This window comes from Oncorhynchus tshawytscha, linkage group LG05, assembly GCF_018296145.1.
Source record: "Oncorhynchus tshawytscha isolate Ot180627B linkage group LG05, Otsh_v2.0, whole genome shotgun sequence".
NCBI lineage: Eukaryota > Metazoa > Chordata > Actinopteri > Salmoniformes > Salmonidae > Oncorhynchus > Oncorhynchus tshawytscha.
The window spans coordinates 52,517,648-52,642,955 of record NC_056433.1 but is presented as its reverse complement, the minus strand read 5'-3'; the positions used below and the strand labels follow the sequence as shown (position 1 = coordinate 52,642,955).

At 42.1% G+C, this 125,308-nt stretch overlaps 4 protein-coding genes across 6 annotated transcripts; 2 read left to right on the top strand and 2 right to left on the bottom strand.

The window, feature by feature from the left end:
* The first annotated feature begins 11,970 nt into the window (after nt 1–11,970).
* Nucleotides 11,971–30,927, top strand: LOC112250833 (transmembrane protein 161A). Its single transcript, XM_024421309.2, has 12 exons — nt 11,971–12,194; nt 12,820–12,923; nt 13,169–13,255; nt 13,386–13,477; nt 26,496–26,652; nt 26,991–27,142; nt 27,257–27,320; nt 27,503–27,646; nt 27,756–27,869; nt 27,992–28,166; nt 28,283–28,379; nt 29,000–30,927. The coding sequence occupies exons 1-12, from the start codon at nt 12,192–12,194 to the stop codon at nt 29,296–29,298; spliced, it is 1,488 nt and encodes a 495-aa protein (XP_024277077.1). The 5' UTR covers nt 11,971–12,191; the 3' UTR covers nt 29,299–30,927.
* Nucleotides 30,928–37,634: 6,707 nt separating this feature from the next.
* LOC112250832 (myocyte-specific enhancer factor 2B) lies at nt 37,635–56,071 on the bottom strand. Of its 2 annotated transcripts, none has more exons than XM_042322068.1 (9): nt 55,811–56,071; nt 43,217–43,308; nt 42,902–43,105; nt 42,425–42,589; nt 42,023–42,212; nt 41,195–41,340; nt 39,728–39,842; nt 39,537–39,645; nt 37,635–39,169 (listed from the first exon to the last, which is right to left on the bottom strand). In XM_042322068.1, exons 2-9 carry the CDS (start codon nt 43,268–43,270, stop codon nt 38,842–38,844), a joined length of 1,311 nt encoding a protein of 436 aa, XP_042178002.1. In that variant the 5' UTR covers nt 43,271–43,308; nt 55,811–56,071; the 3' UTR covers nt 37,635–38,841. The 2 variants fall into 2 exon arrangements, with proteins under 2 accessions (XP_042178002.1, XP_024277076.1); XM_024421308.2 differs by having other exon boundaries at nt 42,455–42,589.
* Nucleotides 56,072–69,064: 12,993 nt separating this feature from the next.
* Nucleotides 69,065–73,604, top strand: LOC112251795 (transmembrane protein 221-like). Of its 2 annotated transcripts, none has more exons than XM_024422733.2 (3): nt 69,065–69,720; nt 70,320–70,405; nt 72,493–73,604. In XM_024422733.2, the coding sequence occupies exons 1-3, from the start codon at nt 69,425–69,427 to the stop codon at nt 73,023–73,025; spliced, it is 915 nt and encodes a 304-aa protein (XP_024278501.1). In that variant the 5' UTR covers nt 69,065–69,424; the 3' UTR covers nt 73,026–73,604. The 2 variants fall into 2 exon arrangements, with proteins under 2 accessions (XP_024278501.1, XP_024278502.1); XM_024422734.2 differs by having other exon boundaries at nt 69,068–69,429; nt 72,493–73,602.
* Nucleotides 73,605–92,798: 19,194 nt separating this feature from the next.
* On the bottom strand, nt 92,799–99,895 carry LOC112250831 (nuclear receptor 2C2-associated protein). The gene is made up of 5 exons (XM_024421307.2): nt 99,609–99,895; nt 98,126–98,216; nt 96,823–96,928; nt 96,582–96,649; nt 92,799–93,471 (listed from the first exon to the last, which is right to left on the bottom strand). Exons 1-5 carry the CDS (start codon nt 99,644–99,646, stop codon nt 93,349–93,351), a joined length of 426 nt encoding a protein of 141 aa, XP_024277075.1. The 5' UTR covers nt 99,647–99,895; the 3' UTR covers nt 92,799–93,348.
* Between the last annotated feature and the right edge of the window lie 25,413 nt (nt 99,896–125,308).

Here is a 125,308-nt window from a genome sequence, read left to right as displayed (position 1 = left end):
ATTTGGCTCAATTTCTTTTTCTAATGATCAGTGAACATTTGAATTCAGAGGGAGGCCTACATTCTGGTAACATGTCGCAAACATATAGAGTAGGTAAGTGTTAGGAATTGCAATTAAATTGAACTGCTTCACTTTCTCAATGTATTATTTATTCTCATCACATTCCCTCCTGAAAAGAATAAGTGCACATCATTTAAAGTTCATACATCTGGTCAATCCAGCTCCATTTCATGTTTTGTCGAGGTACAGTAACACAACCACCATATGATACCTCTAAAATTCCCATTTAGTTTCCCTGTCTCAACATACAGTAGGCCTATAATATGGTCAGTAAAGGGAACGGTAGGGTAACAGTAGAGAAGAGTATCAGAGAAGTATGAAGCACAAGAAGATTTAGGATATATACCCGGACAGAAAATGGCTTGGAAATAACATTTAAAAAAAATATTTTTAATAAACGAATAATGTCTAAATGGTCATTTAGATAAAAACAATTTAAACAAAATATGTATATAAATGTAGCTCCTGATAAAATATCATAGTCCTATGTACAGTAGTTCCAATTACTCAGAACACAGCCGTTCATGTTGAGACACACACAAACACAAACACGCGTGCGCTACAAAAGATTACCTGCCAGATGCGATGAACACCGAGAAGCACTCAGCACAACATAATTACCGCTGTACATTTAAGTAATTATGCGTGTACATGTGCACTCATTCATGTAGTCAAAATCCTGAATCAGTATGAGGACAAGCTATAGCAAACGTGCCTCAGAGTCATGCCAATCCAATTTGGCTTGGTTCAGCCGAATTAGCTGCATTTATGTAGCCTAAATCCCTAATCAGGAACACTATGGGAATATGTGAATGTGAATATACGTGGTCATTTGATGGTTTAATTTAATTTCTCACTGTTCAGGATTATGAAATACTTGCATCCTATTGCAGATGTGGCCCTTTGGACCTCTTTGTTGTGTAATAAAGAAGGGAGAAAGAGCAGGATAACACTCACATGTACACAAAGCTGATGCTATCCCTTTCTTCCAACCAGTCTGAATCAAACGAAGTGGATGGATGGCCATCCAGGATGACCAAAGCTATGTACCTCCATTTGAATATGAATAATTGCCTGAACATGCAGAAATGTCAATACATTCCAATGTTATTAGGCCTAGTTAGACTGAGGGTGGCCCACATCAGTTAGTCACAAAATGCTATCATAACTGAGACTGTAGCTTGACTTCCTCTCTTCAATTGCATGTTAAGCAGAATTATACATTTGTATTTTGCTATTGACTAAATGACTGAAGACACCAGTCTGCCAATGAGTGAAGAAGGCACCACCAGGAAAGAGAGAATCTATGATCTGTTAAAGTGTGATATGATAGGACAGGCTTGATTTGGAGGCAAACACTTTCATGTGCTGCTTGCCACATGTCACCCTCACTGTGCTAGTCAGATGCCAACTGGTTAATCAATCCTCTTTGAAAAGCCATGTATTGTGGCACCACCATATCTGGCACGTCAGAGCATTTAGATTCTGTTCAATTCGGTACAGTATAGATGATGAATGTTATAGGGATGGGCTGTGCACTGTGCGCAGTGTCTCTACTTTTTCTGCATTGTAGCCCAGTCCCTGTCCCTCCCTCCCTCCCTCCCTCCCTGCCCAAGACTCCCCCCTGAGATATGGCAGTGTCTGAAATGTCATAGTCATGAATCTCACACCTCTTTTAAATCCCTCTGACAAATCAGTCCCAGTCTCCTCAGTTTCCATAGCTATCCCTGCGCCATGCACATGCAGAGTGGATGAGGCAGCCTGTGAGTGGAGAGAAAGGTGCAGGAGGTGGGAGGGTCCACTGACAGGGCCACTGCTGCCACATTTGCATGTATTCAAATAAAGCATGAATAACATGCATGCAGCAAACAAAGACGGGCCAATGAGAAGGCCTCTTTCCCGCCAGCCCACAAGCCCACTGTATTCACAGCCGTACCCTGGGACAGAGACAGGGAAGTGGTGTGAGAGCAGAGCGGCCCCTGAGTGATGCAGGAGGGAGACACTTGTGGCCCCCAGAATATTAGCATTCAATTTGTGCCCATTTCCCAGTAATGTCTGGACAGAGATGGTTAATATGTCTGAGGAGTTACAATTTGTATCAAAGATGATAGTGAAGGTGTTTTTCAAGGTGCCATTTTTTCTTGCATACTGAAATGTGTCTATTATAAAGATGTTCAACATCCAACCATAGAAGACATTGGGACACAATTCAAAGACACATCAACCTCCTTCTCAAATCTTTGAAACACATAGGCCTACATTGCAGATTAAGATTTTACTTACACAGTATGGACAATGCAGTTCTTTATACAGCAGCACACATGTACAGGTCTGTAGACCAGATACCCACTTTCTCCACTGATTGTACAACACTACAGTCAACTGTCACATGCAATTTTGCACCACATTTTCAAGAGGAAATTGTTTGCATTTTCACTGGGTAGCCCTTTCGTCTTGATTTACAGGCAAAGACGTAGGCCCGTTGGTGCATACTTGCTTAAGCGAGATGTTACCATCTTCCACAATGCTTCTTTTGTTGTCGTTCACCATTCTGATAGAAATCACATGCTCTTGTGCACAAGCTCTGTGGGCAAAACATCCAACACAAATTCAGCAAGACGGGTGCTGCCAATTAGCAAAAAGTGGAAATTGTATCAGCTTTTTAAAAGATCCTCACAAACAAGTGGACACACATGCTAAACTCAGATTTGAATGCAATGAATGGCTCTTTAGCAAAAGATCTGAGAGGTTCTGCTCTGTATGCTCCAGTGGAGGAATACAGGAGACTGCTTTATAGAGGATGATCTGTCATTTCTATGCATGGCCTGGACCTGTATGTGTGTGTGTGTGTGTGTGTGTGTGTGTGTGGTGGGCCATGCTTTATCAGCCGATCAAGCAAACCACACTGCGGAAGGTTAGAGGCACGTACAAACGTCCTTGTTGCCAAACTATTCCCCCAGCAGTGGCTTAGCTAGACAAGCTCAGGCTCAGACATTATCTTTAAAATCTGTAACATCTGATCAAATCACGCATTCTATACCACTATATTTCTATATAAAATAAAATAAAAACATAAATGAAATGAATTAAGGTTTGTCTGAAACAGGCTACAGTAAAACACATTCAGCCTTTTTACACTGCATTGTTCTTAGCTCCAGACTGGCCCTGGGCTAGCTTAGCTTGTGTTCACACAAGCATTTGTTAACCCAGGGCTAATGGACAAGCCCAATACGTAGAGTCCTGCATGGGCATTGGATTTAAGCCCTACCCATACAAATGACGTTCAGGCCCTGCTCGAACTGAAATCCGTTAGTTAGAAAATGGGTTTGTGCAATCCCCAGATACTTGGGATGTCCCTACCCTAAATCCTAACCGGTAACCTTACCCTAACCTGTTTAGAGCGTTGGGCTAGTAACCGAAAGGTTGCTGGTTCGAATAACCTAGCCGACAAGGTATAAAAACTGTTCACGTGCTGTTGAGCAAGTCACTTAACCCTAATTTGTGCAAGGGGCGTATGTGGTGTATGTGACAAATATAAATAAACATATTCTACCCTAACTGTAACCCTAACCTTAACCCTTACCTTAACCATTTTACGTTTCATCTTCAATGTGGTGACGTCAAAGTTGGACATCCCAAGGATCCCGAATCTCTGTCTGCCCCCCACTCCGGAGCAGGGCCAGCTAGCCCTGGACTAACATAGGTGTTTGCCCACTTTAGAATGTGCAAGTGTGAACACTTGCTTTTCCCAGGGCTAAAATCTCCCTTAGCCCAGGGCTTAGAAGGCTCTTCGCCCTGGGATAAGGTGTGAATGCAAATGCTGGGATGACACATTATTTGTCACAAGATGACTCCAGGGCTACAGTGCTTTCACAGAGACCTAACTTTATTGACTGAGTCCACAAGAACGACCAAAACCAGTGACAAACAAAAAATTCTGATTGAAAGAAAGAACAGTTAGCAACTGCAATCAAACATGAATTGCAATACAAAAAATAGCTGCAAGACAATCGCCTTAAAGAGCGACTACATGTGTTTTTCTGAGGGGGCGGGGGGGGGAGTGTGGCAGTTACTGATGTTTATCCCCCATGAGACACATTTGGAACAAAGTTAGTATAACTTCCTCAAAATAGTCAGAATTAATCTAAGATAACTCAAGAAATCTGTAATTTAGAGGAGATTTTAGTCGCGCAATTCTAGCTAAGGTGCATTATTTCGCATGTAAAATAATGTATGATGTGTTGTCGTATGTAAACAATCCCATGGTCAGATAACATGAAAATAGAGCTCTTTCGTCACATACCAGTGGTGAGTTTGGCATCGAAAAACAGAAGTATATGCAGAAAAATACCTCATACCTACGCTAAAATATGGCAGTGCATCTTTGATGTTATGGGGCCATTTTGCTTTCACTGGTCTTGTAAACCTTGTTAAGGTCAATGGCATCATGAACTTTACCAAGTACTATGACATTTTAGCCAAAAACCTGCTTGCCTCTGCCAGGAGGCTGACACTTGGCCACAAGTGGATCTTCCAGCAAGACGATAACCCAAAGACGATAACCCATTGACCACAAAAATCTATATTTTGCAACGGCCATCTCAGTCACCAGACTTGAACCTGATTGAAAACCTGTGGTTTGAATTGAAGAGGTCTGTCCATAAGAGCAGACAAAGGATATCAAGGATCTGGACGGATTCTGTATGGAGGAATGATCTAAGATCTCTCCCAATGTGTTCTCCAATCTCATAAAACCTTTTAGAAAAGGCTCAGTGTCGTTATGAAAGGTAGGGTGCTGTGGTACTGGAGTACTAAAAATTTGCCTGATGACTCTAACTGAATTATTCCGCTGCTCTAATTCGCTACAAACTTCAGTCTAAGACTGCCATTGTTGAAGTTGTTTGTGGTGACTTCAAAATGAGGGGTGTTGCACAAAACAAAGTCATCAGTAATTGGCTCATCTCTAACCAATCAGAGTATCAAAGCCAATGCTCAAAATGCCACTTTACCCACGTGTGTTCTGGCTCTGGCCCAACCCATCGGATTCTGGGACCAATCAGAACGGTTAGAATGTGTTTGCGTTTAAAAACTCTTTGGGTAGGGTACTCAGATCCAGACTCATTGTGCAGAAGAAACTAACGTCCGTTGGCGTGGTGTAGCGTTTGGTCGAAGCAAAGAGTTCGGGTAGCCAGGCACACTGAAAACATGGGTGCTAATCATTTTAATTACTTGTTGAACAAAATCTATTTCTCTGAGCAATTGTATTATTATACATTTTTTAGCATGGAATCCAGCTCAGTATTTGTATGATTTATTTTATAAAGTATTTTTTGTTCGTCTTTATCAAGGGTTCCAATCATTGCGGACCTGACTGTATCATTTCTCTCCCTCATGAGGAGGGAGGATAATGTTCACAGAAGTAACAAGTAACTGTAGACCAGCCAATTAGTGAGTGTGTCTTCAATGATAACAATTTGGTTTATGATTTATTAAGTGATTAAAACATGTCATTCTGTTACCAAATCGGTAACAGAACGAACCAAAAATCTAAAACCAAAAACAGAATGACTGCAACTGAACGGGCTACAATGGGAATTCATTCTAATCACAAACCAGAGTTGGGTCACCTGCTACTGTCCTTCCTTCCACTGGGATACTGGTACTGTATGTTCAGCTCATAACTGTTTTCTTTCACTTTCTGTAGTGTGGTGGTCAAAACAAAAGGTATGAAAACATTCTTTCTCTCTCCCCGTCTCTCTTCTCTCTCTCTCCTTTTAATGTCACCGCTCCTGGCTCTTACTTACACCTACCCATGAGCCCCCTCTCTTTCTATTTACTGTAATCAGCCCTCTCACCCACTGAACACCGACCGACACCGGACGTCCATGGATGTTAAAAGTAGTTTAAATTTGGTCAGTCCAAATCTGAACCAATCATAGATGTCTGTTTCAAAAGCTTGGACAGCGCAGTGCAGTATAGTATAGGAGTATAGGTCAATACAATACAGTACAGAACTGCACAGTAGAGTTGAAATAAGATAAAATAAATTCAAATTTGATTTGTCACATGCGCCGAATACAACAGTGAAATGCTTACTTTACAAGCCCTTAAAAATGCTTTAAGAAGTTAAGAAAAAAATAAAATTCAGTGTTAAGTAAAAAAAAATTGAAAAGTAAAAAATAGAAAATAACAAGGGGTACAGAGGCTATGTGCGGGGCCAGGTAATTGAGGTAATATGTACATGTAGGTAGAGTTAAGGTGACTATGCATAGATTATAAACAGAGAGCAGCAGCAGCGTAAAAGAGGGGTCTGGGTAATCCTTTGATTAGCTATTCAGGAGTCGTATGGCTTGGAGGTAGAAGCTGTTAAGAAGTCTTTTGGACCTCGACTTGGTGCTCCGGGTACAGTTGCCGTGTGGTAGCAGAGAGAACAGTGTATGGTTCCTCTGAAACCGCCTGGTAAAGAGGTCCTGGATGGCAGGAAGCTTGGCCCCAGTGATGGACTGGGCCGTACACACTACCCTCTGTAGTGCCTTGTGTTCGGAGCAGTTGCCATACCATGCAGTGATGCAACCAGGATGGCATTTAACATGCTGATGGAAATGAGGTAAAACTGATTTGAGTTTCCCTGCATTAAAGTCCCCAGCCACTAGGAGCGCCGCCTCTGGATGAGCGTTTTCCTGTTTGCTTATGGCTGTATACTGCTCATCGAGTGTGGTCTTAGTGCCAGCGTTGGTCTGCGGTGGTATATAGACAGCTACAAAAAATATAGATGTAAACTCTCTTGGTAAATAGTGTGGTCTACAGCTTATCATGAGATACTCTACCTCAGGCGAGCAAAACCTCCAGACTTCCTTAGATTTCATGCACCAGCTGTTGCATAGGCCGCCGCTCCTTGTCTTACCAGAGGCCACTGTTCTATCATGCCGTTAAAGCTTAATATCCACCAGCTGTATGTTAATCATGATGTCCAAACTGCGCAGTTCAACCACGACTCGGTGAAACACAAGATATTACAGTTTTTAATGTCCCGTTGGTAGGACATACGTGCTTGTAGTTCGTCTATTTTTGTTATCGATTGATTGTATGTTTGCTAACAGGACCGATGGTAAAGGTAGATTACCCTCTCGGCGATGGATCCTTACAAGGCACCCGGACCGTCGTCCACAATACCTCTGTCTTTTCCTCCTGCGAATGATGGGGATGAGGGCCTTGTGTCTGGAGTAAATCCTTCCCATCCAACTCGTTGAAGAAGAAGAATTCCTCCAGTATGGGGTGAGTAATCGCTGCTCTGATATCAAGAAGCTCTTTTCGGTAATAAGACATGGTGACAGAAACAATAAGTTACAAACAATGCAAAAAAAACTACACAATAGCACAATTGGTCATCTCCTTCGGCGCCATTATCATCTGATTAGTTTAGTACAGTAAAGTACAATAGAGCACACTAGAGTATATTATAATTTACTGTACTCTACTGAACTATACTCTACTGAACTAAACTCTACTCAACTGAACTATACTCTACTTTATTGAACTGAACTATACTCGATTGAACTGTTCTCTATTCGACTGAACTATACTGAATTGAACTATACTCTACTCTACTGAACTCTACTCTACTGAACTCTGCTCTACTCTACGGTGATGTACTGTGATGTCCAAACTTATGAAACATAGACATCTATGATTGGTACAGACATGATGCGGTCCGGACCAACCAAATGTGGTCTTGTTTGTACAGATCAGGGATCCATGATCATGTTACCATCATTTTGTTTCCGAGTGTTAATCCACTTTACTTACTTTAGTTCAATAACAGAAATAGAAGAAAAAAATCATATTGTATCATAGTTGACAGTCCATTCTTTCTGCAGACATCTTTGAATCTTAATTCGGAGTGTATATTTAAGAAATATTTAAGATATTGGAAAACGTGGTCACATAAAAGACTGAGGGCGATTTTTACCTCATTCTGTTATTACATCTGCATTGTTCTTCAAGTAAATGTGTTTTTGTAAAATTTTCTGTGGAAATTGTTAGTAGTTCATGTGCATAGAGGTTCATGGTTTGTTTAACTTTGCAATGAACAGTCTTTATTTGGCATACTTGTGAAAATAAAATCAGAGTCTCAGCATCTTCATGTTACCATGGAATTGCCCATAATATTTATCTCCAGACGTAGGACCCACCGTGTTCAAAGCATGCAACAGGGAGATTATCATTAGGGAGATCCTATAAGCGAGGCATTCAGGGTTTTAAGGAGACATGGGGTGGAACTAAGTCAGGGATAAAACTGCACAGACAAAGAACGTGATAATTAGCCATGAACAGAGAGATAGAAAGACACATAGGCAGAAAGACAGACAGACCGACAGAACTTAAGAATCAGACAGTTATTATTCAACATGATTTACCACCCATCATCCAAATGTAACATCTAATAAAACTACAGGTTCTAGGCCCATTGATAGGCAAACAGTCGGGAGGCAGATATAAAAATAACTATTAAAATGTATTAAAATATATAATAGTTTTGGTTTCCTTGTAAATCTGTAAACTGTACAAAACATGGGCAAGCTGCAGTATACAGGGTGTTCTCTAGCTACACTTTGTAATGGTAATATGTGAATGCTTCCAATCAGCCGTTACACCTTACTATAAAGTGTAGCAAGGAATTGTTCAACAAACCTGCAACTGGACACGGACATTTTTCAAATACACATTTTTCCTGAATCAAGAATGAGGAAAATATCGGCAAGAACAGGTTAGTTGAAAATGTCCTTGAAACACTTTCAGTAGCTAAGGAACAGATGGAACAATGAGACAGATATTTCATCAGAAGTATAAATGTGAAGCATAGGGTTGGCGTTTCCACTCACTACCAAATATGGTAATGAGAGAAAGCCCAGTGGCCGGCAGTGGGAGAAGATAGAAGGAGATGGATTTTGGCTGACATTCTGCACATTTACTCATCAATTAAACATTTGATCTCAATACAGTTTTCTGCTCCCAAAACTATAATCTGTTACAAACAGAGTGGACTAAGTTTTGTGGACTTTTCCCCTTGCTAAAGTGTCTTAATATTGCCTTGTTTAGCAGGACTGAAAATGCGAATTTAGTTATTGCATACGCGCACTTCACAGAGTAGGCGTTCCCCAATGGAAATATGCACCGTACATGATTCAGACAACATCTTGGTGTCATTATACTCCTTATACTGTGCTCTAACTTCTTTGACCAAGAAGGAGAGTGATGGAGTGCTGCTTCAGATGACCTGGCCTCCACAATCCCCCATCCTCAACCAAATTGAGATGGTTTGGGATGAGTCGGACTGCAGAGTGAAGGAAAAGCAGCCAACAAGTGCTCAACATATGTGGGAACTCCTTCAAGATGATTGAAAAGCATTCCAGGTGAAGCTGGTTGAGAGAATGCCAAGAGTGTGCAAAGTTGTCATCAAGGCAAAGGTTGGCTACTTTGAAGAATCTCAAATCTCAAATATATTTAGATATATTTAACACTTTTTTGGTTACTACATGATTCCATATGTGTTATTTCATAGTTTTGACTTCTTCACTATTATTCTACAATGTAGAAAATAGTAAAAAATAAAGAAAAACCCTTGAATGAGTAGGTGTTCTAAAACTTTTGACTGGTAATGTATGGAGTATGTCTAGATTCTAAAATACCACATTTTCCATTATTTTATTCAACATTAAAACATGTGTATATGTATATATCAAAACTACCCTTTCTGATTTAGCTTATTTTTAGACAAATTGTTTGTAACAATATAGTCTTCAAACAAATCACATTTCCAGAGTGGGCTCTCTGGTACTTTTAATGATATGACACATTTTATACATAGAAATGGACATTATAGACAATGAATCACAGTCCTCCTTTAGGATTGCGCATCCAGCAAATCACGAGCAGAGGGAGTTCCCTTGGAATCCATGTACCAGTCACTGTTGGCGGTGCTCTTAAAATGTATCATAACCTTAGAATTAGCATAAAGCCAACTCTGGAAATGTAATGTACTTGTAGAGTATATTGTTCCAAACAATATGTCTTAAAATAAACAAACTCAAAAAGGGTATTTCTGAGATATTAATATAAATTTTTATTTTTAATAAATTAATTTGAAAATGTGTATTTCAGAATATAGACAAACTCCATATGTTGGAGCACACTATGACACCAAGATTTTTAGATTCTCCCACAATAATAAGCCCAGTGTGATTGGCTTGAACAGCTGTTCATGTATGCTACATGTACTTAGCTTTATGATACAGTATCTCTAAAAAAATATTTTTATCAGTGGTGTAAATTATTTAAGTAAAAATACTTTAAAGTACTACTTATGTAGTCTTTTAGGGTATCTGTACTTTACTATTTATATTTTTTGACAACTTTTAGTTTTACTCCACTACATTCCCAAAGAAAATTATGTACTTTTTACTCAAAACATTTTCCCTGACACCCAAAAGTGCACATTACATTTTGACTGCTTAGCAGGACAGGAAAATGGTCCAATTCAAGCACTTATCAAGAGAACATCCCTGGTCACCCGTACTGCCTCTGATCTGACGGACTCACTAAACAGAGAACATCCCTGGTCACCCGTACTGCCTCTGATCTGACGGACTCACTAAACAGAGAACATCCCTGGTCACCCGTACTGCCTCTGATCTGACGGACTCACTAAACAGAGAACATCCCTGGTCACCCGTACTGCCTCTGATCTGACGGAGTCACTAAACAGAGAACATCCCTGGTCACCCGTACTGCCTCTGATCTGACGGACTCACTAAACAGAGAACATCCCTGGTCAACTGTACTGCCTCTGATCTGACGGACTCACTAAACAGAGAACATCCCTGGTCAACTGTACTGCCTCTGATCTGACGGACTCACTAAACAGAGAACATCCCTGGTCAACTGTACTGCCTCTGATCTGACGGACTCACTAAACAGAGAACACCCCTGGTCACCCGTACTGCCTCTGATCTGACGGACTCACTAAACAGAGAACATCCCTGGTCAACTGTACTGCCTCTGATCTGACGGACTCACTAAACAGAGAACATCCCTGGTCACCCGTACTGCCTCTGATCTGACGGACTCACTAAACAGAGAACATCCCTGGTCACCCGTACTGCCTCTGATCTGACGGAGTCACTAAACACACATGCTCCGTTTGTAAATGATGTCTGAGAGTTAGTGTCCCCCTGGCTATATGTAAATAAAAATAAGAAAAAGGTGCCATCTGGTTTCCTTAGTATAACACATTTGAAATAATTTATACTTTGATACTTAAGTATATTTTAGAAACTTTTGATATTGAAGTATATCTGAAACCAAACACTTTGGACTTTTACTCAAGTAGTAATTTACTGGGTGACTTTCACTTTTACTTGAGTCATTTTCAATTAAGGTATCTTTACTTTTACTCAAGTATGACTATTGGGTACTTTTCCCACCACTGCTTTTTATTGCTAAGGTGGTGAAACAATTGATTTTCTCCATGAGAAAATACATGATTATTGTTATTGGGTGCGTTCGACCTTGTAGCCGACTTGAAATGAGAGTCGAGACTGACTGATCTACAAATCACCTTGCAGTCTAAATAACTACTCAATATTATTTGAAGATCAGTCAGTCACAATTTACCTAAGATACATCACGGTTTTGATGCTCTCGAACACAGCCATTGTGACCGAGGAATATTTTTACTGGAAATCTTCCAATTTTTTTTGAATATTTTATAAGGGTATCCAATTAAATCGTCAACAGGCTTCTCGATCCAGTGAAAACGCTTGTCTTTCTGAGGATCGTGGAACCCAAATCCGGGGGTGCGTTCAATTAGCATGACCGCTTGCTACGTTGCGGAACAGTTTGTATTGAACACACGTTTTCCCAAAACGTTCTTTTACGTTCCTGAACAGACTTTGAGATACGTACGCGCTCCTAGTGTACAGACCCGTTTTGGTTCAAATGAAACGTTCTATTACGTTTTTATGTACTGAATGCAGCCCGAGTTTCACATGTCATCAGCTGTCAAGACACTGAAAGCTACCTACACGCGTGTGTAGCTAACACTACGAAAAAAACTTCGGATAATTGAAGAGATGGTGAGTAGCTAAATCTTTTGCTGTAGCCACTTGCACCCAGCATGTAAAGCTTCGCTAGCTAATGCTAGTAGCTAGCTTTTAGCCACTGTTACACGTATTTGACTACAAAATAGTTAGCCTAGCTAGCTAGCTTAGCATGATCAAATACCTGTAAGGTAACGAAGTTAGCTAGCTATAGGTTCCCTGCAAGTTGATAGCTGGCTGGGTATCAGTTTGAAGTTAGCTAGCAGCATAAATGACTCTTTCCATTCATTTTACTAGTTATGTACACGTTGCACAATAAGTTAGCTATCTTGCTTGGGCTGCTATCATGGATGGTTAACTTAAACCTTCACAGCCACTATACCTCCTGTCGTGGCTATCTTGGGCAATTTATTTCATTGGCTGTAGAGGATTTGGTTTCTTCGTTGAAAAGTTGAATGACTGACACGGTAGGGAGTGCGCCCCCCACCCTTTGGCAGATGTAACGTTAGTAGCGACTCCTTTGAAATGCATAGCAGCTGATGTGTCAGATGAAAAATGTATCTGGAAATTCCATGTTGGCTGTCTATAAAAGTTGGGTTAACACATTTTTGTACTTTAGTTTGATTAACCAAGTGTGTGTAATTTCTCTCTCACTGACCAGGCGCTGATTGGAGTGCAGCTGGTGGTCAGCTTGCTGGCTGCTAGCATCATGCAGAGAATGGCTCCACACTGTTCATTTGCCCGCTGGCTCCTGTGCAATGGCAGGTAAAGTCATGTACACAAATGTCATATACAGAAGTGGCTTTGGAGATGGGGTGTAGCTATGTCTTGGTAATGTTGACTTCATGGTAAGGGTCTGACATTCCTGGTATGATCATAAGGCCATGATAAACTCTTAGACCTTATCAGGGGCCATTTATTTGAAAGAACAACTGTGACCCTACTACTAGCTAATAACTTACTTGGGGTGTGTATATATTTTTTAAACAAATCTAACTTTATCCTTTCAGTCTTTTCCGGTTCAAACACCCCTCTGAGGGAGAGCTGTGTGCCCTAGCTGGAAAACAGATGCCCAGCAAGCCCAGCAAGAGAGACAGGTGTGAGCTGGGGACAGGTGGGAGGGGGCATGATGATACAGTACAACTGGTGTCTGCTGCCTTTGTATCACTCTTATGGTGGTAGACTGGCTGTTAAAGGAAATGTTTGCTGACTACTTCTGTTTTGTAGGAGACAGAATGGGGACAGCAAGCCTCTCACAGTTCCCAAGGACATTGACCTTCACTTAGAAAAAGCTCCAGTCGGCGTCCTTGATGCCCTTGGTAAATAAACAAAAGCACCACTTGTAAAAAAGGCCATGCCTGTGCACGGGACTTTCCCCAAAATCCTTTTAGGGTGGCTATCTCTCCATCTTAGCTGTCAATCATAGCCCATCATTTTCGGACAATCAAAGATCAAATCAAATTGTATTTGTAACTTGCACCGAATATATATTGTGTAGACCTTACTGTGAAATGCTTACTTTACAAGCCCTTAACCAACAATTCAAGAAATAGAGTTAAGAAAATATTTACTAAATACACTTGCGTAATAAAATAAAAAGTAACACAATAAAATAACAATAAGGCTATATACAGAGGGTACCGGTACTGAGACAGTGTGCGGGGGTACAGGTTAGTCGAGGTAGGTTGGGGTAAAGTGTCTATGCATAGATAATAAACAGCGAGTAGCAGCAGTGTAAAAAGAAAGGGGGGGGTGTCAATATAAATTGTCAGGGTGGCCAATTTATTAATTGTTCAGCAGTCTTAGGGGGTAGAAGCTGTTAAGGAGTCTTTTGGACCTAGACTTGCTGCTCTGGTACCCCTTGCCATGCCGAGAGAACAGTCTATGACTTGGTGACTGGAGTCTTTGACAATTTTTTGGGCCTTCCTCTGACACTGCTTAGTATATAGGTCCAGGATGACAGGAAGCCTGGCCCCAGTGATGTACTGGGCCTTACGCACTATCGTCTGTAGTGCCTTACGGTCGGATGCCAAGCAGTTGCCATACCAGGCGGTGATGCAACTGGTCTTCTTCACGACTGTCATGGTGTGTTTGGACCATTATAGTTTGTTGGTGATGTGGACACCAAGTTATCTGAAACTCTCCACTACAGCCCCGTCGATGTGAATGGGGGTGTGGTAGACCCTCCCTTTCCTGTAGTCTACGATAAGCTCCTTTTGTCACGTTGAGGGAGAGGTTGTTGTCCTGGCACCACACTGCCAGGTCTCTGACCTCCTTCCGATAGGCTGTCTCAATGTTGTCTGTGATCAGACCTTCCAGTCGTGGGTGAACAGGGAGTACAGGAGGGAACTAAGCACGCACACCTGATGGGCCCCCGTGTTGACGATCAGCGTTTCAGATGTGTTGTTGCCTACCCTTACCACCAGTGGAGGCTGTCAAAGTCCAGGATCCAGTTGTGACCAAGCTTTAACTTTCTGACTGATGTCTTGAGATGTTGCTTCAATATATCCACATCATTTTCTTTCCTCATGATGCCAACTATTTTGTGAAGTGCACCAGTCCCTCCTGCAGCAAAGCTTTTCTTTTCTTATGGCGGTTTTGGAGAAGTGGCTTCTTCCTTGCTGAGTGGCCTTCAGGTTATGCCGATATAGGATTTGTTTTACTGTGGATATAGATACTTTTGTACCAGTTTCCTCCAGCATCTTCACAAGGTCCTTTGCTGTTGTTCTGGGATTGATTTGCATTTTTCACACTTCGCACTAAAGTACTTTCATCTCTAGGAGATAGAACGCTTCTCCTTCCTGAGCAGTATGGTGGCTGCGTGGTTCCATGGTGTTTATACTTGCGTACTATTGTTTGTACAGATGGACGTGGTACCTTCAGGCGTTAGGAAATTGCTCCGAAGGATGAACCAGACTTGTGGAGGTCTACAATTTTTTTCTGAGGTCTTGGCTGATTTCTTTTGATTTTCCTCTGTCAAGGAAAGAGGCACTGAGTTTCAAGGTAGGCCTTGAAATACATCCACAGGTACACCTCCAATTGACTTAAATGATGTCAATTAGCCTATCAGAAGCTTCTAAAGCCATGACATTCTTTTCTGGAATTTTCCAAGCTGTTTAAAGGCACAATCAACTTAGTGTTGATTAACTTCTGACCCACTGTAATTGTGATATATTATTTCACTGTGTCTGTCAACAATTGTTGGAACAATTACTTGTGTCATGCACAAAGTAGTTGTCCAAACTGACTTGCCAAGACTATAGTTTGTTAATAAGACATTTGTGGAGTGGTTGAAAAACAAGTTTTAATGACTCCAACTTAAGTGTATGTAAACTTCCGACTTCAACTGTATATATGAGATGAGTAATGTAGGATATATAAACATTATATAAAGTAGCATTGTTTAAAGTGACTAGTGATACATTTATTACATCCAATTTTTTATTATTAAAGTGGCTGGAGTTGAGTCAGTATGTTGGCAGCAGCCACTCAATGTTAGTGGTGGCTGTTTAACAGTCTGATGGCCTTGAGATAGAAGCTGTTTTTCAGTCTCTCGGTCCCTGCCTTGATGCACCTGTACTGACATTGCCTTCTGGATGATAGCGGGGTGAACAGGCAGTGGCTCGTGTGGTTGTTGTCCTTGATGATCTTTATGGCCTTCCTGTGACATCGGGTGGTGTAGGTGTCCTGGAGGGCAGGTAGTTTCCCCCCGCTGATGCGTTGTGCAGACCTCACTACCCTCTGGAGAGCCTTACGGTTGTGGGCGATGCAGTTGCCGTACCAGCCGGTGATACAGCCCGACAGGATGCTCTCGATTGTGCATCTGTAAAAGTTTGTTTTTTGGTGACAAGCCACATTTCTTCAGCCTCCTGAGGTTGAAGAGGTGCTGTTGCGCCTTCTTCACTACGCTGTCTGTGTGGGTGGACCATTTCAGTTTGTCCATGATGTGTACGCTGAGGAACTTAACTTTTTCCACCTTCTCCACTACTGTCCCGTCGACGTGGATAGGGGGGTGCGCCCTCTGCTGTTTCCTGAAGTCCACAATCATCTCTTTAGTTTTGTTGATGTTGAGTGTGAGGTTATTTTCCTGACACTACACTCAGCGGGCCCTCACCTCCTCCCTGTGGGCCGTCTCGTCGTTGTTGTTAATCAAGCCTACCACTAGTGTCTTCTGCAAACTTGATGATTGAGTTGGAGGCGTGCATGGCCACGCAGTCATGGGTGAACAGGGAGTATAGGAGAGGGTTGAGAACGCACCCTTGTGGGGCAACAGTGTTGAGGATCAGTTGGATGGAGATGTTTTTTCCTACCTTCACCACCCGGAGACTGCCCGTCGAAGCTCAGGACCCTGTTGCACAGGGCGGGGTTGAGACCTAGGGTCTCGAGCTTAATGACGAGTTTGGAGGGTACTATGGTGTTAAATGCTGAGCTGTAATCGATGAACAGCATCCTTACATAGTTATTCCTCTTGTCCAGATGGGTTAGGGCAGTGTGATTGCGACTGTGTCGTCTGTGGACCTATTGGGGTGGTAAGCACATTGGCGTGGGTCTAGGGTGTCAGGTAGGGTGGAGGTGATATGATCCTTGACTGGTCTCTCAAAGCACTTCATGATGACGCAAGTGAGTGCTACGGGGCATAGTCGTTTAGCTCAGTTACCTTAGCTTTCTTGGGAACAGGAACAATGGTGGCCCTCTTGAAACATGTGGGAACAGCAGACTGGGATATGGATTGATTGAATATGTCTGTAAACACACCAGCCAGCTGGTCTGCGCATGCTTTGAGGACGTGGCTAGGGAGGCCGTCTGGGTCGGCAGCCTTGCGAGGGTTAACACTTTTAAATGTTTTACTCACGTTGGCTGCGGTGAAGGAGGGCCCGCAGATTTTGGTAGCGGGCGGTGTCCGTGGCACTGTATTGTCCTCAAAGTGAGCAAAGAACTTGTTTAGTTTGTCTGGGAGCAAGACATCGGTGTCTGCGACGGGGCTGGTTTTCTTTTTGTAATTCGTGATTGACTGTAGACCCTGCCACATACATCTCATGTCTGAGCCGTTGAATTGCGACTCTACTTTGTCTCTATATGGACGCTTAGCTTGTTGGATTGCCTTGCGGATTGAATAGCTACACTGTTTGTCTTCGGTCATGTTTCTGGTCGCCTTGCCATGATTAAAAGCAGTGGTTCACGCTGTCAGTTTTGCGCGAATGCTGCTATCAATCCACGGTTTCTGGTTGGGGAATGTTTTAATTGTCACCGTGGGTACAACATCACTGGTGCACTTGCTAATAAACTCGCTCACCGAATCAGCGTGTACTGTGCTAGCAAAACAGTCCTGTAGCCTAGCTTCCGCCTGATCTGACCACCTCTGTATTGAGCAAGTTACTGGTACTTCTTGCTTTAGTTTTTGCTTGTGACCAGGAATCGGGAGTGTTATGGTCAGATTTGCCAAATGGAGGGTGAGGGAGAGAGCTTTGTATGCATCTCTGTGTGGAGCAAAGGTGAACAATAGTTTTTTTCCCTCTCTGGTTGCCCATGTGACATGTAGGTAGAAATGAAGTAAAACGGACACAAGTTTGCCGGCATTAAAGTCCCCGGCCACTAGGTGCGTCGCTTCTGAATAGCATTTTCCTGTTTGCTTATAGCCTTTGCACTCAACAAGCTGTACGTCTTAGTGCCAGCACCAGCATTGTGGTGGTAAATAGACAGCTACGAAATATATAGATGTAAACTCTTGGTAGATAGTGTGGTCTACAGCTTATCATGAGGTACACTACCTCAGGTGAGCAATACCTCTAGACTACCTTAGTATTAGATATTGCGCACTAGCTGTTATTGACAAATAGACACTCCCCCATCGCTCGTCTTACCAGACGTAGCTGTTCTGTCCTGCCGATGCACGGATAACCCAGCCAGCGGTATATTTTGCGTGTCGTCATTCAGCCACGACTCGTTGAAACGGAAGATATTACAATTTTTTATGTCCTGTTGGTAAGATGGTCTCGAACAAAGATCATTCAGTTTATTTTCCAGTGATTGCACGTTGGCTAATTGAACTCATGGTAGAGGTGGGTTACCCACTCAACAACAAATTCTCACAAGGCTCCCTAATCTCCGCCCCCTGTATTTCCATCTGTTCTTCATGCGAATGACAGAGATTTGGGCCTGGTCTCAGAGAAGCAGTATATCCTTCGCGTCGGACTGATTAAAGAAAAAAAATCTTTGTCCAGTTCGAGGTGAGTGATCGCTGTTCTGATATCCAGAAGCTCTTTTTGGTTATAAGAGAAGGTAGCAGCAACATTATGTACAAAATACGTTACAAACAATGCGAAAAAAACACAAATAGCACAGTTGGTTAGGAGCCCATAAAACGGCAGCCATCCCCTACGGCGCCATTACATTATTTTAAATCAGTGGGCTTGGACACGCATGTGGACCCCACACCTGCCCGTTGTAGCTCAGAGTTTTATCGATGTCACAAGAAGAGTACACAAGTTTTGGCTGGTGACCTAGTTTACTGTTTATTCAAGGAACATTGCGTGTGCATCCAGGAAAGTAAGTTGTGGGGTCTACGACTGGGGATTTTATGCTGTTTAGTAATGCTTAGCTGTTTAGTTTATAGGTCTGTATTGTAGCTCTACTGTTATCCTGCACCTAATTCCCTTGAATATTTCAGATGGCCTACTGCTGGTGCATATTGTGTACAGTGGCAAGAAAAAGTATGAACCCTTTGGAATTACCTGGAGTTTTGCATAAATTTGTCATAAAATTTGATCTGATCTTCATCTTAGTCACAACAATAGACAAACACAGTGTGCATAAACTAATAACAAAGAAATGATTGTGTTTTTCTTGTCTATATTGAATACATTTAAATATTCACAGTGTAGGTTGGAAAATGTATGTGAACCCCTAGGCTAATGACTTATCCAAAAGCTAATTGGAGTCAGGAGTCAGCTAACCTGGAGTCCAATCAATGAGACGAGATTGGAGATGTTGGTTAGAGCTGCCCTGCCCTATAAAAAACACACACAAAATTTGAGTTTGCTATTCACAAGAAGCCTTGCCTGATGTGAACCATGCCTCACACAAAAGACATCTCAGAAGACCTAAGATTAAGAATTGTTGACTTGCATGAAGTTGGAAAGGGTTACAAAAGTATCTCTAAAAGCCTTGATTTTCATCAGTCCACGGTAAGACAAATTGTCTATAAATGGAGAAAGTTCAGCACTGTCGCTACTCTCCTGGCTGTTCTGCAAAGATGACTGCAAGAATGCACAGTGCAGAATGCTCAATGAGTTTAAGAATCCTAGAGTGTCAGCTAAAGACTTACAGAAATCTCTGGAACATGATAACATCTCTGTTGATGAGTCTACGATACGTGAAACACTAAACAAGAATGGTGTTCATTGGAGGACACCACGGATGAAGCCACTGCTGTCCAAAAGAAATATTGCTGCACGTCTGAAGTTCGCAAAAGAGCACCTGGAAGTTCCACAGCCCTTCTGGAAAATATTCTGTGGACAGATTAAACTGAAGTTGAGTTTGGAAGGAACACACAACACTGTGTGTGGAGAAAAAAAGACACAGCACACCAACATCAAAACCTCATTCCAATTGTAAAGTATGGTGGAGTGAGCATCATGGTTTGGGGCTGCTTTGCTGCCTCAGGGCCTGGACAGTTTGCTATCATCGGCGGAAAAATGAATTCCCAAGTTTATTAAGACATTTTGCAGGAGAATGTAAGGCTATCTGTCCGCCAATTGAAGCTCAACAGAAGTTGGGTGACGCAACAAGACAACGACCCAAAACACAGAAGTAAATCAAACAACAGAATGGCTTCAACAGAAGAAAATACGCCTTCTGGAGTGGCCCATTCGGAGTCCTGACCTCAACCCGATTTAAAATGCTGTGGCATTACCTCGAGCGGTTCATACCAGACATCCTAAGAATATTGCTGAACTGAAACAGTTTGGTAAAGATGACTGGTCCAAAATTCCTCCTGACTGTTGTGCAGGTCTGGTCCGCAACTACAGAAAACGTTTGGTTGAGTTTATTGCTGCCAATTGAGGGTCAACCAGTTATTAAATTCAAGGGTTCACATACTTTCCCCACCCTACACTGTGAATGTTTACACGGTGTGTTCAATCAAGACATGAAAACATATTGTTTGTGTGATATTAGTATAAGCAGACTGTTTGTCTATTGTTGTGAGTTAGATGAAGATCAGATCAAGTTTTATGACCAATTTATGCAGAAATTCCAAATGGTTCACATACTTTTTCTTGCCACTGTATATCATTATTACATCACTTGCATAAGTATTTATGCACAATATGTTTGTTTAGAAATTATTATAGTATAGCTTGTAGTGTATGCACATTCTACCACTGCACATTCATAGTTTCTTATGCCATGGCAGGTTTCTAGAACCTGATAGAAGTTTCAGAGACGGTGCTCGAAGCTCGCACTTGTACAGTCTGATGTACGACTCTGTGGGACCAGAGACAGACCAGATAAGATCTACTATAATAATGTAGCAATACAACAGGATCTTTACATAATGGCATTACATACACACATAGCAGAGAGAGAACTAGTAACTCGGACAGGCACGATTTATAGCCCTCTCTCTCTGGCCTGATGTAGATCTTATCTGGTCTGTCTCTGGTCCTACAGAGTCGTACATCAGACTCTGCGCGCGCAAGCTTCGAGGACCGCCTGAAACTTCTAGAAACTCGCCATGGCATAGCACTAGTGAGAACTATGAATGCGCAGTGGTAGAATGTGCAAACATTACAAGCTATAAAATAACAATTTCTAAACTAACATATTGTGCATAAATACTCATGCAAGCAATGCAATAATGATATACACAATTTCCACCAGCTGTAGGCCATCTTAAATATACAAGGGAATTAGGTGCATAATTACAGCAGTACTACAAATGTAGTAAAGTAACTTGGTCACACAAACCTGTGTCCTCTTCTTGTGTAAGCTAGAATGGGCAGGTGCAGTGTCCACATGCGTGTCCAAGCCCACTGATTGGCTGAAAACGAAGGGCTGTGATGGACAGCTGTGATGGAGAGTGATCCACCCTTAAGGGACTGTGGGGAAAGTCCCGTGCACAGGCATGGCCTTTTTTACAGCTGCCCTTGGATTTCTTATATAAATCCAAGCAACTTGAAAAAGGTTGCACCGGGGGACTTAGTCGCTAACCTGTCAGAGTCTAAGCCCTGTCTAATCCATGGGAGGGGGGGTTCTACTAAGCTGTATGGAATTGTTTTAAGAAGGTCATATCAAGGATCATTTAGCTTTTTGATTTTGAGTTTAAAACCCCTTGAACTAAAAAAATAAATAAATAAACAATTTGAAATTATTTAGGGTCTTACTGCTATTAGCACATAGAAGCACATTGAATAAGAGTCCCCAAAATATATAAAAAAGAAGTTTGTTCTGAAGTGTCTCTCTTATATCTGAGAGAGATAAGAAAGATCAGGAGACATTATTATTTTTTTTTACATGTATTTAACCCCATATTTTTGGCATTAAACAGTCTCCATATATAGTACCAGTCAAAAGTTTGGACACACCTACTCATTCAAGGATTTTTCCTTTGACTATTTTCTACGTTGTATAATAATGGTGAAGACCTCAAAACTATGAAATAACACATGGAATCATGTAGCAACCAAAAAAGTGTTAAACAAATCAAAATATGTTTTAGATTCTTCAAAGAACCCACCCTTTGCCTTGTTGACAGCTTTGCACACTCTTGGTATTCTCTCAATCAGCTTCATGAGGAATGATTTTCCAGCGGTCTTGGTGAGCACTTGTTGGCTGCTTTTCCTTCACTCTTTTGTCCAACTCATCCCAAACTATCTCAATTAGGTTGAGGTCAGGTGATTGTGTAGGCCAGGTCATCTGATGCAGCACTCCATCGCTCTCCTTGGTCAAATAGCCCTTACACAGCCTGGAGGTGTGTTGGGTCATTGTCCTGTTGAAAAACAAATTATAGTCCCACTAAGCGCAAACCAGATGGGATGGCGTATCGCTGCAGAATGCTGTGGTAGCCATGCTGATTGTGTGCCTTGAATTCTAAATAAATCACAGACTGTGTCACCAGCAAAGCACACCACCTCCTCCATGCTTCACGGTGGGAACTGCACATGCGGAGATCATCTGTTTACCTACTCTGCGTCTCACAAAGACACGGCGGTTGGATCCAAAAATCTCAATTTTGGACTCATCAAACCAAAGGACAGATTTCCACTGGTCTAATGTCCATTTCTCGTGCTTCTTGGCCCAAGCAAGTCTCTTTTTCTTATTGGTGTCCTTTAGTAGTGGTTTCTTTGCAGCAATTCGACCATGTAGGCCTGATTCACCCAGTCTGCTTTGAACAGTTGATGTTGATGTGTCTGTTACTTGAACTCTAAAGCATTTATTTGGGCTGCAATTTCTGAGGCTGGTAACTCTAATGAACTTACCCTCTGCTGCAGAGGTTACTCTGGGTCTTCCTTTCCTGTGGCGGTCCTCATGAGAGCCAGTTTCATCATAGCGCTTGATGGTTTTTGCGACTGCACTTGAAGAAACGTTCAAAGTTCTTGAAATTTTACGGATTAAGTAACCTTTATGTCCTAAAGTAATGATGGACTGTATATGACGTTTGTGTACGTTTCTCTTTGCTTGTTTGAACTGATTTTGCCATAATATGGACTTAGCCCACTTTAGCCCCTTGTCACAAAACAACTGATTGGCTCAAGCACATTAAGAAGGAAAGAGGTTCCACAAATTAACTTTTAACAAGGCACACCTGTTAATTGAAATGCATTCCAGGTGACTACCTCATGAAACTGGTTGAGAGAATGCCAAGAGTGTGAAAAGCTGTCATCAAGGTAAAGGGTGGCAACTTGGAAGAATCTCACCTCAAATGTATTTAGATTTAACACTTTTTTTGGTTACTACATGATTCCATATGTCTTCACTATTATTCTAAAATGTAGAAAATAGTAAAAAATTAGAAAAACCCTTGAATGAGTGTGTCCAAACTTTTGACTAGTACTGTATATTAGTGTGTAGCCCAAACGGTTCAGACGTTACAGACCGAAGTTAGACGATCCGGAGGCAGGTGCAGGCTAGGCCTCGGAGACTGTCAGGTGGTCTCCGAGTTGCGACTGAACGGAGGGTCAACCAGTGCAGAGGAGGCCGGCGGCCCTCCAGAACTGGAGACAGCAGCCACCCTGGGTCAGGGGGCTGAGGGCCTAGCAGTGCAGGGGACTTGAAAGCAATACTAAGACTGAGGACTGCAAGCCAGATATAGCGGGAGGCTACAAAACTAGCTGAGCAGGGAACTTGTAGCCTCGCGCTAGGACAGGCTGCGAACTGGCTAGAGGCAGGGACTACACACCTAGAGGAGCAGATAACCCGGATCCTAAGGGGACAGGAGACCAAGGGCCTAGAACTAGGACAAGTGGTTTGGCATGTAGCACTGAGCTGTCTCCTTGCTGACTAAGGCTGGGGGTTGTGGACCAACTGAGGGCAGAGGCTGCAGACCTAGTGGGGCAGAGAACTTATAGCTTGGCGGAGCAGTGGACTGAGGTCTAACTAAAGCTGGAGACAGCGAAACTAGAACGGCAGATGGCTGGGAGCCTAGTACTGATAACGTTGGGCCTGCCGGGGAGAACTGACCCTGGGTCTGCCGGGGAGAACAACTGAGAGCTGGGAGAGTGGTAGATCTTTGGGCCTACTGGTAGATTAGGTAACTGAGCCTAGCGGCGTAGGAACCTGATGGCTCACATGGGCTAGGGACTGAGGGCTGACTAGGGCAGGAGAAAGCGGACCTAGTACAACTGAGGACCTGGTGGTAAAGACTGAGAGCCTAGCACAGGAAACTTGTGACCTAGCAGGTCAGGAGGCTGAAAGCCTGGCAAGCTAGGGATCTGCCGTCCAACTAAGGCAGGAGACTGCAAACGGGGCAGCTAACTTAGGGCTTAGCTCTTACGCGTCTCTAAACCTGGTGGGCTAGGGAGCTGCAGGGGCCCCCGGCCTGACGGTGGAGCAAACATGGGACATATCTGGGTAAGTTGCTTAGGACTTGGCAGAGCAGCAAACTTAGGGGCTATTAGTGCAGGGATCATAGTGCTAGGCCCCCAGTCATATTCCATTCTAAGGCAGAAGTCCCGGAACCTAAGTCAGAACAGTGTGAACCTGCAACTAAGTTCAGAGACTGAAGGCCGGGTAGGGCTGGAACATTCGAACATTGGACACCCAAGAATCCACCTTGACCACCAGGGAGTCCCCACTGCGAGTAGAGGACTACCCTGAAGGCCTCCTTGCTCGCACACGCTTTTTCAGTTCTGCCCACAAATGTTCTATAGGATTGAGGTCAGGGCTTTGTGATGGCCACTCCAATACCTTCACTTTCTTGTCCTTAAGCCATTTTGAAACAACTTTGTAAGTATGCTTGTGGTCATTGTCCATTTGGAAGACCCATTTGCGACCAAGCTTTAACTTCCTGACTGATGTCTTGAGATGTTGCTTCAATATATCCACGTAATTTTCCTTCTTCATGATGCCATCTATTTTGTGAAGTGCACCAGTCCCTCCTGCAGCAATGTACCCCCACAACATGATGCTGCCACCCCCGTGCTTCGCAGTTGGGATGGTGTTCTTCGGCTTGCCAGCCTCCCCCTTTTTCCTCCTAGCATAACCATGGTCATTATGGCCAAACAGTTCTATTTTTGTTTCATCAGACCAAAGGACATTTCTCTGGGATTGATTTGCGCTTTTCACACCAAAGTACGTTCATCTCTAGGAGACAGAACGCTTCTCCTTCCTGCGTTGTATGACTGCTGCGTGGTCCCATGGTTTTTATACTTGCTTACTATTGTTTGTACAGATGAACGTGGTACCTTCAGGCGTTTGGAAATTGCTCCGAAGGATGTGGAGGTCTACATTTTTTTTCCTGAGGTCTTTGCTGATTCCTTTAGATTTTCCCATCATGTGAAGTGAAGAGGCACTGAGTTTGAAGGTAGGCCTTGAAATACATCCACAGGTACACCTCCAATTGACTCAAATTATGCCAATTCGCCTAATCACGAGCCATGGAATGGAATTTTCCAAGCTGTTTAAAGGCACAGTCTACTTAGTGCATGTAAACTTTTGACCCACTGGAATTGTGATACAGTAAATTATAAGTGAAATAATCTGTAAACAATTGTTGCAAAAATGACTTGTGTGATGCACAAAGAAACCGACTTGCCAAAATTATAGTTTGTTAACAAGAAATTTGAGGAGTGGTTGAAAAATGAGTTATAATGACTCCAACCTAAGTGTATGTAAACTTCCGACTTCAACTGTATATACGCCTCCAGCCAGGGGGGCCTGAGTGACGACGATCTGGTAAATAACTGGGTCACCTCTGGCCATAGTGGAATTCCCAATGGTCCCATGGAGGTGGCAAGTGCTCTGCCTGGAGAGGCCTGGAGTAGTGTCTCTCGTGGAGTAGTGTCTCTCGTGGAGTAGTGTCTCTCGTGGAGTAGTGTCTCTCGTGGAGTAGTGTCTCTCGTGGAGTAGTGTCTCTCGTGGAGTAGTGTCTCTCGTGGAGTAGGGAGCCTGGCTGACTCGGGGAGTATAGGCTGTGTTGGCACTCCCAAGGTGGGGACGATGGCTCTAACCGGGGGGCCTAGAGTGGTGACGGTCAGGAGAGTAGCGGCAGAAATGGTGCTCCAGCGGTGGTGAGTACGCCCTCCTGATCTCTTCCTGCACATGACGCAGGTCCTCGTAAAAATCTGGTTATCACCCAACCCTAGTGTGGTCACTCCCTGACCGCTGAGGAGGCCTGGAGCTGGGTTGGACGACTGTAGGATGTGAGAGGTGCGTAAGGCCTCGCAGCTCACTGGTACGCATGCCATCACTGTAGCCAGATCAGAATCCCAACGATTCGAAGAACCTTGAAAAAACAGCTAGCTGGAGCTCGTCTGAGCAGTCGGCTGGGAATTCCCTCACCGCTAGTACGAAATGCTGATTGTTAAGGTTCTGACTTCCTACAGGCTGTCAGGCTAGAACAAGGCAGATGTGTCCATATCCAGAGTTGTTGTCTCTTGATCCCCACCACACAGTTGTGCGCGCACACACACACATCGTAGGGGTAATCTTTGTGTTACAATTAGGAATGGACTTGTATAGGGGAAAGGATGTGGCTGACCGCTCAGACGAGCTCCAGCTAGCTGTTTTTTCACCACTACTACAAACTGAAATGCCCTTCAAGCCTTAGCTGGCTTTGTATTTTAGGCCTGATCTTTTCCTTACAATGTTTCTGCTTTGCCTCTCCTTTCCCCTTCTCAGTACTGCGATTCTTCCTGGAGTACCAGTGGTTGATTGACTTTGCAGTGTATGCCATGGGCATCTACCTTTTCACTGAGGGCTACTTTTGTGTAGTGGACCCTGCCAAGGAGGTCCACATTGGGGCCATCTGGTGTGTGCTGACCGTTCTCTGCTGCCTGTATCCTTCAGTTCACCCTCGCTCTGGAAGCCCACAATTGTATTACAATTTTTAAAAAGTATTATTATGAACTATTCGTAAGAAAACAGCTGTAAGTACTATGTTACAATGTAAACTTAGACTAACTGAAGTTGTACTCACTGTACTTGCCAATGTTATTATGTAAGAACTGTGTTCGTCAATTTCTACAAAGTGGGACCCTGGTAAATGAATAACCCAAACATGTACTGTGCCAGAAAAATATTTGGATGCATCAATATTGTGCTGCTCCTTGATTGGAGCTGTTTTGTTTCCAAAGGACTGTCCGGTTGTCCCTGTGTTTCCCTTAACTCTCACAGGAAAACCCTCCACTCCCTGATGGGCCACTACTTCAGGTCTGACGAGGGAGGCGAGCGCTCGGTGTGCCTGGCCTTTGGCTTCCTGTCTCTGCTGGTGGCCATGCTGGTGCTGGTGGTCAGAGAGGACTACCTGGAGTTTGGCCTGGAGCCTGGTATGTGCACTACATTAACCCCTACTATGGCATGCCCCATTAGGCTATGTATAACACATTTATTTAGTTAATTTTATCATTTCAGTTTGGGCTTTTTCATCATTTGTATTGCAGGTTTTAACAGTCTTTTTGACAACCTTGAGGTTTTCGCAAAACATCAAGGCTTTGCAGAGTGGTCGTAAGTATCTTTTAGTTGGACAGTTGAATTTTTTCTTTTCTTTTTTTTTTCAAAAATTAAAATCACAACTTGGGTCCATAGAATAGTTGCCAGTCATTCATTGACCGACAATATGCTTTTAGTGATCTGTGTTGGCAAATGTGCCCCTTTTATGTTTGCTATTATATTTGGACTCCCATCAGAGTCCCTGTGACCAAGCTGACTGTGAAGTTGGGTCTGGCTGCCATCTGTGCTTTTATTGGTGCTTTGCTGGCCTTCCCTGGCCTCCGCCTAGCCCAGACGCACCTGGACGCAGTTCAGATGAACTCAGACCGCCCATTCATCCAGTAAGAACACATAAACACTTATTTAACTGTGAAACCAAATAACCAACTGGTTCCACTGACTAGTAATGTCTTACTGTTTGGGTGTTGTGCTGTTTTCTGCTTCCCATAGAATGTTGTTGCACATGAGCTTCCTGGCCCCAGTGGTGGTGATCGTGTTGTGGATCAAACCCATTGCTAGGGATTTCCTGGGGAACGCTCCAATGGGGAAGACCTCAGTCACCCTGTAAGTGTGTGTTTGTTTCCTGGACTCCAATATTACAAATGTGACCATTTGGCACCCTTGTGCTGATTCCTTCTCAAGGTGTTAACAGATCTCGTATGTGTGTGTGTGTGATATATTCCCAGTATGTCAAGTGCGGTGTTTGACAGTGTTCGTCTGTGGACAGTGGTGGTTCTGTGCTGCCTGAGGCTGGCCCTCACCCGCTACCACATGCAAGCCTACCTCAACCTTTCCCAGAAGTGGGTGGACCAGATGAAGAAGGAGGCGGGCCGCATTGCCGCCATCGACATCCAGAGGAAGGTCCGACAACACATCTAAATGGCAACGTTTTCATGTGAAAGCAATTCTTTTGAGTTGTTTGGAGAACCAGATGAGACCTTAAACCCATGAGTCTTTTGACGTTGTTGTCCTTCCAGGTGACCCGTGTGTTCTGCTACCTGACCATAGTCACCCTGCAGTACATGGTCCCTGTTCTACTCATCCTCTTCTCTACTCTGGCTCTGAAGGCCCTTGGTAAGACATGTACAGTACCTAACATGGCAACAACTAGCTTTGAGGGGGGAAAAAAATGATTCCTTGCTTTTTCTTATATTCTAATAATACTTTATTTATACACACTGCGTATTTATTGATACACTGGATTCTTCACATATCTCACTAATATATCTACTGCTGTGCATGTCATTCTTAGCTGTTGTGTAAATTCCGCTGATGTACATTTGCATAGATTGCATTTTGATACTGCTTCAGTGCTATTTGGGTTGTTAATTGGATTCATCCTGTCGTTCTTGATTCCTTGCCTTTTTTTGTTGTATTTTTCTTTACATGTTAGCTGTTTGACATTTGACTGCGTTGCTAGGAGCTAGTAGCATAATCATTTTGGTATACTGCTATAACAGCTGCTAAACTGTAGGCGAACCACAAATTCTCATCCGATTTTTAGTGAGGCCTTAGGTGGCCCTACGTAAATGCTGAGAATCTGCATTCTAAAATTTAACAATAGGGAGTTATGATAATATACCAACAGTTTCATCACAATGCTTGATCCATGGAAATGTAATGTATTTCAGTTGTGCCTTTCAAATGTCTTGTTGTAACACCCATTTGTTCCTACTGACTTTTTTGTATCTCAGGTGACTTCTCATGGAGTGGCGCAGAGCAGGCTCCGGGGGTGACCCCTGCCCTGGTAATGCCCACGGTCTCTCCCGTCCTGCCAGGGCTGGAGGAGGACGAAGAGGGGGTGGAGGACATGGAGGAGGACATCCAGGCCACGGTGGCCCGTCTAACCGAGGGCTTCTCGGCCCTGCGCTCCGTCCTCACCCCCCTCTTCTTCAGAGGCCTCTTTGCCTTCCTCACCTGGTGGGTGGCCGCCTGCCAAGTCATCAGCAGCCTGTTTGGCATTTACTTCCACCAGTACCTCATGCAGAACTGAAGAGGACTACACTACCCTTAATCTCTAGCTAACACCGTGCCAGTGTTCCAGGCAGGTCAAACTCAATACAACAAATGGACAGGATGTGTGTGCTCCTGTCTGTTACTGTAACAAAGGTGTCACCGATATCAAAAGGGATGTGATGGTTTCTGACATGCTGACACCTTACTACTACTACCTTGTTGTCCTGTGGGCCCAGTCAGACCCTTAGACCTGGACCAGGACTATGATGAAATGCTGTATAATGTGGACTGGATTCTGTCCAACTGCTATGTATCACATTTCTCTGTTTTAACAAATGCATTTGAAGCCAGTGTTACTTTTTAATTTTATCATATTGTATCAGGAAATGTTGCAAATGAGCTGTTTCTAGTAGGAAAAGGTACCAATACTTCCAGCCTAGTTTGCTAGTAGAGGCTGATTTCAGAAGTGCTTGATGCTTTATTTATTTTCGTCCTTTAGTTCTGCTGTACCGTACTGATTGTAATGAAGCCGTGGAGTTCAGTCTATTCAGCAGTCATCACCACTCGACCGTCCATTCTCCTTAATCGTTAGTTACCCACCTTTTAAAACAAAGCACTGAGGATATTTTACTGTGTTTTAATGGAGGTATTCAGTGAAGAATTCTAAGTGCCTGGAAACTCAGGGATTTTGAGTCAATGATAAGATATCTCTTTTTTTCTGCAAAATAGTAGACTGGTGATAACAGCTATCTATCTGTATCATTCAATAACACTCCAGCCCAGCCTGGATTTGGCAAATCTTACCTGTATTAGCAACCATCTTTCAGTCCCAACAAAGTTTGTCAGTTGAATTTGTTTGAACAAAGTATTTCCTGTGTTTTTGTTTTGCTGCCAAACAACCATTTACACTTAAAGCGTCAATCAGCAGTTGAAACAATAATGAAGCGCCTTCCCCGCCCGTTTTGGTAAAAGCTGAGGGATGGGGAGGGAAAATGTAACCACTCTTGAATGTATAGACAGAGCTATGGATGCAAGGACTGACCATCCATGATATCAAAATGATAGTTTTAACCGTGTTTTGAGGCTATATAGTTTTCTATATACTTTGTTTACAAACATTGGAGTAAAACTAGCTTATTTTGGTTCTGATGGGGTAGAACAGTTGAACTGAGCTCATGAGGCATTAATAAGTTATATTCTTTAAGAATCAATGGGTACAATTTATAAGTGAAACATTTTATGTAGCAACTGCAGATTGCCCCTTTTTAGGATGATGTAGGCTTAGAACAAATCTTGCCTAAAACTTAAACCTAGGTCTGAAATGTGTTGCTGATTTTGTAGTGTCAACGGTTTAAAATAAAAAAAAAGATTGACTTATTTATACTCCATTGCCACTGATCATGTTGGAAAGGTACAGGTGTCATGCTGTTGGACTTTTGGGTCATTTTGTTTTTGGAAAGTGTGATTTCTGTGTTAAAAAAAAAAAAATCAGATTGATTGAATGTTTGGTATTAATTTTCCGTTGTGTGGTTTGTATAAATGTTTTTTTCAACAAAAGACTTATGAATGCATGGTTTGAACTTTTAGTTGTATACAAAATGTTTTATTCTGTTGTCTGTGTGGCAAATGTTACTGGCTTATGAAATTATTAAACTCTTGTTTTAAATCTTGTCTTTTTATTATCGGTGATTAATCACACCTTAGTCACACCTTAGCCAATACCACATGTTTTAATTATCCCAGCGAAATGTTTTAATTACAATTTTAGCTTTTCATTTCTCCCACTGACTTGTCTTGTATATCATATAGTGTGGGAGAAAAGAAAGGGCTTTTTCAAAGTTAATTTACCATTTGACAAAATACATCATCCATGACAATGGTGTCTAGCTGCTGAATTGACCCTCACCTCTTACAATATCCAGCTGTGGATAATATTTTAATCGTTGATAATTTCACTGCACTTATTCCTCCAACAATCTAATATATTTGTGTTAAATATATTTAGATTTTTGTGTGATCAATTTCATTTAGCTTTTTAGCAATGTGATGCAGTATCACAATTTAACATTGAGGCGGAACAAATTGTATATATTTTTCTGGATATCACTCCTACTGTGGAATGATATGGTTAGAAACAGCTGGATATTGTACAGCAAACTTCTGTCAGATATCGCTGGCAATAAGTAACAAAGCCTTCCCTCAGATGTGTCACAGCCAGACTGCGGCCCGCAGGGTGTTATTCAGAGCTGACATGATTTATTGGAGATATTATTTGACTTCCACATCCAGTCAAAACCCACAAAGATGCCCAATTTAGAGTGGGACGGCCCCTTGTCTGAGCCTTTATGTGCCGGTGAGTTGGGATATGCTTCAATGGAGGAAATCGTGCTCAAACACTGAGAAAACTTACCAGAGAGGGGAGCAGTTAACACCTAGGAACCGTGTGTATTATGGATGGCTGAGATTCTGATCCTAAATATCTCTTGCAGTAACAGAATACTTTGACAGTTTAACAACAGATTTTTATATGATGTGATGGAAAACTTTGAGTGAAATGTTTAAGAAATATTCCCCCCCTGTTTAATCTCATCATTCATTTGCCTTTGTGATGCTTTTGAAATCATGGAGCATTTTACAATGATGGCAAAACTGCTAATCTGAGTACTTTGACTTCATTGGGAGAATTTTCTCCCTAACATTCACACCAAACCCTCCATTGCTGGATTAAGAAATCATAGGCCCTGGGTCTTTGTTGTTATAGCCCCCCCTTCCGAGTACACCATCATGATCTGTAAACAAATCTGTGCACCAAGATGCAATTTGATGCTGGGGTAAATTTACTGTTGAAGAAAAAGCCCCTTTATAATAAAGCCATAATAATGCTTGCCATGTGGCATAGGCTACAGTTGAGCCTATGGCTTCATCATTAGGTAAGTCAGTGTGCCAATGGAAATTTGATTTAGTAGCCTACTGTAGCCATTGTTATATATATATATACTGTATACTGTATATATTTCCTCCTAATATTGTACAATCTGTGTGTTGCTTCATTGACCTGGCTATTGTATGTTTGAATTGAAGACCAGCTTGAGCTCAGCTTGTCAGTGTCAGAGTAGCCACTCATTTTGGTCATTTGTGTGAAATTAAAAAGATTCAATTAATGTCTTCTGTCATGTAAATGACGTAGAATTGCATGAAATGCATTTTTAAAAAGCTGCTAAAAATGTTCTCCATGTGTGGAAATCCTAAAAATGCATGTACTCCACTGTAGCCTATGCCACATGGCAAATGTTTTTATGGCTTTATTATAAAGGGGCTTTTTGTTAAACAGTAAATTGACCACAAATCGAAAAGAACCTAAAGCCCCGGGGCCTGTGATTTCTTAATCTGGCCCTATAGGCTACTCACGGTGATGTCCGATGCGCTCGTCGTGGCAATAGCCTATCTCAAGATGAGCTACTTTGAAAAACAATGCTTCTGTTAGCTACAAATTGGAAGTTGTTGAGAAAACATTGTTTCTATTGGTTCTACAGACTTCTCTTTTCAGTGGTAGGCATTTGCTTCCAAACTGTGTGCTTTTCCTAGAATTGTATTTTGAAATCTGCAAAAGGCAACCAACCATAGAAATATAATACATTCAGTACTGTGAAAAAGTATTTGCCTCTTTCAAAGTTTCTCTATTTTTGCATCTTTTTTTACACAAAATGATATCAGATCTTCAACCAAAACCTAATATTAGATAAAGGGAACCTGAGTGAACAAATAACACAACAATTACATACTTTCTTTCATTAATATTATAAACAAAGTTATGTAACACCCAATGCCCCTGTGTGAAAGAGTAATTGCCCCCTTACACTTAATAACTGGTTGTGCCACATTTAGCTGCAATGACTCCTACCAAACACTTTCTGCATTCATTGATCAGCCTCTCACATCACTGTGGAGGATTTCTGTCCCACTCTTCCATGCAGAACTGCTTTAACTCAGCGATATTTGTGGATTTTCAAGCATGAACTGCTCATTTCAATCCTGCCACAACAATTGGGATTGGCCTTTCAAAAACTTCAAATTTGTTGCTTTTTAGTCATTTTCATGTACACTTGATTGTGTGTTTGAGATCGTTGTCTTGCTGCATGACCCAGCTGCGCAAGAGTGGGACAAAATTCATCCACAGCAATGTGGTTGCAGGAATTGCAGCTAAAGGTGGCACAACCAGTTATTGAGTGTAAGAGGGCAATTACTTTTTCACACAGGAATATTGAATTGAATAACTTAGTTAATTAAATAAATAAATACAGTATCCATTTTTTTGTTATTTGTAAACTCGGGTTCCCTTGATCTAATATTAGGTTTTCGTTGAAGCTCTGATAACATTCAGTATCAAAAATATGAAAATGGGGCAAATACTTTTCCTTCATTTTGGCGTATGTGCTTGTGATAAAACCTATTCCACAGTTATTTTTTATGAACTATTGATACTCAGTGGATAAATTATGCTCTCTGGTTTATTTTGAACATCGAGAGATTGTGTGGCAGGGGCTAGGCTCAATTTTTTATCCAACCACAGTCCTGTGGTTGGATAAAAAAAATTGAACCTGGCCCCCCTGACTCACACAATTGACCAGTCACATTTATTTATTATGCAATTTATTATTAAAAAAAATATATATTAAAAAGTCAGTTACCCAATCAAGGTAGGGCCCCCCAGTTACCCACATGCGCCCCCTACCTTCTCTCCTCCTCCCATCTGATGATTAGCAGTGCAGCAGCAGGATATTTATTTTTTACTATTTGCTGCCTCTTGGGCCCCCCACGGGCAGGGGCCCAGGGGCTTCAGCCCCAGTAAGCCCCTGCATTAAGCTGGCTCTGATTGTCCCTCCAGGTAAAAGGCAAATGCAAAGCGCTGTATATGGCCAGACAGGCCCAGGCCTCTACTAGCCTCTGACAGGTCTGGGAGAGTGTCCAGCTTAATGAACTGGAAGGTGACAGGGTTGACATATCTATATAATCACATTAATTATGTGCATGTGTTTGGATGCCCCATGTCTGCCGTCTGCAGCCGCCAGGGCTGTTGCTATAGGGACCAGGCAGCAACCAGGCAGAGGAGACTTCAGACATGGCCTGCAGACTGGCCCTATCCTCAAGGGAGCTGCCCAGACACGACCCCTGTGACACTCTTTTCATTTGGGGAGCAGAGAGGGTGTGCTGACACAGTGTGGGAAAGGGATCATTCTAGCCAATTTCCTCCCAGTCAGTCTAAATTGCAGGGAAATGCTCTATAGGGAGGCATAGAGAAGTGTATTCACTGTATGTGATGTCCAGCTGTGATTGTAAGGCATCGTGTACTGTATGTGATGTCCAGCTGTGATTGTAAGGCATCGTGTACTGTATGCACACTGTCTTTTAATGTTGAAAGCTTTTGGCCTCTTTAAGTGTTCCTCCATTCTTGTTCTCCCCTCAGCTGGAACCTGGTGGCTTGACAGAGTGGTCTGACATTATAATGAGTGACCAGATGTTTTCAATGGACACATGAAAGATAGATACACGTGGCAAATATCATTGTATCTGTCTTCAGATTAATTTACACCGAAAGGAAATGCTGTGACTTCTAAATCACATTTAAAAAATATTTTAAAAATCAGTCAATTAGATTTACAGCCCTAAGGTGGTCGAAATAAGATACAAGTCAAATCATGTTTATTAAAAGACAGCCACATCATTAAAATAAGTATGAAGCCATGGGCTGTTTTGATAAATACAGCCAGCGCTGATACTATTGATGTGCTGCAATAACTTGTGTTTAGAAAATATGTCAAATGTGAATGTCTGCAAAAAAATTATGTTTTTCACGTTCTACATTTATCCACAAGTGAAATATACTGAACAAAAATATAAATGGAACATGCAACAATTTCAAAGATTTTGCTGAGTTACAGTTCATAGAAGCAAATCAGTCAATTCAGTCAAATTCATTAGGTCCTATTCTATGGCTTTTATATGACTAGGAATACAGCTATGCATCTGTTGGTTACAGAGATGAATTAAAAAAGGTAGGGGCATGGATCATAAAACCAGTCAGTGTCTGGTGGGACCACTATTTCCCTCATGCATCTCCTTCGCATATAGTTGATCAGGCTGTTGATTGTGGAATGTTGTCTCACTCCTCTTCAATGGCGGTGCGAAGTTGCTGGATATTGCCGGGTACTGGAACATGTGGTCGTACGCGTTGATCCAGAGGATCCCAAACATCCTCAACATGTCTGGTGAGAATGCATGCATGGAAGAACTGGGACATTTTCAGCTTCCAGTAATTGTGTACAGATCCTTGCGACATGGGGCCGTGCATTATCATGCTGAAATATGAGGTGATGGCGGCGGATGAATGGCATGACAACGGGCCTCAGGATCTCGTCACATTATCTTTGTGCATTCAAATTTCCATTGTGAAAATGCAATTGTGTTTGTTGTCTATAGCTTATGCCTGCCCATACCATAACCCCACTGCCACCATGGGGCACTCTGTTCCCAACGTTGACATCAGCAAACCGCTTGCCCACACGACATCATACACGCTGCCTGCCATCTGCCCGGTGCAGTTGAAACCGTGAAGAGCACACTTCTCCAGCATGCCAATGGCATTCTAAGGTGAGCATTTGCCCTTTGAAGTCAGTTAAGATGCCGAACTGCAGTCAGGTCAAGACCCTAGTGAGGACGACGAGTATAATCTAAAATGACGTTGGAGGCGGCAGAGAAATTAACATAAAATTCTCTGCCAACAGCCCTGCTGGACACTCCTGCAGTCAGCATGCCAATTGCACACTCCCTCAAAACTTGATACATCTGTGGCATTGCGTTCCTATAATGGTATTTTATTGTCTCCCAGCACAAGGTGCACCTGTGTAATGATCAGCTTTGTGATATGCCACACCTGTCGTATGGATGGTTTACCTTGGCGAAAGGAGAAATGCTCACGAATAAGCTTTTTGTGTGTATGAGACATTTCTGGGATCTTTTATTTCAGTTCACGAAACATGGGACCAACACTTTACATGTTGTGTTTATATTTTTGTTCAGTGTAATTTGTGTCAATATGGACACATATATACAAATTAATTTCATGTTGTCAACCATAACTTGAAGTGCTCTATGTGTATGTCTTCAATACACTAATGATGCAGTTTTATCTTAATACCATCACAGTCCACTGCTTCAACCTGTCATTTTTGTCAGATGAATTAACAACCACTAGTAATGGCTGATTCTGTCCTGCATTCTGTCTTGCCTCCAGAGTGATAGTGTGAAATATGTTGCCCTCTTGTGGACAAAATAGTTAACTTCAATGTACACACAAACCCACAACGAGAAACAAAATGGATACAAGGTCATTTTACATTATACATTTTTGCAGACTTTTTAAACACAAAATGGATAAATGAAACAATAACACACCAAAAATCCAGTGCATACTACACAAACATCATTAAAAAAATAATAATCAAAAACACAAACTCACACAAGCAATAAAAAGTGTCTTGTTTTTTTCATAGACAAAAGTTAACTTACGCAGCTTCTTTGATAGGTGTCTGATTCTCAACATACCTTATTCCCATTGCCCCACTGACAATTAATCAAATGCTTCCCTTTCCACACATGAATAAATAGCTTTTGCAGGGCTGGATTACCAAACGGGCACACAGGGGTTGGGGGCCACCTGGAGGTCGGGATCCCCCCCAGATATCATATGATACCAAAATGTGTCGAATTGCAGGAAATTTGCTTTACAACTGCAAAAATTTCTCTCAACCTCTTGGCAAAATGTGAACAATAGCATGAGATGAGCTACAAAACGGTACATTTTTCTCTATGGACCATACCAAAAAGTGTAGAATTGCAGAAAATGTGCTTTAAAAATGTAACATTTTCTCTTAGCCTCATGACAAATTGTAGAATTGTAATATAAGATTTGGTATGGGTCCTCATATCCTCAAAAGGTTTTTGCTCAGCCTCCGATCGCAAGGCACTACACAGGGTAGTGTGTACGGCCCAGTACATCACTGGGACCAAGCTTCCTGCCATCCAGGACCTCTATACCACGTGGTGCAGAGGAAGGCCCAAAAAATTGTCAAAGACTCCAGCCACCCTAGTCATAGACTGTTCCCTCTGCTACCGCATGGCAAGCGGTACCGGAGCGCCAAGTCTAGGTCCAAGTGGCTCCGAAATAGCTTCTACCCCCAAGCCATAAGACTCCTGAACAGCTAACCCCCCCCGACACCAGGGTAACTGGTACCCCCTGTATGTGCTCCACTATTGTTATTTATTGCTGCTCTTTAATCATTTGTTATTCTTGTCTCTTACTTTAAAAAAAATCTCTTACTTAAAACTGCATTGTTGGTTAAGGGCTTGTAAGTAAGCATTTCACTGTAAGGTCTGCTACACCATTTGATTTGATTTGATATAAAACTGCACATTTTTCCAATACAAAATATGTTGAAAAGCAGGGTACCTGGAGGTCGGTTCCCCAGTGACCCCAAATGCGGTAGTCCAGCCCTGAGCTTTTTAATTTATTTAAACAAAAAAAAAGCTCAACTTTATAAAATGGTTATACTGAATATGGACCTTAATTGTTCACAAGGGGGAATAGATTGAAGATGTATAATGATTACTATTGATGGATAATTCTTACATGCCTTTAGATATTTTTAGAAATACATTAGATGCTAAACTTTGGTTTATATTGAATATTCATATTTAAGAAAATAAACACATTACATATCATTTGGTCTTAAATTGATGTCATAATTTTTAATGATTAAGGCCATTGTCCAAAAATAAATAATTTAACTATGCAGGATATAGTGTAAAAACAAACAGCTTTGCTCAGTATTATTAAAAGCAACACTAAACCTTTGTAATGGAACCAATGATCTAAATCCCTGAGAGATTTAAAAATGCACAGATTTTCAATACAAAAATCCATAAATGCAGATTACATTTTTGTTTTTCTGTGATCAATTCCTATCCAGACCAACTTCCCACTCACTATCACGAGGCCATGCCCATTGAGACCATGATAGATGAATAGAACCTTGCTGCTCCCTAATTGGTCTCCTGTGAGCTGACCACTTCATTGATTTTGGGCTGAAGGATAAACTAAGCATTAAAGTTATATATATGTACATTAAATGGGGACCTGAATGTGAAGCATTAATCTGAAACACTGTGCTCTAAGTTACGTGGCTAAATGACTGATGCTCTCACCCCTGCTCTGCTCTGTGCTGTAGAACAAGCAGGAGGAGAGAACCACATTGATGTGTGGTTTGACACCCTTTTGAACCAACACGCAGACAAACCAACCAAACCCAACAACAACACACCCACGGTATCTCCTCACAGTATCAAAATCAGAGAGGCAGTGCCACATGTTCATTGCCTACAATGGAGAGTCCAGCCCAGCTCTAAGGGGGGTCTTTCTTTCCTCTGGGATGATGTGAACGAGTGAACCCCATCTCCCCATTCACCTCTCTCTGTGTGTTGGAAACCATGTGGCAGGATTTTTGTGTGTGGTAGTCGCTGCTAGCTATCTTTGCCACCCATCGCTGATTTCTAATTGCCTCAGGGGCAGCCCTCCTTTCTCCTCTGCCCCGTGCTGAGCCGGGTAGGGAACACCTCCTTTGGGGAAATCCTCTCTCTCATTGGCTGGGTAGGGCTCCTGGGGGGTGTGGTGAGCGGAATTGGAGGTGCTCATTGGAGAGTGCTGCCTCAAGTGGCGCACGGGCGGAGAGGTCGGGGAGCAGATGTGCTCCGGGGAGCAGCGCTCCGATTTGATGCTGAGGTTGAGGGAGGGGTGAGGAGGAGGGGTGGGGGTTGAGGACTGAGAAGGAAAAGAGCACCCTCCACTGGACATCCTGGTACACAGCAAGCGGACAGAGAAAAGAGAATAGTATATGCATGCATGATATAGTATGAAATGAATCCTCACTTGCTATTTTTCCTATAGAGGCCACTAGTGGACACACAACACTATCAGGTCCATCACTGTGCGAACACTGAGTAATTGAGTAAGGTGTATATGGGGCGGCAGATAGCCTAGTGGTTAGAGCGTTGGGCCAGTAACTGAAAGGTTGCTAGATTGAACCCCCGAGCTGACAAGGTAAAAATCTATCATTCTGCCCCTAAACAAGGCAGTTAACCCACTGTTCCTAGGCCATCATTGAAAATAAGAATTCGTTCTTAACTGACTTGCCTCGTTAAATAAAATATCAGTGGTCTTACGCTGGGCTGAGGTGAGGTACATGCTGCTCCTGTGGTTGTGCTGTCTGCCATGGGTTCACAGTCCCACGATGTAGACTCACGGCATGGGAGAAACCTGGGTGACTGTAGTCTGGGAGGGAAGAGGAGAATTATTGTAAATCACTAACTAAGAAGCAGGTGAAGATTTAAGAGGAGCAGAGCTGTAGCCTTACCAGATGGTCCAGCAGAGGAGAGGCTGTAGCCCCCCAGACCATGAGTCAGCAGACCTGTCTTCCCCATTGCCAGCATGTGGTTCCCTGGGTGCATGCCCGGGTACAGTAGGCCTCTCTGAACATCACATGGAGAGAGATATTTTTTCTTTGTCTTAGCAGGGAGTCCCATTGAGACTAAGGTCTCTTTTACAAGGGAGCCCTGCAAATACACACTTTACAAATACCACATGATACAAATACACAAGATTACCACAAAAAAACACACTCAAGAAAAAACAATCACATTCCTCAGCAAAGAGGTCCCCAACAATTTGAACTGCCAAAGAGACTGAAGGGAACTCCAGAGTTAGCCATCCCTGAGACCGGGTATGGTAACTCATACGTCTTAAAGTTAGTAATGATGTTAGGTACGGGGGATGTTTTTGCAATCGACCTCCACTACTTCAAAGAGGGCCGGCCTACTTTTTGTTAAAGAATGCGTTGATGTGTACTGAACCTGTCGCCCCCATAATAAAGCACAATGTGCTATGAAAAACTGCATCTAACGGCTTTAATGTAGTGGCAGCTGCATTCATATAGACGATGTCGCCATAGTCTAAAACCGGTGGGAATGTTGACTGAATAATCTGCTTTCTGCTATTTAACGAGATGCATGACCTAAATCTATAGAAGAAGCCCATTTTAATTCTCAACTTCTTAACTATCTTCTCAATATGCTTTTTAAAAGATAGCTTTTCATCAATCCAATTGCCCAGATATTTATAAGCGTGGACATGGTCAATGTGGGCACCATCCAAAGTAAATATGCCTAATATATTCATTAATTACTTTTAAAAAGCTATCTACAAAACAATACAGGCCATGTGAGTGTGGTTGGTACTCTGATTGTCCTTTCGTAATGGCATCGTCATAACCCTGCTCTCCGATTAGTCCTTCATAAGGATATCGTCATTACCCTGCGCTCTGATTGATCCCTTCATAATGAGATCATCATAACCCTGTCCTCTGATTGGTCCTTCATAACTACATCATCATAATGACATTTTTATGACCCTGCTCTCTGATTGACACATCATAACGACATCGTCATAGCCCTTCTCTCTATTTGGGCACTTCATAATAACATTGTCCTAGCCCTAATCTCTGATTGGTCCCTTTGTAATATCATCGTCGTAACCATGCTCTCTGATTGGTTCATCATAATGACATCATCATAACCCTGCTCTTTTATCGGTTGATTCCTAATTACATAATCTTAAACCTGCTCTCTGATTGGTCCCATTGTAATAACATCTTCATAACTGCTCTCTGATTGGTCCCTTCATAATGACATTGTCATAACCCTGCTCTCTGATTGCTCCTTCATAATCACCATGAGTGGTATTGGAACTATGTAGCCTGCAGTACTGCAGTACCTCATGCTAACCTTGCGTTATGACTGACAAGTAGGATTTAAGAGATCCTTACAGAACTGCTAAAGTTGGCGCGTGTGCCACCCATGCCTGGGTGGCTCTCTGTCCGCCGGTTCTCACTGCCCAGATTCAAAGGGGGAGGAGTCTTCATCTCCAAGGCCCGGGTCAGGTTGCCGTGGGAGAACATAGAGTTGCCAGTACCTGAACAGAGAGAACACAAATAGGAAGTGAGAACAAGATGTTTCACTCACCGACAGAACACTCAATCACTCTCTCTCAATCTCTCTCACTCGCTCTGCCTGTAAAAGTTCATTTTGGATCTCTAATAGACGTCTGCCACTTCAGATTACCAAAACGTACGTTATTAATGTCAACCTGATAACAAAAAATGTATTCACACATTAACTTAGTAAGCATAATACGTATTTTTACCATACATTTAGCTCTGATCTGTATTGATAAAAAGGGCATATTACAAGCATCGTACAGTAGTGTATAGTCTTTCAAAATGCTGATTTAATTGACTACAAAGCTTGGTTGCGATCACACACCACTGAGTGGCATCTCTACACATGTCTACTAATAACTATATGGTGTGAAGAGTGAGGGGTTGAGCTGAGCTGAGATGACCAGCAGGTGCAACACACTCACTGCTCAGAAACCACAGATCAGCCTCCAGACACTGTTTCACTTGTGGGGACTGTTTCAGACAGCACACACACACACTCACTTCCTGTGTGCACAGCTGGCTGCACAGAACTGAGATGGACTTACACTCATGGACACTCATTCACGCCAGCCATTCTGTAGACAAATCATGTCAAGAATGGTACCTCGAACACTCTAGGAATGTTTGCAAAGAGGAACTAGGGGGCCAGGTAACCTGAGTGTGGGGACATGAAGGCAGCATGGCAGTGGGGCCCTGCAGGGCTGGCTGAGCCTGGTCTGGGGCCCAGGGGCTTGAAGGCCGGGGGTCTGTGGGAGCTCGGGCTGGGGTTGGAGGAGTTGGGGTATCCATTCTCACAGCCAGTAGACACCAGGAACTGGGCCTCTGGTGAGTGCAAGGAGGGGGCCTGAGGAAAAATATGAGAGAGTGTCTGTTTGAGTTAAGATTTGAAAGTTAAGTGTATTGCAGCTGCATTGCAGAGCTAAAGTGCTCACTGAGTCACATGAATGGTTTGACTGTTCAATGGAATCATTTTCTCAAATGTAGCCATTATTCACAGAATAAAAGATAGCAATGAAACAACTTTAGTTAATGTACAGCCTTTGGCTCAGACAGCACCTGTCTGATAAGACCCGTGTGAGTACTAACGTAGTAACGCTGGCGGGCCAGGGAGAGGTCCATGCCCTCACTGTGTGGGCCATACTTCTCTGCTGCCACCTGCATGGGTTCCTCCGTGTCCAGCAGCTCTGTCCCGTCCAGGCCCAGGCCTTTCCTCCGCAGAGTCTACAGTAGCAGGACAGAGGAAAGAGCAGCACACAGACATTACCTCAAGGATACGACAGCACTATTTATACTATTGATTCTTGGGGATGTCCTAACAATACCGAAGTGGACTGTACCAACATTGTTTTTTCAATGCTTTGTGGGGGAGCCCAAGTAAGCATTTCATAAACGTATGCATTCCAACGTCAAAGCACTCTCAACAGTGTGTCTTTATTGGGAATGAATGTAATTGTAACCTTGCATATAGTTATGCAACAGATTACTACACGTACAGGAGAACATGTTGAGTAATGTGTGGAGCTGTATTTATACCTCCAGTATGTCTGTGTTGGTCCTGCTCTCGTGAGGCTCGCTGTACTCTGTGTACTTGAGCAGGACCTTGTCCATGTCAGTGCTGGCGTACTGGAACAGACGGTTGGTGCTGTTGAAGATGATGAGGGCGATCTCACAGTCACACAGTACACTCAGCTCATACGCTTTCTTCATCAGGCCAAACTTACGCTTGGTGAATGTCACCTGGGAACAGAAATATATTGGTACATGTATTATTTGGTCTGTGACTGTTTAACTATACCATGTCAAATGTAGTAATCAATCAAAAGTGATAGAATAATTAAGGAGTTGTACCTGTCGATTCCGCTGGTCTAGGATACGAGAGATTTGTATTTTTTTCCTTCCCATTGTGTTTACGGTCTGCGTGTCTGACAGATGGCTTAACACTGTGAAAATAGATATAAATATATATAAAAAAATCTAAACTCAGTCATTTGAACTCATCCCCTTTTCAGCACAGCATGTAAATGTCATCCTAGTAATGAAAACGTTTAATTAAGTTAACTTTATTTCATCAGGATAGCCCATTGAGATATATAGTCTTTTGTAGATCTCAAGGCAACATCAACAGCCAAACCTACACACAATCAACACAATCAAACCTAGCTAACTTTCAAAAAGCAAACCATATGGTTGAGACCTCTGGCCACTTCATAAAGGGTTACGGGTAGGCCCATACACAGTGGTGCCACTCAACCTTATGAAAATAAGAGCACCAACCACCATACAGCATGGGTCTTAACCTTCAGACAATTCTGATGGGAAAATGTCATGTGTTTTGTTTAAGCGACCTAAGTCCCACCCTTCCCCCTTGTCATGGCAGCCTGTTTATTTATACTCTGATGAGGCGATGGGGGATAAAGTTAGAGCAGTCTGACACCCCTCAGTCTGGGTTAACCTGGGACCAGAGCTAGCAGGGTTACAAATATAAACCAGTCAGCCTGTAAGGTACAACAGGCCCTGGTGAAACCAGCGGAAGTGAAACAGTGTGTTTTCCAGAAGGGAGAGTTCTACACCACCCCCTCTTCTCCCATGTTCAGGTTCAGAAAAAAAGATGGTAGCGACATACAGGCCTGGTCATGTGGATGCAATAACTAAGGGCAGCCCACTGAGTGGTAGGGCTGAAAATGACAGTTGGGATTGAGAAGATTATAGTGAAAATAAGTGAATGTTTGTACATGTCACGATCGTCGTAAAAGCGGACCAAAATGCAGCGTGCTATGTGTTCATGATGATCTTTTAATTAAAGAAAGCACTGAACACAAAACGAATGTGAAGCTATAATAAGAACTGTGCTGACACAAGCAACTGACATAGACATAGACAATCACCCACAGAATATGGCTGCCTAAATATGGTTCCCAATTAGAGACAACGATAGACAGCTGCCTCTAATTGAGAACCAATCTAGGCAACCATAGACATTCAACTTACCTAGAAAGGGACAAGCCCCATAAACATACAAAACCCCTAGACATGACAAAAACACATACATCACCCATGTCACACCCTGACCTAACCAAAATAACAAGGAAAACAAAGAATACTAAGGTCAGGGTGTGAAAGTACAGGGCATTCAGAAAGTATTCACACCCCTTGACTTTTTCCACATTTTGTTGTGTTACAAATTGATTTAATTGTAATTTTTGTCAACGATCTACACAAAATACATTACAAAACGTAATGTCGAACTGTAAGATAAATTCTAGCATTTGTAAAAAAAAATATATATATATATATATATATAGAGATACAGTTGAAGTCGGAAGTTTACATACACTCAAATTTTCATTTGGTAGCATTGCCTTTAAATCGTTTAACTTGGGTCAAACGTTTCGGATAGCCTTCCACAAGCTTCCCACAATAAGTTGGGTGAATTATGGTCCATTCCTCCTGATAGAGCTGGTGTAACTGAGTCAGGTTTGTAGGCCTCCTTGCTCGCATACGTTTTTTCAGTTCTGCCCACAAATTTTCTATGGGGTTGAGGTCAGAGCTTTGTGATGGCCACTCCAATACCTTGACTTCGTTGTTCTTAAGCCCCTTTACCACACCTTTGGAAGTATGCTTGGGGTCATTGTCCATTTGGAAGACCCATTTGCAACCAAGCTTTAACTTTCTGACTGATGTCTTGAGATGTTGCTTCAATATATCCACATCATTTTCCATCCTCATGATGCCATCTATTTTGTGAAGTGCACCAGTCCCTCCTGCAGCAAAGCACCCCTGTGCTTCACGGTTGGGATGGTGTTCTTCGGCTTGCAAGCATCCCCCTTTTTCCTCCAAACATAACAATGGTCATTATGGCCAAACAGTTATATTTTTGATTCATCAGACCAGAGGACTTTCTCCAAAATGTACAATCTTTGTCCCCATGTGCAGTTGCAAACCGTAGTCTGACTTTTTTATACAGTTTTGGAGCAGTAACTTCTTCCTTGCTTAGCGGCCTTTCAGGTTATGTCGATATAGGACTCGTTTTACTGTGGATATAAATACTTTTGTACCTGTTTCCTCCAGCATCTTCACAAGGTCCTTTGCTATTGTTCTTGGATTGATTTGCACTTTTCGCACTAAAGCACGTTCATCTCTAGGAGACAGAACGCTTCTCCTTCCTGAGCGGTATGACGGCTGCGTGGTCCCATGGTGTTTATACTTGCGTACTATTGTTTGTACAGATGAACGTGGTACCTTCAGGCATTTGGAAATTGCTCCCAAGGATGAACCAGACTTGTGGAAGTCTACAATTTTGTTTCTGAGGTCTTGGCTAATTTCTTTTGATTTTCCCATGATGTCAAGCAAAGAGGCACTGAGTTTGAAGGTAGGCCTTGAAATACATGCACAGGTACACCTCCAATTAACTCAAAGTATGTCAATTAGCCTATCAGAAGCTTCTAAAGCCATGATGTCCTTTTTCTGGAATATTCCAAGCTGTTTAAAGGCACAATCAACTTAGTGTATGTAAACTTCTGATCCACTGTAATTGTGATACAGTGAATTATAAGTGAAATATTCTGTCTGTAAACAATTGTTGGAAAAATTACTTGTGTCATGCACAAAGTAGATGTCCTAACCAACCTGCCAAAACTATAGTTTGTTGACAAGAAATTTGTGGAGTGGTTGAAAAACGAGTTTTAAATGACTCCAACCTAAGTGTATGTAAACTTCCGACTTCAACTGTATATATATATATCTTAGAATCACATTTGGCAGCGATTACAGCTGTGAATCTTTCTGGGTAAGTCTCTAAGACCATTACACACCTGGATTGCACAATATCTGCTATTCTTTTTGTAATTCTTCAAGCTTTGTCAAGTTGGTTGTTGAGCATTGCTAGACAGACATTTTCAAGTCTTGCCATAGATTTTTAAAGCAGATTTAAGTCAAAACTCTAGCTAGGCCACTCAGGAACATTCAGTGTTGTCTTGGTGAGCAACTCCAGTGTTAATTCGACATTTTGTTTTTGGTTATTGTTCTGCTGAAAGGGGAATTTGTCTCCCAGTGTCTGTTTGAAAGCAGACTGAATCAGGTTTTCCTGTTGGATTTTGCCTGTGCTGAGCTCTATTCTGTTTCTTTTTATCCTGAAAAACTCCCTAGTCCTTGTCCGATAACAAGCACCCATAGCATGATGCAGCCACCACCATGCTTGAAAATATGAAGAGTGGTACTCAAAGATGTGTTTTGTTGGATTTGCCACAAGCATAACGCTTTGTATTCAGGACATAAAGATATTTTCTTTGCCACATGTTTTGTAGTTTTACTTTTGTGCCTTATTGGAAACAGGATGCATGCTTTGGAATATTTTCTATTCTGTACAAGCTTCCTTCTTTTCATTTAGGTTAAATCAAATCAAATTGTATTAGTCACATGTGCAGAATACAACAGGTGTAGACCTTACAGTGAAATAGTAACTTACGAACCCCTAACCGACAGTGCAGTTCCAAAACATATGGATAAGAAAAAGAGATAAAAGTAACAAGAAATTAAAGAGGAGCAGTAAAAAAAGAACAATATATACAGGGGGTTGCCGTTACAGAGTCAATGTGTGGGGCCACCGGTTAGTTGAGGTAGTATGTACATGTAGGTAGAGTTAATTAAAGTGACTATGCATAGATGACAAGAGAGTGGCAGTGGTGTGGAGAGGGGAGGTCGGGGGCAAGGTGAATAGTTTGGGTAGCCATTTGACTAGATGTTCAGGAGACTTATGGCTTGGGGGTAGAAGCTGTTTAGAAGCCTCTTGGACCTAGACTTGGCACTCCGGTACAGCTTGCCGTGTGGTAGTAGAGAGAACAGTCTATGACTAGGTGGCTGGAGTCCTTGACAATTTTCAGGGCCTTCCACTGACACCGCCTGGTATAGAGGTCCTGGATGGCAGGAAGCTTGGCCCCCAGTGATGTACTAGGCCATACGGACTACCCTCTGTAGTGCCTTGCTGTCGGAGGCCGAGCAGTTGCCATATCAGGCAGTGATGCAACCAGTCAGGATGCTCTTGATAATGCAGCTGTAGAACCTTTTGAGGATCTGAGGACCCATGCCAAATCTTTTCAGTTTCCTGAGGGGGAAAAGGTTTGTTGTGCCTGCTTCATTACTGTCATGGTTTGCTTGGACCATGTTAGCTTGTTGGTGATGTGAACACCAAGGAATTTGAAGCTCTCAACCTGCTCCACTGCAGCCCCGTCGATGAGAATGGGGGCGTGCTTGGTCCTCTATTTCCTGTAGTCCACAATCATCTCCTTTGTCTTGATCACGTTGAGGGAGAGGTTGTTGTCCTGGCACCACACGGCCAGGTCTCTGACCTCCTCCCTATAGGCTGCCTCGTTGTTGTCGGTGATCAGGCCTACCTACCACTGTTGTATCATCGGCAAATTTGATGGCGTTGGAGTCGTGCCTGGCCATGCAGTCATGAGTGAACAGGGAGAACAGGAGGGGGCTGAGACACACCCTTGAGGTGCCCCTGTGTTGAGGATCAGCGTGGCGGATGTGTTGTTACCTACCCTGACCAACTGGGGGCGGCCCGCCAGGAAGTCCAGGATCCAGTTGCAGAGGGAGGTGTTTAGTCCCAGGGTCCTTAGCTTTATGATGGGCACTATGGTGTTGTAACTACAATTGTGAAGTAACTACAATGTTATTGATCCATCCTCAGTTTTCTCCTATCACAGCCATTAAACTCTGCAACTATTTCAAAATCACCATTGGCCTGTATATAATTGCGTTGTAAACACAGCAATATACAAGATCAGGAACGTCACATTTATAAATGACATTGAGCATAACAATGGTATCCACAATATATCATAAAAAAACTTTGAACTTCAGATAAGTACACTGTTGAGATTAGAAAGTTAGGTCTAGTACAACTCTCTGCGTCCCTGTCCTCAGCTGGCAGTAACTGACTGTACTGTACTGTCTCTACGGATGCAAAGCCCAGAGGAGTTTCCCTTCTCATGTTGGACACGTATGGCATCTATATTTAGAAGCCACATCCAAATGGTGAGTGAGCGGATATGGTGCCGGTGTTCCCACGACCCCCAGAGTGCCCGCTGCCCCCTTGCCCACGCTTGGCACACAGGCATTCAGGGCATTTCTGAGGAATCCACCTCTGTGCCCCCCGTCATTACCTTATAAAGTATCCACTGGAGTCAGCCTCTAAGACAAGAAACTTACACCTCAAACTGTAAAATAGAACAGAATCAATCAATGTGTGGAAAAATATCCATCGTTGGTACTCCATTTTCGATTACTGAAACTTCTCTGAATAATACCACTTTATTAAGACTGACAGAATTAGAAAGTAGACAAGTCTCCTAAATCTTTAGTACAGCAAACTAGTAACAGATACTGGGGCAAAATAGTTGTAACTGCTCAGCTATTGGATTGCACAAACAAGAGGTCCACCAAGAACACACCAAATGACTGCACCAATTAGGATTGCACCATCTTGCATTGTACTGAATAAAAAAAGACAATCGTTTTCTGCAACTGAGAGGAGAACTCTACATGACTAGCATGTACAGTTCTGCAGAAGAGAGCATCTCGCCTCTGATGTAAATGAAGACAGTAGAGGGAAGTGGAAGATCTGAGCTACAGAGAGATCTTTATCACATTGGGGTTTACAGAAAGTTCCTTTCTCTCAGAATTACACACCACACATCTGGGCAAATATAGCATTTACCTCCCCTCTAAACAGTGAGGACTTGGCCCTCACCGTTGTTTTGAGGGTTTCTCAAACCCCCAGCGACGAAGCCAGTAAACCTGTACACGCCTAATGTCAGCTAATTCTGGATAACGTAGTCCGTATGACAACCGCCACTTGAGGTCTCAAACAAGCTCATAAAAGTCAAGTTAGAGAGAAATGTACCTGAGTTTCACTCTCTTTAAAAACCATTGGAGTGTTGTTGAGAATGTACATTTGGCTGAATTGGGGGGTAGAGCAAATGTTACAGTTTTAATTTCCAATGATCTTGTTCACACACTATAGGATGGAATCCAATTACTTTTTGCCACTCAAGAGACCATGGTATTCAAGACCAGGAAAATGCCTGTGGTAATCTATAGATGATATACTGTATACAGTAAGTGGAGTAGAAAATAACATTTTGTGTCCTGTAATAGTGCAATAATTGGACTCACACACAGTTGCCCCAGGGTCTCGAGCTCCTAGGGACAGAGTGCAGCTTCCTCTGACACCTTACCAGAGGCCAGACAGTGGAAAAGAGACCATACACACTAACAGAGCAGGCCTCTAGCACAGTCAGGCCCTCTCTCCCAAAGACACCCTGGCTGTCCCCAGAGAAATTGCTGAGTGTCTCACTGGGACACCACAGGGTGAAGAACACCGACAACAAACAGTTTTGTCATTACCAGTCAACACTGTAGCACTACTTCAATATGAGTGAGTGGAGGACTTGATACAGGGGTGTGGTACTTCTCACTAACACACTGGCTTTAATTATAGCAATACCGGTGAACGTTAAATGGGAACTTACTCATGAACACGGATCATTGCTGTATATGTACATGACAATAACAACTGTGTCGTTCCACATTCCATTAAATACATGAAATGGAAACTTGCTATTGTTCACCCCTTGCAGAAGGAGAAAGCATACATTTCCCCTTTAAGGCCAATAACAGTGAACAGAGAACCATACTCTTAGATGAACGCTACCATACAATATGAGCTGGGAAAATGCATAAAAGCAGAGTGTTTTCAGTATTAGTTGTTGATGCTCCAGTCATTTCAGTTCAATGGCAAGATGAGAAACCAGGCCCAAAATAGAAAGCAGGAATCATATTTGCATAACCCAATACATAAAGCCCCCGCAAACCTTGACATAAAATGCAAATTATTATAAAAAAGTTAACACTTCATTCATCGCTGAATTTATCACAGATTAAGGTTTGTGTGACATCTTCTAAAAGCAATGCAGTATCAATTTGCAAGACTAATTTATGGTTAAGAAATCTATATTTCACCCCATGTTTATTTAAAACTCGAATGTGACACAGCATGGTCAGACAGTTTATGCGCTTTGTTATTTGCAATGACTCCCTGGCTGGACATTTGCAAAGCAGAGGTGAGGAAATATCTGGCTAATTTTAACAGGAGATAATTAAATTGCCTGTATATTTTGGATTGAGTCAGAATAGACACACACTATGGACAGGACACCTGATCTTTCTGGAAGAGCTTTGGGATTTTTGTGAACCACAGAGACATGTCAAGACCATAGTGTCGTGTCTCAGCTTAGAGACAGAGAGAGACAGAGACAGAGAGAGACAGAGAGAGCCAGAGAGAGACAGAGAGAGACAGAGAGAGACAGAGAGAGAGACAGAGAGCGACAGAGAGCGACAGAGACAGAGAGCGACAGAGAGAGACAGAGATGTAGTCATGACTGCACCAGGGGCAACAGGTTCAATACTGAGTGCCCAAGTTTAGTGGTTTTATTAAAAAACCAAAAGGTCAAAGATGCTCTCTTTCAGAAACAAACATATTGCTGTCCATGGAAAAGCAACTAGAGAACAAGAATAACAAACACAGATGTTGTCAAGTCATGCAAAGAATTCAACCTTTCAGTTCACGATTAACAAATATTTGTTGTAAGCATTGGAAATACTGTATTTCAGTGTTTTACTGGAAACTGTGGTAAATATACTACTTTTATTTTATTTTTTTAATGTATCCTAACCATATAATTTGTGCCTTTCTGTTGGTGCTTGCACGTTTTCTGGTGGCTATGCTTTGCTCCAAGTTAAGATTTTTGCAGAGCTGAATGAAAGGATAATAATGTAAGCAAGAAATAAAATGCATTTAAAACAGCCGCTGGACCAGATTCCACTTTACATATTTGCTCCACGGCAAATCTTTCCTTCATGATAGAAAATCCTGCGTCCCTATTGTGACAGTATAATGTACACCCTCTAAGCCACTGGCATCATCTAAAATGAATTTAGTCCATACAAATAGTGGTTCAATGTTCTCTAGCGTTTACAAAATTCTCCATAAAAATATGCATCATTTAAAAAGGAATTGTACATGCAATGGGAATGAACTACTGTACCTGTATATAGGCCTGAAGGACACACACAATACACCCCCCAAATGTACATTATTTATGCACCGTATAAAGGCTATACAGTGCCTATCATAAGTATTCACCCCCTTGGATTTCGTCAAATGTTGGTGTGTAAGAAATTGGGTTTTAAATGAATTTCATTGTGATTTTTACTTGTCATTTATCTTTACAAAATATTCCATAATGTCAAAGAGAATATATATATATTTAAAAATAATACATTTAAAAAAAACTAGAATCTCTTGGTTATATAACTATTCACCCTCTTTGTTATGGCAAGCCTAAATAAGTTCCTGTGTAAAGATTTGCTAAACAAATCACATAATAAGTGTGTCTCTGTGTTCAATAATAGAGGTTAACAAGATTGTTTTATGACTACCCTATCTCTGAGCCCCACACACACAATTATATGTAAGGTCCCTCAGTCCAGTAGTACATTTCTAGCACAGATTCAATCACAAAACCAGAGAGCTTTTCAATGTCTTGAAAAGAAGGGCACCAATTGGTAGACACAACACATTTGGAAAGTATTCAGACCCCTTCCTTTTTTCCACATTTTGTTACGTTATAGCCTTATTCTAAAAACGATTAATTTAATATTTTTCCTCATCAATCTACACAATACCCCATAATGACAAATCAAAATCTGTTAATTTTTTATTGATAATATTTTTATATATTTTTTTAATGATTTACATAAGTATTCAGAGTCTTTGCTATGAGACTAGAAATTGAGCTCAGGTGCATCCTGTTTCCATTGATCATCTTTGGGATGTTTCGACAACTTGATTGAAGTCCACTGTGGTAAATCAAATGATTGGACATGATTTGGAAAGGCACACACCTGTCTATATAAGGTCCCACAGTTAACAGTGCATGTCAGAGCAAAAACCAAGCCATGAGGTTGAAGGAATTGTCTGTGGAGCTCTGAAACAGAATTGTGTCGAGGCACAGATCTGGGGAAGGGTACCAAAAAATGTCTGCAGCATTGAAGGTCCCAAATTGAGAAATTGGGGGAGAAGGGCCTTGGTCAGGGAGGTGACCAAGAACCTGATGGTCATTCTGAGAGAGCTCCAGAGATCCTCTGTGGAGATGGGAGAACCTTCCAGAAGGACATCCATTTCTGCAGCACTCCACCAATCAGGTCTTTATGATAGAGTGGCCAGACAGAAGCCACTCGTCAGTAAAAGGCACATGACAGCCCAATTGGAGTTTGCCCAAAGTCACCTAGAGAACTCTCAGACCATGAGAAACAAGATTCTCTGGTCTGACGAAACCAAGATTGAACTATTTGGCCTGAATGCCAAGCGTCACATCTGGATGAAACCTGGCACCATCCTTAAGGTGAAGCACGGTGGTGGCAGAATCATGCTGTGGGGATGTTTTTCAGCGGCAGGGACTGGGAGACTAGTCAGGATTGAGGGAAAGATGAACTGAGCAAACTACAGAGAGATCCTTGATGAAAACCTGCTCCAGAGGACTCAGGACCTCAGACTGGGGCGAAGGTTCACCTTCCAACAGGACAACGACCCTAAGCACACAGCCAAGATGTCACGACTTCCGCCGAGGTTGGCTCCCCTGCCTGTTCAGGCGGTGCTCGGCGGTCGTCGTCACAGGCCTACTAGCCGCCACCGATCCCTTTTCCATTTTCTGTTTGTTTTGTCTTATTAGTTGCACCTGTATCTAATTGTGTTTGCCTGATGGGCTTCCTTCTTTAAGGCTAGTAAACCCGCTTTGTTTTGTGCAGGATTGTTCTTGTGTTATGTGTTGTGTTCTTGGGTGTGTTCGTGCTCCGGACCTGGTACCCTGTGTTTTGGGTTGGTCCATATTTTTCGCGCCCTGTGTTTTGGGCATTGCTTTTGGTGCCATATTAAAGTGCACTTCTCCCTTTGGAACTCTCTGCGACTGATTCTTACCTCACACACCTAGTCCCGTGTGACACAAGACAATGCAGGAGTGGCTTCGGGACAAGTCTCTGAATGTCCTTGAGTGGCACAACCAGAACCTGGACTTGAACCCGATCGAACATCTCTGGAGAGACCTGAAAATAGCTGTGCAGCAATGCTCCTTATCCAACCTGACAACGTTTGAGAGGGTCTGCAGAGCAGAATGGGAGAAACTCCCCAAATACAGGTGTCCCAAGCTTGTAGGGTCATACCCAAGAAGACACAAGGCTGTAATCGCTGCCAAAGGTGCTTCAACAAAGTACTGAGTAAAAGGTCTGAATACTTATGTAAATATTATATTTCAGTTTTTAATTTGTAATATATTTGCAAAAATGTCAAAACCAGTTTTTGCTTTGTCATTATGGAGTATTGTGTGTAGATTGACCAGGATTTTTTATTTTTTATTTTAGAACAAGGCTGTAACGTAATAAAATGTGGAAAAAGTCAAGAGGTCTGAATACTATCAGAATGCACTGTAGGTCATTTAATTTTTTTAAAGCAGACACTGAATATCCCTTTGAGCATGGTGAAGAAATTAACTAGGCTTTGGATGGTGAATCAATAGACCCAGTCACCACAAAGATATAAATGTCCTTCCTAACTGAGTTGCCAGAGAAGAAGGAAACCACTCAGGGATTTCAGCATAAGGCCAATGGTGATTTTAAAACAGTTATGAGGTTTTATTGCTGTGATAGGAGAGAACTGAGGATGGTTCTACAATACTAACATAAATGACAGAGTGAAAAGAAGGGAGCCTGTACAGAATAAAAAATATTCCAAAACATGCATCCTGTTTGCAACAAGGCAGTAAAGTAATACTCCAAAAAGGTAGCAAATAAATCTACTTTTTGTCCTGAATAAAAATGGTTATGTTTGGGGCAAATCCAACACAACACTGAGTACCACTCTTTATATTTTTCAGCATGGTGGTGGCTGCATCAATATGGGTATGCTTGTCATCGGCAAGGAATGGTGAGCTTTTCAGGATAAAAACAAACGTAATGGAGCTAAGCACAGGCAAAATCCTAGAGGAAAACCTGATTCAGTCTGTTTTCCACCAGACTCTGGGAGGGAGACCAATCTTTCAACAAGACAATAACCTAAAACACAAGGCCAAAGGTACACTGGAGTTGCTTACCAAGAAGGCAGTGAATGTTCCTGAGTGGCCTACTTACAGTCTGCTTGAAAATATATGGCAAGACTTGAAAATGTCTGTCTAGCAATGATCAACAACCAACTTGACAGGGCTTGAAGAATTTTGAAAATAATAATGGGCAAATATTGCACAGTCTAGATGTGCAAACTCTTAGAGACTTGCTCAAAAAGACTCACAGCTGTAATCACTGCCAAATGGTGATTCTAACATGACTCCGGGGGGTGAATACTTGTCTAATCAAGATGTGTTAGTGTTTTCTTTTTTATAACATTTACATGTTTTATTTTATTTCATTAATTCCACGTTGGCATTACAGAATAGTATGTGTACACTGTTGACAGAAATGACAATGAAACACATTTTAATCCCACGTTGTAACACAATGAACTGTGAAGAACTCCAAGGGTGTGTATACTTATGATAGACAGTATTACTAGTCATTACTATGATGTGTAGATGCATAAATGAGTTGAAAGTGTTGTGTCTTGATAGGTACACTTGTGGCATTATTGTTCCACTACTGTAAATGTGTAAGAATCTCGCCATCCATTTCCTTTCATCTTCAATTGTGACACAAATATGATCTGATTTAGGGATGACTCATAGTGGGATTAGAGCCAAAGAATGCAAATGTATTATTTGTCATGCAAGGGTTAGGCTTACTTTCCCCACTACTTTCTCTATTGGATGAAATCTCACGTTTCATCTGCCTGAACAATACAACTAACTTCTTGCTAACGTTAGAAACATATTTGATTGATCCTATCTCTTTTGACCAAGAGGAACCCATCAATAAAAACAGGCCTCCCGATGATTGGCCCTTTGAATGTAGCCTATCAAGTGGAATACTGTGTCAAATATAGCATAACCAGGCACATGGCAGTCTTTGGTAAATTATACAACTGGGCAACAGCACTATAAATACAGCTGTGATGCCTGCATGTGTCGTTGTTAATAATACATACGACATACATACGACAAATAATTATTGCATTTCTGATGCAAAAATACTCGGTTTATAATCGTATCGATGTCCCAGAGTTACGCATTCCTAAGTATCTACTATAAATGAGTTAAACCGTAATAGCATGTTACTAGCCTATGCCATCATTTACAGTTTTCTCAGAATAGCACAGATCATTTTAAGGAAACTCTGAGTGGAGGCTAAATGTATATTGTTTTGATAAGAAGAAAACAATGACCGCTCCCAGCTCACCTGTTCTTTGATATCTCTCCGGTGTCACGTTCTGCCCTGTTCTTAACTGTAGGTTACTCTGTGTTTGAGCCGGTATTGACGGATAAATATGACAGCAGTGTCTATTTTACAATTTTTTGGAATGTCTCTAAAAAATTCAAGAACTATTCGTTGTCGTTGAAGTGAATACGCGGTGCCGTGGCTAGAAATGTCCACCTGATTCTAGATGATAATGATTCAGGAGCGCTCCTTTCAACCGCGCGTACATTTCCAGCAGCAACAGCTGGCTGCAGCCCATTTGTAAATGACCATATACCGCCCTTTCGGCTGTGCCCGTTGGCTCCGCCTCCCCGATGGCAATCATTTCAGTTGACGAGAGACTAGAAGGGCCGTTCAATGAAGGCTGTCACAATTGACTACCCAAATACCAGTGGTGGGAAAAGTACCCAAATGTCATACTTGAGTAAAAGATACCTTCGTAGAAAATGACTCAAGTAAGTTACCCAGTAAAATACTACTTGAGTATAAGTCTAAAAGTATTTGGTTTTAAATATATTGAAAATATATTGAAAATAAATATACTTGATATATATCAAAAATATACTTTTGATATATATCAAACGTAAATCTAATTGCTAAAATATACTTAAGTATCAAAGTAAAACTAAAAGTATAAGTAATTTCAAATTCTTTATATTAAGCAAAGCAGATGGCACAATGTTCTTGTTTTTTAAATTTACGGATAGCTAGGGGCACTCTCCAAAACTCCGACATAATTTACAAATTTAGCGAGTCCGCCAGTTGAGAGGCAGTAGGGATGACCTGGGATGTTCTCTTGACAAATTGCGTGAATTTGGACAATTTTCCTGTCCTGCTAAGCATTCAAAATGTAACGAGTATTTTTGGATGTCAGGGAAAATGTATGGAGGAAAAAGTACATTCTTTTCTTTTACGAATGTTGTGAAGTAAAAGTAAAAGTAGTCAAAAATATAAATAGTAAAGTACAGATACCCCCAAAAACTACTTAGGTAATCCTTTAAAATATTTTTTACTTAAGTACTTTACACCACTGCCAAATTGCATTTATATGTGACATGCTTGCTTCTTGCTTCTTAGTTTTTATGTTTTGTTAAATGTGATAGTTTCATTATACACATTACTGTACATGACATGACAAGACATTGATATTATGACATTATTAATACATTATTATTATTATTATTATTAATACATTATGACAAAGTATTAGCAGATTAAAATAGTCAATTATGAAATAATATTTCTATAACCTTATTTTAGGATTTCACTCACGTGTAAAAAGGCTTTATTCCGTTTTTCACTGGCTATTGAAGGACATACCAAATGATGCAATGACATGAAGCCATATCTCTGCCAAAAGTTTGGTGATGGAAGGGTGAACTGCAGTTAGTTTCAGAGTGGGTGGCAAGGAATAAGTTAAACCTAAATATTTCTGAAACTTAAAGCATTGTATTTGGGACAAATCATTCACTAAACCCTAAACCTCAACTAAATATTGTAATAAATAATGTGGAAATTGAGCAAGTGGAGGTGACTAAACTGCTTGGAGTAACCCTGGATTGTAAACTGCCATGGTCAAAACATATTGATACAACAGTAGCTAAAATAAGGAGAAGTCTGTCCATAATAAAGCACTGCTCTACCTTCTTAACAGCACTATCAACAAGGCAGGTCCTACAGGCCCTAGTTTTGTCGCACCTGGACTACTGTTCAGTCATGTGGTCAGGTGCCACAAAAAGGGGCTTACTAAAATTGCAATTGGTTCAGAACAGGGCAGCACGGCTGGCCCTTGGATGTACACAGAGCTAATAATAATAATATGCATGTCAATCTCTTCTGGCTCAAGGTGGAGAAGAGATTGACTTCCTCACTACTTGTATTTATGAGAGGTATTGACTTGTTGAATGAACAGAGCTGTGCGTTTTAATTACTGGCGCACAGCTCGGACCCCCATGCATACCCCACAAGACATGCCAAAACAGACTATGGGAGGCACACAGTACTACATAGAGCCATGACTACATGGAACTCTATTCCACATTAAGTAACTAATGCAAGTAGTAGAATTTGATTAAAAGAAACAGATAAAAATGCACCTTATGGAACAGCGGGGTCTGTGAAGCAACACAAACATAGACACAGACACATGCATACACACACATGACAACGTACGCACTATATACACAAGTACACATGGATTTTGTACTGTAGATATGTGGTAGTGGTTCACCTTCCAACAGGACAACAACCCTAAGCACACAGCCAAGACAATGCAGGAGTGGCATCGGGACAAGTCTCTGTCCTTGAGTGGCCCAGCCAGAGCCCGGACTTGAACCTGATCGAACATCTCCGGAGAGACCTGAAAATAGCTGTGCAGCGATGCTCCCCATCCAACCTGATATAGCTTGAGAGGATCTGCAGAGAAGAATGGGAGAAAGTCAGGTGTGTCAAGCTTGTCATACCCAAGAAGACTCAAGACTGTAAAGGGTCTGAATACTTATGTAAATATGATATGACAGTTAAAAATATATATAATAATAATTCTGGGTTATTGTGTGTAGATTGATTAGGATTAAAAAAATAATTACACTACCGTTCAAAAGCTTGGGGTCACTTGGAAATGTCATAATTTGTTTTTTTAAAAGCACATTTTTTTGTCCATTAAAATAACATCAAATTTATAAAAAATCCAGTGTAGACATTGTTAATGTTGTAAATGACTATTGTAGCTGGAAACAGCAGAATCTTTATGGAATATCTACGTAGGCGTACAGAGTCCCATTATCAGCAACCATCACTACTGTGTTCAAATGGCACGTTGTGTTATTTGTTAATCCAAGTTTGATCTTTTTTTAAAAGGCTAATTGATCATTAGAAAACCCTTTTGAAATGATGTTTGCACAGCTGGAAACAGTTGTCCTGATTAAAGAAGCAATAAAACTTTAGACTAGTTGAGTATCTGAGGCATCAGCATTTGTGGGTTCGATTACAGGCTCAAAATGGCCAGAAGCAAAGACCTTTCTTCTGAAACTCATCAGTCTATTCTTGTTCTGAGAAATGAAGGCTTTTCCATGTGAGAAATTGCCAAGAAACTGAAGGCCAGCATCCCGGAGTCGCCTCTTTACTGTTGACCTTGAGGCTGGTGTTTTGTCGGTACTGTTTAATGAAGCTGCCAGTTAAGGACTTGTGAGGCGTCTGTTTCTCAAACTAGACACAGTAATGTACTTTTTGCTCAGTTTTGTACCGGAGCCTCCCACTCCTCTTTCTATTCTGGTTAGAGCCAATTTGCGCTGTTCTGTGGGAGTAGTACAGCCGTAGTACATAGCGTTGTATGAGATCTTCAGTTATTTTTTCATTTTTTTTTTCATTTAGAACATTTACAATGTCTACACTGTATTTCTGATCAATTTGATGTTATTTTAACCGACAAAAAATGTGCCTTTCTTTCAAAAACAAGGACATTTCTAAGTGACCCCAAACTTTTGTACGGTAGTGTAGTCACAGGAATAATGGTGGTCAATTTTTAATTTTTAATATATTTTTTAATTTCACCTTTATTTAACCAGGTAGGCAAGTTGAGAACAAGTTCTCATTTACAATTGCGACCTGGCCAAGAAAAAGCAAAGCAGTTCGACACATACAACGACACAGAGTTACACATGGAGTAAAACAAACATACAGTCAATAATACAGTAGAAACAAGTCTATATACGATGTGAGCAAATGAGGTGAGATAAGGGTGGTAAAGGCAAAAAAGGCCATGGTGGCAAAGTAAATACAATATCGCAAGTAAAACACTGGAATGGTGGATTTGCAGTGGAAGAATGTGCAAAGTAGAAATAAAAATAATGGGGTGCAAAGGAGCAAAATAAATAAATAAATAAAATAAATACAGTAGGGAAAGAGGTAGTTGTTTGGGCTAAATTATAGGTGGGCTATGTACAGGTGCAGTAATCTGTGAGCTGCTCTGACAGATGGTGCTTAAAGCTAGTGAGGGAGATAAGTGTTTCCAGTTTCAGAGATTTTTGTAGTTCGTTCCAGTCATTGGCAGCAGAGAAATGGAAGGAGAGGCAGCCAAAGAAATAATTGGTTTTGGGGGTGACCAGAGAGATAATTCCTGCTGGAGCGTGTGCTACAGGTGGGTGATGCTATGGTGACCAGCGAGCTGAGATAAGGGGGGACTTTACCTAGCAGGGTCTTGTAGATGACATGGAGCCAGTGGGTTTGGCGACGAGTATGAAGCGAGGGCTAGCCAACGAGAGCGTGCAGGTCGCAATGGTGGGTAGTATATGGGGCTTTGGTGACAAAATGGATGCCACTGTGATAGACTGCATCCAATTAGTTGAGTAGGGTTTTGGAGGCTATTTTGTAATAGCCTAGGATTGGTAGGATGGTCAGTTTTACAAGGGTATGTTTGGCAGCATGAGTGAAGGATGCTTTGTTGCGAAATAGGAAGCCAATTCTAGATTTAACTTTGGATTGGAGATGTTTGATGTGGGTCTGGAAGGAGAGTTTACAGTCTAACCAGACACCTAGGTATTTGTAGTTGTCCATGTATTCTAAGTTAGAGCCGTCCAGAGTAGTGATGTTGGACAGGCGGGCAGGTGCAGGCAGCGATCGGTTGAAGAGCATGCATTTAGTTTTACTTGTATTTAGGAGAGTTGTATGGCATTGTATGGCATTGAAGCTTGCCTGGAGGGTTGTTAACACAGTGTCCAAAGAAGGGATAGAAGTACACAGAATGGTGTCGTCTGCGTAGAGGTGGATCAGAAACTCACTCCAGCAGCAAGAGCGACATCATTGATGTATACAGAGAAGAGAGTCGGTCCAAGAATTTAACCCTGTGGCACCCCCATAGAGACTGCCAAATGTCCGGACAACAGACCCTCTGATTTGACACACTGAACTCTATCAGAGAAGTAGTTGGTGAACCAGGCGAGGCAATCATTTGAGAAACCAAGGCTGTCGAGTCTGCCGATGAGGATGTGGTGATTGACAGAGTTGAAAGCCTTGGCCAGATCAATGAATACGGCTGCACAGTAATGTTTCTTATCGATGGCGGTTAAGATATCATTTAGGACCTTGACCCTGGCTGAGGTGCACCCATGACCAGCTCTGAAACCAGATTGCATAGCAGAGAGGGTATGGTGAGATTCGAAATGGTTGGTAATCTGTTTGTTGACTTGGCTTTCGAAGACCTTAGAAAGGCAGGGTAGGATAGATATAGGTCTGTAGCAGTTTGGGTCAAGAGTGTCCCCCCCTTTGAAGAGGGGGATGACCGCGGCAGCTTTCCAATCTTTAGGGATCTTGGACAATATGAAAGAGAGGTTGAACAGACTGGTAATAGGGGTTGCAAAAATGGCGGCAGATCATTTTAGAAAGAGAGCTGATTTGTAGGTGTCCAGGTTTTGCAGCTCTTTCAGAACATCTGCTATCTGGATTTGGGTGAAGGAGAAGCTGGGGAGGCTTGGGCAAGTAGCTGCGGGGGGGCGGAGCTGTTGGCCGGGGTTGGGGTAGCCAGGAGGAAAGCATAACCAGCTGTAGAGAAATGCTTATTGAAATTCTCGATTATCGTAGATTTATCGGTGGTGACAGTGTTACCTAGCCTCAGTGCAGTGGGCAGCTGGGAGGAGGTGCTCTTATTCTCCATGGACTTCACAGTGTCCCAAAACCGACTGACTGTGTGTATTGGTTCCTGACTTCCATGAAGAGTTGCATAATTTCAGGGACTATTCGATGCTAGTGCAGTCCGCCACAGGATGTTTTTGTGCTGGTTGAGGGCAGTCAGGTCTGGAGTAAACCAAGGACTATATCTGTTCTTGGTTCTACATTCTTTGAAAGGGGCATGCTTATTTAAAATGGTGATAAAATTACTTTTAAAGAACGACCAGGCATCCTCTACTGACGGGATGAGGTCAATATCCTTCCAGGACACCCGGGCCAGGTCCAGGTCAATTAGAAAGGCCTGTTCGCAGAAGTGTTTTAGGGAGCGTTTGACAATGATGAGGGGTGGTCGTTTGACCCCATAGCGGATGCAGGCAATGAGGCAGTGATCGCTGAGATCCTGATTGAAAACAGCAGAGTTGTATTTGGAGGGCAAGTTGGTCAAGATAATATCTATGAGGGTGACCATGTTTACGGATTTAGGGTTGTACCTGGTGGGTTCCTTCATAATTTGTGTGAGATTGAGGGCATCTAGCTTAGATTGTGGGACTGCCGTTGGTGTTAAGCATATCCCAGTTTAGGTCACCTAACAGAACGAACTCTGAAGATAGATGGGGGGCAATTGATTCACATACGGCGTCCAGGGTACAGCTGGGAGCTGAGGGAGGTCTATAACAGGCGGCAACAGTGAGAGACTTATTTATGGAGAGATTAATTTTTAAAATTAGAAGCTCGAACTGTTTGGGCATAGACCTGGAAAGTATGACAGAACTTTGCAGGCTATCTCTGGAGTAGATTGCAACTCCTCCCCCTTTAGCAGGTCTATCTTGATGGAAAATGTTGTAGTTGGGTATGGAAATCTCAGAATTTTTGGTGGCCTTCATAAGCCAGGATTCAGACACGGCAAGGACTTCAGGGTTGGCGGAGTGTGCTAATGCAGTGAGTAAAACAAATTTAGGGAGGAGGCTGCTAATGTTAATGCATGAAACCAAGGCTTTTTTGGTTACAGAAGTCAACAAATGAGAGTGCCTGGGGACACGCAGGGCCTGGGTTAACCTCCACATCACCCGAGGAACAGAGGAGGAGTATGATGAGGATACGGCTAAAGGATATCAAAATTGGTTGTCTAGTGCGTTGGGGACAGAGAATAAAAGGAGCAGATTTCTGGGCGTGGTAGAATAGATTCAGGGCATAATGTACAGACAAGGGGTATGGTGGGGTGCGGGTACAGTGGAGGTAAGCCCAGGCACCGAGTGATGAGAAGAGAGGTTGCATCTCTGGACGGGCTAGTTATGCTGGGTGAGGTCACCGCATGTGTGGGAGGTGGGACAAAGGAGGTATCTGAGGCATGTTGAGTGGGTCTAGGGGCTCCACAGTAAACTAAAACAATGATAACTATCCTAAACAACAGTGTACAAGGCATATTGACATTTGAGAGAGACATAAAGCAATCATAGGTGTTGATTGGGAGAGCTAGCTAAGACAACAACGGGTAAGACTACAACAGCTAAGACAACAGCAACAGTAAAAAGGCGATGAATTGGCAGAGAGGGTCGGTTAACTACACACAGGGCCTGCGTTCGAGGCTGGGGCCGACAGATAAACAATAAATAAACAAAATGGAGTACCGTGATTAATGAACAGTCCAGCAGGCATCAGCTATGTAGCCAAGTGATCACAGGGTCCAGTGAACAGCAATAGATGGAACAGGGAAGCCGCGGGGTAGTCGTTTATATGCTAGCACACGGGAGACACGGCGTTTAACGTTAGCAGGCCGGGGTAAGTAGAATCGTCTGCTTCGACGTCCGGCAAAGGCCGGTTGAGGGCACAGCGGATGGAGTTACGTCTGCGGACCAGTCGTGGTGGTATGGCGTGGTGCTGTGTCGACAAAGGGTCCGGGCCAGATGGCGAAAGAGGTATTGTAGTTGTAGTAATTTCGTTTGCTGCTTGGGAGATGCGCCTGGCTCGTGGCTAACTGGTGCTAGCTTCGGGGCAGGGGCGTTAGCCACTATAGCCATTCGGTAGCAGCTAGCTAGCGGCGATGATCCGATGCAAAGGTTCAGAGCTTACAGCAAGTATCCTGTTGAGTAGTGGATTCTAGCCGTGTTGGGGGTAAAGTCCCGGAAGGCATCGGCTGAGTAGCTGAGTGATCACAAAGAGGGAGGGAGGTGGGCTTGCCTCAGGGCTAGCTTTCGGGGCTGGGTCATTCGGTGGCAGCTAGCTAGCTGTGATGATCAGGAGTAATGGTCCAGGGTTTACGGCAGGAATCCGGCGTTGTAGTGGAGAAAAACATTCCGATACTGGCAGACTGGCAGGTATTATCCAGGCTAAAAAAAACGGCTGGTGCCTGTGCAGAAGGTAAAGGCCCTAGCAGTGGCTAACAATGACTAAATAGCTAGTAACTAATTAGCTGGTTAGCTTCGGATGGCTAACTTCTGATGAAGGTTCTGGCTATACGATCTAAAAAATAGCAGATCCGTGTCACATTTAATTTAAAAATGGAAAAGAGATTGAAAATAAATTGAAATATATACAAAAAAGACGAAAAATACTAAAAGTAAACGAGAGGACGACAAACCACGTCTGCTACTTTCTAGGGAGTTTTTCCTAGACACCGTGCTTCTACACCTGCATTGCTTGCTCTTTGGAGTTTTAGGCTGGGTTTCTGTACAGCACTTTCAGATATCAGCTGATGTACGAAGGGCTATATAAATACATTTGATTTGATTTTGATTTGATATGCTACGCCATCTTGGAAACATCTTGTCCTGTAGGCCATTAATACTCTCATATACAGTTACTCTTCAACTTCATTCCACTTGAAGATGTTCTATTGCAACTTGCCCATCTTTGTGTTAGGTGTGTGAGGTGAACACACACACACACACACACACACACACACACACACACACACACACACACACACACACACACACACACACACACACACACACACACACACACACACACACAGTAGTTTAATCTACTGTAAAGTGGGCAGCTATTACTGCAGGAGAGGTAGCAGGCCAGAGGAGTGGAATGAAGGGATGAGGGAGTGAAGCGGAGTGGGTAGACACACACCCACACACACCCACACACACATATAAACACACAAACAGAGATCAGACACAAGATAAGCTACATAGTAAGCATGATCTTGGTCTGTGTCGTTCATAGATATGCTATTTTTGACTATTGCGCTTCCTGTGCCTTTTTCTGAAGAAAACATATGTAAACCACAGAGAATATGTTTATTGATGGTCACTGTCTTGGGTTTTCAAAACAAAATGTTCTTGGTCAGCGATGTTCTAATGAAGGCCTATCATTGGCATGAGTTGGATTGTGCATTAAAATAACCTATTTTCTTTACATGAAAAATAAGCTACTGTAGTAACCCTTTCATTTAGTCTCACAGCACATCCTAGGAGCTCCCTATTTGCTCACTTGCTTGTTGACTCACTTACATTGGCTGTGTGTCAGTAGATAGATAATTTAAGGTAAATAATCAATAGTGCGGCCTAAGAATAGAAGGGAATAGTGGTGGATAAAAAGACAAAAATAGAACTTTAAACGATGTGATGATGCATGGGATTTTCTAAAAGTTTTCTATTGATAGGTAACTTTGATTCCTCCTTCGCTTTGTCCAATTCCTATTTTGGGCCATTTCAATAGGTGAGTGAATATACTGGCAATAAGAGGATCCCATATCCAATAGCTCTGTACTTATTCTGCTGTGTTACAATCTCTAACATTGAATGCATTGAATCTCACTGCCTACAGGTCCTACTAGTCTTACTTCCATTGGTTCTGCCTGATTTTGTTAGATCTACAATAGTCGTCTTACCATTTGACTGATCTCACGCAGCTAATCAAGGCTTTGGCTCTTCAATAATACAGCCGCATCCCTTAGGCCAAACATAGTACTGTCATAGTTTATTATATACAGTATCCATTTGTCACTTCAAAGATGCCAAAAGATAGTCCACATACTATCTTAATGGATATATTTAGAGGTTATAACTCAATCATTTATATGAGCTACACAATTCTTGACTATTTTTGGGAGGTGGCACATTGCTTTCATTACTCCTAAAAATAATTTAAGGACAAGTGTTATTAACATCGAGCAATCACACAGAGACACTCCTAACACACGCAGGCACTACGCACACACACGCCATTCAAAAACACACACAAACACACCAATGTGCGCTCACGCATACACACACACTTGATGATCTTAAAGAAGGCCCTTTATGATGCAAGAGTTAGCAACATCTCGGAGGGCCGCTTCCACCCCTGCTATAGGCTACATCCCTGTGTGCAGCTAGATTCACCCAATTCAGTGGAGAATAAACACAACCATCACCTGTAAATAAAAGTAAAAACCACCTGCTAAGAATCATAGGAGCAGTGTTGACACTCTGTCTAAAGGTTATTCATTGTGTAGGATATACTGTATGTTAGTCATTTCGATGCCGTAACAAAGTTTACATATCAGTGTTGTGACCCTAAGCATTATGAATCACATTAAAAAGAGAGTACATTCTATGTCAGATGAAGGAGCCCTTTGGAAAGTGTTCACATTTAGACTTATTTTTTGTTTTCCTGAAACTGCTCACTTCTGCTTTCGACAACATCAGCGGCTGCCATTTTAGTGTGTGTGGTGGGGCTGTTGAATTCAGAAATAGACTCCATGGTCAGTGTGCATGTATGAGAGCAATTCTTTGTTGTGTGCACTTTCATAGCCGCGAGCTTATCTCCATCAGAACAGCATTAAGCCAGACCTTTACCCCAAACCCCCAACCTTTAGCTGCTCTACAGTTGTCCTACTGTCTTCAAGATAGAATCAGACAATCACACACAGAGAACATTTCTCTTACCCCTCATTGCTAGTGAGCCCTGCATCAGTACATTTAAAAAAGTATACCTGAAATAAGCTTTGGTTTGTAGAGCTTTTTGGGTGTTGTGGGATTTTACATGTGCTTATAGCCTATGCTTCAGAATCGAACAAATACAACAACAAAGTTTTGTTGCATAAAATCAAAAAGGTATTCTATTTGTTTACTATATCAAAAAGACCATCCATGTACTTAAAGACACTTCAGAAAATGGAGGTGAATTTAATGACCCAAAGTGGCATGGCCATAGTCTATATGGATGATGGACATAAATAGTAGGCCTCTTTAATGTACAATAATGTTTTCAAAGGTCAAATGGATTAAGGTTCCTATAGGGGCCTAAAAGGAAAGGTGGGCGAGTGCACAGCGCAGTAGCCTCAAACCAACAGAGCAACAGCAGTGCGCTGTCTCTGGGTATTTCAGTGTTTTTTTCCAAGGCAACCATTGAAAAGTTAATTGGGGGAGAGTTCAAGGATGAGAGAGAGGCCACTCCATTTCAAATTCTCAGGAACTCTTTGGCTTTTGCCAGAGAGGAAGAGGCGATGCAAGAGGGTTCACTCCTGTAAAAATCCTTCCATGATACAACAACTCCCATCGTTAGGGCGGAGACAAGACCATATTGTCATTATAACTGTGCACACATAGCTAAGTGGTCTCAGAGCCACTCGGCTATGTCCCAATGGTGCACCGGTCTATCGCTTCTCATCATCTAGGACGCAGTGGTGTAAAGTACTTAAGTAAAAATACTTTACTATTTATATTTTGGACAATTTTTACTTCACTACATTCCTAAAGAAAATAATGTACTTTTTACTCCATACATTTTCCCTGACACCCAAAAGTATTCTTTACATTTTATTTGCTTTGCAGCACAGGACAATGGTCCAATTGACGCACTTATCAAGAGAACATCCCGTGTCATTCCCGGCCTCTGATCTGGCGAACTCGCTAAACACACATGATTTGTTTGTAAATTATGTCTGAGTGTTGGCTTTCCAAAAATAAAAAAAACAAGAACATGGTGCCGTCTGGTTTGCTTAATATAAGGAATTTGAAATTATTTATACTTTTACTTTTGATACTTAAGTATATTTTAGCACTTAGATTTATTTTTGATACTTAAGTATATTTAAAACCAAATACTTTTCGACTTTTACTCATGTGGTATTTTACTGTGTGACTTTCACTTTTACTTGAGTCCTTTTCTATTAAGGTCTATTTCGTTTTAGTCAAGTATGACAATTATTTACTTTTCCCACCACTGTTAGAACGCGATAGTTCAGCGTCCCATTTCGAAATACAATAGCTACAAGGCTCTGAGACCACCATCTGTGGGGACGCACAGATGGAATACGCACCTCACTACAATTCCCAACCAATGCGTCTCTGGTACACATCCTCTATTCATTTGAATGTATGGACAGATGGAGAAATTGCTTGAGCTGTGCTGAGAGTTAGAAAAGTAGGCTACGAAAGTCAACCGTCCAATATTCTAGAACACTGCCGTGCATACATGTACATGTTTTGGACTATGATAAACCCTTGTGAAGCTCTTGCATGAAACACAAAACAATAACCAATGTAGACACTATTTAGTTCAGCCTGGTCTCAGAGAAAGCATATTATATGTTACTAAAATCTGTGAAACTCTGTTTAGTATGATATGCTACATTAGGCTACGTTATTTGAGACATTTAGTATGAGAAGGGAAAGGTTGCATGTTAAAATCTCATCACGGACAACTTTAGCATTTTACCTAATTAGCAACTTTGCAACGACTTACTACTTTTTAGCTACTCCTTAGCATGTTATCTTAGCATGCAACGACTTAGCATGTTAGCTAACCCTTCCCTGAACAATAAACGTAACCCTTTAATCTAACTCCTAACCTTAACCCCTAGCCTAGCTAACGTTAGCAACAGCAAATTGGAATTCATAACATTTGATATATATTGCAAATTTGTAACATATTGTACGAATTGCAATTCATAAAATATCATATGAATTGTAATTTGTAACATACTGTAACGACCCTGGGTTTATAAGCACGGAAATCGACTATGACGCACGAGCATGCTTTTGCGGCACAGTCGATAGCGCGCCGGACCTCGGGCTAGAAGGTCGAGGGTTCGAGGCCTGCTCCCTGCCTGTTTCATTACAATACTATGCGTCCTACAATTCATATGACCACTATTACATTGGTAGGCCAATGTAATGTAACCTAATGTAACATATACTAAATGGAGTGGCACAGGTTTTAGTAACATATAATAAGTTTTGCTCTGTGACCAGTTTGCAGCCAGCTGTTAATTGGGATTAATTTCCAGGAGGCTTCTATTGCATGATTTACAGTTAATGCCTAATTATAGAGGTTAAAGGTATCGAGAACTGATTCATGTCTTTTGGTGGATCCTTATTCATTTTCAATAGCATTAAACTGCATCATATATATAACTGTAGCCTAGACTAAGAAATATAAATAAAAATCATAGACCTGGTCACAATCAAATACATTTTTTGGACCAATGTTTTCTTCACATTTCAAATGTATCTGAAGTTAAATTCAAAGCGCACTACTGCAATTGTTTTACATGTTTAACAAATGCATTCATGCGGGGGTAATTCATGTTTTGGAAAGGAAAGTGAACAGTTTTCTAAAGTTTGCAAACAGTTTTTCCTCCGGCAGTGGACTGCTTCGGACGAGCATTTAAACGCATTGTTTTGGAGAATCCAATTGAAAAATCCATTGTTGTTGCGAAGTTTTTAATCCGGGGATTTGAAAAACATCACATGCTCGGTCGGGGGATCGGGTGCTTGTGCACAACACGCAAATAACACGCACATTCTTTCAATCCCAAGTTTCTTACTTTTTCCTATTCACAATTGTTTCAACTCTTTACAGATACAGTATATGGCAGATTGAAGAGGTTGCGAAAGATAACGCGTGTACGAGGATAAAGGAGATTCCGACCGGGATAACTTTTTCCAAAAATAGGGGCGCCCATGTCAGTCTGTGAATTATAGCCCAAATATGAGGTACGTTTATAGCCAGCGGTCTTTGATGGTCCTGTCTTCATTAGGGATCCTATCTGGGATTATGTCTCTGCTATCGGTCATTTTGATTTTCCAGATACAATCACAACAGATTGCTGTGAAGGAATCACCCCCCAACATCTCCATCGTGCCAACTAATGTTTGGGCAGTGCTTATGCCTGTGTCTATAGTGCTCTCTGCTCTCTCCCTCACGCTCAATTTGAGCTCTGTCATGGTCTGCCTTCTGCACAGCTACTTTACAACCGAGATATGCAGAGGAGAAGATACAGAAAGGTACACATTCATCAACATACTTTAAGGATAATGTATTTGATAATATATTTGTTGTCGGCAAGAATTGCACCTGCAGTTTATTTTGTTGAATAACATGCTTCAATTATATTAAAGTTGGACATTGACAGAAATTAAATTAAGAATATTACATTCTTATAAATTCACCACTTTCCGTGTGTACCAGGTGCAGACAGAGGCTGCTTGACCGACCACTCCTATCTCTGAACTCAGTATAAATTCGACAAACAATAGCGTTCCCTCGTTGTACACCCAGTGCACAGCCTATGGTCTCAGTGGCCTAGCTCTTCCCGCGTTGGGTTAGAATTGTGTCTGTGCTTTTTATGACTTTCATATAGATCTAGCTTCTGTGCACTCCAGTGCAAGTAATGACAAAGCATTCTATAAACCAACTCATTTTGAGAAGAAAAGTATCTCATGATAGAAAAAGAATGGACAGAAGAGAAGGCCTAATTTGAACCTTGAAATCATTGAGTTATTTTGGTGCAAATAAATAATTGTGAACTAATTGAACAATACCCGTCAACATACGATCATGTCATCATTGTCACTGATTGCATTTTCTTCATTTCCTCCCATAGAGCAGACTGGTTCCTATTCCATAGCCAAACTGTCCGACATGTGGCCATTGGATTATTTTGCCTTGGGGTTTCAGTATACTTAGCAGGTAAGACAGACAACAAATGTAAACAGTAAGGGCCATAATGAACTGTTTGAATAAAATTAGAAGAACCTTACAAATATTTTTTACAAGTGGCACCACAAACTCATTGGCTATATCATGAGTATCAAACTGCAACATATTTGGTAGTATTTTTTGTTGTTGCCGTTGTAAGATTTTATTTGATATTTTATAAACAATACATACACATACAAACAACATCATACAAACATCCCACCTTCCCAGACCCACTAGCACAAACCCCCATCTCCAGCGCCTGCATCACTTTCCGCAACACGGCCTGAAACTGCACCATTTTGTTTCTTGCCCGCACACTTTTGATTATTTAAATAATAAATCATTATATTTTTCTGTTGTGCTAATGATGGTGGATTGATTTCTATGTTTTTAGTACACATTTTTTTCAAAATGAGAAGAGAATCGTCCAACAAATCGGGTATCTCACCACACCCCCCCACATGCCATGTCTTGAAACATGCAAACAGATGGATTAAAAGTACATTTACATTGTAATACTTCTGACAGCCGCATTTCTAGCCCCGCCCACAACTTCCGGACTTCATAGCGTTCCCAGAAAGCATGAATTATTGATTCATTATTTGTTTTAGACTTAAGACATGACCTTACCTTGTGCTGTAGAATTTGTGAACTTTGTCTCTTGTATAATAAATGCCATACATTAGCTCCCATTTTCGTTAATTGTAATTTCTTTAGTTATCCCTCCATCTTGTGCCAACATCAGTTCTTAAATCTTGGTTCCAACAGTTTTTTTAAAGAGCTTGTCAGTGGGATATGCTCTCTGCAAGATTTGTATATCTTCCCTATCATATGAACTTTCTTTTCTGACTCAAATAAGATTCCCTCAAGGTTGCTCTGATGTCTAAATGATTTAAAATCAACATATTGTGATATGTAACTTTTAAGTTGCATGTAGTTGAAACTATCTACATTGGTCAGTCCAAAATTACTTTTTAATTCTATCATGGAAATAAATGAATTTTCTGTTGCCAAGTAATTTACGGTTTCTATGCATTTAGTGTTCCATGTGGTCCAATTTAATCGGTGAATTCTGAAATGCTATCCAAGGATTGCTCCATTGTTTTTAGGGAGTGATATTGGTTCTTGTAGAATCCGTTTCATGTTCTTCAATGTTGTTATAGTGTCCTTAACTATGAAGTTGTTAATGTTATTTGCTTTATCCTTTGAAAATAGACACGTGAAAACATTCTGGGGATGAGCATGCACATCTTCAATATGTAGCCATTGTTACTCTTTAGTGCATTTAATTATGTCGCAAGTAAAAGCCTTGGGTAGAGAGTTGAAACAATTCCAAGTCTGGAATATATATTCGGTAGTATTATGAACACTGTAGTCACCCCACATAACGTCATGTGAAAGCACTTTTCATTTAGCTAAAGCAGATTAATTTATCAGACATTACATCCGTTCAGACCAACTGTTAAACAATAACAGATTGTACCAAATTCATTCAGATTTCTACAAGTATACTCCAGTTAATTTGCAGCAGAGGCAAAGGTCACTGCTTTCAGAGTCCCTTCAACTGATTGATACACAAGGCCCAAAACAATGGCGTGTTTGACAGACGTGCATTACTGGCATGTCTTAAGGCAGGTCCTGGCAAGGCAAAGCTGTTGGCTTTCCATTCCAGTGAATGCCTAGTTCAGGTGGGAGGCAGTGCACCGTTGTAATGGAGGGTGGATGACCCCCTGATCCCACAGCTCCCTTTCAGTGGGAGCTGTGCAATTCCATAACGTCATCATCATATCCCAAAGTTATTCTTCTCTCCTCCCTCCTTTACCACTCCTGGGTCTGTTGTTCTTCAACTGCTGAAAGATGACCAAACATTAGTCAAAAAGAGGAAAATACACAAAAAAAAACCAATGCCAATGCACTACAATATTTAGAGTTATTCATCCCTGGGAGAAAAAGGGACCTGAAAAGTGATCTTTCTCACAGTGTAATAAACTAGTCTTTCTGTACCTGTCACTCTGCGGCGCTCTCTCTTTATGTCAGTCTCACTCTCTCTCTCTCTGTTTCTTTCTCTACTGCAGCTATGTCCATCTACATGCTGCTGGTGTTTGAGGTAGAGACCGGCATCGCCAGCGCATGCGTACTGGCCTCAGGAATCCTGATTCTGCTGGTGATCGTGATTCACTCACTGGTCAAAGCCGCCCGCACCGCCCAACACTACCATGGTGGGGAGCACACTGACACCATGTACCAGAACCAGCATGGAGAGTGCACCCCTGCCGTCCGCCACGGCGAGCTCCAAGACGGGGACAAACCCAGGAGGCACCGCAACAACTCCCATCTCCACCGACAGTTGTCCTACCCTCCCTGTACTGACCCAAAGCAGCATCACCAGCATCACTCCCCATCCCATGGCCCACAGAGTCGCGGCAGTGACAAGGAGGGCTACAGTAGTGGTGGCAGTGGGGGTGGCTCGAGAATGCACAGGACCCTGTCGACAGAGTCGGGGCCGCTGCAGTCTCCGTCTAAGCCATGGAATGGCATTAACAATGAGATGAGAAGCGTGCTGGCCCGCAAGTCAGGGGCCTCCAGTAAAGACTCTACTCTAGTGTGAGATGCACTGCACAAGTCATCGCAGTTAGCACAAGACTAGTTCATTCCGCCCATACGATCTACCGTTCTGAAGAATACGGATAGAATATGGATAGAAAATGGCTGAAGCTATATAAAAGCTCTGAGCTATCCCACATTTCAATACAGTGGAATTGTCATTTTAATACACCTTTCTTAACATCCCTATTGACTTTTTACACACTAACCATATTTGATTCCATCACTATTAAGCCCTCTGTAGAATGTTTACTTACTGGTATTCCACTGGAAAATGTTAGTGACTAACTAGCTACAGCTAATCCTTTTGTTGCGATGTGATTATATGATTTAAAGATTTGCTAATAAATGCTTTAATTTTCAAGTGTTTGGTAAAGACCAAGAATGATCCATGAAATATATCGCCAAAACTGTGTATTGCACAATGTATAGAGAAATTCTGTAGTTTCTAGTCTGCATACTGTAAACAAAACATTTTTAATAACTGTGAATAAACTCATTTTGTAAAATAATTTCAAACCATGAGTATGTTGTTACAAAACACCCTGTCCTAAAAGATAAAGTGGAACAGTTGATGTAAACCAGTAGTCTAATAGCACATTTAGGTTCATTCCTTGTGCACTTTTCCAGATTTTCAAGTGAGTGCCTAGAAGTCCTTGTGGCCGAGTTAAAGCTAAGTATAGCTTTGAGTGTGATGCCTGAGGAACTATTAACCTTGGATTGTCTTTCAGAAGTCCGGAGGAAGTGGATGGGGGATGTGGTGGAGTGTCAGGAGGAATGGGAGAGGGGGGGTTCACTTCATGTGAGCTGTGTGCATGTGACAGTGTGGGGGAATAAGGAAGACAACGTCAAACTTCGAGAAACATGAAAATAATGGCAAATAATAATGCAAAGAACGGGTGATGAACAAATGAAAGAAAGGATGATGATTGCAAACAAAAATAACAAATACAAGAAATGGTGGCCCATGTCTATGAACAGGTTTTCTTGGCTTTCACTCAAAATAAGTTTATCAGCCTCATCAACTCCACCCTTTAGCTTGAACAGGGAAATGTAAAAATAAATAAATATCCTCAGCTGTGGTGAATAGAGGTTTGTGGGCAATCAGACAAATGGAAGATACACAGCATTGTTACTGTGTCCCAGAGTCAAAGTGAGTGGAATTGGTTGTTTACTGCCTCCAACCTGCGCCCCTGGGAGATGCTGATTTGTACGTTCATGCTGATGGCTGAGCCCATCTCTGCTTTTGAAGTGCAGGCTGCTGTTTGTCATGCTTTTCACTGCACTGGAAATGAAAAGATGAATATGTGTTAAATAAATACAAGGGCGATTCCATGCCAGCAAAAAATATTTTGGCCAATTCTTACATAGAAACTTAATTGGAAGGAACAATGTTTGATATGCTTTTTACATTTTTATCACTAACAAATTGAGAAAATCATGATAAAGTGGCCATTTTAGGTCCTTTTTAGTCTTTCACATGTCACATTAATTTATTCAAGATGATTTATTTACACACTATGAGGTTGGAATAATGCTATGACATTTAGAAAATTATTACAATGCCCTTTTAGTGTAAAAGCGTTTTGAAAAAACTGCCTGAAATTTCAGTCTGTTTTGGTCCATAAGTAATTAACCGGTTGGTTATGGCAATCCTAAATAAGTTCAGGAGTAAACATTTGCTGAAATCACATAAGTTGCATGGACTCACTCTATGTGCAATAACAGTGTTTAATATGATTTTTTAATTACTACCTCATCTCTGTACCCCTCAGTCGAGCAGTGAATTTAAAACACAGATTCAACCAGGGACCAGGGAGGACCAGGGAGGTTTTTCCTATGCCTTGCAAAGATGGGCATCTATTTGTTGATGGGTAAAAATAAAAAAGCAGACATTGAATATCCCTTTGGGCATGGTGAAGTTATTAATTAGACTTTGGATGGTGTATCAATACACCCAGTCACTACAAATATACAGGCATCCTTCCTAACTCAGTTGCCGGAGAGGAAAGAAACCACTGAGGGATTTCAGCATAAGGCCAATGGCCAACACTAACCTAATTTACAAATCAAATCAAATTGTATTTGCCACATGCGCCGAATACAACAGGTGTAGACCTTACAGTGAAATGCTTACTTACCCTTGACCAACAATGCAGTTTAGAAACATAAGTGTTAAGTAAAAATTTAAAATAACATATAATTAAAGAGCAGCAGTAAAATAGTGAGGCTATATACAGGGGGTACCGGTATAGAGTCAATGTGCGGGGACACAGGTTAGTCGAGGTAACCATTTGATAAGCTGTTCAAGTGTCTTATGGCATTGGGGTAGAAGCTGTTAAGAAGCCTCTTGGACCTAGACTTGGCACTCCTGTACCGCTTGACATGCGGTAGCAGAGAGAACAGTCTATGACTAGGGTGGCTGGAGTCTTTGACAACTTATAGGGCCTTCCTCTGCACCACCTGGTATAGACGTCCTGGATGGCAGGAAGCTTGGTCCTAGTGATGTACTGGACCATACACACTACCCTCTGTAGTGCCTTGTGGTCGGAGGTCGAACAGTTGCCATACCAGGCAGTGATGCAACCAGTCAGGATGCTCTCGATGGTACAGCTGTAGAACCTTTTGAGGATCTGAGGACCCATGCCAAATCTTTTCAGTCTCCTGGGGGGGAATAGGCTTTGTCATGCCCTCTTCACAACTGTATTGGTGTGTTTATACCATGATAGTTTATTGGGGATGTGGACATCAAGGAACTTGAAGCTCTCAACCTGCTCCACTATATCCCTGTCGTTGAGAATGGGGGCGTGCTCGGTCCTCCTTTCCTGCAGTCCACAATCATCTCCTTTGCCTTGATCATGTTGAGGGAGAGGTTTTTATCCTGGAACCACATGGCCAGGTCTCTGACCTCCTCCCTATAGGCTGTCTCATCGTTGTCGGTGGTCAGGCCTACCACTTTTCTGTCATCGGCAAACTTAATGATGGTGTTGGAGTCGTGCTTGGCCATACAGTCATGAGTGAACAGGGAGTACAGGAGGGGACTGAGCACGCACCCCTGAGGAGCCCCCGTGTTGAGGATCAATAAGGCAGATGTGTGGTTACCTACCCTTACCACCTGGGGGCAGCCCATCAAGAAGTCCAGGATCCAGTTGCAGAGGGAGGTGTTTAGTCCCAGGGTCCTTAGCTTAGTGATGAGCTATGAGGGCACTATGGTGTTGAACGCTGAGCTCTAGTCAATGAATAGCATTCTCAAATAGGTGTTCCTTTTGTTCAGGTGGGAAAGGACAGTGTGGAGTGCAATAGAGATAGCATTATCTGTGGATCTGTTGGGCGGTATGCAAATTGAAGTGTGTGTGGAGTTTTTGGGATAATGGTGTTGATGTGAGCCATGACCAGCCTTTCAAAGCACGTCATGTCTACAGACGTGAGTGCAACAGGTTGGTAGTCATTTAGACTGGTTACCTGCTTGAAACATGTTGGTATTACAGACTCAGTCAGGGACAGTTTGGAAATGTCAGTGAAGACACTTGCCAGTTCGTCAGCACATGCTCAGAGTATATGTCCTGGCGTATTTTTTGCAATATTACAGTGAAAAGAAGGAAGCCTGTACAGAATACAAATATTCCAAAACATGCATCTGGTTTGGAACACAGCGGGCCGAGTGTCTGCAAGTTTTTGCTCCATCCTTGTACTTATTGATGAATGAAGGTCACTGATTAGTAAGGAACTCCCCTCACCTAGTTGTCTAGGTCTTCATTGAAAGGAAAAAAACATAAACCAGCCCTCCATGGAATGAGTTTGACACCCCTGCATTTAGCAAAACGTGGCAAAGCAATTACCTTTTTGTTCTGAATACAAAGTGTTATGTATGCAGCAAATCCAATACAACACATTACGGTGTACCACTCTCCATATTTTCAAGCATAATGGTGGCTGCATCATGTTATGGGTATGCTTGCAGTCATTAGTAACTGCAGAGTTTTTCAGGATAAAATAGAACGTACTGGAGCAAAGCACAGGAAACATTTGAGGAAAACCTCATTCAGAGTCTGCTTTCCTCCAGACACGGAAATTAATTAATCTTTCAGCAGGATAATAACCTAAAACACAAGACCAAATCTGTGACATGGTGAGGTTGGACCCAGGTGCAGAGAAGAGACCAGATGAGGAATCAATGGTTAAGGATAAACATAATAGTTTACTAACATTGCTCGTCCATATATTTCTATTCCTTTACTAGATTTACACTACCATTCAAAAGTTTGGGGTCACTTAGAAATGCCCTTGTTTTTGAGAGAAAAGCACATTTTTGGTCCATTAAAATAACAACAAATTGATCAGAAATACAGTGTAGACATTGTTAATGTTGTAAATGACTATTGTAGCTGGAAACAGCTGATTTTTAATGGATTATCTACATAGGCGTACAGAGGCCCAATATCAGCAACCACCACTACTGTGTTACAATGGCACATTGTGTTAGCTAATCCAAGTTGATCATTTTAAATAGCTAATTGATCATTAGAAAACCCTTTTGCAATTATCTTGACATATACAGTGGTTCCTCCTTTAAAAGTTGTGAGTTTACACCGCGGGACTTAGGGGTACCCAGCATCATGGCTTCATTGCTCCAGACCACTGCAAGAGCACTCATTATGCATTTGGGTCCCAATGTTTTTATTTGACCAGTCATACAAAGGGGTTCCAATGATGAATTTGACGCGAGCCATCCGTCGCTGGTGACATTCTTCAGCAAAAATGGCTGACAAAACATTACAGTGGAAGCAAATATAAGTAATTAGAAAGGTCATAACGGGTCAAGCAAAAAATGTATAATTGAGAGGAATATGTTAGTTAATGTAGAGACAAATGATTGTGCATATTTTTTTGCCATAAAGTTAATTTACGAAAATCGCTATTTAGCAATTTAGCTGACTAGCTAACATTAGCCAGCTAGCTAGCTAGTGTTATGACATGAGTATGAAATTGTAATTTGTGTTGTTTTATGTTTTAGGGACTCCTGAGAAAACCAGCAAACCAGGCGTCTTGTAAAACAGTGGATGTAAAGAATCTAGCTAGCTAAATTATTTACTGCAAATTGAATGTACAAGTGTAAGTTTGCCTTGCTTATATTTTCCATGCAGCTGAAGTAACATAGCTAACTATTTGCTTATTGTGTAGTGGAGGATAAAAATAACTATGCCTATGGATGCGTAGCTAGCTACAGTATGTAGCCGATCTGTGTATGGACCTAAAACGTTTGGTATGAATGTTAGTTCTGTCACGTTCTGACCATCGTTCGTATGTGTTTTCCTTGTTTTAGTGTTGGTCACGTGAGCTGGGTGGGCATTCTTTGTTGTGTGTCTGGTTTGTCTATTTCTATGTTTGGCCTGATATGGTTGATATGGTTCTCATTCAGAGTCAGGTGTATATTTAGGTAGCCTGTTTTGTGTTGGGTTTTGTGGGTGATTGTTCCTGTCTCTGTGTTTGCACCAGATAGGGCTGTTTAGGTTTTCGCACGTTTATTGTTTTTGTTAGTTTATTCATGTATAGTGTCTTTATAAATTAAACATGAATAACCACTCCGCTGCATTTTGGTCCGCCTCTCTTTCACCAGAAGAAAACCGTTACAAGTTCAGAGCCTATAAACCTCAGCTATCATAGTTGTATCAACTTCAGTCTGAATGGCATTAATGAAGCCTATGGATTGAGTAGAATATAACTTTATTGTGCCAAGGATCTAAGTCCAATATACACACGTACTATAGTTATTACCACACATGAGATCCGCACATTGTAGCATGTACATTGAATATATTCACTGATCATGTACTCTTCCTGGGAAAATAAAGGTGCGGTTCAGGGATGAATCTCTGAGACATTTTTTTTCAGTCATATCCAATACCAGGTGAATAAAACGCCATTCTTTGAATGATGCTGTGTCTGCATGTACTGTATGTATTACAATCATAGACTTCAGTGTTTACCACTCCTGCTCCTGGGACATCAATGATTACATGTTGTAACTATGCAATAGACTAGAAACATGATTTAAGTAAAGGATGACTTGTAATTCATATATACAGAAGAAAAAAACAGTACACTACACTTCCTATGCATATCTAACTCCCTTCATCTGCATTAATCTGAGGGCACAGGATAGGTGTACTATTTCAATGAGATATTTTCAACCAGTGGAGAATGTGAAACGCTTTATTGAAAGTTTATTATCCAGGTGTTATAAATACATACATTATAAATAAAAGTTCAATCTGTACTTCAATGCACATATGGTGTGCATTATAAAAAGAGAGGTGGGAAGATGTATAGAAGACAGAAAAGGAAAGTGGTAAAACAGGAGCAGGGAAGCCAGCATATGATTAATGACTTACAGTGCTACCCTAATATTCTCTCAGTTCATCACAATTACATCGTGTCTCTAGCAGTGTCTCCTAACCAGCCTTGGGCTCCCAGTCGGCTGGAAGGTTATCTTAAGAGCGGGTGAGGTGGCGATGACGGGACTGGCTTCCTCTCTCACATCAAAACATACATGCAGACGATAGACAGAAGGATAGAGAGCATGATTAAGCTTTGTTTTTTAAAATTCTAACACAGTCAGTCATCATAATCAACAGGAGGTGAAATACAAAACTGACCTTGGATCATTAACTCTGGTATTACTACATCTACCTGTATGTAAATGTAAAGCATCTTTAATAATACTTCCTGTTGACCCGACCAAGTGACCTCTCAACTATGATCATGCTGTGCCCTCTGTGTCAGCCAGTTCAGATGCGAGAGGGGTTCACCGACACAGCTGATATAACCTATAGGATTTAGGGAGAAGGGGGATGAAGTGAAGGAGACCAACTGTTATTGCGAAAATAAGGTAGTTAAAGAGACTATTCAACAGGAATCTGTGTGTAGTCTCACCTGGTGTCCACACTAAGTGGCTACTGAGTACTCATGCTGAAAAACAGACACATGAGGACAAACAATACAAGATAATGTTATTAGACTTTTACATTACCAGATCACAAATGAATACATAAATACCACTTGAAGCTTGATGAAGACCTGATCATTGAACCTGATCATCATCATCATCAGTTGTGTAGTGCTAAGGCAACAACTGGTGAGGTGTCAGGTTCGCCTCTGTACTTAAAAGGGTGATAATTCCAACTCTGAAATGCTGCAGAGCTGCTCGCAGACGAGGTAGGAACACATATCCCACACAGAAGAGGTGTAAAGAATTTGACAGGTCAAGGTAGCCTTCTTCCTCCAAACTGTGCAGCAATTTGTAGTACTGACATGTCACAGCACTCCAAACATCTCTCCATAAGCATTCCACTCTAACAGAGAGAAAGAAAAGGCTTTTGTGGGGTGGGGGGGACCTAATCCCTGTTGTCCTGTGGTCTTCCGCCATGAATTAACCTGTTTCATTATTTATGCATTACCAGTTGATGAAAAACAATTCAAATTTCATACATCATTGAAAATTTGTAAGAATAAAAAAGTTAAAATAACTTATATTTGATGGAGACATACATCTTAGTACCTTATCAATTTATGATTTGTATCAATGTGAACAAGTGTGATAACATGCGTCTTGGTGAGAGGTGTAGGAGTCAGGCGCAGGAGAGAGCAGATATGTCTGAGAAGCGTGTTTAATAATATAGTCCACCAATACAAAACGGCACAGACAAAAATCCCAAAACTACGCTCTCGAATAATCAGAAACTCGTGCACACGCACGGAGGAACAAACACAGTTCCGACACTTTACATACACCTGCGTAATAGCGGAAAAACAACAAACATCAAATACAATCGAGCGCAATGCACACAAGTCTAATCCTGCCCGAATTACGGCAGGTAACAGGTGCCCTATATACCCACAGAAATCAAAGCAATTGAAAACCAGGTGTGAAAAGGAACACAGACAAAACAACCAGAAAAAGAAAAAGGGATCGGTAGCAGCTAGTAGACTGGCGACGCCGAGCGCCGCCCGAACAGGGAGAGGAGTTACCTTCGGTAGAAGTCGTGACAACAAGAAAAGCCCACATGGGTCATCCATGCCTTAATGGCCCTGACTTTCTTCTCTACGGTAACTCTTCATATGACATATCAGAATAGCATTCCCTGAGACATATTCTGTTCTTTCATCCTTCTGTAAAAAAAAGCTAACCGTTACACGTGAAATATGATTATATATCGACTATGAAACAAAATAGGACATGGCCTGCATATGAGTTGCCATGAAAGAAAGTTCAATGAATTAAACTGAAAATGTTCGAGAACAGGCATTTGTAGATAAATGTTTTTGGTTAGCTTAAGAATAATAATTGCATGATTTATCATTCTACGGTGTGTATGTACAGTTGAAGTCGGAAGTTTACATACACCTTAGCGAAATACATTTAAACTCAGTTTTTCACAATTCCTCACATTTAATCCTAGTAAAAATGTCCTGTCTTAGGTCAGTTAGGATCACCACTTTATTTTAAGAATGTGAAATGTCAGAATAATATTAGAGAGAATTATTTATTTCAGCTTTTATTTCCTTCATCACATTTCCAGTGGGTTAGAAGTTTACATACACCTAATTAGTATTTGATAGCATTGCCTTTAAAGTGTTTAACTTGGGTCAAACGTTTCAGGTAGCCTTCCACAGCTACCCACAATAAATTGGGTGAATTTTGGCCCATTCCTCCTGACAGAGCTGGTGTAACTGAGTCAGGTTTGTAGGCCTCCTTACTCGCACACGCTTTTTAAGTTCTGTCCACAAATGTTCCATAGGATTGAGGTCAGGGCTTTGTGATGGCCACTCCAATACATTGACTTTGTTGTCCTTAAGCCATTTTGCCACAACTTTGGAAGTCTGCTTGGGGTCATTGTCCATTTGGAAGACCCATTTGAGGCCAAGCTAAAACTTCCTGACTGATGTTTTGAGATGTTGCTTCAATATATCTACATAACGTTCCGTCCTCATGATGCCATCTATTTTGTGAAGTGCACCAGTCCCTCCTGCGGCAAAGCACCCCCACAACATGATGCTGCCACCCCCGTGCTTCACGGTTGGGATGGTGTTCTTTCGGCTTGCAAGCTTCCCCCTTTTTCCTCCAAACATAACGATGGTCATTATGGCCAAACAGTTCTATTTTTGTTTCATCAGACCAGAGGACATTTCTCCAAAAAGTACCATCTTTGTCCACATGTGCAGTTGCAAACCGTAGTCTGGCATTTTGATGGCGGTTTTGGAGAAGTGGCTTCTTCCATGTTGAGCGGCCTTTCATGTTATGTCGATATAGGACTCGTTTTAGTGTGAATATAGATACTTTTGTACCTGTTTCCTCCAGCATCTTCACAAGGGCCTTTGCTGTTGTTCTGGGATTGATTTGCACTTTTCGCAGCAAAGTACTTTCATCTCTAGGAGACAGAACGCATCTCCTTCCTGAGCGGTATGACGGCTGCGTGGTTCCATGGTGTTTATACTTGCATACTATTGTTTGTACATATGAACGTCGTACCTTCAGGCATTTGGAAATTGTTCCCAAGGATGAACCAGACTTGTGGAGGTCTATAATTTGTGGAGGTGTGGAGGTCTAGGCTGATTTCTTTTTATTTTCCCATGATGTCAAGCAAAGAGGCACTGAGTTTGAAGGTAGGCCTTGAAATACATCCACAGGTACACCTCAAATTGACTCAAATGATGTCAATTAGCCTATCAGAAGCTCCTAAAGCCATTAAGTAATTTTCTGTAAATTTCCAAGCTGTTTAAAGGCACTGTCAACTTAGTGTATGTAAACTTCTGACCCACTGGAATTGTGATACAGTGAATTATAAGTGAAATAATCTGTCTGAAAACAATTGTTGGAAAATTGACTTGTGTCATGCAGAAAGTAGATGTCCTAACCGACTTGCCAAAACTATAGTTTGTCAACAAGAAATTTGTGGAATGGTTGAAAAACGATTTTTTTATTGACCCCAACCTAAGTGTATGTAAATTTCCGACTTCAACTGTATGTAATGAACCAACACTGAATATGTAGGAGCTAACCTTCGTAGGTGTCCACTATGGCTTCCTTTGTGTCAGAAAGAAAATATTGGTTGTACCCAAATTGTCAATTCCAAAAATTGCCAAAATGGAGCGTGGTTGATAGCGAAATTTTATTGGAGTTTTGTTTTCAAATACATTTTTTGGGAATAAAACATTTTGCGCTCTTTTACAAAATATTTGATAGCAAAACATTTTATTTTATTTTGAAGCATCGTTTTTGCTTTCAGATCAAATTTTTTTGATTGAAAAGAAGAAAGTTTTGCTCGTCAAAAAGACACAAATGTACCTCCATATCATATAACAATTTGCCTGTGAATAACCAGACCTTCATATAAATTTGCTATGCAGAATTCTTTCCGCACAACCGAAGATCCTGCCATATCCCGCCAGCACGCCCACAAGCGAGCCACTCAGGCGGAGAATGACGCATGGAAGAGGGTGAGGAATGAGATGGGAGTAACAATTTGTTGCAAGTTGAGGAGTGGGGCTAATAGCTGAATAGACTATTCAACCTTTACTAAAGAATAGTCTAATAGCCAAGCTAGGTGTGGAAAAAAAAACTCATATCACAGACCAGATTTGCCCTAACGACCAAGGGGGAGTTAGAGCACTGATTATGCTTTTGGGTCCCAATGTACTACTGTGTCTCGGACAATGAATGGGCAATATAAACCAAATATATTGGTCATACTTAATACTATATGGTCATACTTATAATTGTACACAACTTCAAATGAAACAAGCAGGGAGCAGGTTTCGAACCCTCAACCTCCTTGCCCGAAGTCCAGCTCGCTATCGACTTTGCACCAAAAGCATGCTTAATCCACAGAGTCGATGGAGCACGTCCTCGCGGTAGCTTTCTACTCAATGTAATAAAGTAAGACTTTTCAAATAAGTTATCTTACACGTTATGTTGGCTGACAATTTGTTAGCTACACTGTCCTTACGAACCACATAGCATATCATTACAGCGGTATGTACCAGTATGTTAGCTATGTACCTAACATTAGTAGTTATAAATCAAACTTGCCAGTATATTAACTATAGGCTAACTACCCAATGTTTATTGACTTGATTATTCCCGTCATTCTTAGCTTACCTAAATGGTATAGTCATTGTGCGTTCTCAATGGACATTCGGGGGCTTTCGTAAATTGGCTCTGGCTATCTACTCCGATTTCAGAGCACTGTCATTTGAGTTTCCCCAGAGACGCAGAATAATGAATTTATGAGTGCTCAACATCCGTTGAATATGATCGGTGTCAGTAAAGATTGGCAAAAAAAGCGTAATTAAATGGTTTCCAGCAGCACAGTTACAGCCACCAACGCTCTGGTTAACATGAAAACTGCCTAACCAGCTCTGCAAGAACGAGTAAAATGGTCAGAGTGGTCTCATTTGTGTCTGAAAGTAGCTAGCAAGCTATCCAACGTTAGCTTGGGTGCTTAACTGCCGTTGTAAGGCCAGAATGTTCAAATCAGCCCTACTCCTCAGTCCAAAAGTCCAGTGTGCACTCCGAGAGCGAAACGGTCTGAATTTATGAGCGCTGGCACTCGATTGAATTTAAGAACACACCCGAAACATTAAGTCGAAACATTTCTAACTAGTCATTTGTTATGCGAAATAGCTAGCAAGAGGTTGCATAGCAACAGCATTAACTACCTGTAGAGAAGGCAAAGTGCAAGTACGCTCAACTGAAAGTTCAGTTACACTACAATCGGGGTGTGGAAATGTTATGCCCCTTAGATATTAATTTAGATTCGTCCAATCCTCTTATGCTGTAGCCTACTCCTGACCGTCACCTTGTACAGAGCCATGTTTTCTAACAGAAACCCTGAAGGTTTCATTTTTCGTTTCTCGGAATAGAAACACCATAATATTAATCAAATTAAGCCACATTTCTTAAAATCTTTCTCATATACTATGTTAAAAAGAGGTTTTAAATTCTCTGGTAATGCCAATATGGAAGACTGTCAAATGCTTCTCAAAGATGCCCTCTGGTGGTCAAAGTAGCACTAACTCACATTAACAGAAAATAAATGGCCGACAAATAAATAACGTGCCACAGAATTCTGCAGCAGCCCGCAATGTGACACAACTTTTAAAGGAGGAACCACTGTAGTTGGCTCTGCGGGAGGCGTCTCAGGACTTGGTGGAGGTACAGTATATGTTCCGTAAGGGTTTTGGAGAAGATCCGGATGCCGTCAACAAAAATGAACCGATTCAACATATCCCTAAGTGTGTCATTGAACAATGCTTGGAAGACAGCCGGTGAGTTCGATCATCTGAAGGGCATGACTAAATACTCAGTGGCTACTCGGAGTGTTAAACGCAGTCTTCCATTCATCTCCCTCCCTGATTGTAAGCGTTGCGTAGGTCCAGTTTGGGGAAGAATTGTGCCCCATGGGCCATCTCCAAGGCGGTGGACATCAGGGGTAGGGGGTAATGATTCTTAATTGAAATCCTGCTCAGCCCTCTGAACATGAAGAAGAAGCCTGCACTAGCTGGGGATGTAGAGGAGCAAATTAAACCTGCCACCAGGGGGAGGGGGGTGGATCCGGGTAGGAGTTCTATGGCGCAGTCGTATGGACGATGAGGAGGGATGGTGGCGGATTGCCTCTTACTGAAGGCCTCCCAGAGGTTGAGGTACTCGGAAGGGAGAGCGGAAGGGGCTTGGTTTTCAATGGATCCTGTGGACCACGACGAGGCTCTTGGTGGGGGTCTTAGGCATTTAGTCTGGCAGTTCTTACCCCAGTCTAGTAGGTGTCCCGTGGACCAGGAGAATAGTGGGTTATGTAGCACAAGCCAGGGGTACCCTAAGATAAGGTGGTTCTCTGGAGCAGTGACCAAAAGAAAACTAAGAGTCTGAGTGGTTCACCCCAACCTGCAGTAGAATGGGCTTGGTCTGATATTCCACCTGGCTGTAGCCAATGGGGCGTCCATCAAGGTCTTGAATCTGCAGAGGAATGGGGCATTTCACGCAGGGGATTTGTAATTCTCTGGCGAAGTCTTGGTGAATTAAATTATCTGCAGCCCTGGAGTCCATGAAGGCTTGAAAGTGGTGCTGACGGTTGTCCCAATGGATGGTTGCGGGTAATGTTAGACAGTGACTGGGTAGCTGGGGTGTAACTGCACAGCTCATCAGAGTCTCCCCTTGTGCTGTTGAGCCCCAGCGTTTCCCATCAAACCGGGGCATGTAGCACGGAGATGGCCGAGACCTCCACAGTAGAGGCCGGAGCCTTCGCACATGCGCCTGTCACGCTCCTGTGGGCTCAGATGTGTGCGTCCCAGCTGCATAGGCTCCTCAATGCTAGGTTCTGGGGGCGTGGGGTGCTCAGGAAACCGGGGTGGTGTCAAAAAAGCACTCTCGGAGATGGTTGTCAATCCTGATTGCCAGCGTTATCAGGGACTTGAGGTCTACGCCCAGTTCTCGAGAGGCCAGTTCAACCTTGATTGAGTTAGACAACCCCTGGTGGAAAGCGGTGACCAGTGCCTATGTATTCCACCCACTCTCTGTGGTGAGGGTGCAGAACTTAATGTCTAAGTCAGCCACTGGTCTAGCCCCTTGAGAGATGTTGAACAGTCGGCTGGCCGCTTCTCGATCGCCGACTGGGTGGTCGAAGAATCGTCACAGCTCGGCAGTGAAGGCTAATATGGAGCTGCAGGACAGTGGCTGTTGTTTCCACACAGCCGTTGCCCACGCCAGGGCCTAGCCTGAGAATAGAGAGATTATGTAGGCAATCATGTCTTGATTGGTGTGGAACAAGGAGGACTGTAGCTCAAACACCAGATCATACTGGGTGAGGAACCCCTTGCATCCTCCCGGGTGGTCGTCATAACGCTCGGGGGCTGGGATCTTGGGTTCCCAGTGCAGGTTCCATGGAGGAACTACGGCAACGCCTGTAGCACTGTGTGATGAGACTTGGGCATTGGCTCCTCCTAGGTTGGATGGAGTCTACGTGCCCAGGGAGTTCTGATATCTGGAAGAGTTGTTTTGGCTGCCACCCCAGCAGTGCTCCTTGGTGGGTTACAACATTCTTGATCTGGGTGATCTTTTGCTGGGTCCATGTTGTAGGCTGAAGCTTGCTTTACTTAGAAACGGTAACGGAAGGAACACAGTCACACTGGGAAACCAACAAATACTAAGTCTCGAAAATTTACTCAGGAGACAAACGCACACAATTCAAGCTTCTGCAAAGGACAACAGAAAACACACATCTTTTAAGAGGGAAATCTTAATTAGTAAATTGGACGCACCTGAATGTTGTTAATGTCGCTAGGATGGTCTCTGCCGCCCTCTGGTGACAGGTGGAAAAAATCTACACTGGAGTTACTTAACAAGAAGACAGTGAATGTTCCTGAGTGGCCAAGTTACAGTTTAATCTGCTTGAGAATCTATGGCAAGACTTAAAAGTGGTTGTCTAACAATGATCTACAACCAATTTGAGAGAACTTGAAGAATTTTGAAAATAATAAATGGCCTAATATTGTACAATCCAGGTGTGCAAAGCTCTTAGAGACTTACACAGAAAGACGCACAGATGTAGTTGCTGCCAAAGGTGATTCTAACATGTATTGACTCAGAGGTGTGAATACTTATGTAAATGAGATATATCTGTATTTCATTTTCAATAAATGTGGGGTATTGTGTGTAGATGGGTAAGAAAACAATACATTTTGAATTCAGGCTGTAACATAACATTTGGAATAAGTCAAGGGGAATGAATACTTTCTGAAGGCACTGTATAGGTCTAAAAGGGCCTAAAATGACCCCTTCCATCATGATTTTCGCAAAAATGATTTGTGACACAAATGTCAAAAGCATGTAAAACATCCTTCCTCTCAATTAAGTTTCTAAGTGAGAACTGCCAGACTAATCTGATACACAAAATATGTTTTTCTTACGCTGGCATGGAATCGCTCACAATATTAAGTTACAAATAAATGTTGTCAATATAATTAAAAACCTATACAGTAGACCTAGGTATAGGTTAACTGCATGCATATTCTACAGTGTAGATTGCTCCTTAACTTGGCTCCTCCCAGAGCTGCATATCTGTCTGGGAGAGATGAGCAGAGATAAATGAATGTTGTTACTGCAAAAGTAGCTATGATTTCTTTGATGTGCGTTTTTGGACAGCCCAGCAATATAGCTACTGTAAAGTAACAAATGTCTACCTACATTTATTATCCTTAGTAGTATGCCTTAGTAGTATCCTTAGTAGTATCCTTATTATCCAGTAGTATGTAAGCTTTTGCTTTGGAGTCACCACTTACTTCGTGTAGCACTAGTCCTGGAAGGGACATTCTAAAGTGCTCTTGCAGTCGATAAAGATTGCTAGTTAGCCAATACATACAGGCTCTCAGTTAATTTTTCAGTCACTGCAGAGATAACCATACAATAATATAGCTAGGTTTACCAAAGCTATGTATGGTTAAGACAGGTATCGTTAGCTAACTAGCTACTAAAAGATAGCTGTTTAGCTACCATAGCTAACTAATGTGCAGCCAGCTAAAGTTACTAGCGAGCTGGCTTGCTAACGTTAGTTAAAGTATTCGCTAATGACCTCTTTTAACATGAAGTTGATCCTCCATCTTATATGCTATACTGTATACAGTACCAGTCAAGTTTGGACACACCTACTCATACCAGGGTTTTTCTTTATTTTTACTATTTTTCTAATTTGTAGAATAATAGTGAAGACATACAAACTATGAAATAACATATATGGAATCAAATAGTAACCAAAATATGTGAGATTCTTCAAAGTAGCCACCATTTTCCTTGATGACAGCTTTGCACAGTCTTGGTATTCACTCAACCAACTTCATGAGGTAGTCACCTGAAATGCATTTCAATTAACAGGTGTGCCTTGTAAAAAGTTGATTTGTGGAATTTCTTTCCTTTTTAATGCGTTTGAGCTAATCAGTTGTGTTGTGGCGTGACAAGGTAGGGGTGGTATACAGAAGATAGCCCTATTTGGTAAAATACCAACTCCATGTTATGGTAAGAACAGCTCAAAGAATCAAAGAGAAATGACAGTCCATCATTACTTTAAGACAAAGTTCAGTCAATCAGGAAAAGTTCAAGAACTTTGAAGGTTTCTTCAAGTGCAGTTGCAAAAACCATCAAGCGCTATGATGAAACTGGCTCTCATGAGGACCGCCACAGGAAAGGAAGACCCAGAGTTACCTCTGCTGCAGAGGATAAGTTCATTAGAGTTACCAGCCTCAGAAATTGCAGCCCAAATAAATGCTTCACAGAGTTCAAGTAACAGACACATCTCAACATCAACAGTTCAGAGGAGACTGCGTGAGTCAGGCCTTCATGGCCAAATTTATGCAAAGAAACCAATAGGAAGAAGAGACTTGCTTGGGATAAGAAACATGAGCAACGGACATTAGACCGGTGGAAATCTGTCCTTTGTTCTAATTGAGTCCAAATTTGATATTTTTGGTTCCAACCTCTGTGTTTTTGTGAGACGCAGAGTAGATGAACGGATGATCTCTGCATTTGTGGTTCCCACCGTGAAGCATGGAGGAGTGGTGTGGAGGTGCTTTGCTGGTGACACTGTCTGTTATTTATTTAGAATTTAAGGCAGACTTAACCAGCATGGCTACCACAGCATTCTGCAGCGATACGCCATCCCATCTGGTTTGCGCTTAGTGGGACTATAATTTGTTTTTAAACAGGACAATGACCCAACACATCTCCAGGCTGTGTAAAGGCCTATTTTACCAAGAAGGAGAGTGATGGAGTGCTGCATCAGATAACCTGGCCTCCACAATCACCTGACCTCAACCCAATTGAGATGGGTTGGGATGATTTGGACCGCAGTGAAGGAAAAGCAGCCAGAAAGTGCTCAACATATGTGGGAACTCCTTCAAGACTGTTGGAAAAGTATTCCAGGTGAAGCTGGTTGAGAGAATGCCAAAAGTGTGCAAAGCTGTCATCAAGGCAAAGTTTGGCTACTTTGAAGAATCTAAAATCTATTTTGATTGGTTTCACAATTTTTTGGCTACTACATGATTAAAAATGTGTTATTTCATAGTTTTGATGTCTTCACTATTATTCTATAATGTAGAAAATAGTAAAAATAAAGAAAACCCCTTGAATGAGTAGGTGTGTGACTAGTGCTGTATAATTACATAGTTACAATGGTTTCATTCATGTAAAAACGTTAGCAGAAATAGTCAGAGGGACTTCCGTGTTATTGTCATGCGCACCACAAATCATGTTCGGGTTGCAACACGAGCTGGACATTTTTTTTTCGATATTTCCTCTCTCGACGTAACCCGCGTTAAGTGGCGGACTGAGACAATATAGTAGATCAGTCAAACATAATATAATACATTAGGAAGTTGGAGAGAAGCATGCAACGATGATGTTGCTATTTAATCCGATACATAGTGTGAACAGGACATATAAAAGCACTCCTTGCGACCTAAAGGTAACAATGAATATTTGTATACTATGCCATTGTGACTTTACTATTTTGCATGAGCTGATGGGGAATGGTTTTCCATCATTTCAGTTTTGAAAATTAAGCCAAACAGTGAGATAATCAGAATATAGAGCATTTGTTCCATATTTTTTCTTCTGCTGGCCAGAGCTTAATCTATATGGTCATATATATTTCGATGTTGATTCAAGTGACCATGGATGGTACAGATGGTGATGAGATACCAGATCTTGCAGCCAGTATACACATGGTCTCAGATGATGGCCTAGCAGTGGAATCCACTACCTTACATGTCTATCAGGGGAGTCCAGAGTACGGGTTAAATGGTATGACTGTCAGTCCTACAACAACATATGTTGGTTTTAAACGCTCTATAGGATTTCTCATACAGTAATCACACGTGTCAATTTGTCTACAATAAAGGGCTGCACCATTTTCAGTTTGCCTAAATTGTCAAATGATTATAGGCATCATGCAATCTCTGTATTGCTCCTTGCTACCAGGTGTGATGGTGACTACAGAGAACATGGATTTGGATGCGAGTTTGTTAATACTCCAACTCCCCCATTAATAGGCAGCGTGGGAACGAGGTCACAGTCCGACCAGCTACTTCAAATGAAATAAAATCAAATCTTATTGGTCACATACACATATTTAGCAGGTGTTATTGCGGGTGTTGCGAAGTGTTCCTAACTCCAACAGTGCAGTAGTATCTAACAATTCTAATTGAGACGGTAAGAATGGCTGTCTGAACTCAGAAAAAAACAAACAAGCAAAATACCTTAAAACACTGCTGTGTATACACACTCATTCATAATCCAATAGGTAACGCACTGTTACAGGAATGGCCCAAAATGACCCCTCTGTAGTTTTCTGTACTGTAGGCTTACTATATTAGTATAGGGAGATTGAAATATTATGCATATTACTTGGTATAATATATGGACAACTAAATGTACATAACACTGACCCTTTATACTGATGTCTCATCTGTTTTGTCCATCCATCAGCTAGCTGCTCAGGGGGAGGTCTCAGGTGGCTACAAACCTGAGCAAAGGTGAGAAATATCCACTGACCAATGGTGCAAAGACTACAATTTGCCCGACTTGTGTAGCATGGTACAACAAGCATGATCACTATGACTTGTGTGCTGTGTCCTGTGTAATAATATACTGAACCAAAATATAAACGTAACACACAACAATTCCAAAGATTTTACTGAGCTAGAGTTGAAATCAGTAAATTTAAATAAGTTAATTAGGCCCTAATCTATGGATTTCACATGACTGGGAATACAGATATGGATCTGTTGGTCACAGATACCGAAAAAAAAAGGTAGGGTCGTGGATCAGAAAACCAGTCAGTATCTGGTGTGACCACCATTTGCCTCATCCAGCTCAACACATCTCCTTCGCATAGAGTTGATCGTAGCCTGTGGAATGTTGTCCCACTCCTCTTCAATGGCGGTGCGAAGTTGCTGGATATTGGCAGGAACTGGAACATGCTGTCGTACACGTTCATCCAGAGCATCCCAAACATGCTCAATGGGTGACATGTCTAGTTAGTATGCAGGCCTTGGAAGAACTGGGACATCTTCAGCTTCCAGGAATTGTATACAGATCATTGTGACATGGGGCTGTGCATTATCATGCTGAAACATGAGGTGATGGCGGCGGATAAATGACACGACATTGAACCTCAGGATCTCGTCAGCAGCATTTGGAGAGAAAGCCATGGTGAATTGCCTCCTGGAAAACATCAGGGACATTTCTAGACACGTTCTTTGAATTCAATGGTTAGTCATATACTGGGTGGTGATTGACTGTAACCTGTCTGTTATGTCCTTGTGTAGTGTCTTAGGAGGCAGATCCTAGTGCTATAGCATGGGAGCGGGAGAGTGCATTGACCCTGGCCAGCTCTGGAGGCTATGCAGTCATAGTGAAATATCTTCTCCAACATGCAATAGATATTAATGCTTATGACTGTGTGGGTTGTAAATTATATAATTAAATGGTGTAAATAACTGCTTCAGGACTCTTGATTCCTTCAGAAATAACACACATTCTATTAATGGATGTCTGTCATGTTTAATAAGAATGGTGGTACCCCTCTCCTCTACGCTGTTTGCGGGAACCACATAAGCTATGCCAAGGCCCTGTTAGGTATGATGCTTCATACCCCTGCACACGATGAATTAATTAAAATGAAGGTAATTTCCAAAACCAAAGTAGTGTAGTCATCTCAGTGGCACAAATAAATATGGTAATGTGATTTTAATTCAGATAGAAGGGGCAGACATGAACATTGAGGCAGATTCTGGGTATAGTCCAATTGCCCTAGCTGTCACCATCAGACACAAAAAGGAAAAAGGTAAGCACCCTCTCAAATGTTTTGTATATTAAGGATGTTTATCTGTATTTTTTTAAACAACTATCATACTAAGTTTAAATAACTATTTCAAAAAAATTGTAAACAAATAAAAACAAATGGCTTAAGAATTTTACAATGTTCATTTGGAATGGCAAATCAAATAAGGCACAAGAACATTTCAATAGGCATGTGGTTACGTGACCTTAAAGCCTGTAAAGCTGCAATAACAAATCCAGATTCAGAGTCCTCCTTTATCCCCTTGTTGTTTCTGTGATGCAAGCAGGTGACCAACTAAAAATGTCCTCACCAAAAATAGTCAGATATGGTTCCCATTCCAAAGTTCATGTGGGTGGTAGTCTTCCAGCAGTCATGTTATTCAATGTTACTACACCCTCTTTCCCTATAGGTCTCGCTCTCTCTCATGCAGAAACAAAAACGTCACAAAGCTCTCTCTCCCAGGACATCCAAGGAGTAAACAATTATTCGCCCAAAAAAGTCAGCACTGTTCTCAAACACTATTTTTAGCCTGTGCACCATGTGGGCCTCCTGAATGGGAAAGCTGTGGGTGTGGAGTTAAGAACCAGATAAGTAGAACTGCAGTGGACAATATTGTTTGAAAGCTGTTTTGTGTACTCTATGTAACATTAAAATCAACATTTCTGTATTACAGTATCCAGTGCCAGGCATAACTTTTCTGTACTATTACAACTTGCATTTCTGCAACTATTACAAGACTAGTTGAGGTAGCTTGTACATCAGGCTACCTCACGCTTAGTATGGCCACATTTAAAAATACCAAATGCGGGACAAAGGGATAATTTTGCAGGACATTCGCAGCAGTGTAGCCTAAATTAATAGATTGAGTGGGTGTGTCAAAAGGAGTGGGTGTATGGAAAGTGAATCAACTAATTGAGCAGATTTGTTGCCACTCAAGACCGTTTTGCGTGGCTGATTGGGCTGCACGACGAGTCGATAAGCCAGCGACCAGTGCACTGGTGTTGTATCGACGTGCCTGCCAACTTGAATTGCTTCCTACTGGATATCACGGTCACGTCGCGGCGGTAGCTAACGTAGCCATTTTTTTCTCCCACATGATTTAATTTAAAGTAGGATAGCAGCCTACACAATAAATAAATAATATTGATAACCATCTAGATGTCATCTTGATACATACAGTCTACTACTCAATGAAGAGGGCATGGATGGCAACAACACCGAGAAACAGTGCCCTCCGCTCCCGCTTGACAAGCGCTGCTGTGCGGCAATGGCGTGGGAACTACCTACCTTGTAGCCAAATATGAGGGGGACAGTTACAGTAAGCACACACATACAACACATGAAGCAACAGTACACCCATAATCAATACTTTTAATAAAGAAATTAAACAATTGTCAGTTTTATAACTGAAAATGTAAAAATGTTTGTGTAAAACTAACACTGAAATACGACTCATCCTCTGGCTTAAAAACAGAAGTCCAAACTCTCGCGTTATGGTAGCTCAATGAACGGTAGTTGCGTGGTAAGAGAAAAAAGGCTAAATCATAACTGCCTAACCTATAGCAGCCTGCTTGACACGCCCACTACTTTCCTTTTGACACACCCACAAGGCCATTCTCCAGTCATATTGGGATGCAGCTACCCCCTTCTCAGTTTAGCTGGAGTTTAGACTGAAAAGATATAACACTAGCATACATCTCACGGTGCGCTTAATATCAGAACTCAACAACGATTGGAGAAGTGTTTAACATCGCCAGTAGTGTTGCAACAGTGTTCCAGTTCTTGATACAAACAGGTGTGCGTGGCACCTACCTCCATACCCCGTTGAAAGGCGCTTAAATATTGCCTTGCAATAGTATTCAGACCCCTTGGATTGTTTAACATTTTGTGTTACAAAGTGGGATTAAAATGAATTGTCATTTTTTTGTCAACAATCTACACAAAATACTGTCAAAGTGGAAGATTTATTTTAATTCATCGTAAAAAATGAACTAAAATACAGTCGTAGCACAAGTATTCTGCTCCCTTAGTCAATATATGTTAGAAACACATTTGGCAGTGATTAAAGCTGTGAGTCTTCTTGAGTAAGTCTCTAAAAGCTGTTTGTACACCTGGATTGTGCAATATTTGCCCTAATATATATATATATATACATATATATATATATATATATTTTTTTTTCAAGCTCTGTCAAGATGTTGGGGATCATGGCTAGACAGCTATTTTCAAGTCTTGCCATACATGTCATGCAGATTTAAGTCAAAATTGTAACTTGGCCACTCAGGAACATTCACTGTCTTGTTGGTAAGCAACTCCACTGTAGATTTGGCCTTGTGTTGTAGGTTATTCTCCTAATGAAAGGTGAATTCCTCTCCTAGTGTCTGTTGTAAAGCAGACTGAAGCAGGTTCTCCTCTAGGATTTTTCCTGTGCCTAGCTCCATTTGATTTCTTTTTACCTAGAAAAACTCCTCAGTATTTGCCGATGTCAAGCATACCCGTACCATGATGCAGCCACCACCATGCTTGAAACTAGGAAGCTGATCTGTTGTGTTGGATTTGTTCCAAACATAAGGCTTAGCGTTTAGGCGAAAATATTTATTCCTTTGCCATGTTTTGTTGTAGTATTACTTTAGTGCATAGTTGCATACAAGATTCATGTTTTGTCATATTTTTATTCTGTATATTTGTACTCTTCTTTTCACTCTGTCATTTAGTCACTACAATGTTGTTGATCCATCCTCAGTTCTCCCATCACAGCCATTGAACTCTGTAGTGGTTTAAAATCACCAATGGCCTCAGTAACATCCCTGAGCAGTTTCATTCCTGTCCTGCAGTTCAGAAGAATGACTATCTGTAATGGTAGTTTAATAAATAATCCACATTATAATTATTAACTTGATCATGCTTAAAGAGATATTCAATCTCTGATTTGTTATCGTTACCCATATACCAATCACTGCCCTTCTTTATGAGGCTTTCAAAAAGCTCCCGGGTCTTTATAGTCGAATCTTTGCTTGAAATGTAATACTTGACTGAGGGACTTTACAGATTTATATGTATGGGTGACAGAGGAAGGGCAAGTCATTCAAAAATCATGTCAACCCCTATTATTTCACAGATTCCATGTAATGACTTATGTGATTTGTTAAGACAAATTTGACTCCTGAACTAATTTAGGCTTGACTAAACAAAGGGGCTGAATACTGATGCAACGGCTATATTGGAGTTATCGACATGTGTATTATACATTTTTTTCACTGACAGTATTTTGTGTAGATTGTTGCCAAAAAAATGACAACTAAATCAATTTTAATTCCACTTTGTACCAATAAAATGGGAACAAATAAAAGGGGTCTGAATACTTTTGCAAGACACTGTATCTTATCAAAAGTACAACGTGACTGCAAAAGATAGGTTGGAATGTCTGACTGAAATACTGGACAAATCAACCTTTTTCGTAAATGAGTTTTGTTTGAATTTATTGATAAAATGCAGGACATGATTGTTTGGTTGTGTGACAAATGGCCAAAATGCAGGACTGTCCAGCACAATCCGGGACATGTGGTCACCCTATTCACGCTACAGAAACAGGAGATTGGCCCGTAAGGCTTACTTACCAACTCATTTTAACTGGTATGATTTTTAGAGACATTTAATAATACATTGAAGGATATTTGTAGTGAGCTGTTGTCTTCAGGGTAAAAATGTGTGATTTTTGCCAATTCTCCAGCTTTTGGGCTTCCTGAGGGGAAAACAAGTAGAAACATTTTCAGGATTGTTGACATGGACAGAGTCTGTCTCTTTTTAAAAACACATGTTATTAAAGCATAGTATGACAATGTTATAATATAAATCATTTCAAATCACAACTTCATTGTGATACACTGACTAAAAGAGTGTGTGTGTTTGTATTACCTTCCAATCTGCATGTTTTTCCTGAAAAGCCTCCTTGGAACTGCACCTTTAATTCAGACACTCTGACGGGCTGTGGGAATTCAAGAGTAACCCACTGAGAATCACCCTGTAAAAAGGGAAAGTAGTGACAGTGTTATGGGGTAGCCAGAATATGGTTGAGCATGACTGTATGTCACATACTATTATTATGATGATATTAATTGTTTCAACCGGAGCTTAGCAACAAGTACATCTTTCCCTAAAACTCAAAAGGCTCTGCTGCCATAATGTGGGCACCGCAGAGCCGGCACGGCATATGGCAACAGAAAAAATACACCTCAATACAGGGATTAAAAATGTATCTAGGTAAGTCAGTTAAGAACTAATTCTTATTTACAATCACAACCTACCCCATCCAAACTTTAACACTGGGCCAATTGTGCACCGCCCTATGGGACTCCCAATCATGGCCGGTTGTGATACAGCCTGGTATTGAACCAGGGTCTGTAGTGACGCCTCTACCATTGAGATGCAGTGCCTTAGACCGGTGAAGATGTTGCTGTACTCATAATTATTCCATTATCCCAACTGACAAATCGAGAATAATGAAATACTGCTGGTTTTTAATTAAACTGCCTTTTTCGTCCTCATGCTAGGCTAAAGCAACCCATTGGATTCCATAGCAACTCAACCCAACACTACACATCGCATTTTCATGGAATCCAATGGGCTGCTTTAGGCTAGCATGAGGATGAAAATGGCAGTTTAATTCAAAACTAGCAGTAGTTACATTTTCTCAAATTGTCAGTTGGGATAATTAGGAGTACAGCGATCTCTTCCATCCCTGGATTGAGGTTATGTTTTTTAACCTTATCCCACACTGGCTCAACTGTGCCTATATTATGACAGCAGAGCGTTTTGACCTGTAGGGAAAGATGTACATCGTTGAGCTTAGGTCAAAACAATTCTGGCTATCCTATGTCATAGGTTAGCTACTAGCTAGCCTCTGGCAACAGGCTTTCACCTCACCTTTGTGAGCAGAGGCTAAGGGTAGCCTAATAATAATACTAGTATTAATATCATAACCACATAGTGCATCCTAATGATCTCTCCTCCAGGTGTGCACTCAGTCACTACTCCCCATCAATTGAATTAGATTCATCTTGGCCTGGGATAGATCCATATACCAGTCATTTACTTTCAAATTCATGAAGGGAAGTGAACAAGTGCACACTTCGTGGGGAAGGAGGCAATAGAGGCGCACGAGAATGTGCCGATGCTGGCCCTTTTGAGGTATGCGCGGCTATATTGTGATTGTAGTTACCTGGTCAGAGTTCCAGCAAGTTTCTTCATTTGAGTCAAACATGTACTTCTTCCCAAATTGCTTGACATCTCTGTTTAAAACCGAGCTTACTCTGTAAAAAACAAAGACACACAGCAATTTTACAGTCATGACATCATCATGCTGCAGCAGGACTGCTACATGTTCCTTCTAGGATGTTAAAGAGAGATTTCAGCATTGAGCTTAGCTGAGGAAGCCTCGATTCCATTCTCTTCTATCGAGGCGTAGTTGGTCTGAGGACCTTACATGTTCTGTTTAAAGGAAATTTGTCTCTGGATGTCAAAACAGCCACATACTCAATCTAAACTTGAATCAATTCTCAATTGCGGTATGGTTTTAGAAACATAAATCCCTCTACTTTCAAATCACATCAAAATAATGATTATTTAACAGAGTTGCAGCTAACAGTATTTCCAAAGATTTATATAACTAAACCAAGATAACGACAGGCTGTGGTCTTCCAGTGGGCAAAACAGGCAAGGAGGGGGCAGTACTAAGCAAGAGCTAGCGAGATCCTATTGGCGCGTTATAGCGTCATCTGCATATATTCGTTAGGGAACGCCTACTTTGAAGTGAGCGTGTGCAATAACTCAGTTCGCCTTTGCACTCTTTCTAAACAACGCGATTTTTTAAACACTTTTGCAAAGGGTAAAGTCTACGAACCTTAGTCCACTCTGTTCATAATAGATTCCAGTTTGTGAACATCAAACTCTATTGACATCAAATGTTTCAATGAAAATATTTGCAGATACCATCTTCTCCCACTGCCCGCCAGTGGGCTTTCTCTCACTATCATATTTGGTAGTGAGTGAAAACGCCAAGCGGATGCTTCACACTATTTCTCAGTTACAACGCCTTTGTGGCGTCTGTCTTCCGACGCGGGTGTTAGGAGACGCAGTTAGCAAAACTCCCCCATACAGAAGAAGCCTTCATCGAATGACTATGTAATATAATGGGACTGAGAAGCTGGCAACAACATTGGGTCGGTCGATTCTGAGAACACTTACATGTACAACTGCGGTCCTTCCGCGGGGTTAATTTGGACGTTTTTATTAAAAGTATGACTTTTTCCTCTTGTTGTTCATACTATATAAAAATATTCAATTGGCCCATGCACATTCGCACCGAGTTGAGCGCCACAAGTTAGGAAAAAGTCGGAGGTTCGATTCGATAAAAGTAACCTATTAAGTATGAATTTGAGCACTCAGCGGAAGGACCGCAGTTGTACAGGACCTTTTTACAAGAATAGTCTGATGGGGACAACGTTGTAGCTAATCCCGTGACCTCAATTCGCCTCGATATACGAGAACTGAGTTCAGCAAAATGTCCGACGCTTATTTGGGGGGCTAACACAAACACGTTTATTTTTCACTGTTAATCGAATGTGGCGACAAATCTAAAGGTATAACATTAGATATCTTGCCCGCACACAGTGTGTTAAAATGCCAAACTAACATGTTCTTACCTGCTCTGTGTTTCACTGCAAATCAATGAAGACGCCATGTCTGATCTCACAACTGAGGGCAAGTTGCCGTATTGTAACAGAGATTAAGCTCTTCTATGTACGACGGTACTGGCAAAGGACTTCAACAAGATTAACCCGTTCTCCACTAGATGGCAATCGTGTTCCTTTCTTTTTTGTCATATCTCATCCATGGCGCTTATAATCAAAGACAGTACAGTATGATCGGCTAAAACTGATTCTCCAATAGAAATCCCTGATCGCAGTTGTAGTCGACGTTGGCGAGCAAAGCTCATGCGTAGAAACGGTCGTCTCGCGCAGAACTGCGCATGTGCACGCCGTCAAATCAAAGGCACACATTTCACATAAAGTTGTTGTTTTTTTACAAATGAAAACGTGTCAGTTCGTCACTTTCACGAGGTTGGAGTAATAACATGTTCAACTACTCAAGACATTGGCTCGAATATACGCTGTCCCTTTATATTTTGAGAAAATTAACAATTTAGGAAGAATTGTTCACTTCTCTCAATGATTTCTCAAACCACGACCTGGTCTGTTAAACAAGCGGTCCCGGAAGTCTTGCGATGTTGCAACTTCTGGGTTTATAAACTCTGTGGAAAAGATGTTACAAGGTCAGCGCTAAATGACATCCTCCTTTAAAAAAAAAAGCTGCAAGCCCGTCAAGTAATCTAACGTTTCTAAACAAGCATTTCAGTTTGCCACTATCTATTGCTAACTTGCAGGCCCAGGTCTAAATCTTAAAGGCTGTGACAGTTAAACACAGGCAGTTAAAATCAAATGTATTTATAAAGCCCTTATTACATCAGTAGATGTCACAAAGAGTTTATACAGAAACCCAGCCTAAAACCTCAAACAGCAAGCAATGCAGATGTAGAAGCACAGTGGCTAGGAAAAACTCCCTAGAAAGGCAGGAACCTAGGAAGAAAGGAACCAGAGTGGAACCAGGCTCTGAAGGGTGGTCAGTCCTCTTCTGGCAGTGCCGGGTGGAGATTATAAGAGTACATGGCCATTAAGGCCAGATTGTTCTTCAAGATGTTCAAACATTTGCAGATGACCAGCAGGGTCAAATAATAATCACAGTGGTTGTAGAGAGTGCAATAGGTGGGGTTATATAAATGTCAGTTCGCTTTTCATAGCCGAGTATTTAGAGATCGAGACAGCAGGTGCGGTCTTGCTTTGGCAATGTTAACATATGTTTCCCATGCCAATAAAGCTCTTGAATTTAATTGAATTGGAGTTGAAAACAGCAGGTCTGGGACAATGTAGCACATCCGGTTAACAGGTCAGGGTTCCATAGCCGCAGGCAGAAGAGTTGAAACTGGATCAGCAACACGACCAGGTTGACTGGGGACAGGCAGGAGTCATCAGGCCAGGCAGTCCTGAGGCATGGTCCTAGGGCTCAGGTCCTCCGGGAGGGAAGGGAGAGAGAGAATTAGAGGCAGCATACTTAAATTCACTCAGGACACCAGATAAGACAGGAGAATTACACCAGATATAACGGACAGACCCCAGCCCTCCGACACATAGACTATTGCAGCATAGATACTGGAGGCTGAGACGGGGGGGGTTGGAGGATACTGTGGCCCCGTCCGACGATAACCCCGGACAGGGCCAACCAGGCAGGATATAACCCCACCCACTTTGCCAAAGCACAGCCCCCACACCACTAGAGGGATATTAACAGACCACCAACTTACTACCCTAAGACAAGCCTGAGTATAGCCCACAAAGATCTCCTCCACCGCCCGAGCCCAAGGGGGAGCAAGACCTGACAGGAAGATCACGTCAGTGACTCAACGCACTCAAGTCGAGTATAGTGCAAAAAAGCCTGGCACCACGTGACGCACCCCTCCTAGAAACGGCACTAGTAAGCCAGTGATGGGGCCCCGTAATATGGTCAGAGGCAGAGAATCCCACTGGAGAGAGGGCCAGGCAGAGACAGCAAGGGCGGTTCGTCATTCCAGTGCCTTGCCATTCACCTTCTCACCCCTGGGCCAGATCACACTAAATCATAGGATCTACTGCAGAAATGAGTCTTCAATAAAGACTTAAAGGTCGAGACCAAGTCTGCGTATGTCACATGGATAGGCAGACCATTCCATAAAAGTGGAGCTCTATAAGAGAAAGCTCTGCCTCCAGCTGTTTGCATAGAAATTAGAGGGACAATAAGGAGGCCTGCAACTTGTGACCGTAGCGTACGTGTAGGTATGTATGGCAGGGCAAAATTGGAGAGATAGGTAGGAGCAAGTCCATGTAATGCTTTGTAGGTTAGCAGTAAAACCTTGAAATCAGGTCTAGCCTTAACAGGAACCACATGTAGAAAGGCTATCACCGGAGTAATATTATCACATTTTGGGGTTCTAGTCAAGAGTTTAGCAGCCGTATTTAACAATAACTGAAGTATAATTAGTGCTTTATTTGGGTAGCTGGAGAGTAGTGCATAGCAGTATTCTAATTTAAAGTGACAAAAGCATGGACTAGCTTTTTCACATTTTTGCAACGTTACGAAGATGGAAAAAGCTGCGCTCGAATTATTCTTGATATGTTCGTCAAAAGAAAGATCGGGGTTCAGAGTAACGCCGAGATCCTTCAGTTTCCAGAGGAGGCAATTTTGCGTCTTCACCATGACTAATCGAAATGTAAAGCTGTGTGTCGTCTGCGTAGCAGTGAAGGTTGACGTTGTGTTTCCAAATGAAATCACCAGGAGGTAGAATATATAGTGAAAACAATAGTGGTCCTAAAATGGAACCCTGAGGAACACCGAAACGTACAATTTATTTGTCAGAGGACAAACCATCCACAGAGACAAACTGATATATTTCTGACAGATCAATTCTAAACCAGACAAGAACTTGTCCATGTAGACCAATTAGGGTTTCCAATCTCTCCAAAATAATTTGCTGATCGATGGTGTCAAAAGCGGCACCAAAGTCTAGGAGCACGAGGACAGGTGAAGAGCCTTGGTCTGACGCCATTAAAAGGTAATTTACCAACTTCAAGAGTGCAGTCTTGGTACTATGATCGGGTCTAAAACCAGATTGAAGTGTTTTGTATAAATTATTTGTCGTCAGGAAGGCAGTGAGTTGCTGCGCAACAGCTTTAAAAAAATATTCAATATAGGCCAATAGCTTTTATTACATTTTCCGGGTCAAGGTTTGGCTTTTTCAAGAGAGGCTTTATATCTGCCACTTTTAGTGAGTTTGGTACACATCCGGAAGATGGAGAACCGTTTAATATGTTCAACATTGGAGGGCCAATCACAGGAAGTAGCTCCTTCAGTAGTTTAGTTGGAATATGCTCCAATATGCAGCTGGAAGGTTTAGAGGCCATGACTATTTTTGTGAATATGTCAAAAGACACAGGACTAAAAAACTTGAGTGTCTCCATTGATCCTGGGTCTTGGCAGTTCTGTGCAGACTCAGGACAATTGAGCTTTGGAGAAATACTCAGATTCAAAGAAGAGTCTGTAGTTTGCGTTCTAACGATCATGATCTTTTCATCAAAGAAGTTCAGGAATTCATCACTGTTGAAGTGAAAGCCATCCTCTCTTGGGGAATGCTGCTTTTTTGTTAGCTTTACGGCAGAACCAAAACTTCTTGGTGGATTGTTCTTATTCTCCTCAATTAGGTTGGAAAAGTAGGCTGATCAAGCAGCAGTGAGGGCTCTTTGATATTGTACTGTACTGTCTTTCCAAGCTAGTCGGAAAACTCACAGTTTGGTAGAGCGCCATTTCCGTTCTAATATTCTGGAAGCTTGCTTCAGGGCTTGTGTATATTCTGTATACCAGGGAGGGAAGATCTTGTGACAAATGTTTTTAGGGGTACTACTGCATCTAGGGTTTAACGCAACGTTAAATTTAAATACAATTCGGACATTTTTTCCACTAATTGGTCTTTTGACCGATCACATATCTTTTCACATCATATCTTTTTCAACGCTGATCTGATTGGTCAAAAGTTTAAAAAAAGATCAGAATTTGGCTGTCCATTTGAAAGCAGCCTGTGTGTAGGGATCCATGTAGGGAGGCATACTATTGTATGGTTCAAAGAAATGATTGTATAAAAGGTTGCAAACAGATCAGGCTGATTGGTGACATACTGTCAATAGAGAAATGTTGTGACTAAGCTTAAAATAATAAATTATACACTGCTCAAAAAAAATAAAGGGAACACTTAAACAACACAATGCAACTCCAAGTCAATCACACTTCTGTGAAATCAAACTGTCCACTTAGGAAGCAACACTGATTGACAATAAATTTCACATGCTGTTGTGCAAATGGAATAGACAACAGGTGGAAATTATAGGCAATTAGCAAGACACCCCCAATAAAGGAGTGGTTCTGCAGGTAGTGACCACAGACCACTTCTCAGTTCCTATGCTTCCTGGCTGATGTTTTGGTCACTTTTGAATGCTGGCGGTGCTTTCACTCTAGAGGTAGCATGAGACGGAGTCTACAACCCACACAAGTGGCTCAGGTAGTGCAGCTCATCCAGGATGGCACATCAATGCGAGCTGTGGCAAGAAGGTTTGCTGTGTTTGTCAGCGTAGTGTCCAGAGCATGGAGGCGCTACCAGGAGACAGGCCAGTACATCAGGAGACGTGGAAGAGGCCGTAGGAGGGCAACAACCCAGCAGCAGGACCGCTACCTCCGCCTTTGTGCAAGGAGGAGCAGGAGGAGCACTGCCAGAGCCCTGCAAAATGACCTCCAGCAGGCCACAAATGTGCATGTGTCTGCTCAAACGGTCAGAAACAGACTCCATAAGGGTGGTATGAGGGCCCGACGTCCACAGGTGGGGGTTGTGCTTACAGCCCAACACCGTGCAGGACGTTTGGCATTTGCCAGAGAACACCAAGATTGGCAAATTCGCCACTGGCGCCCTGTGCTCTTCACAGATGAAAGCAGGTTCACACTGAGCACATGTGACAGACGTGACAGAGTCTGGAGACGCCGTGGAGAACGTTCTGCTGCCTGCAACATCCTCCAGCATGACCGGTTTGGCGGTGGGTCAGTCATGGTGTGGGGTGGCATTTCTTTGGGGGGCCGCACAGCCCTCCATGTGCTCGCCAGAGGTAGCCTGACTGCCATTAGGTACCGAGATGAGATCCTCAGACTACTTGTGAGACCATATGCTGGTGCAGTTGGCCCTGGATTCCTCCTAATTTAAGACAATGCTAGACCTCATGTGGCTGGAGTGTGTCAGCAGTTCCTGCAAGAGCAAGGCATTGATGCTATGGACTGGCCCGCCCGTTCCCCAGGCCTGATTCCAATTGAGCACGTCTGGGACATCATGTCTCGCTCCATCCACCAACGCCACGTTGCACCACAGACTGTCCAGGAGTTGGCGGATGCTTTAGTCCAGGTCTGGGAGGAGATCCCTCAGGAGACCATCCGCCACCTCATCAGGAGCATGCCCAGGCGTTGTAGGGAGGTCATACAGGCACGTGGAGGCCACACACACTACTGAGCCTCATTTTGACTTGTTTTAAGGCCATTACATCAAAGTTGGATCAGCCTGTAGTGTGGTTTTCCACTTTAATTTTGAGTGTGACTCCAAATCCAGACCTCCATGGGTTGATAAATTTGATTTCCATTCATAATTTTTGTGTGATTTTGTTGTCAGCACATTCAACTATGTAAAGAAAAAAGTATTTAATAAGAATATTTCATTCATTCAGATCTAGGATGTGTTATTTTAGTGTTCCCTTTATTTTTTTGAGCAGTGTATTACCAAAACGAGATAAATTACGTAAAAACAAGGGGAAATACTTTAGAGCACCTTAAATGATATTATGGACAGAAAACCCAATTAATCTCCATCGTTCATTGAAGTTGACAAAGTATAACAAAACCTTTTGATATAGCCAATCATTTCAATGACTATTTCACCGGTAAAGTGGACAAACCGAGAAGTGAAATGACAACATTGAACAGTAAACCATCATATGTCTATTGAAGCTCTAATAATGAAAGACAAGGATTGTTATTGCGTGGAAGAGGTGGAAAAACAGTTGTTATCCATCAATAATGAAAAGCCACCAGGTATAGACAACTGAGATGGGAGACTATTGAGAATGCTAGCAGACTGTATTGCCACCTCTTTTCCATGTCTTTAACCAAGGCCTAAAGGAGTGTGTGTGTCAACAGGTGTGGAAGGAAGCTAAAGTAATTCCACCACTGCCTAAATATATTAAAGAATCCTTTGCTGGCCCAATAAGTTCTGCCTGTTCTTGGTAAACTTATGGAGAGAATTGTGTTTGAACAAATACAATGCTATTTTTTAAAGAACAAGTTAACTACTGACTTTCAGCAAGCATATAGGGAAGGGCACTTAACTTGTCCTGCCCAGTTCAGATTATCACGACTCAGGATATGACCCAGATGCAGATACAGGAGGCGGATAGTACAGTTTTCAATCATTTATTATAGCACGGGGCAAAGGGCAGGTCGAGGACCGGCAGAGGTTCGTAACCAGGTCAGAGTCAGGCAGGTACAGGATGGCGGCAGGCAGGCTCGGGGTCAGGGTAGACAGAGGTTCATATTCAGGTCAGAGTCAGGCAAGTACAGGATGGCAGGCAGGCTCGGGGTCAGGGTAGGCAAAAATGGTCAGAACCGGGAAAACAAACACCTGGGAAATGGGAAAGCAAGCTGGTAAGACCCGACAAGACAAGACAAACTGGCAACAGACAAACAGAGAACACAGATATAAATGCTCAGGGGATAATGGGGAAGATGGGAGGGGCTGGAGACATCTGGAGGGGGTGGAGACAAGCACAAAGACAGGTTAAACCGATCAGGGTGTGACACAGACGACTGATGATTGGCTAAAATTAACGGATAATAAGATGATAGTTGGAACTCTATTGTTAGATTTCAGAGCAGCCATTGATGTTATTGATCATAATTTATTGAAAAAAAACTCTACATCCCCTGCCATCACATGGTTGGAGAGTTATTTATCCAATACAACTCAGAGTATCAGTCAATGGAAGCTTCTCCAACATCAGATATGTACAGTGCGGTATCAGAATGCGTAATTAACAACAAACTGGTCTTAAATACATCTGAAACCAAAATCATTGTAATTGGTTCAAATCATTCCCTTAGACCTAAACCTCAACTGGTGTTGTCCATAAAAGGTTTGGCCATAGAACAAGTTGAAGAAGCTGAACTCCTAGGAGTAACATTTGATGGTCAAGCCATATTGACAAAGTTGTTGTGAAGATGGGGAGAGGTATGTCTGTTATAAAAATATGTTCTGCGTTTTTGACACAAAGATCAACTGTAGTTGTTCAGGCTTTGGTCATGTCACATATTGATTATTGGCTGGTAATATGGTCAGGTGCAGCAAAGAAAGACCTATGGAGAAAAGAGAGATTATTTTTATTTGTCTAACGACAGCCAAGCATCGATGATCATGTCACCAGAATAAGACCCTCAATGCTTATTGGAAAGGAGCATCAAGCTCATCACCGTGCACTTTCACCACCCTGTGATGTTCATCATAACTTATTTCAGCTGTAGCCTAATAAATTGCATGCATTCTCAACGAGTCTTAGTGGGATCACCACACGTCATCATGTGACACCCAGTTTACTTTGATATGATGGTTAATAAATCAACATTTCTCACATAATTTACTTTACCGACACAAAAAGATCACACATTGTCTAGCATATTTAGTTTAGTCAACATTTGGAAAATGTTCTGTTTCCATCAGGCCTGTCAATTAAATGTTTTACCCGACATGTACTTTACTTGCATAAAAAGGTTGGATGGACACCTGGTTACACTTTTCTTTGATTCATAAAAGTGCATTGAAATTGCTTAGGAACTGTGCACACCTTCGAGAGGTGTGTGGCCACTTGGAGACACCAGTTAGTCCTCTCACTCAAACCCTTGTCATTTTTTGGTCTTATGTACCAAACATTTTCCAGGAATGTTATGTTATGTTACTGAATGTATCCAGAGTATTTTCAGATTCTGTTATCAACAAAATTAGGCAAAAAGTACAGTAAATGTTTGGATTCAGTGAACTCACCTTTTTTTCTAATACTTTTCCCATAATCTCCAAACTGTTCCCTTTCAATTGCTTCCATGGTTATGCATATGCTTTTCATATTTCTTCTGTTAGAATCATTTCAATTTATCCCTATCCATAAACACCAATTCTCACGAGTGTAAAGGGTTAGCATAACGGCACCTGGAGGGGAAGGGGTGATAGAGGGGGCCCTATTTTCGAAGGAGCTAATTCTCACCCCAGATGGACTTCCTGCTGAGATTTGGTCATGGTGCTCCCCGCTTTGCAGATAATCAATAAGTCTGAAATACAAAACCTAATGGAGTCAAGTCTGTGTGACCATTGCCAACGGTGAGGGATGGCGGTTATAGGGGTTGGACCAGCAAAACTGCAGGAGCTTTCCCCTTCACACCTTCACCTTCACTTGCACTACACCACAATGATTCAACAATCAAAATCAGGAATGATTTTGATAATATGCCAATGGTCTGGCTCAAGCCAAGAACTGGGTCTGTGTGAGGGAGGGAGAAAGAGACAGAGATAGATCATTAGTGATCTAGGATGTTAATAGATAGGTGAGGTAGATGAGGAGTGTGGCTCTGTTTACCCGTCACTGGGGAGGTAAATAAGCCTGGCCTTACGGGCCGGTTTGAAGTTTGATCTATCCCAGCTAGTGTTTACGAGCTATGGGCACTTGTGCAGATTGTCCTGATGAGGAGGGTCATTAATCCTAGCTGCTTGCTGAGGGACAGAGTACTCTGCCTGGCAGCAGGAAACAGATTTAGGTCTGCAGCACCTGGCTAAATGACAAACTATCTGACAGGTTGAATGAACTAACCTTGTTTGCAGTTCTGCTTGATAGAAATCATCCAGAAGGGCTAACCTGGATGCTTTTGAGGGAATGGGAGTATTCATTGAGGCTGGTCTAAGTGTGGATTGGAAACACTCTAAGACTAAACAAATAGGTTTACGTACCTTCTCCCCTTTATATGGGAGACTGTTACCTACTCATTTTAAGTAAAGCAGTTGTGATAGCTTTTAGTTAATGATATGAAGTGAAACACAGTTGCTCAGAGGCCCAGACGCAGGTCTTTATTGAATTTGGGAAGGAAATGAGAGTGACACAATGTTTTTATGCAGTCGTAAATCATTTGGTTTAGACAACATTTGGTGTGCTCTGAGGCTCCCCTTTTTAATAGAGCAGAAAATGGGGAGAAATGTAAGACACATCTGCTTGTGCCGGAGCAATTAGCCGTGTGTCTGAGTCTGTGCCGCTGTTCCTGGCAGAGCTGCTCGCTCATCTCAACTCCGAAATGTTCTGCTCCAATTTGAGTGAGGTTCTTAATTAAACCATTAAGAAGCAAAGCATTTGCACAATATACTCTGCTGCCTTCATTACAAAGCACAATCACTTGTAATTTATTCGCTTACAACTGCAATCAATGGATTTTAGGCATTCTCTGTCTTATTGTGTATATGTGCGCTTCCCTCATTTCAGAGGAGTTAGCAGGCTTACATTATTGGCCAAGGGACATTATTGGCCTAGGTGGACATGCATGCCTACAGTGCCCTTCGAAAAGTATTCAGACCCCTTGACTTTTTCCACATTTTATTACGTTACAGCCTTATTCTAAAATTGATTCAATTGTTTTTTTCACTCATCAATCTACACACAATACCCCATAATGACAAAGCAAAAACAGGTTTAGACATTTTGGCAAATGTATTACAAATAAAAAACAGAAATATCAAATGTACCTAAGTATTTAGACCCTTAACTCAGTTCTTTGTTGAAGCACCTTTGGCAGCGATTAGAGCATCAAATCCTCTTGGGTATGACACTACAAGCTTGGCACACCTGTATTTGGGGAGTTTCTCCCATTCTTCTCTATAGATCCTCTCAATCTCTGGCAGGTTGGATGGGGAGCGCTGCTGCACAGCTATTTTCAGGTCTCTCCAGAGATGTTCAAGTCCAGGCTCTGGCTGGGCCACTCAAGGACATTCAGAGACTTGTCCCGAAGCCACTCCTGCGTTGTCTTGGCTCTGTGCTTAGGGTCGTTGTCCTGATGGAAGGTGAACCTTTGCCCCCAGTCTGAGGTCCTGAGCGCTCTGGAGCAGGTTTTCATCAAGGATCTCTCTGTACTTTGCTCCATTAATCTTTGCCTCGATCCTGACTCCCAGTCCCTGCCACTGAAAAACATCCCCACAGCATGATTCTGCCACCATAGGGATGGTGGCAGGTTTCCTACAGATGTGACGCTTGGCATTCAGGCCAAAGAGTTCAATCATGGTTTCATCAGACCAGAGAATCTTGTTTATCATGAACTGAGAGTCTTTAGGTGACTTTTCGCAAACTCAGAGTTTACTGTCATGTGCCTTTTACTGAGGAGTGGCTTCTGTCTGGCTACACTACCATAAAGGCCTGATTGGTGGAGTGCTGCAGAGATGGTTGTCCTTCTGGACTGTTATCCCATCTCCACAGAGGTACTCTAGAGCTCTGTCAGAGTGACCATCGGGTTCTTGGTCACCTCCCTGACCATGGCCCTTCTCCCCCAATTGCTCACTTTGGCCAGGCGGCCAGCTCTAGGAATAGTCTTGGTGGTTCAATTTTAGAAGAAGGCTGTGACGTAACTGTGGCAAACCTCTTCAAGATTATGAGTGTTTGTCACAAATTAAGTGGGAAACTGTCACCAAATCACCCCAGAATGAGAGTTCTTTCGAACAGGACAGTACCTGTGTGTTTGTTTCTCCATCCTGGTCCACCCAGGCCGTAGACAAGGTCAAGGATAGCAGGGTTCGGTACACAAATCGGGTTCTCGGTAGGTCCAGGTCCAAACGTGTCACGCCCTGGTCGAAGTATTTTGTGTTTATCTTCATTTATTTGGTCAGACCAGGGTGTGGCATGGGTTTTTGTATGTGGTGTGTATGTATTGGGATTGTAGCTTAGTGGGGTGTTCTAGTTGAGTCTATGGCTGTCTGAAGTGGTTCTCAATCAGAGGCAGGTGTTTATCGTTGTCTCTGATTGGGAACCATATTTAGGCAGCCATATTCTTTGAGTGTGTCGTGGGTGATTGTCCTTAGTGTCCTTGTTCCTGTCTTAGTTTACACAAGTATAGGCTGTTTCGGTTTTCGTTACGTTCATTACGTTCTTTGTTTTGTAGTGTTTATAATTGATTCGTGTTTTACGTTTGTTTATTAAACATGGATCGGAATCTACACGCTGCATTTTGGTCCGACTCTCCTTCACACCAAGAGAACCGTTACAGAATCACCCACCTCAAAAGGACCAAGCAGTGTGTCAACAGGCAGGAGCAGCCCAAAGAGAAGATGCGTAATAAGGATTTCTGGACATGGGAGGAAATCCTCGACGGGAGAGGACCCTGGGCTAAACCAGGGGAGTGTAGCCGCCCAAAGGTGCAGCAGGAGAAGAGGCAACAGGGGAAGCCCAAAGAGGAGTACAGTATGGACTATACTTCTTGGGAGGAGATAGACAGGTGGGCGGTCGACCCAGGGAGAGTGCCGGAGCCCGCCTGGGATTCGATGGAGCAGTGCGCGGAAGGTTACAGGAGAATGAGGTTGGCGAAGCAAGCACGGCGGCGCGGACGGAAGCCGAGAGTCAACCCCAAAAATGTATTGGGGGGCTCACGGGGAGTATGGCTACGCCAGGTAGGAGACCTGCGCAAACTCCCTGTGCTTACCGGGGGGCTAGTGAGACCGGGCAGGCACCGTGTTATGCAGTGGTGCGCATGGTGTCCCCAGTGCGGGTGCATAGCCCGGTGCGGTATATTCCAGCTCCTCGTATCGGCCGGGCTAGAGTGGGCATCGAGCCAGGTAAGGTTGGGCAGGCTCGGTGCTCAAGAGCTCCAGTGCGCCTGCACGGTCCGGTCTATCCAGTACCACCTCCACACCCCAGCCCTCCGGTAGCAGCTCCCCGCACCAGGCTTCCTGTGCGTGTTCTCGGTCCAGTACCACCAGTGCCAGCACCACGCATCAGGCCTCCAGTGCGCCTCGCCTCTCCAGCGCTGCCGGAGTCTCCCGCTTGTTCAGCGCTGCTGGAGCCTTCCTCATCTCCTGCACTGCCGGAGTCTCCCGCCTGTTCAGCGCAGCTAGAGCCTTCCTCCTCTATAGCGCTGCTGGAGTCTCCTGCCTGTTCAGCGCAGCCAGAGCTGCCAGTCTGCATGGAGCAGCCAGAGCTGTCAGTCTGCATGAAGCAGCCAGAGCTGTCAGTCTGCATGAAGCAGCCAGAGATGTCAGTCTGCATGAAGCAGCCAGAGCTGTCAGTCTGCATGGAGCAGCCAGAGATGTCAGTCTGCATGGAGCAGCCAGAGATGTCAGTCTGCATGAAGCAGCCAGAGATGTCAGTCTGCATGAAGCAGCCAGAGATGTCAGTCTGCATGAAGCAGCCAGAGCTGTCAGTCTGCATGGAGCAGCCAGAGCTGTCAGTCTGCAAGGAGCTGTCAGTCTGTAAGGAGCTGCCAGTCTGCAAGGAGCTGTCAGTCGGCATGGAGCAGCCAGAGCTGTCAGTCTGCATGAAGCAGCCAGAGCTGCCAGTCTGCAAGGAGCTGCCAGTCTGCAAGGAGCTGCCAGTCTGCAAGGAGCTGCCAGTCTGCAAGGAGCTGCCAGTCTGCAAGGAGCTGCCAGTCAATAAGGAGCTGCCAGTCTGCAAGGAGCTGCCAGTCTGCATGGAGCCGCCAGAGCTGCCAGTCTGTAAGAAGCCGCCAGAGCTGTCAGCTACATGGAGCAGCCAGAGCCGCAGGTCAGCGTGGAGCAACCAGAGCCGCCAGTCAGCATGGAGCAGCCAGATCTTTCAGTCTGCCAGGATCCGCCAGTCAGCCAGACTCTTCCAGATCTGCCAGTCAGCCAGACTCTTCCAGATCTGCCAGTCAGCCAGACTCTTCCAGATCTGCCAGTCAGCCAGACTCTTCCAGATCTGCCAGTCAACCAGACTCTTCCAGATCTGCTAGTCAACCAGACTCTTCCAGATCTGCCAGTCAACCAGACTCTTCCAGATCTGCCAGTCAACCAGACTCTTCCAGATCTGCCAGTCAGCCAGACTCTTCCAGATCTGCCAGTCAGTCAGACTCTTCCAGATCTGCCAGTCAACCAGACTCTTCCAGATCTGCTAGTCAACCAGACTCTTCCAGTCAGCCGGGATCTGCCAGTCGGCCAGGATCCGCCAGTCAGCCAGGATCCGCCAGTCAGCCAGGATCCGCCAGTCAGCCAGGATCCGCCAGTCAGCCAGGATCTGCCAGTCAGCCAGGATCTGGTAGATCCATCAACCTGCCTGAGCTTCCTCTCACTCCTGAGCTTCCTCTCACTCCTGCGCTTCCTCTCACTCCTGCGCTTCCTCTCACTCCTGAGCTTTCTCTCACTCCCGAGCTTTCTCTCACTCCCGAGCTTTCTCTCACTCCCGAGCTTCCCCTCAGTCTCGAGCTGCCCCTCAGTCCCGATCTGCTCCTCAGTCCAGTGGGGTTCTGGATGAGGACTACTAGGCCATGGTCGGCGGCGAGGGTGGACTATCCAGGGACGCGAGGAGAGGGGACTAAGACATTGATTGAGTGGGGTCCACGTCCCGCGCCGGAGCCTCCACCATGGACAGACGCCCACCCGGACCCTCCCTATTGTTTTGAGGTGCGTTCGGGAGTCCGCACCTTAGGGGGGTTCTGTCACGCCCTGGTCGAAGTATTTTGTGTTTATCTTCATTTATTTGGTCAGGCCAGGGTGTGGCATGGGTTTTTGTATGTGGTGTGTATGTATTGGGATTGTAGCTTAGTGGGGTGTTCTAGTTAAGTCTATGGCTGTCTGAAGTGGTTCTCAATCAGAGGCAGGTGTTTATCGTTGTCTCTGATTGGGAACCATATTTAGGCAGCCATATTCTTTGAGTGTGTCGTGGGTGATTGTCCTTAGTGTCCTTGTTCCTGTCTCTGTGTTAGTTTACAGAAGTATAGGCTGTTTCGGTTTTCGTTACATTCATTACGTTCTTTGTTTTGTAGTGTTTATAATTGATTCGTGTTTTACGTTTGTTTATTAAACATGGATCGAAATCTACACGCTGCATTTTGGTCCGACTCTCCTTCACACCAAGAGAACCGTTACAAAACGACAACAGGTAAGTCCAAAACAGTCCAGCTCATACACGGTAAATCCAGCCAATATCTATTGTCTCTTTCTATACGGTTCATAGATCCTTCCAGCCCTCTCTCTCTCTTCATGGTTTTTCTTGACCCTTTATCTGTGGGTCGGCTCCACCTTTGAGGGTTCCCCTTGCTTCTGGGCCTTGTTGTTTTGGCAGTCGGCCATTTTGTGATCTGTAGTTCTGATCGGGGTGGCCATTTTAGTGATCGGGCAGAGCCTGTTTATTAGTTCTGCTCTCACATATCTGCCATTTTTCACTCAACCCCCTTCTTTGCCACATAACAAAATGTGGAAAAAGTCAAGGGGTCTAAATACTTTCCGAAGGCACTGTGTACCACTCTAAATTACAAAGACTGTTTCGTAATTGCATTCTTCTTTTTTTTTCTTTCTTTTTTTACAAAGAGGGGGTACAATAAAAGAAAGTACAACTCCAAATGGAGCCAAAAAGTTGGCTAAATCAAGACTGATACATGAAACTGGAAGTATATTCAGGGATATGTTTGAAGGACTTTGATCAACTGAATACTATGGTTCTGCACACACTAGTATTCATCCAAATCTCATTATTCTACCAAAAAGTGTATGATAATGAGTCAGACAAAATATTATTTTGAAATTGACAGTGGAGCATGTGCCTCAGTTCCCCAATGATGAAAAGTGAAATGCTAATTTTAGACCATTATGGTTACTGAAGAGCTAGTGGAGTGCAATTTTGAGTTCCTGCCTTCTATGCAAAACCTCATATTCTCTCTGAACCATGCAATAAGATTACAGGAGTAGAGACTGATTAGAGATTATTAGTGTTTTTTTATTTACATATCTTTGAACCAGTGACGGTAGGTGCCACAATTTTTTTCATGAGCATGTTTTTATTTATATTAAAGCATATTGGATGACTCTCATTCATATTCAAATCACCCAGTTCAATGTAACAGCAATAGGTTTTTTGATACAACATTTTTCCCTATACCCATCATGAGGTTACTACAACCTAGCCTTTGAATGAAAGTTTACAATGTAGATGCACACAGGTCGAGAAAAACATTTGAGGTGACTGACAGTGACATTCAATACCGCCTTGCACACTCTTGCCTGCATCTAGCTAATATAGGGTGTAATCATTAGTCCAACAATTGCAAACGAGAGTTTCTATTGGACAAATTCAGATATGTTTATCCCCGTTTTGATCCGTTTCCTTCCTTTTAAGAACCGTTTTCAACAGAATTGGCGGAATGAATACACCCCTGATCACCAGTAAACAGAGTTCATTGTCATAACAGCCACGTAGAATCCTTTCTCTTCCCTTCGCTTGTCACACCTGCATGTGACCAGTCGAAAACAACGCTCCAAGCCAAACCGCTACGCACAACCTTAGCTAAAGTAACGTCATAGTCAGTTTAGCTAATAGAACTAACGCATTAGTAAACCCGCTACACGTTAGTGTACATTCAAGTAAGCAGTTACACCGGCGGGCCCCGGTGACAATAAATTAGTAATACCAAAAGTTTACCTTAACTTGGAAGAGTTCCAGTGTTTGTGTTGGAAAGTCATAGCCAGCTAGCTAACATAGCATCCCTCTATTTGAGCAGGGTGTTTCAGTAGGCTAAACTAGGTAGCTGGGTGATTCTGCAACTTCGGGCACTTTGGCCCGGCAATCTTTAAGAAATTAAAATGTATTGAAACACCATTTTACCAGTATTATACTCGTCTTTCATTTGTCTAGAAATAATATCTGATCATGGCTGCGATCGTACTATTCAGGAATTGATATATTTTCGTCATTTTTCTCAGACAGCCATAGACCAATGCCATTTCCATCACATCATTAAACATGAAATATCAAAAAAATGAAATATCATAAAATTGTTATAACACATTATACATTTGTACATTAACTTGCATTGAATATTATTTTAAGTGCTTTTTAAGGTTTTTCTCAAATTAATAATTCAACACAACGCCTGAATGTATAAAGTTGCCTTTGTGGCAGCTGAAAATATTTATTTATCATAAAGAAATAAGATATTTCCACCCAACCTTTTTGTGAGATTATGATAACAACCATATGATTTCCCTGTCTAAATCAAATCAATCAATGTAAATTATACATAATATATCCTAATTTACCCAAGAATATGGGTGTGGTGGAAATTACGAGGTCAAATCAAAGTTTATTTGTCACTTCCGCCGAATAGAACAGGTGTAAACCTTACAGTGAAATGTTTACTTACAGGCTCTAACCAATGGTGCGGGAAAATAGGTATGTGTGTGTGTGTGTGTGCGTGTGCGTGTGTGTGTGTGTGTGTGTGTGTGTGTAGGTAAGTAAAGAAATAAAACAACAGTAAAAAGACATTTGAAAAAAGAGTAGCAAGGCTATATACAGACACCTGTTAGTCAGGCTTATTGAGGTAGTATGTACATGTAGGTATTGTTAAAGTTACTATGCATATATGATGAACAGAGAGTAGCAGAAATGTAAAAGAGGGGTTGGCGGGTGGTGGGACACATTGCAGATAGCCAGGTTAGCCAATGTGCGGGAGCACTGGTTGGTCGGGCCAATTTAGGTAGTATGTACATGAATGTATAGTTAAAGTGACTATGCATATAAGATAAACAGAGAGTAGCAGCAGCGTAAAAGAGGGGTTGGGGTGGGGGGGGCACACAATGCAAATAGTCCGGGTAACCATTTGGTTACCTGTTCAGGAGTCTTATGGCTTGGGGGTAAAAACTGTTGAGAAGCCTTTTTGTCCTAGACTTGGCACTCCGGTACCGCTTGCCATGCGGTAGTAGAGAGAACAGTCTATGACTGGGGTGGCTGGGGTCTTTGACAATTTTTAGGGCCTTCCTCTGACACCGGCTGGTGTAGAGGTCCTGGATGGCAGGCAACTTTGCCCCAGTGATTTACTGGGCCGTACGCACTACGCTTTGAAGTGCCTTGCGGTCGGAGGCCAAGCAATTGCCGTACCAGGCCGTGATGCAACCGGTCAGGATGCTCTCGATGTTGCAGCTGTAGAACCTTTTGAGGATCTCAGGACCCATGCCAAATCTTTTTAGTTTCCTGAAGGGGAATAGGCTTTGTCGTGCCCTCTTCACGGCTGTCTTGGTGTGTTTGGACCAATCTAGTTTGTTGTTGATGTGGACACCAAGGAATTTGAAGCTCTCAACCTACTCCACTACAGCCCCATCGATGAGAATGGGGACGTGGTATGTGCACCTTTTCCTGTAGTCCACAATCATCTCCTTAGTCTTGGTTACGTTGAGGGATAGGTTGTTCTGGCACCACCCGGCCAGGTCTCTGACCTCCTCCCTATAGGCTGTCTCGTCGTTGTCGGTGATCAGGCCTACCACTGTTTTGTCGTCAGAAAACTTAATGATGGTGTTGGAGTCGTGCCTGGCCATGCAGTCGTGGGTGAACAGGGAGCACAGGAAGGGACTGAGCACGCTCCCCTGGGGAGCTCCAGTGTTGAGGATCAGCGTGGCAGATGTGTTGCTACCTACCCTCACCACCTGGGGGCGGACTGTCAGGAATTCCAGGATCCAGTTGCAGAGGGAGGTGTTTAGTCCCAGGATCCTTAGCTTGGTGATGAGCTTTGAGGGTACTATGGTGTTGAACGCTGAGCTGTAGTCAAAGAACTGCATTCTCACATAGGTGTTCCTTTTGTCCAGGTGGGAAAGGGCAGCGTGGAGTGCAATAGAGATTGCATCATCTGTGGATCTGTTTGGGCGGTATGCAAATGGGGTGGGTCTAGGGTTTCTGGGATAATGGTGTTGATGTGAGCCATTACCAGCCTTTCAAAGCACTTCATGGCTACGGACGTGAGTGCTACGGGTCTGTAGTCATTTAGGCAGGTTGCCTTTGTGTTCTTGGGCACAGGGATTATGATGGTCTGCTTGAAGCATGTTGGTATTACAGACCCAATCAGGGACATGTTGAAAATGTCAGTGAAGACACCTGCCAGTTGGTCAGCATATGCCCGGAGCACACGTCCTGGTAATCCGTCTGGCCCCGCAGCCTTTTGTATGTTGACCTGTTTAAAGGTCATACTCACGTCGGCTACAGAGAGCGTGATCACACAGTCGTCCGGAACAGCTGATGCTCTCATGCATGCCTCAGTGTTGCTTGCCTCGAAGCGAGCATAGAAGCGAGCATATAATTTTTTTCCCTCTGGTTGCACTTTTAACATGTTGATAGAGCTGATTTAAGTTTCCCTGCATTAAAGTCTCCGGCCACTAGGAGCGCCACCTCTGGGTGAGTGGTTTCCTGTTTGCTTATTTCCTTATACAGCTGACTGAGTGCGGTCTTAGTGCCAGCATCTGTCTGTGGTGGTAAATAAACAGCCACGAAAAGTATAGCTGAGTACTCTCTAGGCAAGTAGTGTGCCCTGCAGTTTATCACAATATACTCTACTTCAGGCGAGCAAAATCTAGAGACTTCCTTAGATTTCGTGCACCAACTGTTGTTTACAAATATGCACAGACCGCCCCCCCCCCCTCGTCTTACCGGAGTGTGCTGTTCTGTCCTGCCGGTGCAGCGTGTATCCCGTTAGCTGAATATCCATTTCATCATTCAGCCACGATTCTGTGAAGCATAGGATATTACAGTTTTTGATGTCCCGTTGATAGGATATTCGTGATCTTACCTCGTCTAGTTTATTGTCCATTGATTGCACGTTGGCGAGTAATATTGACGTTAACGGCAAAATAATTTACAAATATCGCGAAAACCCCCCACATAATAGTACAATTGGTTAGGAGACCGTAAAACGGCGGCCATCTCCTCCGGCGCCATTTTGATGGTGTGGTGGAAATGACATCTATGACATCTATGTAAAAAAACTTATGAAAACAATATTTTATTGCAAACATTTTGAACAACAACCATTGTATAACATGTAATTCATTTAAGAAAAAGTAAGATTCCAAAAGTGGGCAGAGCTCAATGAAGTAGGCCAGTAGAGATAAACCCAGATCGCAGAGGAGTCATCTGCATAGAAGAGCTCAGTGAGCAAAGTGAAACGGTTTCATTTGTGGTATGTCCAACACAGGTGTGGAGGGTCACCTGCATGTGAGAATCACCAAAGTGAACTGCCTGGATTTCACTGGTGTATTTACACAGGTAGTTCTCTCAGTGGCACAACTTTGGTTTTATAAGTGGGGGGGGGATAATTATTATAATTAGTTTCATCCAGTCGTATAAACACTAGAAACAGCCTACCCGACCGCTCAGAGGTGTCTGCATGGTCATAAAGCACAACGTTGCCTCATTTTGTATCACATTCAAATGATAAAACTGGAGGGGACAAAAATGCAATTTCAGAATGTGAGGGGGACATGCCCCCCGTCCCCCATCATCTCCGTCCCCAGTAAAAGTTGCGCCCCTGAGTTCTCTGCAAAGTCAATATGCACGATGATCTCCTCTTTCCGCAGATTCTCTTTTAATTCTCTCAGTTTGGAGTATTGATGTCAAAAGTTGTACATGTGTTTCCCCAACTTCTCTTTCAATCCTTTGGAGAAGTCCTCCAGTAGAATATGCAGTGTGCCACACACCTTTTCTTATACTGTCAAATGTACAGTAAACTTCTCCATGTTGCCTCTTTGTTTTTCCTTCTCTCTTTTCAGCTTTGTTTTACCACTCAAACCAGCATCAAAGTCAGATGTTTAAGCTCTTTGGCATGGCAAAGGGAGAACTCTGTCTACATGTACTCTTTCTTCAGGTTCTCACAGCACAAAGACTCAATAAGGTTCTCATTGTTGCTGCAGCTGATCACTTTGTGATGCTGTAGTTTGTCCGCCATGAACTGGAGGTTGCCATGGGTTTTGTAGAGGCATGGGTCTCTATCCTGGACTGTTGGCTTAACAACCCAATAATACATATTTTAAAGAATTCATAGTATGACATTTTAATCTCTGAAAATTCCCTCTTAAAATCCTGATAAAGGTTCTGAATTGTGCCATTCAATAAGTGCTTCGGCTTTTTTTCTTGTTCCTTATTAGTGTGTCCTTTTCCCCTGTTGTTGCTCTACTGTTGACATCACGTTCATAGAATCGAGTGATTTTCTCTTCTGTGGCTGCGCTAATTATGTTATACTGGTTTTACCTGGAGTATTGAAGACTTGTTGGCCTGTTTTCATTATCCCTCAATGCTTTTGCTGAAAATCCAAATTCTCTGTTATTTGACCAGGCCATACTTTCTCAGGATATTGCCTCTGAACATTTTTGAAGCCACTTGTTTGTCCTTGGCACTGCGCATTTCTTGATACTTTTGCTTTAACTCTGCAATGATGGCATTTTGAAACAATAAAATCCTTCTCAAGTTCTTCGGAGTTCCCTTCATTTTCTGTTTTGTCGTTGTCTTTGGGGAATCTTGTCTCTCCATTTTCTTCATCAGTTGATCATACCTTTTTTTGTATTTCTCAGTTTTCCATTAAGATTTATCAGGTTTGACATTTGTCATGCAAAGATCTCTATGTTTTTGAGCGACCTCTTCCAACTGTTTTCCTTCCAGCAAGTATTCGACTTCTCCTTCCTGTTGCAGACGATGAGGAAGGGGTATCAGTGTGTGCATCAGGGGCAGGTAAGTTAGGGGCAGGTATGATGGCCTCATGTTCTGGCTGCAGGTCATCTGGTGTCTGAGGTGGTGTGTTGCCTGATAGGTAGGTCTCCATTGCAACTGTTCTCTTTAAAGTCTGTCTTCTATTCCATTGGTTGCATTTCCATTTCCATCTCTTGCTTATTTGTTCTCGCTTTGTAAGCTCAGAGATAGATTTCCCTTCTCTTTTTTCTTCGTATCTCTCCCTGTCTTTTTTGCAGATGGTCCTGGTATCGTATAGGATAATTTTTTATTTTGTTTGTATGTCTGCTGTTTTATGTGGCATCTTCTAAAAAAAAAAAAAAAATACCAAAATGTTCCAATTGTGCACAGCTTGGAGCATTTTCTAGATTAAAGGAATTTAAAACATGATTAAATAAGCCTACATTTTAAAAAAGTATATAGTAATAACATGGATTTTTGTCATCTCCACCACTTTCTGTCATTTCCATCACAGTTAAGTTTGTAATGGAAATGACTGTTATGGAAATGACGCTTCTGCTGTTTTTGGAGAAAAATGACAGAGTGCTTAGCATGCTTTGGCCAGTATTACAACTAGCAAATGGTTTACACTAAATACATTAAATACAGTTGAAGTCGGAAGTTTACATATACCTTAGCCGAACACATTTAAACTCAGTTTTTCACAATTCCTGACATTTAATCATAGTAAAAAGTCCCTGTTTTAGGTTAGTTAGGATCACCACTTTATTTTAAGAATGTGAAATGTCAGAATAATAGAGAATGATTTATTTCAGCTTTTATTTCATCACATTCCCAGTGGGTCAGAAGAATACATACACTCAATTCGTATTTGGTAGCATTGCCTTTAAATTGTTTAACTTGGGTCAAACGTTTCAGATAGCTTCCCACAATAAGTTGGGTGAATTTTGGCCCATTCCTCCTGACAGAGCTGGTGTAATGGAGTCAGGTTTGTCAGCCTCCTTGCTCATACATACTTTTTCAGTTCTGCCCACAGATTTTCTATAGGATTGAGGTCAGGGCTTTGTGATGGCCACTCCAATACCTTGACTTTGTTGTCCTTAAGCCATTTTGCCACAACTTTGGAAGTATGCTTGAGGTCATTGTCCATTTGGAAGACCCATTTGCGACCAAGCTTTAACTTTCTGACCGATGTCTTGAGATGTTGCTTCAATATATCCACATAATTTTCCATCCTCATGGAGCCATCTATTTATTGATTTGCACTTTTCGCAACAAAGTACGTTCATCTCTAGGAGACAGAACGTGTCTCCTTCCTGAGTGGTATGACGGCTGCGTGGTCCCATGGTGTTTATACTTGCGTGCTATTGTTTGTACATATGAACGTGGTACCTTCAGGCGTTTGGAAATTGCTCCCAAGGATGATTGCTCCCAAGGTCTACAATTTTTTTCTGAGGTCTTTGCTGATTTCTTTTGATTTCCCCATTATGTGAAGTGAAGAGGCACTGAGTTTGAAGGTAGGCCTCGAAATACATCCACAGGTACACCTCCAATTGACTCAGGCTAATTGACATCATTTATCACAAGCTTCTAGAGCCATGACATCATTTTCTGGAATTTTCCAAGCTGTTTGAAGGCACAGTCAACTTAGTGTATGTAAACTTCTGACCCACTGGAATTGTGATACAGTGAAATAATCTGTCTGTAAACAATTGTTGGAAAAATTACTTGTGTCATGCACAAAGTAGATGTCCTAACCGACTTGCCAAAACTATAGTTTGTCAACAAGAAATTTGTGGAGTGTACCAACTGTGCTTACTGTGAAGATCGCAGCAAGGCGCTTCACAGTTTAGCTTTATAATGAAATGTTTTGACTCTGTGTTGTGAAAAAGATGAGTCTTGTGTGGATAATTGTGCCTTTATTCCTCTAGGCTAGCGGTTAAGAGCGTTCCCAGCAAATATGACTGAGCGGAGCATTTTGGGGCTGAGATATCCCAAAATCAGCCATCAGTGGCCCCTCGCGGTCGAACATTCTGGGCCACCACTGAGAGGTTGGGATTGGACCTGCACTCAGTGAAGACGTACGCGAGCCTGCGTTTAAATGTGAATGTTTTTTATTGAGGGAACAGCCGACTTCACAAACTGACAGGTAACCAATCGGCTCAGCCATAACATTTGTTAACGTTACTTGTTTTGTGAATAAAACGTTATTTGTTTAATTAGTAAACAGGTAAACTACCTAAACTAAATGGTTTGAATATTTTACCGATGGTAATATTGCTTGTCTGGCCAACAAAACTAATGTGGCAAGAGCTAGAATAGCTAATGTTAACTAGCTAGGCTAACGTTAGCAATATGTTGAAGTTATTTAATGTTGACTGTGTGGCCGTTTTACAAAAGTAAGTCAATTATCAGCGAATTCGCTGTTTCAACCCAACCTGTTTCAACGCAAAGGTACGTATTTTAAAGCTAAACCGTCAACATAGGTCCGAAAATCAGTCACTTACCCAAAGTTAACTTCTGGTTATAGCCATTATGATGTTAGCTTACGTTAGTGCGTTAGCCACGCTAGCTCACAATTAGCATACAAATATTACAAAGCCTAAATTGACTAAAATTGCTTGGCTAATAAGACTCATGTACAGTAAGTAGGTAGCTAAGTAACATATATGAAAGGGGGCATAACTAACTTACGATGAAAATGTACACATCTAGTGCAAGGGAGTGAGCTTATACATCTATGTACTAGGTTGCTATCTAAGGTTACTGGCTTTGGTCTAACGTTACCACAGGCTAGCATCTAGATGTGTGCATTTCTAACTTGACTGGCTAAGCAAGTTAGTTGCCAACATACTTTTCTGTGGTGATATTCAATAGTTAGCTAGCTAATTTGGATACAGTAAAATTGTGTAACTGTAACTTTTTCAATTGAATGTGTAACTGTATAACTTTTGCAAGGCAAGTAACGTAAACTCGTACATCGCCTTGGTCCGTACAATTGCCCTTATTTTAGTGCCCCAAAAACATAATACTTCCAGATCAACTGTAATGTCAATACCATTGTAAAGCACAATTTCTCCCCTTTCCAACAGAATCAATTACATGACCTAAACGCTGCCCGTTCCTGCATAATTCAAGCAGGCAATGAGCCCCGTCGGGTCTTTTTTTAAATGGTGGGTGGGGAAGCGAAACTAATGCGTGATAGTGAGAAGGAGAAAATGGCTTTTTTTCACTCGATCTGTCCAACTTATCACCTTATCGCCTCTAAAATGTAAATAAAACACTATAAAGAGTTTATATAATGTGTCATTACATACCTATTTGAAGGTTTGTGTCCAATTTGAATCTGGTTTTTAGGGCGGTGCTAAAGTGATCTTAGAAGGAAACAGCGGCTTTGAGAATAATGATCGCATGCAATGATGATGAAAAAAATGACTAGGTATCCCCCCCTTAACCCGTCACTGTCCATTTCTTGTTTTTAAAGGATGATAGAAGTGCTACACCTGGTGGAGAGAGATTGTAAGACAGAAATAGTTGCTTTATGCGTGCTGTACTTTACGACATGACACATCAAGATGTAACGGATGGTCAGTTTTCTCAACTTTTCTCCAATACTATAGAGCCGTTACCATATTGATCAATGCTTGAATGGAAACCTAGTTCACACCCCCGATTTTGACGTCAACACAGTCGCTACAGTCCCATTCGTTTTCTCTGTAGCCTTGTTTGAATGTTGCGGTTGTGCACATTTGTACGGAATGGGGTGGGTTTACGTTAACAGTCATCTATCAAATGATGGTTCCATAATTTAGCTGTACCATATCCTGTATACTTAACCCACATTCTTCACTTATACCACACTGGTTCACTTCTTATTTTTTCACAGATTTGCTGTAACCTACACTGAACAAAAGCCTCAGAGTTAAGGTCAGTCATCCTCTGAATTTAGTCAGTTTATGTCACGTTCTGACCTTTATTTCTGTTGTTTTGTCATTATTTAGTATGGTCAGGGCGTGAGTTGGGGTGGGCAGTCTGTTTGTTTTTCTATGATTTTGGGATTTCTATGTTTTGGCCTAGTATGGTTCTCAATCAGAGGCAGGTGTCATTAGTTGTCTCTGATTGAGAATCATACTTAGGTAGCCTGGGTTTCACTGTTTGTTTGTGGGTGATTGTCTATGTTAGTTGCTTGTGTCAGCACAGTTCTTATGATAGCTTCACGGTTGTTTGTTTTTGTGCAGTTTACTTCGTGTTTTTGTCATCTATTAAATGATGCATTCATACCACGCTGCGCTTTGGTCCGCTTCTTACGACGATCGTGACAGTTTATCTGAAGCATAATTGACTTGCAGTAATAGTGGCTGTCCAAAGGCATTTATGTCTGGCAGAAGTTATTGGACGAAACGAAGGCGCACTTCTTCAGCATCAGCGTCCCTTCCATGGGACGGTTGAGCTAACATAGGCTAATGCGATTAGCATGAGCTTGTAAGTAACAAGAAAATTTCCCAGGACATAGACATATCTGATATTGGCAGAAAGGTTAGATTCTTGTTAATCTAACTGCACTGTCCAATTTACAGTAGGTATTACAGTGAAAGAATACCATGGTGTTTGAGGAGAATGCACAATTTTGAACATGAAAAGTTGTTAATAAAGAAATTAGGGACATTTAGGCAGGCTTGATACAAAATTTTGAACAGAAATGCAATGGTTCAGTGGATCAGTCTAAAACTTTGCACATACACTGATGAAATAATACATTATGGCCTTTCTCTAGCATTTCAAAGTTGATGGTACAGAAAATACAGAAGAATGGTTGGTTTTTTTCTTTGTATTATCTTTTACCACATCTATTTTGTTATATTCTCCTACATTCCTTTCACATTTCCACAATCTTCCACATGTTTCCTTTCAAATGGTACCAAGAATATGCATATCCTTGCTTCAGTGCCTGAGCTACAGGCAGTTAGATTCGGGTATATAATTTTAAGCGAAAA

Bases quoted from the DNA above. Each gene is read 5' to 3' on its own strand.
- LOC112250833 (XM_024421309.2), top strand. The intron at 27,321-27,502 runs GTAAGTATCTTT...GACTCCCATCAG, and splicing joins CAAGGCTTTGCAGAGTGGTC to AGTCCCTGTGACCAAGCTGA. The intron at 28,380-28,999 runs GTAAGACATGTA...TTTGTATCTCAG, and splicing joins TCTGGCTCTGAAGGCCCTTG to GTGACTTCTCATGGAGTGGC.
- LOC112251795 (XM_024422733.2), top strand. From the start codon at position 69,425: ATGAGGTACGTTTATAGCCAGCGGTCTTTGATGGTCCTGTCTTCATTA. The intron at 69,721-70,319 runs GTACACATTCAT...TTCCTCCCATAG, and splicing joins AGAGGAGAAGATACAGAAAG to AGCAGACTGGTTCCTATTCC. The intron at 70,406-72,492 runs GTAAGACAGACA...TCTCTACTGCAG, and splicing joins GGTTTCAGTATACTTAGCAG to CTATGTCCATCTACATGCTG.
- LOC112250831 (XM_024421307.2), bottom strand. From the start codon at position 99,646: ATGGCGTCTTCATTGATTTGCAGTGAAACACAGAGCAG. The intron at 98,217-99,608 runs GTAAGAACATGT...TGTTTTTTACAG, and splicing joins TGCAGTGAAACACAGAGCAG to AGTAAGCTCGGTTTTAAACA. The intron at 96,650-96,822 runs GTAATACAAACA...TTTTCCCCTCAG, and splicing joins AAAAACATGCAGATTGGAAG to GAAGCCCAAAAGCTGGAGAA.
- LOC112250832 (XM_042322068.1), bottom strand. From the start codon at position 43,270: ATGGGAAGGAAAAAAATACAAATCTCTCGTATCCTAGACCAGCGGAAT. The intron at 43,106-43,216 runs GTACAACTCCTT...TTCTGTTCCCAG, and splicing joins TAGACCAGCGGAATCGACAG to GTGACATTCACCAAGCGTAA. The intron at 42,590-42,901 runs GTATAAATACAG...CTGCTACTGTAG, and splicing joins CCAACACAGACATACTGGAG to ACTCTGCGGAGGAAAGGCCT.